Source organism: Stegodyphus dumicola, chromosome 6 (assembly GCF_044657685.1).
Source record: "Stegodyphus dumicola isolate Sdum_Otavi_A_Nest chromosome 6, ASM4465768v1".
Lineage (NCBI taxonomy): Eukaryota > Metazoa > Arthropoda > Arachnida > Araneae > Eresidae > Stegodyphus > Stegodyphus dumicola.
Genome location: NC_140773.1, coordinates 18,663,710 through 18,807,888, shown reverse-complemented (window position 1 = coordinate 18,807,888; position 144,179 = coordinate 18,663,710). Strand labels below are relative to the sequence as shown.

At 33.1% G+C, this 144,179-nt stretch overlaps 1 protein-coding gene across 1 annotated transcript; it reads right to left on the bottom strand.

Moving 5' to 3' along the window:
• Positions 1 to 54,511: 54,511 nt before the first annotated feature.
• LOC118190226 (organic cation transporter 1-like) lies at positions 54,512 to 120,362 on the bottom strand. Its single transcript, XM_035360906.2, has 11 exons — positions 120,214 to 120,362; positions 110,064 to 110,443; positions 100,650 to 100,753; positions 96,024 to 96,178; positions 90,474 to 90,642; positions 87,115 to 87,244; positions 84,691 to 84,803; positions 78,385 to 78,590; positions 69,740 to 69,921; positions 59,699 to 59,862; positions 54,512 to 55,395 (listed from the first exon to the last, which is right to left on the bottom strand). Exons 1-11 carry the CDS (start codon positions 120,218 to 120,220, stop codon positions 55,137 to 55,139), a joined length of 1,869 nt encoding a protein of 622 aa, XP_035216797.1. The 5' UTR covers positions 120,221 to 120,362; the 3' UTR covers positions 54,512 to 55,136.
• Between the last annotated feature and the right edge of the window lie 23,817 nt (positions 120,363 to 144,179).

Below are 144,179 nucleotides of genomic sequence, written 5' to 3'. Positions count from 1 at the left end.
TCTAGCGCGTTCAAGTGAAACTTCCGCAGGGCGGCCGTAACGCGCTTCAAGCGTTCTCCTACATTTTAAAACTTTTAAACGTTTAAAACGCTTTCTAAATGTTTACTTGTTTGAATTTTTAATTTTGTTCGTTTTAATACCTCCTAGAGGGCAGTACTAATCAGGCATTCTATTTCTAATTGAATTTGCCCGGGTTTATGAATATTCGCGCCATTTTACATAAGATACGAGACGGTGAACGATGGCTTCAACGTCTACTCAGCAGAAAAAGAGAAAAAATGAGGTTGTGAGTTGGAAAGGTAAGAAGGATATATCTTTGATGAGTAGGGTCCATAATAACTCGATGATTGATGTTGGAATGCGGAAAAGAACTGTAAAAAACCAATAATTGTAAAAGATTACAACAGCAAAATGGGAGGAGTGGACCGCCTGGATCAGATGTTATCAAATTATCCTGCTGTTAGAAATAAGCAGAGATACTATTATTTTTCCATTATGCTATATTTCCTTATAATTTTACCTAATATTCATTGACATTCATTCACTACGAAAGTCATGTATAGAAAGTTATGTTGTACAGAGAAAACAACATTACACGCTACGAAAAACAGACGGCCGCTGGGGGGAAATTTTCGCGGACAGGAGAGGACGGCGAAAGTTTAATAAAATATTTAAGATGAGTATGTTTTACTTTTGAAAAGTTTAAGCAAAGTTGTTAATGGAGATGTAGATGTTTAAAAAGCCTTGTTTTTATTTCGAAAAACAGTCATCAAACTAAGATTTAACAAAGTGCGGGAACTTATTTCAACACATATTACGTAATAGAGGAGGAATGTTTACTATTATCAGCCAAAGAAAAAACAGATTTCAATTTATATAAATTTCTCAATTATTCTACGCAAAGTTCTAGACTCATATTACAGCTCTAGTCACAAATTATTTCTTTCATGGAAATTTTCAAATTACTTCCTCTTTGGAGGTAAATTGATTTTTAAAACTTATTTTCCATCTGGAATTATACAGAAAATATTTTCTTAGTAAATTAATAGGTCTAAACTTTATGAGTTCCGATCAAAATGTGTATTTCTTATTTTCTGAATATCTTGATGCTATAGCGAACCATAACTATTTTGATTAGAAGTCATAGCCATCTTTTTTGCCACTTACTGCAGATTTTGATACCAGTTCAGTTTACATATCTGGTATCTAATCTCTGATCTTACATGTGTGAGTATTTTAAACTGTCACAAAAATATTTTCGCATGTCAGGTATATTCCAAAAAATTTCAACTGGTAACGTGACCTTTAGCAGGAGGGGACCTTTAATACGCTCTGATTCAAGAATCTAAAACTTTCCTTTAAATACTACCTCTTTCTGCCTCATTTGAATACGCGCGAACTAGAAATTAAATTTCTGGCGTGAAAACGGAAAGCGGAAAAGACAGTAAATGTTTTGAACATAAAATAACTGGTTAGTTAAAAATAAACAAACCCTTACACAGGTTATGGTAGTTCTGTACATTAAAACGTTTTATTGCTCTATATTAACAGCCTTGTTGTACAGACGAATATACTCAGATGAAGAAAGCGGCAGTGCCACATAACTGTTAATTGAAATCTATCACTGTTTTAAATCAAATGTGGATATAAACATTTTGTAATATAGATTAGTAAATGTAATGATATAGGTGATTTTGTTTTATGTTGGTATATGTATAACTTTAACTGACAATTGTTGTTATCGAGAGAAATCTGAAATGGCTGCTATCCACTTAGTTCTGATGAATGGAATTTTACTATATTGCTATTATTTCACCTCAAATGAGGTTACGTTTTTGGTTATCTGTAAGTTCAAGTTCTGGAAGAATGAAATCTGTGTACACAATCATGCATTGACGAACACAAACTGGACAAATCTGGAAGCAACCTTGATAAGTGTTGCTGCTACACGGAATGTGAGATCTTTAATTTATTTTCCAAACGCTTTTGGGCATAGCTGATTTTAAAAGTGCTGCTATTCGGTAAAATATCAAATATTTAATTCGCATTTCAAATTTGATTACTGTTCTATGATTTAAATATATTGTTACGTTATATTCTTCACGGGTTCGTGTGGATTTGGATTGAATGACGACGACAGCACATGATGGAATATCCAAACACACTTTATTTAGCCAATATTAATCAGAACAGCTCCAAAACACTTTTACAGTCGTCGAAGGTCTACTATACACACGCTGAAACAATCAGCGACACAGCCTTCATATTTTCAGGCAATAACGGTGGAGACAGCTTCACGGCAAAGCACCAGAGTACAGCTCCCGACTCTGCTTGGTCGTTCTAGGAACTCCCCGTACTCTCGAGACTCTCCACGCTACAACTCGCGATGCACTCGACGACACACGAGGACGGCTCCAGACTCTTCGGTTCATTCGTTCCCAGAACTCAACACGCTCTCTGGACGATGCACTAACCGCAATACACTAACAGACTCCTTTGGTGCACTCGACGACCCACTCGGCACACACTGCCCGGCTGTCAACTCGATCGACTCCGCAGGGATTGACTCGCTAGACGAGACACCAACTCGGTACTAATTACCTCGCACTCTAGACGAGGCACACAACTGACTGCGGACCAGCAGGGTTGATATAGCTTTCGGCTTGTGTTCGAAAACATTCTGGGCTAAACCGGTAAGAATTCGTTCCAGAAGGTTCTCTATCCGTCCATGGTATATCGCCAGTTTTGTCGCCAAATGTGGCAACCCTGCTTTCCCTTGCTATTTTATGGCAACCCTAAAACTGCTTTGCGAGGAAACTATCTCACCGCGCCTGTGGATTCCGTAACAATATGTAACAAAATTGAGTTGAATAACAAACTCAGAGATTTAAAGTCAAAACCTTATTTCTTAATAATATAAATCTTTATTTTGCTTATTTTGGACAATGCATTTAATTACTATAACTCAAAACGCGTTTAGATTACAGTAAAACCAATAGATAATTTTTATCAACATTTGAAATATCTCAATTACTTTTTAAATTTTTATCATGTTTTACTTTTTGGACTCTAATAATGTATTCTTAATTCGAAATTTTTATCGGTAAATTCTTCTTGGAGATGTTAGATTGCAATCTTGCAATCTAAATACTAATCTTATAATGCAAGCATTGCCTTAATATAGCTTACAAATGTTGAAACTAAATTACAATTTTAAAATGTAAACACTGTTTACTTAGTTGCAAGCTTCATTACAAAAAATATTAGCCCAAAGGTTGTTAGCCAAGAAGAGCTATTAATTTCGTTTTGATATTTTGCGTCGATTCACTTTCTGCATTGATTCACTTTTCAAACTGTTGCCACCAACGGTTACAGCCCTGTATTATATTTAAAGAAATTAAACACGGAAGAATCTACATAAATGTATTTATGTTTCTCGCACTGTGATTAAACAACGGTACCTAGAGTTATCCAATTTTGTATAAAGTTATTCCTCCACCGAATATGGGCATCTAAAAGCCTTAATTTGGAATATGGAATTTTTTTATTAACTATTTCATATTTTGTCAGACATTAAAGAATTTTTTATAAGAAACTGAACAATTTTCAAGCGAGAAATGGCAACACTGTGCGAAAAAAAACATTTTTTGTGTCCAGCGCGCGACGCAAAACATTAAATAAAACGTCCCTTTGAGTGGAATGTAAAATCTGAAAGCTTTAATATTTTTTTTTGTTAGTTATTTTAATATTTTTTCTGTTCTTTTCTTCATTTAAACTAAATGTGCTTATATTTTTTCGCACACAGTTATCATTCCTTACGCATCAAGAAATAATAACAGAAATTACGTAATTGCTTTTTGCAATCTTTTCAAATTTCGACTGCATTCTCTAGCGACTTGTCTTACTGAAATTCTTTAATGATTTCCCTGACTGATATGATTCCAGCTATCAATCAGATGAGTGATGAGGCATTCATCGAATTATTCCCAAGATTGCAAAAGTAATTAAGGAAACTGTTTAATGAATTTCAGGAAAACAACTTTCATTGATCTTATTTCTGTGTGATTTATTTATGTTGCTTAATTAGTGACTAAAAAATTCCCATGAACTTATCTCAATTTCAACAATAGCTCTCATTAACTTTAGAACGCTAAGTGATGGAATTCTTCCTCTTTTGTTCTCGTGCTTTATTATATTTTTCTTTTTAAAAAACAGATTACTTGCTTTGGTCTAGACAAATTTTCCTGCTATTCGTAATATGAAACTGAAAAAGAACTAACTTTCTGCAGTAAGAGCGCATTTTGATTTAAAGAACTGTGGAGATCTTCCTTTTGTTTAGTACTTCATGAAATAACGTAATTAGTCCAAAGAAATAATTTTCCCTGAAGGATTATTAATTTCGTTTTGGCATTTTTACGTTGAAAATTATTAAATATCGAATCACTTTTCAAACTGTTGCCATTAAATATTATCGCCCTGTATTTTATTTAAAGAAATTAAGTAATGAAGAATCTACATGAATATATATATATATATGCTTCTCGCATTGTGATAAAACAACGGCACCTACAGTCATCAAAATTCGAATAACGTAATCTTCCATAGAATTAACGATTTCATATTTTGTAACACTTCAACGAATTTTTAATTAAAAAACTAAACGATTTCAAAGCGAACAATGGAAAAACTGTACGAAAAAAAAACATTTTTATCTCGGGCGTGCGAGACTCTGTACTTATGCTCATTTTAAAATTATTTTGCGATATTGCTTTTGGACTGAATTCTTTTATGGTTTGAGTACGTAGAACATGATATTTAATAAATTAAAGCAACATACAAAACGTTAAAAAACGCCACTTTGGACGTAATTTAAAATCTGAAACTTTTCAGATTTTTTTTAACTTTATTTTTTTGTTGTTACATTATATCTTGGTGTATGTACTACGAAATACCCTTACTTGCAGCAGTTTAAATCTGTTTTTTGAAAATGAGCTTAATTTTGAAAAATGTATTAATTTTTACAATCAATTTTTAATTTTACATTTTCTCTTCTTCTTGCTTTACGATACTTCATCCAATCCAGAAATTTTATATTGTTGAGTGCGCACCGGTTCGTAGCAGACTGGATGCACATAGAACCGATGATAACTTGACAAAATTTATTTTATTAAAAAGAGCATTTTACCAGTTCTGGAACTTACCGTAAACATACTCGTATAGTTCTCAGTGTCACAGAGTACCATCAGTAGTTACACTTCAAACTACTAGAAGCGTTAAGCCCAACGCAATTCAAAAAGCATAAAGAACAAAGCTCACAGCAAGTAATCTCAGTATTCCAAACTCAACTCTGAACTAAGAAAATGAAAGTTGATTCGCTCTCCGGTTCTATGTAGTTTTTATCCGTCCGCCTTGAAATCTCTTGTATCTTCCTTTTCTCGAAATTACTGCAATGTACATTCGGTTAAAGTACATATAAAGACCGGATTGCAGTTACATTTACATACAGAGATCAATTACAGTTATTCGGTCACAGTACTAATTAGTTATACATAGCCTGACCCAAATTAGCAAAATGGCCGCCAAGTGTGGAGACTTGATTGTGGGTGATTTTTCACCAAATTTGGTCACAAAAAAGAGTCTTCAAACCATTGCCAGTTTGGATCAAAACCATCGCCAGTTTGGCGATTTGCCCATGTAATCTTATTTTTCCAGCAGAGCTTCGACTCTTCAGATTTTCTTGATACATATGTATAAAAATCTATAACAATATAATTCTTGGTACATATGTACAAAAATCTATAACAATATAATTCTTGGTACATATGTACAAAAATCTATAACAATATAATTCTTGGTACATATGTACAAAAATCTATAACAACAATTATATATAAATATAATTCTTGGTACATATGTACAAAAGTCTTTAAAAATAAATATAATATAATATATAAATATAATTCTTGGTATTATATAAATATAATTCTTGGTACTATATAAATATAATTCTTGGTACATATGTACAAAAATCTATAACAATATAATTCTTGGTACATATGTACAAAAATCTTTAAAAATAAATATAATATAATATATAAATATAATTCTTGGTACTATATAAATATAATTCTTGGTACATATGTACAAAAATTTATAACAATATAATTCTTGGTACATATGGGCAAAAAATCTATAACAATATAATTCTTGGTACATACGTAGAAAAATATATAACAATATAATTCTTGGTACATATGTACAAATATCTATAACGGTACATATGTACAAAAATCTATAACAATATAATTCTTGGTACATATGTACAAAAATCTTTAAAAATAAATATAATATAATATATAAATATAATTCTTGGTACTATATAAATATAATTCTTGGTACTATATAAATATAATTCTTGGTACATGTGTACAAAAATCTATAACAATATAATTCTTGGTACATATGGACAAAAAATCTATAACAATATAATTCTTGGTACATACGTAGAAAAATATATAACAATATAATTCTTGGTACATATGTACAAATATCTATAACAATATAAATCTTGGTACATATGTACAAAAATCTATAACAATATAATTCTTGGTAGATATGTACAAAAATCTCTAACAATATAATTCTTGGTACATATGTACAAAAATCTCTAAAAATAAATGTAATATAATATATAAATATAATTCTTGGTACATATGTACAAAAATCTATAACAATATAATTCTTGGTACATATGGACAAAAAATCTATAACAATATAATTCTTGGTACATACGTAGAAAAATATATAACAATATAATTCTTGGTACATATGTACAAATATCTATAACAATATAATTCTTGGTACATATGTACAAAAATCTATAACAATATAATTCTTGGTACATATGTACAAAAATCTCTAACAATATAATTCTTAGTTACGGAAATGTAAGTTTAAAGCATTTGATTTCTTATCTCCTTCTAGTGCTTTTGCCTTGTAAGACTGACTACGGATTCAGGGAATTCTTGCAGAATTTAAAAGTAGGTAAAAAATCAATTATAGGCTAGCGTAAATTTTAGAAAAACTCTATTTATTTTGAGGGCAATCAAACATCAAGGAGGAGCAAATTTTTGTGTCCAAAGAAACTTTAGAAGTTTCTTGCCTCCATTTGTCTGAAAGTGGCTCCTGCGTTGCTCGCTGGTAGAACAGTTTTCCTGGGTAACAAAAAACTAAAATCAGAATCTCTGCAGTGAATTCACTTTTTATACACGCTTCTCTAGTCACGTCAGACTAAAGGCTTCACTTATAAGTGTTATAAAATATTTTAAGTTGTACAGAAAGCTGAGATCAAATAAAAGCTCAGTTATTATTTGCTTAATTGTTTAGAGAACTTTCTCTATTTTTTCCATTTTATGTAGCTAACGGTAGGCTGTTAGATTAGATCCAGGTTCAACTTTTAAGACATGATACCTTCGTTGCGAAATAAAGAGTTCATCGGGGTAGGTTAACAAGTAAGCAATGAATGATGATAATGGTACTGATAATAATACCAATGGATCAATAATTTACAATGCGGCACGCGGTCATAAAAGGTAAATTCTTGATCAGAAGCATAAGATCCTCTGCAGTGACGAAGCATGATTCTCTTTGAAACCCGACAACGGAGATATCTATGTATAACGTCAGCAAAATTAAGAGATTCAAATCTCAAAGCACTGTTCAAAATCAAAAAGCATCGTACTGCAGTTTTGATCTGTAGTAGCATCTGAACTAACTCATGAATTGGGTAGATTGCATATCGTCAAAAGTAAAGCTGCTTAATATATCCGTTGAAGAGAAAGCTGCTTCCTTTAACCTTTGACATGCTCGGCAGCAGCGATTTCATCATTTACGTTGACAATGCGCTTTGCCAGAGAGCACGAGCGTAGTATTTGATTTATGTCTAAATCGGTTTGGAGATTAAAATGCTTTGTACAATTGCCGTATATTAATATGTTTGAAAAAAATTGGAGCAGTTTTAACATCAAATGGTGAGATGAAAAGCTTGTCGGGAGTACGTTAATGCTTTGAGAGGCATTATGTAAAAGTCAATATTTTTCTTGAACGATCTAGCTAAAACTGATTCATTCTCTAAGCCTACACACATATAATTTGGTTGTATAAACAAATAGGTAAAGTTGTAAGGGTCATACTGGCTAGATGTAGTATAAGGATACGTGTCGTACTGAGACTGACACAACACATCTAGGAATCATGTTTCGGTATTACCATTATTATAATTACCACTTTACAAATACTGTATCTTATATCATGAAATGTATGTAATAAACTTGTTCCTTCTGTATGTATAATAAATTTCTTCTACATTGCAGGATCCGAATTTTTTACTCCCTTGAACGAAGTGAAGGGAGCATTGCAACTGCAAAAAATTTCGGGCACCATATTTCAACGAAAATATCCTTTTTGAGCTTTCTCGAATTCATTTGTAGGATATTTTTTAGTGACAGCTATACGTACGGACAGAATAAAACACTTTTTTCCCCGAAAAAAGTAGTAAAAGGGATTCAGAAGAGATTTTTTTCCTGACGTCTCTAGGTACGTCTGTACGTATGTCTCTCGCAAAAATCAAAAGCGATTAGCCGTAGAGCGTTGAAATTTTGTATATGGCACTGTAGTTGTACACCTCTATTTTATGTTGCAATCTGCCAGACCAAACGCTTATATATATATTGGCAAATTGTGCATTTTTTTGCTTTAAAAGTAGCTGAATTATGTTGTTCTTACGTCCCGTTAAGGTTTTTATGCCATTAATTAATCTGCATGCAGTAGTTGTAGAGATATCAACAATTTAAAAGTGTCGCTAGCCTAGCAAGGTCACGATTTGTTTACATTTGAAACTCTTAGCATAATAGTGAATTCGGTCAGTTGGTGAACAAACTTTAATGTCTTTTTGACCAGTGTACCCAAAGTTAACTTTCAGTATGGTGCACCGGAAAACTTGTCTTTCTGCGCGCTGGACGAATTGTTTGTTCTTGCATAGAAATTGTAATTTTTACTGTAAAAACATTAACTGTATTTGGTTATAAAATTAATTTGTCTTGTATCAAATCTTTTCAGCTACTTTTAAAGAAAAAAAAAAAAAAAAAAAATGCACAATTTGCCAACCTGTAAGAATATAAACGTAGGAAGGTGTGTGTGTATATATATATATGCATTTGGTGTGCATATTATACTATTTTTTTGTAATAATAAATTAAATTCTTAATGTTTAAGAGTTTGCATTGTTGCCCGCGTAAGTTTTTTTTAATTCGATATATAAAGAACAAATGACAGCTTGATAAAATTTATTTCCTAAAAGAAACACTTTTCGACCGGAAATCTGTAGTATCTTCCATTACTCAAAATTACTGGAAAGCATATACAATTCAAGTTGCATCTAAGGGACGGATGCGGTTATAGTAGTTACGTATAGGGATCAATTACAGTTACTCAATTACAGTACCAATTACAGTTATACAGCAATCGGACCGTAATGTCGCCAAGTTTAAAGACTTCTGGCGATTTATTGCCAAATTTGGCGACGAAAATTAGACTCAAAATCATCGCCAGCTTTGCGATATCTAGCGACTTTAGCGGAAAAGGCATTTACCTCAATGTTAAATAGACTTGCCTCTATAATCTTACTTTTTTCACACAGCTTCGTCTCTTCAGACTTTTCGTATTACACTATACAAAAGATACTACAATTTCCTATATAATTTCACTAAAATTATTTACATCTATACAAAATTCGTAACATCATTTTTGATAGCCATTTTCTAATTTCACCCGGAAAAACAAAAGTTGTTTATCTGCTCTGGTCACAGAGTTAGAGGGATTTAGTAAAAGTTAGCCTGACACGTTTTCATTAACAAAAGCATTGGTAAGTCAAAAGTATTGGTAACTGAAAACTGTAGGAAAAGTTGACATAAGTAAAGTTTACTAAGTTCTGTCAAATAAAAAGAAGCGAATAAGGTGAAACAAATCGTTATTTTTGAATAAGAAAAATAAATTCTGGAAAAAATAATAAATATCTAATTGAAAGAGAACTTTTTTCTCTCGGGGCAGCTTGTTTTTCAGTTTTAATTTCAACATAAATAATTTATTGCTATTTCGTAACAAAGTTAAGAAACCAAATACAATAGCGTACAAAATCCAAACGTTTTTTGTTGCTGTGTTTTATGCAGACAGCTCAAAATCGCGTAGGAGCTATGCGGCGGTGTGCAAATGATTTTTCCTTTGCACGATATTTCAATAAATGTGACAGCAAATCTCCTTTATTTTCATATTGGTAAATCGTTTAATGCTAGAGGAGAAAAAAAAGTATCCGCGTTTATAATTGAAACTTTCCTTAGAGTTGTTTAACAGTATCTCGCAGCTTAAATTTTTGTTTATTGCGTGTTGGAGTTTTCCTGCTTTCCAACAGCTGTGACTGTTCACCGGACTTCCGTTGAATAACAGCTTAATTAAGCTTGGAAATTCATTTTATTTGGGGTTTTCCAGGAAGCTGATACAAACGTTTAAAAACCTATCATTTTTTCCGCCGTTCCAAATAATCAAAGCATTTATGAATTTACATCATTTCCCTGGAGGAACAAATTAAAAATCAAAAGTTCGGTAAACATGTAAATTGATTGAATGAATTCAACGAAAAATATTCTTTGTAGCCATTTTACAAAAATATTTAACAACAGTGAAGAGTCTATCTGTCGAAATTTCAAGTAAAAATCGGAGAATCTGACTGGCAACTTCTATATCCCAACATTACGTGATCTGAAGATTTGAGCTCAGATCCTGTTGAAGTTTAGGTCTTTGCAATAGAGATCAGTTATGGCGTTGATACGTCTTTAAAATCCTCCCTCCCACAAAATATATGGATAGCTCAGCCAAGTAAAACGAAATAAATTGTGAAAATTTGGCTGCCACTTTCTTTATCGTAGCGGAGATGAAAGTCTTAGTCTCGATTAAAGTCTATATGTTCAAACGTATGTAATACGTTGTTGTTGTTTCTTATGCTCACTCGTCTAACGTAGTCAGCCCAAGCCCACCAAATTCCTCGTGGCAAAGAGAAGTTCCGTCCTAATTATGCTGATGAACACCTTGGGAAAAGATCCGATTATGGACGCGGGTTCAAACAGCGGAGAAGGCGAGGATGTTTGCAAGCGTATAGTACCAGTGCGGTATGGAGCACTTAAAATACTCGAGAGTCTAAAGCAGTTGGCAGTGTAAATCACAATACAGATTACAATGGCTCCTATTAATGTAATGGAGAGACAGCTTTTTTCATTCATTTCTTAATAATGGCCATTAAAGTTGGCAGAAAAAGTGTATTTACAGATGTACGCATGCAGCAATGCACAAAAGAGAAGATGAAGCAGCCATATTGACTTTTTTTTTATGCTGAAACGTAAGTTTGCGAAATTATTTAATGTAGTCGCATTTTGTGGTTTCCATTGTTCTGGTCAGCAGAACAGAGACTTTCCATTAAGTAATACAGCTCCTGCGGTGGGAATAAATCTCTCGTGAATATGTGAAAGAACATTGTGCATAAACGCTCTTTCAAAAGCCTTTCAGGTGTCCTTGCGTTTTTCTTTTCTGCATTCCAGTTCGACTGTAATTTTTTTTTCATTCACACAAAATTCCCATACTAAAAGCAAAAAGCAAATGCGTGTATTTTGTAAAATATGCAGCTATGAATAAAAATGCAGCTATGAATAAAAATGCAGCTATTTAAATTACAAATGTCACAGCGCAGTTTAGAGAACAGTGTTCCTTTCTTTATATAGACCTTGAAATATTACCTAAATATTTATTACTAATTGATCGGCCTATATCTTATCAGTTTTATGACACGAATATATTTTTTATTTATTATGAGGTTTAACTTGACCATGTGATGTGCATGAGATTTGCTGAGCCAAGTAGATCCCAGATATGAAATATGTATGCATAAATTGCACATAAATATTACAAGTTCAAAAATGTAGGAAAACGCAAAATCAGGCACACAAAAATAAATTTACCTGCTCTAAACAAAATTCTACCAAAGAAAGAACATACCTTATCTGCTGAGCGTTACGAAACTAGAGGACCAAATATGAAAACTAAAGGTATAAGGTATTTTCTTCCTCCTTTCAGCATGCCTTCTTGGTGTAACGGTTACTCGGCGCGTATTCGAGAGGTCCAGATTTGATCCCCGGCTAGGGTATTGCAATTTTCCATCTATCCTGCTTATAAAGATCCTACTGAGATGGATCATCAAAAAAACACAAATACGAAAACTAAGCGGACGGCCGAAAACAAAATCTTCTATACATAAATATATATCACACATTAATAATAATAATATACATGCAAAATTAAAGATATAAAAGAAATTTCAAAATACTTTCAATAAATTCCGATAAATCAGTAAAACAAAGAACAAAATTAAACACATACTGGAAATTTAGATGCTGTTAGCTTACGTGAAGTAAGATTGGGAGACTCGGCAATGGAAGAGTTCTTCTCTATTTTGTAAAAATATACAGTATTTAATAGGTAGAGTAAATATATGCAAGGTATTTCAGTACAGCGTGTAGAAATTTCTAACAAAGACGGATTACTTGAAGAGGAATCGGAATTGCTGAAGGTCGAAAACTATTTCTCTATATGCAAATGAGCAGAGATATGAGAAACGAAACAACATCATAAAAGTGTATAAAATTCAGTTTATTAATAACAACGTGTATATTTTAGCAATGCACAGAGGTCTTACAAGGTGTTTTAAGTTGAACTCACTATCTGTAATACATGCCTGACATCATCGCGCATGGAACCACGAACATTCACGGAGATTTCACGGATACATCGGAGGTCATGTCAACTACGAAGATTCACACGTCAAAATCCTCAGCACTGTCTGTAGCAGGACTTTAGAAGAGAACTGCTAGTTCATAAAGCAATTCCCTCCTGAAACAGGAAGTGAGGAGTTCTGACGTAATCACGTTGACACTGACAGCAAACGCGCAGTTCGCAGCAAAGAAATAAACGTTTTAAATTTAAAAAACAGCCTTAAATAAACTGTGCGTGAAAAAATAGCTTTAATTTAGAAGAGACGATGTCATTACGGTATGCATTTGTGACGTTTAAAAAGTTATTAATACTTATTTATTAAATTTAAAATAATAGATGAAATTCGCTAGGTTTCTCAAAAGTTGCAGGATCGTTCCCCCCCTTCCCCGTTCATTTATTATTAAGTCAAGAAGAAATAAAATCATGGCATTCATTATCTTTTCTTTATCTGCATACTAAGAGAATTCTATTACTCTAAGATAACAATAACTAAATGGTTTTAAACTTAGGATTTTAAACTATGGGGGGATCCTAATAGTTTGGCGTAGTTTTGAATATATATGTCATTTTTTTGCAGCTAAAGAAGAGGAACTTATGTTTGGTTACCCTTAAAATCAATTTTTTTTTCGAAATTTCGAAATTTATTCAAAATTTAATCTAATATAAAGTTGCTTTTTTGAAGCAATTATAAATTTTAAACTGGCATGTTTTTCTTCCCATTCCATATAATAACAGATATTTTAAAACTAAATACATTTACACACATCTATTACATTTAAATAAGTACAAGATCTTTGCCTTAAGTTTGACAAAACAACTTTGTTCACATCGTAAAGAGAATTACTAAATCTTTCAAAACAGGAACAAAGGAGGAAGATTTTTTTATACGAAATTATTCTGACGTTTAATACGATTATAAATTACCTAAAATGCTAAGCTAGCTTTGGTTTTTACAAATTATCAGTGCATTCTTCATTATTTATACAGTTAGGGCATTCAGCACTTTTTACATCGTCCTTTGTGAGTTCTAATTTAAAATCGTTCATACCTCATTTATTATTCTTTATTATCATTTTCGTAATCAACCTTAAAATATATTTTCTTCAAACTTAATTCGTGCAGTCTTTCAAAAGCACTCTGCATTATTTTGTTTTTATAGGCACAGTATTGGATTTTAACAGTTTCTTTTTGTGGCAATCCAAGCAAACGATTTTCCCTGTCATCTTCCCAATCAGTTCCCTGAAAATGTTCGCTGCCAATTCTTGCGTTCTTCATATTACTAGAATCCTGTCTTCGACACATGTATCTATTTTTTGCCAAAGCATATTGTCCTTTGGAAAAATATGAAATACAATATCTCTATTTTCTCATTTTCGCAAATTTTATGGCACTTTGCTACAACGTAAGAAGATATATTATATAAACTATACAACGGTAAAACTTCCATTGCACACGAGCCAATGCACAATTTGAAAGTAGCTGACGGGCATCAATGACAAAAAAAAAAAAAAAAAAAAAAAAAAGGCAATTTTTTTTTTTTCAAAAAATAAAATTTCTTAATTAAATCAAAAACTTTTTACTAGATATTTGTAAAAACATGCGAATAAGAATAACGCAAAGAAAAATATTGCCTGAAATCTAAACGTGCAAACAATTTCTGTTCGCCACAATTTGGAATTCAAACAAACAGCTAAAACAGAGGACACACAAATCAAACAGACATCATATTAAAATTTGACAGCTAAATGTTGAAATTTTCAGATTAGGTAATTGTAATATATTAAACTAACTGTACTGTTCAACTAATTGTAATATGTTGAACTAACTGTACTGTTCAACTAATTGTAATATGTTGAACTACTAAACTAAAAAGGCATATACAAAACCTTCCAAAGAGGGCCAAAACTTGAGAATAAATAATGACAACATATTCTCCAATTTTCTTTCTTTTATTTATTAGAATTTTTTCTATGACGAAAAACAGAAAAAATAGTATTTGTATGTAAATTATTGTGAACACTTTGTCCGTAACTACACCTTTCAGCTTCAACACCTCATGGCGTTTCGATTTTCGTGATGTTTATCTTGGAGGGAAATTACTAAAATGTATCATCACAAATTGTAGATACTCATCGGCAGTCTGCTTCTTTTCGTGGAATTATTAATTTTAACCTGTGAAAGAAAACTGTTTTCATTGTAAATGTACTTAAAACAAAGTGAGTATTCTTATTGCAAAAATTTACAACTTAAGATATTTATCTTTTGGCGAGTATTAATGAAAGTTAATAAAATTTGTATTTTAAAATCTTTGAACAAGATTTATATCACAGTGTAAGTTAATTAGCTCTACTACGACATGGCTATCTGAAGAGTTACGTTCATTTTCGGTAATAAAATAACGTTAAACTGGACTCCATTAAAATCTTAAACTTTTTTACAAATTCTTGTCATAATTATGCTAATTAATTTTCGGGAAATGTATTCGCAGGCTGTCTAAAATTACTTTGAGGTCCTTCAGTTTGCCTTCGACACTGTTGTACTAGAAAACAACAGATGTGATTAAAATTAATTTGGGATGTCCACATTGCTAGAGAATATCGCTTCGCAGCAGAATAAAACTACAATTTTAAACAGGTGAAGTCAGAGCAGATGCAACATATTGACGTCAGACTACTTCCTGTTAACTCCACCTACGAGGATCTCGTTGGCGAGGAAGCACGCAAAGAAATGCCCTAACCCTTCTGTTTAACCCTCGTCCATAGGGCTGTCCCATAGCAGTAATTATAGCAGTGGCATAGAAGTGTTTTCAAGTAACCGTAGAAAACGTAATCAGTCAGGTGATAGGGCATATCAGTTAATGGGACCACTTTGTTTTTTTAGGCGTAATTCATCATTGTCCAAATGACATTTTAAGCGTTAACGAATGTCGCTGATGTCATGGGCAACAGTTCTATCGTGCTGGAACCACACTTCATAGCACAGAGACTGCTCGACCTAGTGTTCTCCCGGAAGTTATAGTAATATTTCATCCAGAATTCAGCTGGATGAACAGATATGAGGTATGCGACTGTTAAGTGTTTGCAGACAATGCAGAACCAAACATTTGGAGTAAAACGGTGCTGTGCTGTCGTGTTTGATATAGCGTAAGGTTCTCCACCATCCAGATGTGTGCATTCTATGTATTGAAGCTACTGTTTAAATATGACACTGAATTAATAATTTATGCAAAAAATAATATATAAAACTACAACAAGCATAAAACCTAAATTTCAGAAAAATCAGCCACAATTATTGTTTTCAGTACTATTCTTTATACTCTCTCCATACGTATTGCCATTGGAATACATGCATAATTAAAATTGTTTGATTGTCTCTGCAATTTAAAACTGAATATATTAACTACAGTTAAAGACTTATAAAATTATATTTTAAGCAGTATTAGGATAAAATTATCGATAAGTGCATTTACTGAATTCTGGGATAAATAGAATGTGAGCAGTACAAGGTTCTGTAAAATGACGGAAAAAGATAGCGACATGACACAGAAAATTACAATAATTTTACTTTGATTCTACTAAAATTACCTAACGAAGTACAAAATTCGTAATAGCGTGATTACATCTGAAATTTCTTAATCTGAGTCGCTTTTCTTTCTTGTTTTAGTTAATTGTTTAGCATTCTCTACAGGTGTTAGTACAGTGATCAATACAAATATTCCTTCGTATTTTGATCAATGATCCCTAAGTTAAATTCCGATTGATCTTATAATTGATGATGCTTCCATCTAATATAGCGTCTTATTGTCAATTCCCGGGGAGAGTTTATAACGCGAGCCGAGAGTGTATTAATAAATATTAGCAATGTAATTAAATTTTCTTCATACAGTGGATGGACAAAAATATGGAAACACCTTGTGAAATGCATGTTTGAAAAGAAAGATTGATTTTAATGAAATATGTAGGTGTCGCTGGCGTTTTTAACTTCTGACGCCACCTATAGAACTTCATAAATGTGCTAAACAGTTCGGTTGTTGTCGGAGTACTGTTATGTGAGGTTGTCATTGCATTATGTCAGAGTTAACAGACTTCGAACGTCGGCAAATTGTTGGAGTACGTATGGTAGGTGCTTCCGTAAGCAAGGTAGCCGAGGTGTTCAGTGTTTCAAGAGGTGCTGTATCGAAGATTTATTCCGCATATTTGAAAAGCGGAAAAACATCATATGCTAAATCACAGCGCGGACGAAAGTGTGTCCTGAGTGATCGTGACAGACGATCATTAAGGGCAATGGTGACGAAAAATAAGAAGACCACAGCTGCAAAAGTTACTGCTGAAATGAATGTTGTGTTACCGAACCCTGTGAGTACCAAAAAAATTAGAAGGGAGCTTCATAAACAGGGAATTGCTGGCCGTGCTGCAATTGAGAAGCCACTCGTCAGTGATGCTAATCCCCGTAACAGGAAAAGGTGGTGTTTAAGTCATAAAGCCTGACTATAGAGCAGTGGAAGCGAGTGATATGGTCTGACGAGTCTTCTTTCACATTGTTTCCCACTTCTGGCCGAGTTTACGTCTGGAGAACGCCATCTCAAGCCTATAATACAGACTGCTTGTTGCCAAGAGTGAAACATGGCGGGGATTCTGTTATGGTTTGGGCAGCCATATCGTGGTTCTCTGCTAGCCCATGATAAATGTTTCAGGGTACATGACTGCCAAGACTTATGTGAACATTTTGGCCGATCAAGTTCATCCCATGGTACAAACTTTGTTCCCCGATGGTGATGGTGTCTGTCAAGACGACAAAGCCCCTGTTCACACAGCTCACATTGTCCAGGACTGGTTTTCTGAGCACGAGGATGAGTTGTCCCATCTCCCCTGGCCACCACAGTCACCAGACCTGAATATTATCGAACCTTTGTGGTCTACATTGGAACGGAAAGTGCGTTCTCGTTATCCACCACCAACATCGTTATCTGAACTTGCCACCGTTTTCAGGAAGAATGGTATAATATTCCCTTGGCAAACATACAGGAACTGTATTTATCCATTCCGAGAAGACTGCAAGCTGTTTTAGGTGCCAACGGGTTTCCTACACCATATTAAGCAAAGAAACATGTTTTTTAAAGATGTTTCCATATTTTTGTCCAACCCCTGTAAATAAGGCATAAGAAACTGATATGAAATGCGTATCCGATTTTGCAACCTATTAGCATTTCAAAGAATGCAAACACCTGAAAGTAAAATTTGTGTTATTACCATTAAAATTATTTTTAAAACATATCTGTGCAGATGTCTCCCAAATTCTTTTAAACCAGCGAAATATTTTCGACGAAGAAATACGTATTGCACTTTTCGAAATATTCATATTACGTGAAAGTTATCTCATTATAATAATAATTGTCAAAGTGAGTTCAGAAGAAATTTTTAAAAAAATGTCTCTCTCTTTGCAAACGCATCAACAAATGTGGAACTTTGCAGCTTTTAATATCCTGAAATAAAACATTAAAGGATGACTTATTTATTAATCGCCTCAGGTAATTATAAATATAATTATAAATTTTTAAATTCGAAACAGAAGATTTTTTTCTGCTAAGTTTTGAAAAGTATTAATTTTATTTTCGTTCTTCATTTTACAAAATTCCTTGTTATTATTTTTGTAAACGTGCGTGCTTCCAAAAACATTTTTGAAAATAATTATGATAAATTTTTTATACTATTAAAATATGAAATTGAAGAAATTTTTATTTTTACATCGTACTTAGTTCTCTCTGCATATAATTTACTATTTACTCTCTCTTGCAAATAGCTTTCCCTTTTAATATAACACAACATTGTAATATATCTATAGAAAATAATAAATTTGTAATAAATTAAGGTAAAATTAAAGCTATAAAAGTGAGTATATAGAAGGTAAAATTTATGGTTAAAATGTACTTAAAATTAATAATTTTAAATTTAAAGAAGTTACTAAATTCGGCTAATCTTTAGAATATGGTAAAAGGTAGTTTGGCGACATTTTGGTAAGGCGATAAAGGTTACTAGCTAGGACTATAGCAATAATCTGAGAAGTACACAGTTCGAATCACAGATTATTTTGTCTCAGAGAAATGAGAGATCACGGGACATGTAATGTGACATTTTCCGGAAAATTCCGATCGTGATTTTAGCTAATAAGCACTTAGAAATATTTTCCCTGCAGAATCGTCCACTTATTTGTTTGGCGCTTTTTACAAGAGTAAGAAGAAGTGGATTTTTGTCAATTTTCTTTGACTTTTTAAGTGAAAATAGGTCGATGTGTACATAGATAAAGTCAAGAGTGTGCGCAATGCCATTTTTGTGCAATTCTGGGATGTTTTTTTAAGTGAAAATAGGTCGACGTGTACATGGATACCGTGTATGTGCAATTCTTAAAAACGCGGCAAGCAGTTTGCGATTCTGCACTTTCTCCCAATTTCGCTCCTAATCTTCGTCATGGTTAAGCATTTTTGTTCCATAAAAGTTCTAGTATAAGCGCAATTCGGCTAGCAGATTGTTGGAAAAAATGTTGAGTAGAAAAAAAAAAAAAAAAAAAAAAATCTGAAATGTTTCAGATTTTAAATTACGTCCAAAGGGGCGTTTTTTAACATTTTGTGTGTTACCTTTCTTTATTAAATATCATGTTCCTCGCACTTAAACCATAAGATCCAGTGCAACAGCAATATCGCAAAATAGTTTTAAAACGAGCCTATCTTTAGAATTTCCGATACAGAGACTCACGCGCTGGAGATAAAAATGTTTTTTCTGCGCAACGTTGCCATTGCTCGCTTTGAAATCCTTGAGTTTGTTAATCAAAAATTCGTCAAAGTTTTAAAAAATAGGAAATCGATCATAAAACAAATTTCAAATTTCAAATTGGGTCTTCCACATGCTCATATTCGTTGGAGGATTACGTTATTCAAAATTCGATGACTCTATGTACCGTTGTTTTATCACAATACGAGAAATATACATACATTTATGCAGATTTTTCATTATTTAATTTCTTCAAATATAATGCAGGACTCTAACATTTTGTGGCAACAGTTTGAAAAGTGAACCGACATTTATGAGTCCGACGCAAAATGCCAAAACGAAACTAATAGTCCTTCGAGATTTAAATCCCTTTGGACTAAAAAAAAAAAAAAAAAAACATGCCTTTACTTCATGAAATCAAAATGGCATCTAAAACAAAACTAGCAGGTTGGTGTAGCAGGGTTGGTCGCCAAATTTTCGCCAAAAAATTGCCAAGTTACCATAATGTAAAGATTAAACCTAAATTCATGTTTTCATGAATGTTAATTATAATAACTTTTAAAGCTAGAAGAATTAATGTACATTTTACTTCACTATTCGTCGACTACTTGCATTACCTGCATCTCTATTTGCTCTAATTTATTTTATTTTTTGAACGCCATTGTTCCTTCAATTGATTTTAAAATATTTTCTTCGTCTAAAGCTTTCTCACATTATCTGTGCAATCTTCTTCCGATGTTTGATACGGACACAAAGTGCAACAAAATGACTCTCACAATAAAATATGTCATGCGTCATTGTTCAGAAGTTGATGGATTCATGAGAAAACGATCCTGTGATACATTTCCATTGAACTAAATCGGCCAATCAAAATCTTTTATCTTTCTGCACTTATTTAAAAAGCCTGGAATCGGTAAGAGAACAAAAAAGGTGCAAAGTTTAAGATCTTTTATTGCCGCTTCCGTATCAAAGGATAAAACCTTTGTGTTGTTAATGAACAAAATTTAATCTTCTTCTATTTCAATCAAACGAGATTCTTCTTTAAAAATATGTCGTCATTGAATGGAAATGCGATACTGGTACCCGCCATCTCATAAATCTGGTACCAGAAGTCGATAAGTGTAAAACAGAATGATATTACATTCAGACCTGTAATGCTGACCCTTACTTTATTAACGCACAGCCATTCATTCACCTTTGGGCAATGGCATGTAGTTCAGATTACCAAAGCGTTACTTCAAAGTCTAAAAAAGTAGGTAAGAACACGTAATAGTATTTGAACGACTTTAGATCGATATTTAAAAATCACTTCCAAACACCTTTTTTTTTCTGCAAGTATATTTAAGGATACCTAAGTATTACTTTTTATATCAACATTAACATCCATTAAATATCATTACATTTATCTTAATACAGTTATTTTAACTGAGCCATTATCAGGCTCTTCGTTCCTACTTCTGTGCCTAGGAATTTTGATATCAAAGAAAATTCTAAACCAATTGTATTCTATTGCACAGTATTCCGACTTAAATTCTGTTCTAAATACCTCTGAAAATTTATGGTGCAATATTCAAAAGAAGATTGAACTTAGGTCCATCAGTGGAACAGTCTTCCGGTTGAATAGAATACTGGAAATGACGAAACCAGAATAATTTTCAATGTTTATTATATTTTCATTTCAAATTTCTTTTCATTGATACTTAGGAATAATAAATAGGAAATTCTTAGCGCTGCTGTAAATTATTTATTAATATAAAGTTAAATGTATGCTAAAGGATTCAGTGCGTCAATTTTTCAAGATTTAAGTTGAATGAAGGTATGCGAACAGTCTACTTTAATAATTTTTAAGATATAAAATGCCGTAGGAATCATTAATGTGAACTGGAAATTAAGATTTCATATAAAAGGAAAAACATATATGCACATACATTTGCTTTTGTTTCCCATTCCCTGCAGATACACATGCCACCACAATGTGTATGTGTTACGGTGAAACACCGAAATCTGGAGAATGTCGACTTTCACCGGTGAATGTCAACATTCACATAGTCTATTGGTGTATGTCCGAAATATTTCCCAAATGCTCTTATTTCTGACTTACACCGGTCAATGTCGACATTCACCATGTACTAATGGTGAATGTTGAACATATAACAATATTATATTTTCTTCTCCGTAATTCGGGCCCACCAGCGGCCGAGCGGTAAAGTCGCTGAACACTGGTAGTTCGGTCCGAGGTTCGAATCTCGCGAACGGGCTGGCTGCATGGGCGTTTTCGTGGTTTTCCCCATGTGTAACGTGTATACGAGCCAGTTTCCCTTAGAAAGTCCTCCACGAAAGGCATCCCTCGCCTTAGGCAGATAGCCCTCGTGTGCTTTGCCATAATTAAATACACCAACACCAACTTCTCCGTAATTCAGTCGGGAATAAACGCACTTGAGACTTGAAATAAGAACATGAGAACCTAAAACACACAATACATTCAAAATGAGAAAGGAAAATAATAGAAGTTGAAAACTTACTTAATTATACAGTACGTTCTAAATGAGAAAATAAAATAACAGTCATAAAAAACTTACTAAATTATGTAATTCAAATCTTATTTATTGCAACAACTTAAACTATATGGCACTTTATGACCTCTCTTTTCGACTTTCACCAGAGCATATCTGGGATTGTCGACATACACCGGTGAGGGTCCGAATATACAAGAATGTAGTGAAATATTCGGTCTATTCGTATTTGGTGAATGTTGATATTCTCCTATGAAAGTAGACATTCTGCAATTTCGGTCTTTCACGGTAACATATGCACATCCGCATAACACTATTCAAAATATTCTGTGAAATTGGAAAAATGTACCCAATCATTTTGAAATTTGATATCGTTATTCGAATATCACAAAGCCACGAGGACTATTTACGAAAAAAAAAAAAAAAAAAAAAAAAGGATGGCTTCGAGGAGGACTTTCTAACATAAACTGGCTCGTATTCACTTTACACACGGGGGAGACCACGAAAACCAACTATGAAGCCAGCCCGTTCGGATGGGATCGTATCCAAACCAAGTCGAACTACCAGTATTTAGCGGTGTTTAACCACTTGGTCACTGGTGGGGGGTGAAATTTGATATGAATAATGAATGAACAGATGAAGAAGTGATTAAAATTGGATAGTGATCAATTGATTTATTGAACGAATTTAGGTTCAGAATCGTGACCGGCATATAGGCATACCACTTTGGTGCTTCATTTTAAAGGCTGCTGATTGCATCACAGCTGATGGCTGTGTATTCTTCGTTCTTGTCTTGTTGTAAATCTATTTCCATTTTTAATTTGAGCAAGATGCATTATCAGTTCCGATTTATCAAAATCATCTCTCTCGCCAGAAAGGAAAAGATGTCGCTGTCGTAGTGAATGAGGAAACAATTTCGCACTACCATTCTTATCCAAATAAAAGAGTGGGAAACTATCGCCTCCTATGAAGGGATGGAAAGTTACAACCATGCCTTCTCCGGGATGCGAACTCAGTGCCTTCGGTATCGCAGTCAGGCTTCCCTAACCACTATACAGTCTGTGCGGCTTATTAAACTTATTTGATTCTTCGTTTCACATTTCGAAATTTAGGTCCATTCAACATAAAATTCGTCTATTTTTTATGATTTATTTTTACAATTTGTATTTTGAATTAATTTTTACGAATTTTTCGAAAATTTTTTTAAATTATAACCTATAAAATTTTTACCATCATCTTAAAGTAGATCTATTTCTGAGCATACCTGCAAAGAATTAGGGTTTTTTATTCAAAATTTCCTAAGTTATACGTGAAATCATATATGGTTCACGCACTTTGTTAAAATTATTTGAAAGTATGAAGGATGACCTTTTTTCCGATCATGCACAATGAAAAAAAAGGAAAGAAAAATAGGTTGCTATAAATTGAGAAGTTTGCCAAGTAAATTATGCTTGGCACAAACTGAAAGAAATTGCACCAAGATAAATTTAAAAATCTCTCCACAAATTTTTAAACCATTAAATTACAAAATTTAATATATAGGTATAATTTGAGTTGTAGAATTGAAATATGAAAAAAAAATGTCTCATATTATTTCAGAAAAAGGCTAATTTTGCGTCCAAATACCTATGTTAGAATAATACTATATGTAAGTTTAACATACATCCTAAGTCGCGCTTTCGAGATATGGGAAATGCAAGTTAAATTTCGACGGGTGATAAGTGACGGAGGACGGGGACGCCTGTTGTATAACATAAGTAAACAGGCATATGTCCCACGTCCTCCACTATCTCGAAGCAACAACTCCATGGAGCCCCATGAGGCTGCACCGGGAGTTTACATGGCCATACAGGGCTAGATGTCAAGTAGATGCTACATAGGACGTTGTTTATAAGAAAGTAACTTAAAAAAGAATAGAAAAAAATAGCATTAAAACACTAAAACACACATATAAGCTGAAACACATCGATACACAAAAATAAACATAAAAACACACTCATAATTACTTAACATAAAGACATAAAAACACACACGAGAATACATAACATGACACATAGAATACATACGGAAACACATAGAGCACATAAATGCAAATATTGCACACATGAGACATGGTAAGGTGTGCGTAAAACAGAAGCGCTATGCGGAAATATGTTCAATACCCATAATATATAATGTACATACTTTCATTAAAGGCGTGTGTTGCATGATTTACATGATTTACATTACACCAATGTAGTGTACACTACATTGGTGCATTGCACGGAAATTATGCATTTTGAGCTGGGATAATTACAGTTATACAATTCTGGAAGGATTCATGGTTACATTAGAGACATACATTGGATAAATACACTACATTAGGAACATACATTACTTCATTAGAGACTTGCATTACATTATTTACATATGTTACGGTGGTTAAATTTCGACAATTGGTCGGGGAGATATAAAAGGTCAATTTTTTGGGGGGGGTGCTATTTGAAAAGACATTTACAGATGCTGCCATGTTAGAGGGCATTTTTTAAAGACTACTTGAACATAAAATAAAGTGTCCACATTCTTTGCTTTATGTTGAAGTAACTAATTATTTTAGTAAAATGACCCGTAGCATTTAACAAAACTTTTTAGAGTGCTTATCTTATTAAGCTCTTAATAAATTATATTTTACAACTTTAAAAATTTTTCATAAAATCCTTACGTCAAAGAAAATATATTTAACAGGTGATTCAATATAATTGAAATAATTATCTCAAAGAAATGTTTCTGAAGAAACGTAGAAGCATATATTTCTACAGTATCGTATGTCAACAGTAAAGTAGGTACTTCCATTTTTATCTGACAATTTTAGTCTTTTTCTGATGCTACGGTATAAACGTTTCTCCAACACCAGTAAATATATTTCTTTAGCAGCATGGAAAATGTCTAGTCCCTCGTCTGTTCTTTTCGTCATGAGTTTAACTTTGTAAGGTATGTTTTAATTTTTTTAACAGTTATTTTAATTTCAGAGCCTTTCCTATTAGTTATTGTTTCCACTTACAACTCCTTACCAGAATGAGATTTTAGAATCGCGTTGACTGCAAATGAGTTAGAAGAAGTATTTAAGGAAGGTTTAACTTACTTCGATAGGGAGTGCTAGGAATCCTTAGTAGCGCATGGTTGTCTTCGGGCTAAGTTACTCATGAAGCTGTTATGTTGGGCCATATTATTGCGTGCCTTTTTATATTCGTCGGCTAGTTTAATTTAAGGGCCAACTTCGTTAGATAATTGTGTTTAGCTTCGGCTAAGTCTCATTTAGGTAGTTATAGTTTAGTTTTTCTTATTTCTTATTCTGAGTTAAAGCCCGAGTAGAGTCTTTTTGTGAGCCCGAGAAGGGGACGCCTGTTATTCTTATTTGAGTAGAATAAAGGGTATTTTAACCCTTCTCGAGTCTACGTTTTAGTTGTTTGAACTCAGCGAGAAGTCGCTATATAGTTCACTAGGTTCCTCGACATTATCTTATACAAAAAGAGTGACTAACATTACAACTTCTCTGTGGACATTTCTTGGATATTTCCTGACCTCAATAACCTACTGTATCCACAACGCACTAAAAGACTGAAAAGATGAACAAGCAAATTTAATGCTCTAATGAAAGTAACAGAAAAATATTCTTGATACGACGCGAGTATCGTAAATATAATACAAATGCTCCTCCGTCGCACTCTCAGTCTGTTCAAATAAAGCAATTTTAAGCGTATAGTACGCATGAATTTCATTTGCCCTTACCACCATTATCGCAGCGCTTGGATTTCGTTGCTGGATGTTCTGTAAATAACTTCAGTGCAGGTATTGGTCAGAAAAATTAATTTTTAATATGTTCCATATATCAAGTTTGCCTATTTTTCGTATAAAGTTCAGATCCGTTTTATTAATAATGAATGAAATAAAAAAAATATTCTAGGTATTTGTTTATTTATAAGTAAATTTACTTTTACGTAAAAAATTTTCTAGTTATTATTATCCCCAAAGAACGTCAATCCCGATTGGAATATTAGTTTCGAAACGGCATTTTGCGTCGAAACACTTAAATGCGTTGTGCAACTTTTCAGATTGTTGCCACCAAATATTATCGCCCTATATTATGTTTAAAGAAACTAAATAATGAAGAAAATTAAATTAAATAGAGAAGAAAAATTAAATTATATAATGAAGCTACATGAATGTATATATGTTTCTCGCATTGTGAAAAAACAACGACACCTAGAGCCATCAAAGTTTGAATAACATAGACCTCCACCCCAAACATATGGGCACCTGAAAGCCCGAATTTTGAATTTCGAATTTGATTTATTATATATTTCATATTTTGGAAAACTTTAACGAATTTTTTATCAGCAAACTCAACTATTTCAAGGCGAGCAGTGGCAACACTGTATGGAATAAAAACATTTTTGTCTCCAGGACGGAAATTTTAAAGATATGCTGCTTTTAAATATTTTAAGATTTTGCTGTTGAATGGAATTTTATGTAGGTAAATGTCAAGAACGTGATATTTAATGAATGAAATAAATAACACACAAAATATTAATAATAAAAAGACAAAAAGTTTTGTAAAGCTATCTTAGTGGGAAAACTGAACATTGGTATAATGAACTGAGAAAAGATTGAAAAAAAAGTGTTATTCTAGCACTTAACTCTGCATCGGCAATTCTAAACGTATGCTGTTATGCTGCTTTTAAAGTTTTTGTAATTTTGCTGTTGAACTGCATATGGCACAAGCGCAAAGAAAATGATGCTTAATAATAAAGCTAAAAAGACCAAAAAAAAAAAAAATGATTAATAGGAATATGTGTAACAGCAGACTGGTAGACTACGAGCTGAGCGAGAGCGTATTATCAAATCCTTTTGGACGCCCATTAAAATCTGAAAGTGTTTAGATTTATTATTGTTATTACTATTATTATCATTACTACTAGTACTTTACCAAATAGAAATCATGTTTGCTGTGTGTTTAAAGACGAATAAAGAGATGTAAAATATGTGTATTTACTATCACATTTTAACATTGATTTCATTTGATGAATGGAATAATATAAAATATTTTTCTCAAAGTTGTAAAAATATATTAGAAGAAAAATACACTTTTGGATTGCACTGAACATACAGTGGTACTTTCGACACCTCTTTCTGTGACTGTAACCGTAGCATCATGCACCAACTGTATGCTTAAATATTAGCATTTTATTCTTCATTTCTGGAATTCCCAAGTTTCAGCAAATTTCGATCCACTCTTCCGTATGGCTTGTGGTTTGTTTCCTGATAAATGTTGCTGTGTATACCTTGACAAAAACAGTATCCGAAAATACGTATAATAAATATTTAGTATTTCATTCGTTATTACTTAATGTTCAAAGGAGGTACAGATATTTCAAATTGCTATTAATTTTCTAAGGCATTAATAGCATACGCTGAGCACACAAAATTAATTAGCGAAAGAATCCTTACTGACTATAATTAAGTCTCTATTGTAATCAATTATGCCGTTCTCGTTATCTACTTGAACATTACTTTTAGTATTTATAATCTTGACGAGGATTTCCTTATTTATGAGCCAATCGCAGAATTTTTCAAGAACAAAGCTATCATTAAAATTTATTGATTGGATTTTTATTCATAAACAATGAATCTAAGCGTGCTCTTAGAATGCTTCTACGAGTTCAATAAAGGTCAAAGACTTAGTAAAGAAGCAAAATGTTAAAATGCTTTTCCTGCAAAATTCTAAATAATTATATTGCACTACATTCATGACTACATGTTATTGAAAGTAACAATGATTAGTGCAGAAAAAAAAATGAAAGATGAAAAAAAGAAAATTTTCCTGAAAATGAGAAATTTCAGTTTTGCTTTTGAACAAGAAGGATAATGCGTAAGATTTTACTTAATAACAATTAGCGCCTGTAAATAATGAAGAAAATGATGGTATGAAGAATTTACAGATGGCGCGTAGTCATTCCATTGTGAGTATGTACAAAAGAGAGGTCTAAGTTTTCAATTTTCAGTGTTTATGATATATAAATATTAAATATCCAACGATAATTTAAGAGTTTTTGAAACACGAAGCTTGATAACATATCTTTTCAAAATTTCCTCTTAGCGTCTATAAAATATTAAAATACAATACGCACTTTCAAAAAGCAAATTTATTTCCAGCATAAGAAAAAGAACAATAGAACATTCTCACCCAAACTTGAGAAACATCGTATCTCAAATGACCAACATCCGTTTAAAAACTCATTCAATAAAATTATTTAGTGTAAGAGGAAACCATCTATCTATTTTCTTTCGTTTACGAGAAGAAAAGTGAAATTTTATGTCAATAACCTCCATCCGTTTTACAATAGTTCTATGTATTCTTCAAAGAGCTTTCTTCAACAGGTCTATGAATTCTTAGCAGGTTTTTTGACTCTTATTTGCAATAAGCAGCTAAAAATTTTCTACTGCTAGAAATGAGCTGCAACCATGAATTATACAACGGTTGAGCTCGAAACCAAAGCTGATAATGATTTCTTAATAAGATAAAGTATTATGCGAGTAGTTTTTGATTTGAGAGAAAATATATGCTGCATGGTTTCTTTGGTCTCAGTTGTTTTTGGATTTACTCTTTGAGCTCCCAGTTTAGTAAACATGCGCTTGTGAAAATGACTCTGATTTCCATTTAACATGCTTAAGTGCTGGAAATATCATAAGCTATTTCTTTGATTACATTTTCATTGTTTCTAACTAATTTCCGAATAACTCTACAAAGGAAACCAAAAGAACACTATAAAATATCTGCTTTGTACTCTTAAAGAAAAGTAATTTCCTCTAATTCAAGTAAATACGTACTTTAATAAAGAAACACGTCAAATTTTATAAGCTAACATTTTGCAAAATTATGGTATGAAGTTTGAAAGAATTTTAAATGGCAGTTATTTTCTCCCTCATTTCTGCATACTTTTCGTGGTGTAACGATAGCACACTTGGCGTGTGTTCGTGAGTTCCAGGTTCGTGTTCCGGGGAGTGCATTGCTCATTTTTCACGTCTTCCTGCTTCAAAAATCCTAGCGACTCTACAGTAGGTCCGCTACTATGGTATTATGGTAAAATGTAGTGTATGGTAAAACGCACATTGTAATATAGTGAAATGTACAAAAGTAAGGTATCATATATAATGTGTGACGTAATATAAGATACAGTATAGTGCAAGTATAGTATAATGTACAATATACAATTGTATATATTGTAATGTTTACATCTATACATGTTTATTTAGGTAATAACCAAGAATGCGTAGGAGGTCATCCTCATGTAGCAATAACAACAATCTGTCATACCATGTTGACAAAGCCCTTGTATGGCCATATATTGATTGATATTGTTTCAATAAATGCTGGGCCCGGGCAATTGGATCAGGGGGAATTCCCGGGGGCATATTGGTCTGTTCGACTACCCACCGGATGCTGTAGGCGCTGGATCTCGGAGTCTTGTGCGAGGCTCTCGTGTGGCCACACCAACTGGCCAATTCTAGATAAGGTGCTGTACTGATTAACCGAATGGCAAAAGAACAGTGCCCATGTCCTCCGTCGCTTATCGCTTATATATATCCATGCAATTACAATCGCGAGATGTCTAATTAGAATTATTCAAGATTTTTATGATATTAAAGCAGCTGCCCTGATTAAAATCATAATATAATTTTTCTTTTTTATGGTAAATAATTTAGGTAGCTGGTTGGTGCGAACCTTGCGTTTCAGACCCGAACGGCTAGTTATTAAGAAATAATTTATCAAATATTAAAATTTGAACGGCAACTTCTAATACTCAATCGGGAATTCTTAACATTTTATCTTTTAAAACATTTTGTGGTTTTGCTTTGGCTGATGATTCTTCACCACCAGGATTTGGCGATTGGATCCCCTAATCCCCAGTCGTCCTTTAAAAGGGGAAGTATATAAGGTATTTTCTCCCTCCTTTCTGCTTGTATTCGTGATGTAACGGTAGCACACTCGGCGCATATTCGAGAGGTCCGGGTTCGAGTCCCGGCGAGTGCATTGCTCATTTCTCATGTCTTCCTGCTTCAAAAATCAAAATGTTAAATGTAAATCCTAATGTTACACAGCTAATTGAATATAGATTAGCAAATCGAGTAATTAGCGACTTTGTACGTCCTTAATCAATATGATTACAAGGCTTCTTTGGTATAAGCTACTGATTGATAATTTGAGGTTAACAACACGTTTTCTCAGAGCATCCCGTCATGTTCAATTATGTTAAAGGATAGAAATGTGTACCATTCCATTACGCTAATGTAACCAATTATGATTTAGATCTTTACTGTTACTTCTTTCCGTTTCTCTACCTGAATGCAAATCAGGTTCAGAGTATTTAAGGTGACGTTTCGGATTGTAAGCCAGAGAGTGATTCTGCTTCTCGTTTACGTTACTAGATGCTAGGTTTAGGTTTAAGCTAGCTCAGATAAGATTGTATTCTTTGCTTTTGTATTATAGTTGCCGACATTTAGATGTTACTCCGTGGAGAATTTGAGCCAACTTCGCATTAAATAATTTATGTAATCCTTGACTACTAAACTTAGTTTTAAATTTGAATTGATTGAACTGAAGTTACATAGCCACAAGTGGTCGGCTGATTTGTCAAGTACAAGACGTACATTTATGTTGCAGTTCTGATTTAATAAAAGGTTCGTTAAACCATTAATTCTTTTCAGACACAACCGATAATTCGATATATGTCTGCACCGAGATTGGACTTAGTTACTGTTAAAAAAGAACGCTAAACTCTGTATTTCCCAAAACATCAGCTTAAATCCTCTTAAACCAATTTGCATTCCGGTTGGGAATTGAAAAGTGACAGTAAAGATTTAAATCTCTGTCTGTAAATTATCATCTCTGTCTATCAAGCATTGAGATCCATCTACCGATATACAGAATCCATCCACAAGAACGCTATCTCCAACATACATAAAAGTTCATTCTTACAAATCTCTTTAGAATGACATGAATCTCTGTCTATCAAGCATTGAGATCCATCTACCAATATACAGAATCCATCTACAAGAACGCTATCTCCAGCACACATAAAAGGTCTGTCTTACGAATCTCCTTAGAATGACATGAATCTCTGTCTATCAAGCATTGAGATCCATCTACCAATATACAGAATCCATCCACAAGAATGCTATCTCCAGCACACATAAAAGTTCTGTCTTACAAATCTCTTTAGAATGACATGAAGACAGTGGTTGCCTACTCTGAAGCTAACATCTTTCTTTTTTTTTTTTTTTTCTCCAAAATGTGGAGAAACGAAACATCCATTGGTCTTTAGTCCATGTTGTATAATTGCGAGCTCATGTCAACTGCTTTCTCCATTGACATAAAAGCAAATACCTCGCATGCTTTGGCGTAACCAAGTAAACCAAACGAAACCTGTGGCATAAACTAAAAGGCTGATAAATTCTTGGCCTGGAGGTCAGATACCAAGGAATTATTGTCGAATACCAGTAGGACCCATTATTTCTGCTTAGTGTTAGAGTTAATCACAATGTAATATTCTTCCACATTGGCTTACAGTAAACCATTATTATTAGCTAAAACACTAGGGAGAGAAATCTATACTTGAAAACACATTGGAATTCTAGGAATAATAAAAAAGTTCATATTCCGTCATCATGCCACATCTGAAAGACTTTTCTTTTTGAAGACACATCGTTTTCAAGACACGTTATCTAAAGACACGCCTTTTTGAAGGCAGATGGCAGTACAACAGTTAATATGCCGAATGATGTGTCAATTTTTTGTTTACAGAATGGGCCTTTCAATTTTTTATTTATATTTAGATAGAGTATGGAATAATGGTACATGCAAAATAAGGCTTGCTTTTACACCAGTTTAAATATTGTTGTTTAAATTTTGTTGTTTGACTTCTGAATTATGCATAAACTGATACAGCTTAGAATAATCTTCCTGCAAAATAGTGATGCAATATAAGAACAACATAATTTAATCACTTTTAAAGCAAAAATTGCGCAATTTACCAACATATAAGAATAAAAATTGAGTTCACTGAACCAGGTAACAGAGTGAATATATATATATGCATAATTTTGGTGCAATCGATTGCAACCCAAAAGGGAGGTGAATAACTATATATTCAATGCTTTGAGGCTACTCGTTTTTGAGTTATGCGAGATATATTCATACGTACGTACAGACGTCAACGAAAAATTACCTATTGAATTACTTTAAATCCATTTTACATTTCGTTTTGGGAAAAAGAATCCTTTATTATGTGCAGATGTAATGCAAAAACATGGCTGTCTACCCGAAATTTTTCGCGATTACAATACTTCCTTCACTTCGCACAAGGAAATAAAAATGTTGCGCGACGTAATTAATATTTAACCAGGTTTTTATGAGAAATTAACTATTGTTTTATAATTTATCATTATGATAAGTTACGCAGACATGCGCATATATTACATACGTATATTATTCGTACAATTTTTAGCCACTTATTAAATAGAACCATTACCAATTCTTAACAGAAAAGAGACTGCATTCTTGTATATTTAAATAGAAAGTTTGTAATTAATATGTTACGGTGAAAGACCGAAATCTGGAGAATGTCGACTTTCAGCGGTGAATGTCAACATTCACATAGTCTCTTGGTGTATGTCCGAAATATTTTCCAAATACTCTTATTTCTGACTTACACCGGTCAATGTCGACATTCACCATGTACTAATGGTGAATGTTGAACATATAACAATATTATATTTTCTTCTCCGTTATTCAGTCGCGAATAAACGCACTTGAAACTTGAAATAAGAACTTAAGAACATGAGAACCTAAAACACACAATACATTCAAAATGAGAAAGAAAAATAATAGAAGTTAAAAACTTACTTAATTATACAGTACGTTCTAAATGAGAAAATAAAATAACAGTAATAAAAAACTAACTATATTATGCGATTCAAATCTTATTTATTGCAACAACTTAAACTATTATGGCACTTTACGACCTCTCTTTTCGACTTACACCAGAGCATATCTGTGATTGTCGACATACACCGGTGAGGGTCCGAATATACAAGAATGTAGTGAAATATTCGGTCTTTCATCGACGTATTTGGTGAATGTTGATATTCTCCGGTGAAAGTCGACATTCTCCAATTTCGGTCTTTCACGGTGCATCAACAGTTTTAATATTATCTGCAATTGGAAACATACTTTTAAACTTAAAAGCCTTCAACAAAATCAAATATACTTCAAGAAAGAATTAAAATTATCTTTAAAAGGTTAAATTATCTTTAAAAGGTTTAATGAAGAAATCGAATGTGTTATGTATGTGTTACGGTGAAACACCGAAATCTGGAGAGTGTCGACTTTCACCAGTGATTGTCAACATTCTCTTGGTGTATGTCCGAAATATTTTCCAAATACTCTTATTTCTGACTTAACCGGTCAATGTCGACATTCACCATGTACTAATGGTGAATGTTGAACATATAACAATATTATATTTTCTTCTCCGTCATTCAGTCTCGAATAAACGCACTTGAAACTTGAAATAAGAACTTAAGAACATGAGAACCTAAAACACACAATACATTCAAAATGAGAAAGGACAATAATAGAAGTTAAAACCTTACTTAATTATACAGTACGTTCTAAATGAGAAAATAAAATAACAGTAATAAAAAACAAACTATATTATGCGATTCAAATCTTATTTATTGCAACAACTTAAACTATTATGGCACTTTATGACCTCTCTTTTCGACTTACACCAGAGCATATCTGTGATTGTCGACATACACCGGTGAGGGTCCGAATATACAAGAATGTAGTGCAATATTCGATCTTTCACCAACGTATTTGTGAATGTTAACATTCTCCGGTGAAAGTCGACATTCTCCAGTTTCGGTCTTTCACGGTAACAAATATAACTTGAATAGTTTTTGTTAGAAATTCTTTTTCGAAGGATTTATCTTAGTCAGCTATAACTCATATGCTTTGTCCTAATTTATTAAACAAACTACTCATAGAAAGAAAAATTATTTTTCATCGCCTTCTGGAGCAAAAACATTGAATTCATGACAATATGACAATTAAGGACGCACTTCATATTCTTTGCTGTAAGAGTTCGGAAACGAATGCTATTCACTTCCTTGAGTAAACTGTTTAACAATTAAATCTACATTGTTTATTAAATCTTTCATCGCAAGAACTGTGACGAAAATAATCTGGAATTCTTTGATTCATTTCTTACTTTCTCTTTATAAAATTGGACAAGAGTAAGCTTATACTTGTGAATCTGTTATGGGGAAAAGTCAGTTGACAATAAAAAGGAACAAGAGAATTAGTTTGTGCAAACATCATTTTGCTATTCGAAGGAGTTAATGCTCATTCGTTTGGTAAACTTCTGTCTTTCTAAACAGACGATAACTGTACTGGTCTAAATAGATTGAGAGTTTTAGACATACTTTCACCCTATTTTATTGGAGCTGCTTAGGCGTGTCAAAACGAAGCCAAGGAAATTAGTCTCTTCTGAAAGATGTATTCATCTTCGCAAATGCGACATATTTTGGTAAACTGTTTAATCTGTGGTTGAAACAAAAGTGTTTATATTTTTATGAAGCTATCAAATTTTGCGATGTTATTATAAATGACACTTACAAACGGTGACAGAAATATACGGTACTGATACAGACCGCATTTTCTCGTGTATTCCTTTTTAACCTTTTTTTTTTTGAGCCCAAAGGGGCAATTTCTTTAGAAGGGCTATTCATTTCGTTTTGGCATTGTACGTTGGTTCACTATAAACGGCGAACCTCTTTTTAAATTGTTGCCACAAAAAATTAAAGCCCTGTATTATATTTAAAGAAATTAAATAACGAAGAATCTGCATAATTCTATGCATGTGTCTCGCATTGTTATAAATCTACTGCATTTAGTGCCATTAGATTTTGAATAATGTACATCTCCACCCGAATATGGGCATCTAGAAGTCCAAATTTGGAATTTGTTTTATTATCTGTTTCATATTTTGTAAAGCATTTATGAGCTTTTGATTAAGAAACTCAACGATTTCAAAGCGAGCAATGGCAATACTGTACAACAAATAAAATTGATTAAAAAATAAAAATAAAAACATTTTTATCTCCAGTGGGCGAGTTTGCGTATCGAAAATTCTAAAGATATGCTCTTTTAATTATTTTGTGATATTGCTGTGGAACCGAAGTATGCAGGCTTTCATTTCTTTAAACAGCAATTCTAGACTATAAGCATTTAAGATTCAAAGTTTCGCAGTGAAATGCAATAATTTTTTTAATAAATTCAAAAGAACGAATGAAATGAAAATCTGCATGCTTCTTTTGACAAATATTTTGTGTATGCATGCTAATAGTTGCAGAAATATTCAGCATTTAACCACATGAAAGTCGTTAATAGCTGAATACTATTTAAGAGGGCAAAATCTTCAGAGCAGAAATTTTATCGTGGTCCGAATTCCAGCAGTTACTTTATTTTTTTAATGAGCTAAAACTAAAGTGGAGAATTGAGACCAATTTCAGCAGTAGGAATGTGGCGATTTTTAGCTATAAATTACAGCCGAACCTTCGTTAATTGACACATATTATTAATGGAGAGTTCTTATATACCACGAACCTGGGAATAGGAGACACTCCTGTTTAATATATTGATTTTCTGAGCGGATTTTGGAAATTTACAAATCAAAAGCTCTTGTGTTACCAATCAGGGGCAGTATTACCCAAATCAGCACATTAGTACTACTACATAAAGCTGGTCTCGTGAAATTATTGTTAATCTTTATATATATATAATCGGCTAAAGTGTGTGTAGCCGATAGTTTATTGTTGCCACTCGAAAAAATCAGTGCGAAAATTAACATTTCCCCAGTTTTTAATTAATACCTCGGCCGATTAAAGTCGTACGAAGATGAAAACGGTATGGATGGATTCGGAGAATTTTTTGGAATCCGAGGATACGCGTCTCGAATTTCAACTCAGCGCCGTTCCGTAGATATTAGAGAAAAAAGAATTTGGCACGTAGTTAAATCCCTCTAATAGGGAAAACCCAAGAAAGAAAGTGGAAATGTAGGGAAAACGTAGGGTAAAATTAGTTTTTAATTAACATCTCGGCTAATTAAAGTCCTAAGAAGACGCGAATGGTCAAAAGAGCGTGACACGGACCTGCGGAATCCAACGGTGTGCTTCGCTAAGCCCGGGAGCCAGCCGCTTCGGAGGAGATGATGTTACTCCACCTCAAATATATATGCGGCTTAAGAGTCTGTTTGTCGCCAATAGTTTATTGGTTGCTTGCGTAACTGTACTAGCCAATGGGGTGAAGTTGCCACGGCACAGGGTTGCCGTTTCATTTGAGACTTAGACAATTTCCTGTAAAACTTGCCTTTACTATGACCATCCATAAGTCAGGGCGAAACGCTTAAGCGTGTTGGCATTTTTTTACCTGAGCCTGCATTTGGACACGGTCAACTTTATGTTGCCTGTTCAAGTGTTCGTGAAAGAACGGACGTAAAATTAAAAATATTGGATGGTCCTATGCAAGGCGAGCTTAAAATTGATGGAAAGATCTACACAAGAAATGTTGTATACAAAGAGATCTTTGACATGTGAATTAACATTTCATTATTTAAGTCACCTTTATTGATTGAGCTAGCGGTGGGCTCTTAAAAAATGTACCTCCAGTGGTTTCCTTTTTTGTACTCTACTTTAAGCAACTAAGCAAGCAGAAGGGCGAAACCACGTGGAGCAGTAAGCAAAGGGATGTCCTCGCCGCCTGCTCTGGCTAATTCAGTTTAAATTAGCAGACACTTTTGTACAAACCATTTTAATTACAATTTATAATATCTAGAACAGTGGTCATTTCGTATGACAGCCAGGCTTTCTAGTAACTATATATCTGCACGAACTGTGTGTGCAAATATATAAAGTTTTCCAGTTTTTATCAATGCCAGTGGCGTAAATAGGTGTATAAGACATATAAAATGCATGCGTGTTTTATGCTTGTATTATATTTGTATCTTTAAGCTTTGAATTCATACATGTACTACCTCTTATAAAATTAATTCTAATAAAATGCTTTTCAACTGTAAATCAGATTTACTATTTTAGTATTTTATTAGTACTGTAGAGACATTAGGTATTTTTTTAAAGCAGGCAAAATGAAAAAGGCCTTCCCCGGGAATCGAACCACGGACCTTTGGAATACTGGCCCAGTGTGCAGAGCACCACACCCCGGAGGCACGATAGGAAGACGGAAGAAATACCGTACATACTCCCCCTTTTAAAGGGCGACTGTGGTTTTTAGGGCACCCATTCGCCAAATCCTGGGTGAGGAGAATCATCATCCAACACTCTTTTAGTTCGTGCGCCACTGTAGATACATTAGGTATATTTTTGGAAGCAGGAAAGATGAAAAATAGCAAACGCCTTCCCCGGGAATCGAACCACGAACCTCTGGAATACCGGCCCAGTGTGCAGAACCACTACACCACGAAGCCACGATAGAAAGGCGGAAGAAATACCTTATAGTACAATGTTCATGTTTTTTAAATTGAATTCATGTTCATGTCAAGCACTTTAAGACTTAAAAAATAAAAGCAAAATTTGAAAAAAAAAAATGCTAATTTATTCAGTAATTTTAATAAAAACTTTAAACGTGTATCTTTGCAGGAAAGATTTTACTTTTGCATTCCAACTTGCTGGAAACATGAATTGGAACAGAAGAGATTTTGAGACATATTGGAAGATCCATTGAAATGCCTGGAATATGTAATAACAATAAGAAAGCACATTTTCTTTTACCACAGTTTCAAGCACTATTATTTGTTCTTTCTAGAACAATAACATATCAGAAGGAAGGTGTAGTTATTGTGTCCAGACTCTGGAATATGATTGTAGAAGAGTTTTCTAGCATATCAAGCAAAAAATAAAAGAAAAATAGTGCTGCTTGAAAAATCGAATTACCTCACTCTGTCACTTTTTCCTTCTCTAGAACGACAATGTGGCATATATCGGTCAAAAATATCTGTGTCAATCTATTTCAGATTTAACTGTTAGAGAAATAACGGGAGACAATTTGTTTTCCGCTTGATTTTTCACGGGCCATCTTTTACTGCATATGATGTCCTTCAAAATGCCCCGGGTAAATTACACCTCATAAGAATTCCGGGAAGATAGGAATTTACTGTCATCGAAATATGTATAAAAGATTGAAGAATGATCCAATCCGGTTTCGGATCGATGACCCCGGTAGCCGATCCGATGGGTGTGATAGCGATCGAGCGACAATGGCCTCAGATCGAATTCTTGCACTTTCACTGACCACCTGCCTGCCATTAATGGAATGTGATTAACATTTTGCTAATATTCAGTTTGAAGAAACAGAAGCTTGTTCTTAGTTCTAAGTTTGCAACTGTTTATTGCCTCAACATGGAAGTCTCGAGCTGTCTCGAATATCAGATGGCTTAAAAAAAGAAAATTACAAAAATATTTGCTTTAAATATTTTTAATTTAGTAAACCAACAAAAATAAATAAAATTGTTTATTTAGACATTAACAATTATCAACAATATTTCAAAATAAATTAGGTAATATATTAAAATTAAATAAATTAGATTAATTAGTCCAAAGGGCAGTTTGGCCCTGAAGAACTAATTAATTATAAATTAATTAACTTCGTTTTGCCATTTTGAGTTAAAAACTTTAAAAGGCTGAATCACTTTTGAAATCATTGCCGCTATATATTATCTTCCTATCTTATATTTAAGAAAATTATCTAATGTAGAATCTGCATAAATGTATGCATGTTTCTCGCATTGTGATAAAACAACAGTAGACAGAGCCATCGAATTTTGAATGATGTAATTCTACTGCGAATATGGGCATGTGGAAGCCCAAATTTGAAATTTGTAATTTATTTTGTTACCGATTTCATATTTTGTAAATCTTTAACGAATTTTTGATTAACAAGCTCAAAGATTTCAAAACGGGCAATGGCAACGTCGTACAGGGAAAAAAAAATAATTATCTCCAACGCCTGAGACTGTGTATCGGAAATCCTAAAGATATGCTCATTTTAAAATTAATTTGCTATATTACTGTTGAACTGAATTTTATAGTTAGAGTACGTAGAATATGATATTTAATAAATAAAGGTAACACACAAAACGTTAAATAAACGCCCCTTTGGACGTAATTTAAAATCTGATACCATTCAGATTTTTTGTCTTTTTTAGATATAAACAATATTTCTAAATAAGTTAGATAATATATTAAAATTAAATAAATTAGATTAATTAGATATCAACAACATGTCAAAGTAAATACGTTAGAAAAGCAGTTCCTAAAGAATATGATAAACATATGCAATAATATCGTTGACGTTAATTTCACATAGTTATTATAAATTAAAGATAACATAAAACAGAAGATTCTCCTCATACAGGTTGTAGACTTTTTAGAATTTTTTGATGTCAGAAAAATGAGGAAATTTGCAATGACCTCGCCGAGGTCCGAATTCCAGACCACCTGCTTTCAGTTACATCACGAAACATGCAGAAAGAAGGGAGAAAACACATTTATGCGCGCCACCCCTTAGATACCTAAGTTTCTTTTCCGATGCTTCTTTCTTTGCAGCAGGACTTTTATTTATTGCTGTTCATGAAATTTTTGCTGTTCTATTCATTGATGTTCATAAGATTCACATTTATTGATTTTCACAAAAATTATTCGGTTGCCATGAGAATCAATAAACGGACAAAATGATCACTGTTGTCAAAGCCAGGAACTTTATTTATTTTCTGTTGTCTCTTAATCATATTTCTCCACTAAATTTGCCTATTCTAGCTTCTAGTATTTCTCCTGTTCTTATTAGTGCCATATTAACCCTATTTTTTCGAAGTCCTTTTTGGGAAAAAATAGGTTTTACAGTTTAAAAGAAAGTATACTATATCTTACAAAATACATATTACATTTCTTTATTTAGAGGGCCCACCAGCGGCCGAGCGGTAAAGACGCTGAACACTGGGAGTTCGGTCCGAGGTTCGAATCCCGTGAACGGGCTGGCTGCATGGGCGTTTTCGTGGTTTTCCCCATGTGTAACGTGTATACGAGCCAGTTTCCCTTTAAAAGTCCTCCACGAAGGCATCCCTCCTCTTAGGCAGATAGCCCTCGAGGCTTTGCCATAATCACACATACACACACTCTTTATTTAGAGATGCAATATACGAGTATAATATGTACAGTGCCTAGTGCACATTTGATTCACTTTAATGCAGTAAACCCACTGCACTGTATATTAAACATGTAGAGTCATTAGGCTAATTGGAAGCAGAAAAGATGAAAAATATGGAACCGCCTTCGCCGGGAATCGAACCACGGACCTCTGGAATACCAGCCCAGTGTGCAGAACCACTACACCACGAAGGCTTGCTAGGGAAGTGGATGAAATACCTTATATACTCCCCTTTTAAAGGGCGACTAGAGTTTTAGGGGACCTAGTCGCCAAATCCTGGGTGTGGAGAATCATCATCCACAACCCTTTTAGTTCTGGCGCCACTGTAGAGTCATTAGGTTAATTGGAAGCAGAAAAGATAAAAAATATGCAACCGCCTTCGCCGGGAATCGAACCACGGACCTCTGGAATACCGGCCCAGCGTGCTACCGTTACCCCACGAAGGCACGCTAGGGAAGTGGGAGAAATACATTATATACTTTCCTTTTTAAAGGGCGACTAAGGTTTTAGGGGACCTAGTCGCCAAATCCTGGGTGTGGAGAATCATCATCCACAACCCTTTTAATTCGGACGCCACTGTAGAGTCATTAGGTTAATTGGAAGCAGAAAAGATCAAAAATATGCGACTGCCTTCGCCGGGAATCGAACCGCAGACCTCTGGAATACCGTCCCAGCGTGCTACCGTTACACCACGAAGGCACGCTAGGGAAGTGGGAGAAATACCTTATAATTGAACTTACGGTTTCTGAATGATTAATGAATTCATTTCTGACACTGGCATGAAATTTGGACTCTAAATTCCCGCAATTAGTTTTATTGTAAAATCTTAGATTTGTTTCAGTTCTTAAATAAAATGTCTACCTGGAAATTTATAAAACAGTTACATCTACAAAGGAGACAAACTACGTTTACAGAAGAGTTGACATTGTCGTTTAAGAAAACAAGAAAAGACAGGTTAAAGTACGTAAGATCAACAGGTTATGTACACACACTTAGCGTTATAACTATTTCTTGGTAAAAACAGGCAACGGGCACAAAAGTAAAACGAAAGCACAGCTGAGCAAATAACGAGTTGATGCCGACAGAGAACCGTTGTCTCGGTCACGACGCAGATCTTGTTCGTGAAACAGTTTAATGTATAAAAATAATATGATTTTCACATAACATATTCATCTGATGTCTACTGCTTTAACGGATTTTTATAATCTAAATAGAAAATGTGTTACTGTCAAACTTATTACGTCTTTGTACGAAATAAAGGAAGTATTGTAATCGAGAAAATTTTCTGGTATCGTATTTCGATGAAACTAGCCATTTTCACAGCTGTCTAACTCAATTTAACAATGTTTTTGCTTTACGCTTGTACTTAAGAACAAAGCAAAGTACTCTTTTTCCCTAAACCGTTTATAAAAAGGATTCAAAATGGATTCAGAAGATATTTTATCCGTGACGTCTGTATGTATGTGTATACGTATGTGTATAGGTATGTATGAGCGTATCTCGGATAACTCAAAAACGAGTAGCCTCAGAAAGTTGCAATTTTGCATGTACGACTGCTATAACATATAGTTGTAGACCTCCCTTTTTGGTTGCAATCGGCAGCACCAAAAGTATACGAGTTTATGTATATATATATCCACTCTGTTACTGGGCTTAGTGAGCTGAGTTTCTTTATTTTTATATATTTGTAAATTGTGCTTTTTAAAAATGATTGAACTCTGTTGCTCTTATCATCCGGTTAAGGCTTTTATGCCTTAGTTACAGTTGTAGAATTATCAAAAATTTAAAAGTTGTTCAAGTGCGGCTAAGCCTAATTTTTTTTTGTCATAAGAGCTACATTTGTTTACATTTGAAATTTATCAGAATAGTGGATTTTTTGGCAACCTAGAGAAAGTAAGCTTCGCAACAGCAAAATAACGTCTTTTTTTTATTATTATTACGAATTAAATTATGCTTAATTCATTCTAAAGTTATCATTTAAATTTTACCACATATTGACTCAGTATAGCGTCCACAACAAATTAAGGCATTTTTATACGCCTTCAGTGTCCTTTTGCGAGAGAGACAAAAAGTAAACTTTTAGTTTTGTGCATCGAAAAATCTGCCTTCCTGCCCGCTATCGGAATTGCTTGTTTTTGCGTAGAAACTCTAATACTTAATTGTAAAACGTTTTTTTAATAGTTTTAACTGTACTTTTGTTTTATGTCTTTCTATATCTTTCAATTTTAAATGAAAATATTTTGAATTTTTATGTACGCCTTGCCACTAAGTGAGAACTGAATTCATAAGTAGCGCATGCGCATTAGGTAAGCAGCGCTGAATCATCTGGGAAAACTGTTTCTTTTTTATTTGTTTAATTTCTTTTATACATCGTTTTAGATTTATTACAGTATTTGAATAGAATATGTGGTAATCCATTAGATGATATAATTTTGTGCAGTCTGAGTTATAAAATGAATGAAATGTAACGCTGTTAAGTGAAACCTAACGCCATGGTTAATAAATATAGTGAACTTTAAGGAGTGCGTTTACTCTATCGTGGTTTATGCCCTATCGATGAAGTAGATTTAAATATAAATTCGTTAACTTTTAATTTAATATGTTTAAATGAAATACAATAAAATTGCATATAATTTGATGTTCCGTACAAGGAAGTCACGTGGTGTACACATTAGATTTTTTAATGGATTTATTTCAAATCAAGAGGTGCCTTGTTGAACCATCAGCTTAATTTATGAAACGCTATTTATTTTTCTAAATCAAATTATTAGTTTAGCTTAGTTAATCGATGAAAACGCTTTAAAATTAAGGGGACTCGTACACCTTAAAACCCGTAAGATCTTCGAATGTGTGACTGTTGCAAGAATTCGGATAACTTATTTATTTTAAAAGCAGTTACTTCCAACTTTTTACAGATGACTACATAACATAGCTACATTCTGAAATAGTAATGAGAAAGTTTGTGTCGCCACATATATTTTTATAATTTAATCCGCTTTGTGGCAAAATCTTTCGTCATGTTTCTACCTTGCGCGTGCAGTTTAAAACATTCTGTTGTATAATTTAATTCCATATTTAATATATAGCTTTTGGAAACTACTGTGAACCAAAAATTCTAAGAATTTCATGTTAAATTTTTATTTTATTTGGAGTTGAGTTTATAAAATGTATTTTATTAAAAAAAATCTGTAATGTTTTCGTCCATAAAAGTTTTTAATATTAAAATATTCATCAGATTTTGAGTTCAGTTAGAAAATAGTGCCCATATAAAGAATTCCATCTAATTTCAAGTATGTACCTTTAGCCATTTTTAAAATATCATGCGCGCAAGGTGGAAACATGCCGAAAAATGTTGTCACAAAGCGGATTAAGTTACAAAAATATTTGTGGCAGCACAAGCTTTCTGGTTACTAGTTTCCAAAGCAGCTATATTATGTAGTCGGCTGTAAAAAGTTGGAAGTAATTGCTTTTAAAATAGCCCACTTTTTGCAACAGTCACATATTCGAAGATCTTAAGGGGTTTAAGGTGTATGAGGTCCCTTAACACAGAAAAAAAATCAAGATTTTAGAAAACGCAACTCATTATTATACTGTCAAATGCGATTACTACTAGACATTACTAGACGATTTTTATTACACTTACAGAAATATTTTACCTGAAATGTTTGTGTTTTAAATGTTCTGTTTGATAAACCTAACTCGTCGCTATTTTTCTACACCGTAATTTTCGAAGACAATAAAAGCTTTTTGTAGTATCGGAAGAGATATTTTATCCCATTCCTCTTGAAGAGCTTTCCGAAGTCCAAGGATGGTTGTAGGTCAACGTTTGAACAATTCGCTTTTTAAATGTCCTAAAGCTCAAAAATCCATGAGTGCTACAACAGGAGATTTAGTAAGTAGTATATAAGTGAAGGGAACGGTTTTGATATCCGTGTCTTGTTCAGCTTTCCAGGAAATTAATTGTGGATTTTGACGTGTGGCGGCTTTCTTTGTCTTGATGCAATTTTATAGATTGATGGCGCTGTGGATAAAGGGAAGCATAATTTCATACTTGAACATTAGATATAAAATATGTTCCTGATAATATGTGGAGTTAATCTCAATATTTTTCTTCACTCTCTTTATTTTTAATTTCCCGTTATATGAAAAACAGCAACAGTCAGAAATCTCTTCGAAAAACTTTCTTTAGATTATTTGAACAATGTTTTAAGATTAGTTTCTCATCTTTGGTGATAATAAATGGATCTCATTTTATTGCAGTTATTTAAATGCACCCGAGATTCGTTTATTGTGACAACACGATTCCATGTCTGAATAAATGTTTCTCATAAAGAATTCTGCAGCACGTTTTGCGTTCGGCGATATGTCGCGGAGAAAGACATTGCGCATTACGTTTTTTCGTCTTTTTAAAATTCAAATAAGCATCAATCACTTTGTTTTGCGGTTGGCACTGGGCATTTTAACGCTTTTGCAACTGTCCTTTTACTTCGGGTATTTCATTTTAACATTAACCTTTAACTGCTGTGAGCGGTCTCTCAGACCGCGAGACACTTTCCATTCAATGCTCCCACCCCTTAGAATAAATAATTAATGGGTATTGCCATTCCTGGTACCTTCCTAAATCAGTTGTCCAAGGTCACATACCAAGTTGCATTTGGGTAGCTATATTTCTTCTTTCACTTTTTTAAATTTTTCCCCCTCAGCGGTCTGTGGGACTGATCACAGTAGATAGGATTCAAATTTCGGCCGATAAAGTTCACTTTTCGTTGTTGTTACATATTTCGCTTTTTTATAAATATTCTTGAAATGGCTTCAAATGCGTGCAGAAAACGTTCTAAATATCTTACCTAAGACCAAATTGAATCCATAGTTCGAAATTGGTCTAATTTAGAGTTCTCTGATGAAAGTTCACCATGATGAAATTATTGAGAACCACGACACAACTTCAGAAATATCTGCCGATGAAAATGAAAATCCATGTTCTCCTTCTACAAGAGATGTTTTTATTGAAAAAAAAATGAATTCAAATGGTCTATTCAAGAGCCCAACAAGGGTGTTCGAACTCGTAGTCACAATATTGTTCTTTGTTCAATCTATTCAACTGCTAGTCGAACCCGACGTTAACCTATGGCAATATTCTTCAGAAACTTGGATATCTGTGCAACAAATGCATTTGTATTATTTCAATCTTATCCCACTGGCTCCGAAAATGAAACGAAAAGATTTCATTAGCAATTCAATTGGCGCAGTCTCATGTAAAACGGAGGATAACTTCATAATTTTCACCTAAAGAGCTCAAACTTACAATAAGAAAAGTTTTCGGAATAAAAGATGATGAAGGAAACATTGCGATTGAAGACGATAAATTAGATAAAAAAAAGAATGTGCTATATTTGTCCACCGAGCAAAAAAAGGAAAACAGCTTACAAATATACAGCATGCAAAGAATCAGTGTGTCTACAAAGCAGTAGAAAATTATGTATAAAATGCAGCTCGAATTATAATTTATAAAATAAAAATTAATTTTCTATATTCTTATTAAAGCATTCTTATCGCAAATTTTAATGCAAAATAAAAAAAGATGAATTTTAAAATTTACTTCTTCCGTCCAGATACGTAAGCGAAGGAATTATTATCATAGTACATATTTTATTTTAATGATGTGGTGTGGTGTATTAATTACGGCAAAGCACACTAGAGCTATCTGCCTAAGGGGAGGGATGCCTTCGTGGAGGACATTCTAAGGGAAACTGGTTCGTATACACGTTACACACGGGGAAAACCACGAAAACACCCATGCAGCCAGCCCGTTCGCGGGATTCGAACCTCAGACCGAACTACCAGTGTTCAGCGACTTTACCGCTCGGCCGCTGGTGGGCTTTATTTTAATGAACTGATTTAAATATAAAAACTGCTTTATATCTTCATGAAGAAGTTAAATATATGAAATTAAATAATATTTATTCAAATAAGGGAAAAAAAAAACAATATCTTATTTTGTTTTTAGCAGAAGAGGTCTGGGAGACCGCTCACATAGTTATGCGACAATTTAAGTCACAGTAGTTAAAGGTACCTTACCTTTGCAACATTCAAAACATTCCATTTTTCCTTGGATGTATATTCTATCATTTGAAGCCAATCTTTGGCTATCTTGTTCCTTTCTTATTAACAATATTAACTGTCGCAATTTTAGATATCGTAAAACCATGGCTTTCGTTGCGTTTTTAATAACTGGATACGAATAATTTTCTTCGAAAAGAACACAAACATAGCCTTACACCCAATGCTTCTTTGCTAGAGTCATTTTGCATGAAAACAAAACAGTCAATTAGCAGACGAAACATTTCGAAGCATACAATTTTTTGTAGCAAAGCTAAAGCGATTGAAAACAAGCCTCTGTATACTCTCAGTTGTTTCAGTGATAATCTATAGATATTGTTACGGTTTTTGTATTTCGTTTGCTATTGTTAGTAGATAAAATGGTTTCATTTCCCCATGGAATGCAGCGCGGGACGAGTTTTAAGAGAAAGCTACGCCGAAAAAGTAAAAATACAGGAGCACTCGCATTTAACATTTAATAAATAGATTTTTCGTAACTGTATTTTTACTACTCTTTCGCTTTCCAGAAACCTCAAGAAAATACCAGAATATTCTCCTGCATGATTAAAAAGCTTATAAAAGCCGAAGCGAAACATCTCAGTTCAGTTGTTTACTTAGTTGTTGGTCGATTGTAGCGAATTCGCGATGAGATCGAATTAGCTTTCTCTGTGTTTTGAATTGTATTCTATTTAACGTTTTAGTAGTTCAAAATATAAGTATGGTGCGATATTGTGATATTGCACGAATATCAGTGTGGATGAATTTCAGCATTTTTTTTTATTTATTTCTTGTGATAAGAATAAATTTTATTGACTTTTTATCGGACTTGAGCAAACACGATAGGCATCTTGCATCTGCGTTAAATTTAGTTACATGTTTGGAAATTTTTAGAATTAGTGAAGAGGGTTGGATGTGCGTAATTCTGTTCAAGCCAAACTGTATCAATATGACGACAAAATAATCGTACACGTAATCGTAAAGTAGAAAAATGATGATGAGGAGGGGACGATGAAGATGAAGACCAAACGTTAGAGCAAAAAAGTTGGCTGATAGGAAGCTGGCGAAGGTCTGCCGACTTTAATTATGTTTACGGAGAGAGGCTCATCTATGTCAGTTTATGATGTTGTAAAACTTTGCTGTATACACTACACATTTTTAAAACTGCGGTGATAATCTTGTAAGCAGGCATATACTCGAAATTCTATACCATCACATTAAGAAATTCACGAATTTCATATTGTTATATACATACACTCTTTTGCAAAAAATAAATAAAAAATAAAAAAAGGACCAAGAAGGACTTTTGCGATCGTGACGAAATTTAGTATGCAAAAAAATCTTGATCGAACATGCAAATGATCAAAGTGTCAAGGCAAATGAACAGGAATTACGATCATTGCGAGCATTTCTAGTGCGCAATTGGCAAAGTATAAAACCAGTAACAGAGGCGGAAAATTGATCTTTTTTGCTGCAACCATTGTAATTCTGTAAAGATGCAACTAAAGATGCCGTTACGACGATATCGAAGACCTCACAGACAGCTAAACGACTTGGAACGTGGTCGCCCTGTAGGGTCGTATGAAGCTGGGTGGTTATAACGATCAATAGGCCGCCACCTGCACCCTACAGACACTGCTGTACAAAGATATTGACAGCAATGGTTGCTACAAGGAAATTGCCGACGAAATGAAAGCTCTGGAAGGCCAAGGAGCGCAAATGCGAGGCAAGATGGGATGATTGTTCGCCAGATCCGAACAGCCTCAGGCGGTATCATTGTTGACGATTCAACGCACTCCAGCTACTTCTATACCTCCCTTGGTCCCGTCCATCATCTCACGTCGCTTGTCCTGAGCTGGGGTTACGCTCGCAGAGGCCCGTTCTCATTGCGGCCGTTCCTTTGAAGGCCCGTTCCCACTGGGGTTTATCTGAGCTAACGAACACAACGAACGTAGTCGACCCATCGCCAAAACCAGTTTTTTCCATAGGGTAGCAAGCTGAAAAATCTGAACTGCAGCCACAGCGGAGCTAGTAGACACATGGAGCCAACTTCGTTAGCACACATAAACCCCAATGGAAACGGCGCTTAAGACGTTTGCTTTTGACTCTATAACATCGGCGGAGTCGTCTGGAGTGGTGTCGCAGCCGATCATCATGGCTGCCATCAGAATGGCATCGTATAATGTTCAGCGATGAATCCCGCATCACTCTTGAAGCAGATGATCACTTTGTTCGTGTCTGGAGAGGACGAAGCCAGCGGTCCCAATCAGCCTTTGTTTTAGAAAGGCATACAGCCATAACCCCTGGTGTGATGGCTATTTCTTATGACAGCAGGTCATCTTTAGTCATCCTCCGTACATCTTTACAGCTCAACGATATGTTGATACCATCCTGCGGCCGGTTGCATTACTCTTCATGGCACGTCCACCTGGGGCCATTTCTCAAAAAAGATAATGCCAGGCCACATACAGCTCGCTTATCTCTGGGCTGTCTCCGTGCGATTGATACGCTTCCTTGGCCAGCAAGTTTACCAGACCTTTCACCAATCGAGCATGTCTGGGGCACGGTAGGCCGCCAGATTTTAGCACCACAAAATATCGCAGATCTGGAGCGACAACTGATGAATGCCTGGCAGAATGTGTCGCAAGATGACATTAGGAACCTCTACCACTCTTTGCCTCTACGAATTCAAGCATGCATTCACGCCAGGGACGTTTCGACCAACTACTAATTTTAACACTCAATGGGTGATTGTGAGCCGTGAACAGGTACCATGACTTTGATTTTTTAATCATTTTATTATCTGTGTATGAGCTATACACATATTCAGTTTCATCCAAAACAACGTCTTTTTCTTCATGGTGCTTCGATTTTTTTTTTTTTTTTGCAAAAGTGTGTTTATGACAATTTTAAAATGTTGCATAATTTTATTTTTCGAAATTATATTACGATATTCATGTTATTTATTTTAAATAATCTCTCTGTTCAGTATTATTGATGAAATTGCGGCTGATAGATAAGAAAACATGGCCAACGGATTCCGCATGCTGCTATTTCTCCACATGGCGTGACAAAAAATTTGCAGTTTATTCTAGAAATATATGTTCAGTTATTCGAAAAAATATCGTAATTGTAATATTATTAATTATCAATAAGGTTCCGTTTCTTCTTTATCAACTAAAAGAGTTTACTTTATTACTATCGCTCTGAAATGTGTCTGCTGTTTACTAGGCCACTGGTGATGCTGCCATCTATGGGACAAAATGAGTATTATACATAGACGTTCAAATAGTGGCTTTGTCCATAAATTTACAATTTTATATTTTCGCACAGAAAGTGACGTTCTTGTTATTATAGATGAACTTTAAGTAGAATATTTTCAATGAGGCAGGTAGCTGAACATACGTTCAAGAGAAGATGATGCAATCAGTTCTGAAGATAGAGTTATTGCTTTGAGTTTGTATTTCGAGATTCTTGGTCCTAACATCTTCAGATTACTTTCTTTTTAATTCTTTAACTAAATATATGGGGCTCTATTTATTACAGTGATGCTTTTAGATGTATGGCTAAAATAGTTTTGGCATCCTTTTGTATTTAAACTGTGATTCTCTGGCACATTGTTATATAAAGCTAATTTCAAAACTGTCATTTAAAGGACACTCTGAATAAGGTTATAAAAGTTTTGAGGCATATTACAAGACATACAAACTAAGGCTCTTACATTTGATCAAAAATTGCACCGCATTCAAAATATGGGTCACTAAAATATTAATAATCAAATTAATTAAAATCGACTAAAGACTCTAATTAAATGGCTAGTGCCGCCCTCTACTACTCAAATTTGGAACAAGAAAGATGTAAATAAGGAAATTATGATATGAAAGGAGAAAGAAATAAAACATAGCTGTATAATTTTCAGAAAAGATAAGATTTTAAATTATTTATGTACTTAAAATTGTTTTAAAACTTTTTCGTTCATTTGAGAGAACTAAAAGATAAATATAAATAAATTCATGTAACCGTGGTGGAGTTCTGGATGTTTAGTGCTGCCATCTATTGACAGTCATTTCAACTAAATGTAATCTTTTAAGATTATGCATATATTAACGTTATGAGAAATGGTGTTAGAAACACGTTATAAGCTGAAATGAAGTTATAAATATTCAGAAAAATTATAAGTCGGATATATTCTAAATTGAATGTCCTTTATACGTACTATTAAAAATAAAATAAAAATTTACCGTATTTATTCGAAAAAAAAGCGTTCTTTTTTTGGTATACTTTTATTTGGTAAGTCTTATAATATGGTATTTAAAAAATTTAAACGATACAATGAGAAAAAGGAGTTCAATTATCTTACCAAATAAAGAAATTATACTGTTTTAAACTTCCTCTCTTAAAACTGTATTTATTTTTTTGCGACATATTTTTATTGAGAATTAGTAGGTTAGATTTTAAATGATACAATGTTACCCGCTGTGCTTCTCAAGTATGTGATATTAATAAAATACACCCTGTAGAGAGTAGATCTATTATGTATAATGGAAATCCTTCCCGGTAGGTGAATAGGATGGATCCCATATTGATGGGTCCGGTGTGGGGAGATAACGTTGTCTTTACGATACCGGTTTTTTATTATGGAACTGAGATAGACGATGAGAAATGTATGTTAAATGAATCCAATTCTTGCTTTGAGTATTGCAATACAGAATTTGATAAAATTTTCTCTTTCTGAAATGAAACCTTTTAGAAGGTGCAAAAATGCTTATATTAATTTTTGTTAAGTAAGTGATACTTAAATATGCAACCATTATCTTCTATCACAGTGAACAAGAATCTTAAATTTCTTTCAAGAAACTTTATCAGATCTCTGCAACTTCTTAATCCTCAGACATATAATAAAGACATTTTTATTTTATCACTAAAACGTTTTTGCAGTATATTAAAAGAATTATCTACCTTGCTCAATCTGCTTTGATCAGCATTTATTAATTAATTAAATGAATTATTTATTTAATCAGTTAATAACGAAAATAATTAATTAATAGTCCAATTTGAAAAAAGAAGCAGTATTTTAGAAAACACATATATTATACATATATTGTTTTTCCAAAAGAAAAGTTAAATAAAATTTAAATAATTCTCTTGCGCCATTACTGCAAGGAATTAAATTTGAATTTAACAAACATTCTCTTTTCGTAAAAAGCAAATTAAAGTTAATTAAATTTTTAATGAAATTGAATTAGAAATAAATGATTAATTATTGCTGTGAATTAATCTACAATATCATTTAAATTCTGAGAGCATATGTAAATCAAGTGCAAGTATCAAAAATCTATTAATAAATATATAATTCCAATATATATTTATTCGTAGATTTTAATTTATTTTGATAGATTTTGTTTTTCTATTCATAGATTTTGATTTTTGATTTATTTGCATAATTCGTGTCGGGGAAGTTATTTGTAGGCAAGAGTTTCTAAATTACTTCGGTTTTCTAAAATATTTGGTTTTCTACTCTTAATTGTCTTTAATTTTAATTCTGTTCTTTACTTGCTAATTTCTCTAAATTCCACTTTTTTAAATTTCTTTTTAGTAATTCACAACATTTGGTTTTACTTTTGTTTTTGAATTTTCCTTTTACCTTTGCCTACATGGATGACGAAACACGAATTGAATGATTGAAGAGTTAGTTTTGGAGGCAACTTCCCCTTGATAAGTCTATCTCCTGGCATTTTTATAAATTTTTAGGATTAAAAATTTTTAAAAATGTATTGGAATTATATATTTATTCATAGATTTTGATACTTGCACTTGATTTATATATGCTCTCAGAACTTAAATGATATTATAGATTAGTTCGCAGCAATAATTAATCATTTATTAGTAATTCAATTTCATTTAAAATTTAATTAAATTTGCTTTTTACGAATAGAGAATGTTTGTTAAATTCAAATTTATACATATATTATACATACGCTAGATTACTACATAATCTTTTTGGAAGGCATACATTTTGAGTTCAGAATCAAATTCGAATATAGTTTCATTTTATTAATTTCTTAAAAATTTCGTAAAACATCAATCGATAAGGATTATATAGTAGGCCAGTGGTCTCAAACAGGCAGCCTCCGAAGAAATTTCATGCGGCCCGCAAGTACATTTTATTTATGTATTTTTTGCAAACTCCGTTCTACAAAAATTTTAGCATTTTAATTATTAGAAGTCCGAGGTTTTATTTCGTCCATTTTCCTTAAAATAAACAGTAATATCGCACCAGAATCTCTGTAAATGGAGCTAATTAATTCACAATGGGCTATAAATCTTACTCAAAGATTTGAAGATACAGGTTTGAGTAATTTGTTTTCGTATTTGTCCAAAAAAAAAGTTACGAATTTTGCACTAAGGGTAATTGCTTTGTTTGGGAAAAATTTATATGTAAATAGCTTTTTTTCACTGTCTAAAATTAATATGAAAAGAATCAGATTGATAGATGAGAATCTACAATCCGTGATGAAGGTAATTTTTAGTAATTTCTCTCCAAGGCTAGAAACTTTATCAGAATCGAAATGCCAAAACACAAAGAAGTTTATAACTTTTTACATACAAACATATACATTTTTATTGACGCATTGAAGAAACATCTAATAAATACAAGAAAGAGGTAGACTTCTGTTCTTTATTCTCAAGTTTCGTCCCACTAGGTAAATTTTCTCTGAAAACTTAGGAATTTCTCTTAATTTGCTTATTTTCATTTATTTTAAAAATTTATTTTTAAAATAAATGAAATTGCAGATATTAAAATTTCATTTATTTTTTTTTCTTATTTTAAAGTGAGTTGTTTAAGGATTAATTAAACATGATAGAATTATTCTAATATGTTTAATTTATCAGTGTAAGATTCTAATCTTTAGCTGTCAACATATTTAATTTACAAGGTGTTGCCAACAAAAATATCTTATAATTAGCACATTTTAAATTCCAGATAGAAAATAAATATATATCTGTTTTTTTTTTTTTTTTTTTTTTTTCTAAATTCCTACTATTAGCTCACACTCTTCCTATATCTTGTTCAAATTTACATTCGTTAATAAAATATTTTATATTCATCCCCTCAAGCTCAAATACATTTTTTTAAACTTGTAGTGGATGACACTTGATGCTAATACAGTTTTTTCACATATTATGTTTACATATTTTTCACATATTTTACACATGTTTTTCACAATATGAATGTGAAATCGAAGTTCATCAACGAAACAATGTTTATATGTACATCAATGATGTGTCAAGAATTATACGAGCACCATGCCATCAAGATGAGACAATTTTCCCATCAGGCAGCGCAGAAGTTCAGTGTTTAGGAATGGTGTTGGTAAACATTGTGAGAGCTTCGATTCTTCAACCGAATAGATGGACACCAACTACTCTCAGAGAAAATACGATTGAAGGCGATGATATATATCAGCAAATCGTAATAGAAAATGAGCGTAAAGGTGGTCTTGCTGTAGAAGACATTAGATGGAATATTAATGGAAGAACTGGACTGCTCGAAACTCACTGGAAAGGTTCCTTGCAATAATGAAGCATTACAAAAGATGGATAGAATGAGGAATTGTAGACCACCATCAGCTTCATAAATTAGAAACGAAAAAATTTTAATAATGTTAATAAAAAGTAACTAAAATAAAATTTTAATAATGTTAATAAAAGTAACTAAAATAAAAAGTAACTAAAATAAAATTTTAATAATGTTAATAAAAGTAACTAAAATAAAAAGTAACTAAAATAAAATTTTAATAATGTTAATAAAAGTAACTAAAATAAAAAGTAACTAAAATAAAATCTTAATAATGTTAATAAAAGTAACTAAAATAGTAGTAGGAATTGACTTAAAAAATTTTTTTTATATTACTTGTTTTCATTTATGATATCGTTGTTTTTTGTTTACGTTTTGATAGATATTTAGAAAGCAAAATTTAAAATTTATTTAAATGTTTTTCATTTTGTTAACAAAAAAAATTTTCATTTTGTCAAAATAAATAAATAAATAAATAATTTTGGCACGCCAGCTGTTTTTAGATCATGTTTTCAGTCAGCATGAAGTCTTAGTTTGAGACCCCAGTCCTAAATGATATTTATACCTTCGGTTATACTAAGTAAATGATAGTTATACCAGTAAATGATAGTTATACCTTCGGTTATACTAAGTGAAGAGTACAATTTTGGATCCCGTCATATCGAGAACTTATATAAAAGTCTACAAAGAAAATATAAAAGTCTTCTATGAAATTTTCGAGACTAGTTATTTTTTATTTGCACTCCTGGTTCTGTTATGATTCAATCCGACATAAATTGAACCATCAGTCTAGGTGTAGGATCAAAATTAATAAAATTCAGTCACTTCTTAGAAACATTGGATGGAGTGAGAAATGATGCAAAATACCATACCTATCTCACAGGAAATCATGTTTTTACTTAAATTAAAATATTTTTTATTTCAAATACTAAATTACCACTCATACATTTTTTTTTTTTTTTTTTTTTAAGGTTCTCTTCCAAAAGTAAATTTCATGGTAAACCATTCGCTAATGATTCATTTATTGCATTATTTGCTTCTTCTAAGCTTTTTGTATTCCGAAATAACAATTTATTGTTCTTTTCTTTGTCCTCGTTTTCATGTTCTACATTCCTTGGCAATATCATAATCTTTCCTTTCTGTAGTGAACATTCCAATAATGAATTTTCTTCATCGCTCATGCAGTTGGCAGTTTTTCTTTCTGAAAGTAAGATAGGGATCTGTCTGTCTGTCCTGTCTTGTGGTTTTTTCCTAAAAATGATAAATAAGAATTATAAAAAGGACTTTTAATAGGATAAATAAGATAAAGGGTAGGTTTAATAAGATAAATAATAAAGGATAAATAAGAATTATAAAAAGGAAAAGATACTTTATGAGAGGTAGAGAAAAACTTTGCAATCATTACTGCAAAACAACAAGTAATTTATTGCTTCACATATTTTCAAGTATCATTCATCAATTAAAATTTTCAAACAATTTGTAAAAGAAAATAATCATTATTGGTATTTAGAAGTTAATTTTAAAGGTTTGATTAAAAAATGAACATTCATAAGAGTGACAACTAATACCCAATTAGCATAGTCATCTATCTAGTTTTCCTTTATTAAATTAAAAATTAATTAAATGTTTAAAAAAAGAATGTTCTGCATCAGCTACGATATATTTTGAAAGCATGAATCATTTTTCTTCATAGTTGTAATACGTGGAACATTAGAATGATTGGATAACTATTTAGGAAACACTTGCAGAACGTGGACTTGTGAAAAGCTATTTTGCGTGAACGCGTTTTCACTTCCTTGTACGAAGTAAAAAGGAAGTATTGTAATCGCGAAAAGTTTCAGGCAGCATATTTCAACGAAAATATCCATTTTGACCGCTTTCGAAGGCAATTTAACGATGTTTTTGCGTGATATCTCTACGTAAAGACAGAATAAAAGACTCTTTTTTTCCAAAAAAAAATTATAAAACTGCTTTAAAATGAATTCTGAAGAGAATTTTTCGTGGAGTCTGTATGTTCGTACGTATATACGTACGTATCTCGCATAACTCAAAAACAAGTAGCCCCAGAACGTTGAAATTTTGTATATAGGATATATGCTATAATATGTAGATGTGCACCTCGTATTTTGGTTGTGATCGGCCGCACCAAACGTATATGAATATATTTATATATTTATCCACTCTGTTACCCGGCTCAGTGATCTCAGTTTCTTTACTCTTGTATGTTTGTAAATTGTACATTTTTTGCTTTAAAAATGATTGAATTATGATGTTCTTATCTTTCGGTTGAGGTTTTTATGCCTTTAGGAAATCTGTAGGCAATATTTTTAGAATTATCAACAATTTTAACGTTGTTTAAGTGCCGCTAAGCCTAATAAATTTTTCGATGGTGGCCATTGCTTGTTTTTATTTGAAACAGCAGGATAGTGGATTTGTTGCCAATATAGAGAAACTTAGCTTCGCAACAACAAAGATAACGCCTTCATTTATTATTGCGAATTAAATCATGCTTAATCCTTTCTGGAATGTTTTCGAGGGAATAAGTGTTTAAGATTTACTTCGTAATTTTTAATGTAGATATTTTGAGTTTTTATGTATTTTTGCCTTGTCGCAAAGTGAGAACTGAATTAATTGAATGAGAAATACTCAATCGTCTGTGAAAAACTGTTTCTTTTTTGTTTTGTTTGCTTAATTTCTTTTATACATCGTTGTAGCTTTATTATAGTATTTGAATACAACATGTGGCAACGATTAGATAATTCTTTAAATTAGATAATTTTGTGCATTTTAAGTTATAATATGAACTAAATATAATACTGTTAAGTGAACCTAGCACCAGAGTGTCGCTATGGTAAACAAATAGAGTGAATTTTAAAGAATGCATTTATTCTATAGTGGTTTATGCGCTGTCGGCGAAGTAGATTTAATTTAATCCAATAAGTTTAAATGAAATGTAAGAAAAAATACGTATAATTTAATATTCCGTACAAGGAAGTCATGTGGTGTACACATCAGATTTTTTTAATTGTCTCAGTTTAATTTATCCAGCGGGAGAATTTCAGTTATACGCGGTCAGCTGCAAAGCGTCGGCCTCGTTGGTATTGACCTCTTTGCTGACTGGTTTAAGAATTCATTCACTTATTAAAGAAGTCAAATGTTACTTAAAAAAGCAAAACCCGAGGTTTAAAACTCTCCCAATTTTTGATGATCTTCCAGGGCACGGTACTGAAGCCCTCACAATTTTACATCCAAATGTAGACGTTTTATTTCTCCCATCGGACACCACTTCCTTAATCCAACCAATGGAGCAAGGAATCATAAAAGCACTCAAAGTCTATTATATCTCGATGTTTACATCCTTACAAATATAATACTAGACGAAGATAAGCAGGACACATATATGGCATTTTGGAAGCAATTCAACATAATGCACTGCACAGAAATGATTAAAATCGGATGGGAACAAGGGAATTCATCAGCAATGAATAGTACTTGCTGACTTCAGCGCTGGACAGAAGTTGTCAATAATTGTATAGGATTTCCATCGACTGAAAACGAAGCTAAGGAAATAGTGCAGATTACTGAAGCAATAAGCAGTGAAGGATTTTCAGATACGGAAGTAGGAGAAATTAGAGAATTAATCGAGAATGACGATGAATGAAATGAAGAACTGGAGGATATTAAAACGCCAGTCGATGATAAAACAACGATAGTGAAGAAGTTGAAGAGCCTTTAATAGGTGAGAAATTAAATTAATTTTGTAGAGTCATTAGGTCATTTCGATGCTCGAGACTTGAAAAATGACCCTCGCCGGGATTCGAACCTAGACTTCTCCAATACGCGGCGAGTGTGCTAGCGGTACACACCGAAGACATTTTTCAAGGAGAGAGAAAATATCTTATAAAATCCGCCTTTTAGAGGGCGATTGAGGATTAGGGGACCCAATCATCAAATCCTGGAGGTGAAGAATCATGATCCACCACATTTTATTTCGGACGCCGCTGTACAGTCATTAGGTCTTTTTTGATGTGAAAGATGTGAAAAATGAGCACTGTACTCGCCGGTATTCGAACCTGGGTCTCTCTATAAGGCGCCGAGTATGCTAACCGTTGCGCATGCAGAAAGGAGAGAGAAATTACCTTATAATTGTTAAAAAGTATAGTTTTTATAGTGGAAATTAATCGAAATGATGAAAGGAAAAGATACTTTATGAGAGGTATAGAAAAACTTTGCAATCATTACTGCTAAACGTTTTATGAGTTGCATCAGACATTTTTCCAAGCACATATCACCAGCTATTTAAAAAAATAATTGTATCTTGTACCTACTTTTTAAGCAGTAATAGAAGATTTTTAAATTAACGTTTGTTTCATTTTCCCCCTTTAATTATACTATTATTTAAGTTTTCAAAAATTACACTTACTTTCTTAAGCGGAAATTTACCTAACCAGTTTATCCCACAGAACGTTAACTTCGAGGAACGCGATTTTGCCGTATACGCCATGTGCTAATGATGTAACCTCCGTATTCGGCAAGGCTTTACTTTATATATTTTACAGTAACGGGTGGTCGAAGATCCATGCGTTTAATAAACGAACTAATAAGCGAACTCACTTCCCGAATGTATTTTTTTGAGAAAAAGCAGTACTATTGCTGTTAATTTAATTATTGGTAAACTTAAATAAACCTTGGATAGAAGTCAGTTTGAAAGAGAAATTATGTGTATTTCAAGAGAAAATTTTGTAGGACGCAGAACTTGCTTTCGGCGAAGGTAAATGGGACACTTGCGTCATTCCTTCACTTTCTGGGGGCCTTCTGATCCACATTTAGTATTTCAAATATGTGAATCCTTAAGGTTATTTTCTTTAATTCCACAAATAAATAAGTAAACATAATTGTTATTTCTCCCGCCTTTTTAGCATGCCTTCGTGGTGTAATGATCAGCACGCTCGACGCGTATTCGAGAGGTTCGTGGTTAGAATCCGGAAGAGGGCATTGCACATTTCACATCTCTTGCTTTCAAAAAAATACCTAATGTTTCTACAGTGGCGCCCTAATTAAAAATAGGTGGCGGATCACGATTATCCACCACCAAGATTTGGCGATTGTTTACCATAATCCCCAGTCGCCCTTTAAAAGGGGAGTATATAAGGTATTTTTCCCGCCTTCTCAGCCTGCCTTCGTGGCGTAATGGCCAGCACACTTGGCGTGTATTCGAGAGGTCCATGGTTCGAGTTCCGGCGAGAGCTTTGCTCAGTTTTCATCTCTCCTGCTTTAAAAAATACATAATGTCTCTACAAGCAGATAAATAAAAATAAAAGGCGAATAGTCCTTTTGCGCTTGTCATTAACCAATAACGTAATCTAAGTTTTCCTGAAAGAACAAAGATTCCGGTTTAAAGGGTATAAGAGTAGATTTTATAAAACATATAATAATGAATAAGAAGGAGTAAATGGGTTATAAATAATTAACTTAAATTAAATTTATTTAAAACAATAGTTTTTTTATGAAAGGTATGTAATCTTTATCAAGCAGTTCAAGTTCATCGTATTACCTGTTAAATGAAAAGAACTTCTGATCCTTTCCAAATTCTTTGGCATCATTTATCGTCTGAGGCAAATTTTTATTCAGAGTCTCTGGGAGAAAAGCAGATAAAACCCCTGCCAATAAACAGCAGATTCCGATCGTCAAGAATGGAATGGATTTCCCGTAGACACCCTAAAAAGCAAATTTGATTTATATTTTCAAAATTATGCATAGAATAAATGAAAGAATTCATAGAAGGAAAATCAAATTTTTAGACAATAAATTTTAGTTCTAAATTTAATTTTTCCAAAAAAGGCTTTAAAATTTTTTTTTGAATTTTCTCCAACGTATTTCATGGATAGTTTAAAAATTCAATCAAAATTCAATCTGATTTTAGAGTGCAGATTAAAAAAAACTAAAGAAATTTTAACGTAAGCAGCTAAGTTAAGTTTACGAGTTTAACAGGCCCACCAGCGGCCGAGCGGTAAAGTCGCTGAACACTGGTAGTTCGGTCCGAGGTTCGAATCCCGCGGACGGGCTGGCTGCATGGGCATTTTCGTGGTTTTTCCCATGATTAACGTGTGTACGAGCTAGTTTAACTTAGAAAGTCCTCCACGAAGGCATCCCTACCCTTAGGCGAGATAGCCCTCGAAGCTTTGCCATAATCACACACACACGCATAAGAGTTTAACAATTAAACCTCCAGAATGAAAGCTATAAATTATATTTAAAACGAGTTTTTCCAAATTACAAAGGGAAAGAGAAGGGAAAAATTTCTACACTGTTGCTTCACTGTAAATAAACTCAGCTTGGAGATTGTGCGTTTATTTAAAGACTTAATTGTTCAAGATTCAACTGTGCAATTTATTTCACTGAATAGCTTCGGCACAAGGTCCTCAATGGCAAACTTAAGGCAATTAATCGTAGCTTGCAAACATAATGTTCACTAAAGTAGCAAACTTTTTATTTTTCTATGAAACAAATTCCTGGAACTGAAAACAGTGAATACCTTGAAAAGGTTTTCTTCAAGGTGTCTAGAAAGTTCATGAAATTATTTTGTATAGCAGTTCCTTGAACATGAATGTAATTTCAAATGCCCCGCAAAGACGGAAAGTTTAAGAAAGCTGTTATAAACAATTTGGAATTCATTACCTTCTTCTTCTTAGTAGGCATCTATGAATCAGCAGCGGAATCAATAAATAAATAAACACTTAATTCTACTGCGATAATCCTTGAGACGAAAAAACAAAGCATAAATGTTTCCGTTTTTCTTACAACCGATAATTAATTGAGATTACTAAGCGTCCTGATTAATCAAACCAGTTCAGCTTCCATTTTCTTATCACTTTGTAAGAAATCGTTTGCTGTCGGACATACGATGTTTATCTATTTTCAATTAAAAAAAAAACTAAGACACTGATTAATATGGAAGTTGAATTCATTCTAATATTAAAAGTTTAATATATAATAATTATAAAATAATTATAAAATAATTATTAATTAATCAATCAATTAATTATCAACTAATTTTTGTTCAGGAAATATATTTATTAAAACGTTATGACTGGTGTTATGGGAAAAGGCTATAGTGTACATGAAACATGAATTAGAATAGATAGGTTATTTTTTATAATTACGTTCGACAGAACAAAAGAGAAAGCTGTTATTTGATATAATAACAGAAGCAACTGAAAACTCTTAGAATTTTAAATGAAAGATAAAAAATAAGAGCATCACGTTTGGTGTTTCACTCGTCGCTAGTGCTACGTCCGCCAAACCAGGATAGTGTGAAGTGATTCTGATTACCATATCGAAGAGCCCGCATTCGAATACCGAAGATGACATAGATATTTGTAAATGTGTAGTGTCGGGGCGGTATAGGGCACTCAAAACCTGCGGCGAGCCGTAAGTCGTTTGGAGAGGTTGGTGGTAGGGAAAGAGGGATGGGACTGTCATCTCAATGGTGACAGGGTCAATCTTGACTCCTTGTCACGACGAATTTCGTGGTATTGCTCTGATTTAAGACAAGCGGGAGTAGTCATAATAACGGAAACAACATTAGTGTAGATATATGATTTATTATCCCTTAGATCAGTATTTCATATAAGCTGGAAATTACTTCATAAACGTAAAACATAGGAAAATCATTTGCCATTAAACAGTAACTAAAAACATTCTTCAATACTTATTATTGTCATTTTTCTTATAGTAATTTAATTAAATGCTTGGCCAGAAACTGTTATTTTCTTGTCTTATTCGTATTTCGTATTTAAATATATAATTTATTCTTTATTGCAGATATAACTGATAATTTATAATACGGCATCGATAATCGGAATTGAGCGGGACTAAGATAGAGCCGGATAATCAATTTTCATGATTAAAAAAAAAATAACAACTTTAAGTAAAATGCCGAATTTAAATGAGCAGAAATTTGTTTTCACCATCAAATTTTTATGTTGGTAATCAACATTGTTTTCCTCTATTGTTTCCAACAACAGCAAGAAAAACAGTACCATGTAAAAAATGCATACAGTTATTGAATACCCACAATAATAATCAGTGAGCAAGCCACAATAATAACAGCAATCCACAATAATAATCAGTGATACAATTATAATAATCAGTGAGCACATTGACTTTTGAATTATTTTGAAGTAATGAGTAACTGCTTCTTTAATAATTTACTTTATGCAATGATAGTTCGTTTACATGTAGATACCATAATCAGAAAAGAATGCTCACCAAATAGGACGTGACTTTGCAACATAAAACCTTTAAAATATGATTGAGCTTAAATTTATTCAAGCTGAAAATCTCTTCGAGAGGAAAGGAAACTCTTTTTATCAGGGATACATGGTTTCCCTTCTTCATGGTTATGCTTGATAAAAATGAGAAGGGTGCTGGCCAAAGCTGTACTGTCACATGTAAGGTGCCAAAGGTGACTTTTCAAAGGCAGACCTTCCCTTCCCCTATAACAGTGATCAGGAGAGGTGTTACAAAAGATTTAAAAGCTAACTTAACGTTATAAACGATAGGATCATTTCAAATTTATTAGGGGGACTGGAAAGTAATGTCGCTTTCTTACATTAAATTCAAACGAATAAATTTGTGACAAATTCTTTTTTTAATCAATAATATAATCACCCTCGTCATCAGCAACCTTTTGCCATCTAGTATACCGATTTCAATCCCAGACCTATAAAAATCAATTGGTTTTTGAGTAAAATATCTCGAGATGGCATTTTGGACATCATCCAAATTTTCAAATTTTTTGTCACTAAGAAAATGTTGTAGGAATCGGAATAAATGGAAATCCGAGGGTGCGATATCGGTCGAATATGGTGGGTGAGGCAGTACCTTCCACCCCAATTCATTATAGTTTTCCAGTGTTCGTCTTGCACAGTGCGGTTTTGCATTGTCGTGTTGCAGAATGACGCCTTTTCCGTTGACAATCGAAAGATATTTTTCGATTAAAGATTGGTTCACTCGATCCAATTGTTCACAATAAAGGTCTACATTAACAGTTTTTCCAGGTTCAAAATGAACAATTCCGCAAATACTCTATCAAACACCCAGAAGCGCCTTTTCGGGATGTAAACCCTTTGTAACCCCTATTAAAACTGCCTTTTGAGGTTTGGATTATCATATAGGACTTTTTTTTTTTTTTTTTTTGTCTCCATGAATCAAACGATCAAAAAACGGTTCTGTTTGGTGCCGTTGAAGCAATACGTTGCATGTGATGGATAGATTGGCTTTGTTCTTTTCGGACAGATTATGGGGGACTTAAAAACTTGCTTTGCTTATTTTTCCATTCTGTTTTAAATGTTCTTGGATGGTCGACCAAGGTTGGTTAAGAGTGTTTGACATGGATTTGCTTCCACTTCTGCCCTTAGCATGTTGTTGTCGACATGCGCAGAAACGACATTACTTTCTGGTTTCCCTATACATCTGGTGTATATGTATATCATCCCCTATACATACTTCCCTTTCCCAATACATCTGGTGCCCACCAGCGGCCGAGCGGTAAAGTCGCTGAACACTGGTAGTTCGGTCCGAGGTTCGAATCCCACGAACGGGCTGGCTGCATGAGTGTTTTCGTGGTTTTCCCCATGTGTAACGTGTATACGAGCCAGTTTCCCTTAGAAAGTCCTCCACGAAGGCATCCCTCCCCTTAGGCAGATAGCCCTAGTGTGCTTTGCCATAATTAAATACACCAACACCCAATACATCTGTATTTTATTTCCAGGTCCTCTTGGAGTACTGGTTGGCATTTGCCAAGGAAAATCTTAGCCAGGTCTCGTAGTCTGAAGGAAATTAATTTCAATTAATTAAATTAATTTAAATGAAAATTAAGAATTGTTAGGGAAACAAAAAATAAGACCCTATCAGTAAAGACAAATTAATAAATTAAAGCAATTATCTACTATCTTAAGAATGAATCGAAGTACGTAGGTATTCATTCTTATCGTAGTATATTTAACATGAAGCAAATTTAGAAAAAAAAAAAATGTTTGAAAATAACACCAACCTCCTATAAATTTTTAAACAGTTTTGAGACACTTATCATAAATTTGAGACCCATATTTTAAGAAAGTTCACGTAGTTACTATTAGGAAAATCGTTTCATTTAAAAAAATATATATTCGTTAATAAAGCACAATCGCAGTTAAAATGATAAAAAATTCATTCTGTATTTTAAAATAAATCGTTGAGTCTGTTGCTCAAAATTTCGTTAAAGTTTTACAAAATGTGAAATCGATAACAAAACAAATTCCAAATTTCAAATTTCAAATTTGGCCTTCCATATGCCCATATTCTCAGTAGGATTATGTTATTCAAAATTCGATGGCTCTATGTACCGTTGTTTTATCACAATCCGAGAAATATTAAGACATTTATGCAGATTTTTCATTATTTAATTTCTTCAAATATAGTTCAGGACTCTAAGATTTGGTGGCAACAGTTTGAAAAGCGAAACGGACATTTATAGTGATTCAACGCAAAATCGCAAAACGAAAACAATAGTTCTTCAGGGACAAAACCCTTTTTGACTAATAACAGATTATTGAATATATAATTTATTATATTGTTTCATAAGAATAAATTGAGTTTAATTAAAAAAATTAAATTTAAATACATATTTAATTAAATATTCTTTGCGCCATTGCTGCAAGGAATGAAATTTAAATTTAAACAAATTTAAATTCTTAACAAATACGTATAAAAGTAAAAAAGTAAAAAAGCAAATTTAAATTCTAAAAAAAGCCAAAATAATTTAAAATAATTTAAAAATATGCAAACATGTAAAAGATTTAATTCTCGAACTAATCTACAATATCATTTAAATTCAGAAGCATAAGCAAATCAAGTGCAAAATCCATCCATGAAAACAATTCTACCAATTTAATAAATTAAAATTAAATGAAAATTAAATTAAACAATTTTTTAAAAAAATGCATATGTTAATGACCGTAGAGTAGGCAGGAGACAGACTTATCAAGGGGAAGTTGCCTCCAAACCTAACTCTCCAATCATTCAATTCGTGTTTCGTCACTCATGCAGGCAAGGGTAAAAGTCAAAACCAAAAGTAATTCCAATAAAGTGGTACCCTTAGAATTTAACATTTAAGTATTAACATTTAAGAATTAAAGTTCAAAAAGGAAAATACTAATTAAGTCTTTTGAGAAACAAGCAAGTAAAGTCAAGAATTAAACTTTTTCTTAAAAAATTAAATTTTTAAAAATTAATTTTTTATAAAATAATAAAAAAATCTAGAAACCAATGTATTTTAGAAATCCTTGTCTACAGAAACTTCCCCTACACGAATATGCATATCAATAAAAAGAAACTATAAAAGAACTTTACATAATTCATATAAACCAATAAGAAATAAAAAACAAAATGAAACAAAGAACTAATTCACAATTTTTAAAATAAATATATATTTAAAAATATAATTTCATATTTAAAAAATACTTAGATACTACATAAAAAAATTTTAAAAAGAATACTTAAAGCAAGTAAATAGTAAGTTTTAATTCTAACTTACCTACTATATCAGTGTTGGGGTCTGCAAAAGTGTTGTGAAAGAGAAGTAAGTATGTTCTTCAAATTATATAGATGGCGCTTATGTAGGTAAAGTTGAGTGTCAAGCTGCTATCTTTGTTATAGTAATTTTTTTTTTTGTAAATATTAATATTAATTAAATTAAATTAAATTAAAAATCCTAAAGGTAGTAATATCAATTATTTAGGGAGTTAAGTAACTGAGCCAATCAAGAGATGTATGTTTGCTTGAAGGAAATTAAAGTGAAGTGGTATGTGAAAAAAATGTAAACTGTTTGTAATTGAAATGTGTGTTCTGTTGAAAAATTGTGAAAATTGTTAAAAAATTAAGTGAAAAATATTTTGTGTGAAAATTGCAAAAAATTAAAGTAATTAAGAAAAACTGAAATGTTTTAATATTAAAGTTTTAAAGTAAAATTTCCCAAAATTTTTTTGAAATGAAGTCCTTAAAAAACCTCTAAAAATTCCTTTAGGAAGTTAAATAAAACTTAAATTTGATGAAAGAAAATATTAAAAGTTTAATGAACTTGATTTAATTGGTATATCAAAACTTAACTAAATACTGGCTAAAGTATGGAAAATTAGAAGAAGAAGATTAAAATCTTCACTCAATTCGGGCTATAACTGAGACTTTTGAAAAGAGTTGTCCCTTTATTAGTAAAAGGAAACAATCCAGTATTGATTAAATTGATTAAATATACATATTTACAAAATATTTACAATAAAAATTTACAATAATTTCTCTACTCTTTTATATCCTTCATTACCCTCCAGTTAAGGTTTAAGGTAACGTTATCATATCCAAAAGAGCCAAAAAATTATAAAGTAAAGTCAAGGCCTGCCTTTTTAATATATAAATTAATAAATTTTGGTGGTACTTGGTTATCAACTTGTACATTAATTAGTTTTATGATTTCTTCCTTTAAATCGTCATTTTCAGTACATATATTTTTTATTCTGATAATTTGGCTATGAAACGTGTTTTCTATTACTTTTCTAGAGATATTAGAGTTCCAATTAATTAGTTTAATAGTAGGAAAATGGAAATTCCTTCTTTTATCAAATAATTTAATTTTGTTGTGTTTAATAATTTGCAGGTCTAGGAATTCAATAGTATCTTCATTCGTATTCGTTTTATTAAGTGTTAAACTATTTGGGTAAATTTTGAATTTCTCAAAAGTAGAATTATTATTGAAAGTTATAATATCATCTATGTATCTAAAAGTATGAGCAAATAGCTTTAATTCATTTTTATTTAAACTGAGTTGGAATTTATATTCAAATGTAAAAAGAAATAGGTTACAAATTTGTGTAGAACTGTTTGCTCCCATAGGAATTCCTCTAACTAGCTGAAAGATCTTATTATTGTATTTAATGTAGTTATTAAATAATGCACAATTCAGATAAATATTCCATCTTTCAATACAAAGGATGTCAAGTATGTCAGGAAAATGTTGTGGGTTGTTAAACTTTTAAAACTGCTGAGAACTGGAGCATTATTATAAATAATCCAACTATAATTGTATTGTTTGTTAACGAGATGTTGGATTAAATTACAGATTTTTTTAAGTATAATTGCAAATATGTAATCTATATTCTTTTTATAATTATTTGTACCATTAGCAATAAATCTAAATTTGAGTGGTGATTTATGAAATTTTGGGAGAGCATATAGATTTGCTAATCTATTGTAGTTAGATGGTTGTGAAATTTGCAGTTTCTTATGAAATGCTTTTAGCTTGTTTGTAATAACATTTTCTTGTAGATTGGTGAGTTTGTAAGTAATGGCATTATTGAGTTCAGTATTAATTAATGAGACATAAAAAAATTTTCATATTATGCTAAAGTTATTATTGGCTTTGTCAATTTTGGTAATTATGAAATTTTGTTTTAAATCCTGTAAAAGAGGTATGAGAATATTCCACTGTAAATGGCTATTAAATTCAATTCTTCGAATTTTTTGCTTGAATTCTTCTAATACTGCATGTTTCCATGCCATAAAGGTAGAATTTGGAATATTTAATTTGAAACTAGTTTTAACTATAAATTTGTCTATATTTTTTACGAAACTTTTAAAACTGTGATGTTTGTTAATTTTTAGTACTGGTCTAAATTTGGTACCTTTTTCCATTAAAATTCTTAAATGTTGGTTTTGAACTATTGCTAAATTGCCTGTTATAATATGTTGATGAAATTTATCTATGAAATCTTTGTATTGAAGCTCTTTACAGTATCAATGGGCTGTAGTAGCTAATTCATGGTGGTTAATTAGCAATTTACTAAGAGGTTTTTGATACTTGAAAGCTGGTGAGATCTGTACTTTGGTAGCTGGAAAAAGTTGTTGACTTTTTCTGAAAATTTTGCTAAACTGAATATGATCATAGTTAGGATGAAGGAAATTGATTTTGCAGTAATATTTATTGTATTTGTTATTTGTAGAGAACTTATAATTGCAAAAGTCAATAACAAGGTCTTTGATAATATTGTGCCCTGTAAAATGCTGTTTTATAAATTTTATTAGTAATTTTAAGAAATTGTGCTTACAAGTATGCAACCAAGTAATTATATTTTTTGGTTAACTGTTCCTTGTTGTACAGGATACCAGCTTGGTGATGCTTCATTACTATTATGATTTGAATTCTAAATTGTTCCAAAATGTTAATTCCCAACCAGAATGGCAGTTAAAAAAGAGATGAATGCCAGATGAGCAAACGTAAGGACCGTTGATAAATTTTGGTCGAAACTAAGTAATTTTAAGGACCAAAATTTATTTCAAGGACGTTTAAGGACCGCACGAATTTTGTTACAAAGCTCGTGTAAACGATCATAAATGTAATCAATATTCGAATAATCGAGAAGTTGTACTGTGTAGCCTTGTTACTTATTTAGACAATTAGTTTGAAGCCACATTTGCCATTCGCCAGAAGCTCCACTGTATCATATAAAAGTCTTTAAATTTGCTTTTGCTATTGTTGCTAATTTTCCTGATCTTAAGCGGATCATGTCCACGAAATTCATTGTAGCCTACAGAAAGAAAATGGCGCATGTCTTTAAGCAAGGACTTAGGCAGCATATGGGTAAATGTATGACTTTTGTTCACCTCCATGGCAATTTTGATCGAAAACACTCCAAGAGATAAAAGCCAAGCGTTCTGCAACCCTCTTTCGCGACCACCAGCCTCTTGAGGAAATTTTCAGTTTGACAGCGGTCGTGACGACTTTCAGGACTTTTAGTTTCCCTAGTCAGTAAATTAGTATACATTTAAAAATATACAGGGTTAGAATCTGAGTTCAAAGATGCGGCAGCTAACTCCGTTAACCAGCAAATTGAACAGGACGGCATTCTTTAAATGTTACCAACAGCATATTTGAGATGTAAAATTAGCAGATAAACGCTTCTCAGTCCACTAACAAGAGTTTGGGAGAGACAGAACTTGGTTGGTTATCAGATACTGTTGTTAATATTATAATAGTGAGTTACTTTCTCTCAATCCGCTTTCGTAAATCCATTTGTATACCAAAATTGTAACAAGGACTTAAATTAAATTTTACATTAAAACTAAATACACGAGAGCTGCTTCTATGCTTTGTCCTATTCTGTAACTGACTACACGCAAAAAACAGAATTTTACAGTATTTTACATTTTTCTCCTAGCAACAGCTTTTCGGAAAAAGGCAAATGATTTTAAGTCCCTTATCTTTATACTGTAGTCACAAACATCGATGAACCGAATGTTTGAACCTAATCCCACCGAAACATTGGTGATTCTGTGTACCTCCATTTTAACCGAGGCAACCAAAGAATTAATAAAATGAAAATAAAATGAAATTTTTATGTACAATTACTTAATATTATCATCCATATTTGAAACAAATTATGCATTTCTAAGAATCTAAAAGGAATTTAAGTTACAATCTAATCTACGGACAATTTAAATTTTTATTATATTTCAAACAAAAGAGCTTTCTATTGAAAGTAAATTCTTTTTAGCAAATACTTACAAGATATACAATGTAGGGTATACAAAGCGTGATTATGGTTGCCACCATGCTGCACATACTCAATCCTAAGCATCTGACTACCGTTGGGAAAAGCTCTGAACTTCTTTGGTAGGTCGCCATGGAGGTAATGGCTGATAGGAATTTGCCTATTATGGAAATTGCCACATCACTGTAAGGATATTCTAGAAAGATATTGAACTTTCATGAAACATCATAGATTTCAAATATATTAAAAGTATCAAATGGAAAATGGATTTCAAAATTCATTAAAGTTAATGGATGATCAAAAGAATTCTACACAATCTGAAACACAAACCAAGTCAATTAAATATGCTATGTTTCTGAATAATCCATAGAAAGAGGAAAGAATAATATCACAAACCTATCATTTGTATAAATTACCCCAAAATGCAACAAATTCTACTTGAGGTTCTAGTCAAAAATTGTACCTACTTTTCTTCTTATTCTACTAAGATGAAATGCGTGTACAATTTTTTACTTCTTTGTACGAAGTAAAAATGAAGTATTGTAATCGCGAAAAGTTTCAGGCAGCATATTTCAACGAAAATATCCATTTTGACCGCTATCGAATGAAATTTAACGATGTTTTTGCGTCATGTCTGTACGTAAGGACACAATAAAATACTCTTTTCCTTGAAAAAAATTATAAAACTGCTTTAAAATTAATTCTGAAGAGAATTTTTCGTGGCGTCTGTACGAACGTATGTACGTACGTGCGTATGTACGTATCTCGCATAACTCGAAAACGAGTAGCCTCAGAACGTTGAAATTTTGTATATAGGACTGCTATAACATGTAGATGTGCACCTCGTATTTTGGTTGCACTCGGCCGCACCAAACGTATATAAATATATTTATATATATATCCACTCTGTTACCCGGCTCAGTGATCTCAGTTTTTTTACTCTTATATGTTTGTAAATTGTAAATTTTTGCTTTAAAAATGATTGAATTATGTTGTTTTTAACTTCTGGTTAAGGATTTTATGCCTTTAGTAAATCTGTGTGCAATATTTTTAGAATTATCAGCAATTTTAAAGTTGTTTAATTGCCGATAAGCCTGTTTTTAATGGCGGCCATTGATGTTTACATTTGAAACAGGAGAGTAGTGGATTTGTTCCCAATCTAGAGAAACTTAGCTTCGCAACAACAAAGATAACGCATTCATTTTTTATTGCCATAGATATTTTGAGCTTTTATGTATTTTTGCCTTCTCGCGAAGTGAGAACTGAATTAATTGAATGAGAAACACTCAATCGTCTGTGAAAAACTGTTTCTTTTTTGTTTTATTTGCTTAATTTCTTTCATGCATCGTTCTAGCTTTATTATAGTATTTGAACAGAACATGTGGCAACGATTAGATAATTCTATTCTTTAAATGATATAAATTTTGTGCATTATGACTTATAATACGAACGAAATATATACGTTAACTGTTCTATAATTATTGGATTATAGAACAGTTAACTTAGTTTCCGTTGTATAATTATTATATAAGTTAACTGTTATATAATTATTAATACTGTTAAGTGAATCTAGCGCCAGAGTGTCGCTATGGTAAACAAATACTAGAGTGAATTTTAAAGAATGCATTTATTCTATTGTGGTTTATGCGCTGTCGGCGAAGTAGATTCAATTCAATCCAATAAGTTTAAATAAAATGCTGGAAAAATGCGTATAATTTAATATTCCAATACAAGGAAGTCATGTGGTGTACACATCAGATTTTTTTATTTTGAATGCAAGAGAACTTAATACGCTAACTGGACAGTCAAAGCCATTCCTTTCTTCAGAGCTTTTGGATGCTTTTATCCTAATCACAAAGTTGGATGAAAAGGAATGGCAGACAATGCGTAGAAAAATCTGAAAAGATTTCATCATCATAAGCGCAGGTTCTTCAGTATGGAATGTTTGCTATATCTACTACCTTCTATCAAATCACTGAAAGGCGTCGTACATCATCAGTCCCTCCTTTTCTGTTGAAGTCCATAAGACTCTGCCCCATAGAGAAAAACCTTCTCTCTTAAGTTACAATAGCTCCTTCGTAATGCCTGTTTCATTTCGAAGATTAAACGATTAAAATCATTTTGTGCCAAAGATGTCATTGTCATAAGGACTTCTGTTAAGAAAATATGGCATGTGATCCTATACCTCATACCACCATAAGACAATGGCCGACTTTTGGTCAATTTCAGGTAAATTATGAGGGATACCAGGGATGTGTTATGGGCTCACTCGAAATGCCTTCTCATACTAACTAATCCTAAAAAAAGTGCAAGCTTTAAAAGTTTACACAGAAAGGTTGAGGTGATGAGCAACTGAAGATTTCGAAAGAAGTGGTCTAGTCAGGAGGATGGGCTGCTGACCACAAACAAACAAACCATAATATATTAATAATTAATACGTTTTCATGACAGTATTCGATTATGATACTGCATGCTGTCATGCAGGATTATGCTATGAGTCATCAACAAGTATCGTCACTTTCTCCTTCATACTGGATATAGAAGCTGTCGTAGCTGAAGAATCCCATCATCCTCTATAATTATGTGCGGAGTCATAATGTTAGCTCTCCTCGTATATCTCCTTCGACTGTGGAAATTGGAGTTATTGAAACATATGTTATACTAACCTGATGTGACTTTAAGTGACTGTGATCGTTTTGTCGAAATGAAAGAATCTCCGTGAGAGATTTATGATAAAATTAGAGAAGATGTCATTCATGTAGTCAATTAAAACTAAGGAATGTAGTACCATGTAGTCAGTCCGAGCTGTCGCTATGAGACATCAGTAGAAATGGGCATACTGATGATGTATGATCCCTTCCAGTAATTTGAAACAAGTGGTAGATATAGGGGTATTTTAAGTGGTTGTAATATTTTCAGACAACCAATATGTTATCGCTACTTTTCACCTAAAAAGACTGAAAAATCGACAGGGCTCTTACTGACTTATAATCACTTCACTACGACAGCTGTCAAATTTATCTTTCGAGAAATTATTGAAATTTTAGGGGAAAGCATAACATATTAACGTGAAAATACTTTGCTTCCGGTTATAGTTTTAATGCATTGACATCTGCTGCCAGAGTTCTGGAATTCACACAATTAAGTCTGTCACTGATTAATCTCTTTTTGCACTATCTGAAATTGTCTGAAACAAACTGGATGATTAATTCAGGTGAAGCATTTGATGGATAAGGGCGCATTTAGAGATCAAAGAGGCTGAAATTTATTCGCTATTATGCCCTTTTCCTCATTACATAGTTTCATTCAAATGCAGTTCTTCATGAGTTTATAACATTATTACACTGTGATACTTCTACACTGACGGAAAAACTCCCAACGCGAAGAACATGTTGTGCTAGAAAAATGGAGTTTGATAGGCATATTTATACATCTGAAAGATGACGTCTATTCAAATATCGCACTAGGTACATAAGTGTGACGCTTATAGCGCCACTATGAATTTGCAAATCAGTTTTGTTTTAAATATGTGCCCTCTAAATGCTTTAAATATGTGCCCTGTAAACTTCTTGAGCTTTATTTATTGTTGAGATTTCACATAATGAGTTGATGTTAGGCAAGAATACCTTTAAGAAGCCAAAGAAGTCGCTATCAATATCTCAGTGAATTTGAACGATGTCTTCTATAATAGGGCTACGAGAAGGTAGATTTTCTTTTCGCGATATTGCAGAATGACTTAGCAGTAATGTATTCACTGTGCATGATTGTTGACAGCAGTAATCAAGAGAAGATACTGGCTCAAGAAGACCAGGCTCCGAGCCGCCACGTGGCACTACCGAGAACAAAGACCTCCGTTTTCGCGTATGGCTGTAGCGCATCGTTCTGCATCTGCAGCAGAAATTTGAGCTGCAGTTGGCACCACAGTAACATAGCGAACTATTAGAAATCTGTTACTTGGAGGACAACTCTGAGCCCGACTCCTTGTATCAAGCATTTTACTGACTCCAAAGAGGTCATCGAAGGACAGAATGGAGATCTGTTGCGTTTTGTGATGAAAACCGGTTCTGGCTTGGTGTCAGTGATGGCCGTTTTCTGTTCAAAAAGGAGACCAAACGAGGGCCTGTAACCAATCGGGTTTTGCGCCTAGACATACTAGACCTACACTAGAAGTTATGATCTGGGGAGCAATTTCGTATGACTGCAAGAGCACTCTCAAGGTTATCTTGCGCTCCCTGATTGCAATTTGTACGTCACTCTGGTGGTTCAACCTGTTCTGCTACCATTCATGAACAGCATTCAAGTGGGTGTTTTCCAACAGGATAAAATTCGCAAGCTGTTGTAACCCAACATGCTTTACAGAGTATGGGACATCACTGGACGTAAAGGACACACATGGGACGTATGGGTCACTTATGGGACATCATTTGGACGACAACTCCAGTTTCATTCACAACCACCATTAAACGCACCTGTATTGACCGACGAAGTGCAACAGTTATGAGACTCCATCCCACAAACTGGCATCCGGCACCTGTACGACACAATGCATGCATGTTTGCATGCTTATAATCAAAATTCTGGCAGTTACACTAATTATTAATACACTAGCTTTCAAATTTTAAATGTATCTTCTCTTGAATTAATCTGCAAACGTGAAAATTTAATCATTTAAATATGTTACTTATACAAATGTATTGCCGAAATTTCATTACTCTGCAATATTTTTTTTCTTTCTCTTCAGTGTACTTCATCTACAAGGTTCTGAATTACCGTCTAAGTTTCAAATTGGAATATTTAAGTCAGCTGGGCTGTAGATTGTTACTTTACTTCCTATTCTTACTTATTCATTTGACATACGTACATGAAAATGTAGGGGCATTCGAATCCTCGAATGCCATGAAATTTAAGGAACATTTGTTTCGTGAAACGAGCATTTGAATTCTTCGAATCCTAATCTTTAAAAAGTCTATTGATTTAATTTAAAGCTTTTAAAGATTAGTTTTATGAAGGTCGAAAAAAATTGTTCATTAAAAAAGTGTTAACCCTTTTTCCTCTTCGCTTGATTTGCTTGACAAGAAAAAAAAAGGCTGGGGGGGGTATATATAAAAATTTAACTCGAAAAACTGAAGCTTAACATTCGAGGGTTACTAAAGTTCTAATACATTTTTACTAACTTACATTCTTATCGTCTTAATATTATTGCACTTTCTTTTTAAATAGTGTTTTAAAACGGGTTTATATTACAAGCAGCATTGAAACATTGTTTTAACTAAAAACGTTTATGATTACTTCCTCCTTTTTAAGATTATGTATGTGAATGATTCGAGAAGCTCGTGGTGCAAACGACCAGAGCATTTTGAGAATTTTTTATGGTTCGAATTCAAGAAAATATCGATACGTTTAAAGAAAATTCATCACAATTTCTATTCAGAATAAACATACGCACTCCCCCCCCAAAAAAAAAATCAAGAAAACAGAAAACCAGAAGGGCAATTTCATATTGGAAGAAAAGGAGGAAAACATGTCAAATCAAGCCATGAAGTAAAAAAAAATTACATTTTCCGCTGAATCGAAAGAAGTGCAGGCGATGCAGCGAAAGATGCAAATTTCATATTCCATTCTTAACATTGATTTGTTTCCAATCTTTTTCTTGCGGTTTGCCGATGTACACATCTGCTTTTGCTTTTTGCTTTTTGCATATATTTATTCCGAATTAAAACGTGGGATGAATTTTATACGTATTATTTGTTTTAATTTATTTTGTATTACTACCACTACCACTTCCTAACTTGGTGTAGGTTTTGAACGACTTTTTACTTTGTACTTATTCCTTTTACATACAGATACAGATATATTCATATACTAAATTACGCTTATATCTTAATGAATCTAACTACGTTTATTTTGTTATTAGCCTTTGTACCATAATAAATATGACTGCATTACTAAAAAATCTGATGTGCAGAGCACAAGACACATTTTGCTGCAAATTCTGGACACTTTTTGCTGCACTTCATTTCAATTTATTTCCTCGAATTCCGTTAAATATATGCTTCTCATTCAATCAATTCAGTTCTCACTTCACAGCAAGGCAAATATCCATAAAAACAAAAAAACACGAAAAAAAGTTAAAAACAGTTAAAAAAAACAGTTTTTACAGTTAAAATTATAGTTTATATGCGAAGAACAAGCAATTCAGCCTACGGGCAGAAAGACAAAATTTATCTGCAACAAAGTGAGTTAACGTTTGGTCCCACTGGGCAAAAAAGACATGGAATTTTGATGTATCAACTTGACTTAATTCCCTATACTACTAAGAAATTCGCGCCACGTTAGGCTAAGCTGTACTTACACTTTTAAATTGTTGATGGTTCTACAACTATTGCATGCAGCTTAACTAAAGGGATAAAAACCTTACCCGCAACATAACAACATGATTCAATCACGTTGTGAAGTTTACTTAATTTACATAGCAGTTATTTCATGTCTAGAATCTTACTGTTACTTCTGTCTTTTCGTTTATGAAAATTAGCTCTCGTATACTTAAGTGAGGTTTTGAGATTGTTAAGTCAGAGTGTGTTCGGAAGTCTGAAAACCACGTTATTAGTTTTACTATTCTAGATAAGAGTTTCTAGAAAAGTTTCTATAATAGAGTTTCTAGGGTTATGGAGCAATAACCAGAGACTCAAACGTGGTAGTCCCTTTGGACAGGTTATTTCTGACCGGCTTATCGCCATTTCTAAAGAACATCACAGCTTATCTCAGATTATTCACCCCTCTGAAGGTCTCGATGGGGTTTACTTTCATGTTAACCTTTCTATCTAGGTTAGCAAACAGGTGGAATAGCCGCGCTACTTGAAACAGTTAGCACTTGAAATAATTAATAATGTATGCCCCTATGGAAGCTGTTCACATGTATACGGACGGCAGTAAACTTGTTAATAAGAGTTCTGGCAGTGGCATTTACATTAGATTTAGGGATCAAGAAATAAAAATTCAAAGAAGAAATCCAGACTTCTGCTCGGTATTTCAAAGCCAGTTTATTGCAATTCTGGCGGGTCTGGACTCCATCATGAGGCTTCCTCAGTCAAAAGATATCTGGATATTTTCAGATAGTAAACGTGCCATCCAGCACTTGGCTGATTGGCATAAAAGGAGGGATATTACAAGTGCAGACATCCTCAGGAAACTAAAACAACTTTCCCTTTCTCATCGGAATCACTTTCAGTGGATTCCGTCCCATGTAAACGTCGCTGCAAATGAAATTGCGGACCGCTTGGCTAGAGCTGGTGCTAGCGTGACTGCAACACCTGCCGCGCCTCTTACTTATATGGAGCTATTTTCTAAATGTAAGGCAAAGAATAAGGCCGTTTGGATGGTCCCAGCAGTGCATCCATGGTACCAGTGTAAGTGCCCTGGCGGCTCCTTGGTTCAGAGCAGCAATAGACAAGATCAAATTGCACTTACTAGATTCCTTAGTGGCCATGTGTTATCAATGACTTTTGTCGGTGGTAATAAACTCTTCGAAATATGCACTAAGTGTTCCTCCGCACAGGCCTCTCCTGACCACATCATATCTTGTCTGAGGCTTACCAAGCAGGATGTGGTTCAAGATCTCCTTTTTGTACTGGACTCTTTCAGGGCGAATGAGCTCATGGACCTGATCTAGCTCTGCTGGTCACGGGGATGAGAAACAGCACAGCAAACAACAGAGTTTCTATGTTCTGCGTTGCTGCTTGGCGATAGTTAAATTCACACCGATGAATTCCGAGCCAAACTCGTTATTAAAATGCTGTATGTAGCCTTTGGCTGTTAGCTATTTTAATTTAGTTCTATATTTTAGTTTCTACCTTGAGTTCTCTCCATAAAGGCTGGCGGATTTGTAAGCACTAGGTGTGCCTTTTGTTCATCTATTTTTAGTTTAAAATAAAGGTGTCTTTTACAGCCTTCTTAACTTTTTGTACTTTAGACATAGCTTATAACTTTCCAAGTATTTTTCTCAAATGGCGGGCATTAGCCATTATAGGCGTTGCCCACTTCTAAGGCTAAAAGTGGTAGTAATTTTATTATTTAGGTGACTAATAGGTGGGCCATCGTTGCCTCCTATGAAGGGACAGATAATTTACGTCCATGCCTTGTCGGGTGTTCGAACTTGGGCTCTTTGGTAAGGTAGTCAGAGCCTCTACCCACTTCCCCCTCTGGGTGGCCATCATTTAAAGGACGAAATGCACAAATTACCAACAAGCAAGAAGGAAAAACAAAACTCACCGAGCCGGGTAGCTGTGTGTGTGGTATAACAATTCCCTATACAAAATAGCAAGGTTCTACGACTAATCGTTTTTGACGTATGCGAGATACATACATACGTACGTGCTTATGTACAGATGTCACGAAGAAATCCCTTTTGAATCCATTTTACGATCCGGTTTAGGAAAAAAGTCCTTTATTGCGTCCATACGTAAAGATGTCACGAAAAAAAAATGGAAGTATGAATCATTGAAGTATGATGTCGAAATTTTTCGACATAACGATACTTCCTTTACTTCGTAGAAAGAAGTAAAAAAAATATAATTGCTAAGAGAATTTTCAACTGTTAAAAATCATAATAAAAATTAGAAAGAACCTAAGATTGTTTCTATTATTTCGAAAGATCTTTTACCTATCACAGACAAGACGCATACAAGGCCTGTAAGAATGAAGCTAATAATAAGTGTAAATCTCCTTCCAAACCGTTCCATCAGTAACCAACTTGCTAAGTTGCCTGGCACTTCCATCACCGCCAGAAGAAAGAAGTTTAGGAATTCATTTCCAGTTAAGTTGTAAACATTTAACTGCAGACCTTCATATGCCAAGAAACTTGCAGTCCTGAAAGGAAATCAGCAAGAATAAGTTGTTGTTTAGAAATTCATTGCATTATTCTGAACGAGTTTTGGTACAGAACAACAAAAATAAAACAGTAACAAACCCGATCTAAGGCGGAATATTGGTAATTCACCCATAAAAATTATACATTCATGCAATAATAGTTTCACTGCTGTTGTTACTTCCGTCTGTCTGACTCATTAAATAACTGGTTTCAGACCAACATAAAACTGTCTACATATCGCTCTCCGCTTGCGCTATAGAAGAAATTGCTTTTATTTATTCGTCAAACTATATCAAACATCAGAACAAAATGCAACACAGTAATAACTTAGGTACCTTCATATGTTTTTATTTTATTGCTTTAATTATAATGTTAATAAATTATAATTAAATCAATAAAATAAAATTATAATGTTAATAAATTAAAAGACATTTTATATTATTAAAGTTAAACCGAAAATTCAATATTTTTATGAACCGAAAGGAAAATAAAGGACCGAAAACCGAAAGGAAAATTTTAAACCGAAAGGAAAATTAAATAAATAAATATATAAACTATTGAAATTTAATAAATGAATAAACTATAAAAAAGAAAGAAAGTTTCTTTCTGAAAAGTCTGAAAGGTTTCAGATTTTAACGGTCACTCAAAAGGGTTTGTTAAGGTATTTTGCGTTCTCGGCGAGCTCATAGTCTACCAGTCTGCTAGTCTGCTTGGTCTACCAGTTTGCTAGTTTGCTCTCGCTTAGCTTTATCATTAATCATCGTTTTCTTCCACTTACTAGGTATACTGTTAAACAAAAAAATTTCAAAATTTTTAAACGTTGTTGCATTGAAGCACATGCATAGTATTCCACATGCATTGTTAAGTGAATATATATTTATATTTTTTCAATCTTTTTTTCGGGTCTCCATAACAGTATCAAGTTAGTTCTTAGTAATACGAGTAATCAAAAATATTTTGTCTTTTTATGGTCAGCGCATTAGATTAACACATTATATTTATGTGTTAATTAATAAAATTGAATTCAAAGCAAAATCACAAAATATTTAGAATGAGCATAGTTCACGCGGCCAGACATCTAGAAAAGTTATAATAAAAAAAGAAAAAAATATGTAATGACTTTAATGAGTTCATTTAGTGAAATTTTATAAAAATATTGAACACTGCTAATTAGACATCTCATAAGTTTAATGCATGCTAATTTAAATTCATTACATTAAAAAGTAGACAAATATATTCTTAAGAGCTATGTTTATTGCTTTTAAACCACTTAGTTTATTACTCAGTAACTTACAGATTAAGGCTTTGCTGACACACTGGCGAGTGGATGATAAAAGCATTTTATTTCCGGCTGCTTAGCGCATTACTTTCATGCAGCTGAGTTGATTAATTAAAACTGAAAGCTGTTGAATCTTACATTTTTCCGTATGGCAACAGTCCCGCGCCCTGGAGATAAAAAGGTTTCATTTCGAACTGTGTTCCCGCCGCTCCCTTTTAAATAGTTGAGTTTTTAATCAAAAAATCATTAAAGTTTTACAAATTATGAAATAAATGTAATAAAACAAACTCAAAATTTGGGCTCCCATGTGCACATGTTCGAGTGGGGGGACTACCTAATTCAAAATTTTTTGGCTCTAGGTATCGTCATTGTTTCATAATGCAAGGATGCATTAAGATTCTTCATTAATTAATTTCTTTAAAAATAAGACAGGGTGACAATATTTGGTGACAAGAATTTTAAAGCGATGTATCTATCGTATAGAATAAAAGAACACAAAATACCATTCGAGACTAGTATCCCGTTTTGTGCTAAAATTTTTATACTGCAGAAACTTCTTCGTTAGTAGGCTACAATTTTCAGAAATGGAACTTAGTTCGATAAGAAAAATAATATGATGAATTGTTTTTATCACTTTTTATTCCATTAAATGGACTGATGAAGCACAATCTACTTACTTAATTTATAATGGAACGTTAATTAGAGCATGGCATCATATAAAGTCTAAACTATTACGATACCTTAATACAGTGCGTGCAATGTACGGCAATAAACCGAAGGATTAACATTTAACATATGCACAATTTATAAAAACTTAAAATAAAGAAAAAAAACCCTTTTTAACTGCAGAAAAATAACAGGCCTTACATGAAAGAGAAGACTGTTGCCAGCTGCAATTAAATGTTGGAAATATTCAAGGAAAAATATAGAAAGAATATTCATAAATTTCTTTCATCGAATGATAATGTTAGGGTGTTTCTCCCACCTTCTTAGCATGCCTTCGTAGTGTAGTGGTCTGCACGCTGGGCGAGTATTCCAGAGATCCATGGTTCGATTCTCTGCGAGGGCGTTGCTCATCTACTTCCAAAACATTCCTAATGTTTCTAAACGCATTTAAGAAAATTTTAATCTCTAATTGCAGAAACGTGTAACCAGAGTTAAGAATAAGTCAAAATTTGCAGTTTAATTAGATTAAAAATGTTTCATTTCTTCCTTAGGAAAATTAATAGTATATGTAAACTATGCATTCATAAGAAGTATACATTAAAGATGATGAGTTTTCCCAAATGAGGATTCTTACGTAAAAGTACAAAACAACAAAAAAAAAAAAAAAATGTAGGCAGACATAGCTAACCGTTACATCTTTATTTTTCATAGTAAAGTTAACCGTTACATCTTTATTTTCCATAGTAAAGCTCCCTTCCGTTCTAAAAACCTAAAACATCTACACGGCTAGGGCCGCTGTTACTCAGCGTTCTGGAATATTTTCCAGAACGCTCAGTTCGTGATTTTATAACAATCTCCCCAGCTTAAGTACGATGGAATGGTATTCAAAATCAAGGAATACGTCTCTTCGAGTTTTCGTATTATTCATACACTTTTGGAAATGACTCATTGTCTCAACGAGATTTAAGGTCTGCTTCGTATTGCGCAAATTCTCTTTTGTTGGGAACAGCCTGCAAGACTGTTTTTTCATTTGATTGATTACCTTCCACTTCTTACTGGTCTTATTATGTCATCGGTTCATATTTTTACTTAAACAATACGAACATACCCATCCTTCCCTGGATACAGCTACATTCTTTATAGCTGCCAAACAACCCATCTGTTGTTTGCATTCCCAACTAAAATTATTTCTCCTAATTTCACCTGTTCTTTGATTTTGCGGCATTTTTGGAATTTTAAGCAGATTTAAGTATTCAACTCTGAAACCTTTTCTTAAATCGTTTCTCAGTTTTTGACGGCACTGCCAACGTTTTTACAACTTTGTTCCATTTATGTCATCAAATTCAATTGTATAATCTTCTGTATATATTGTGCCTTAAAAACATGTTTGGAGATAAAGGAATTAAATTTTGAATGTCCGGATATGGTCAGAGGACGGGAGTTGATGACATTTTCAAATTCTTTTAAAACAGAGTATCTCTTCATACTCTAGACTTGCCCTGCCTCTTACTCTTCAACATATCCTTTATAATTCTAATCATTCTTTTCCACCACCCTCTCCACCGTACCGATGTAAAAGGGTTGAATATCCATTTAATTTTCTTAATAGTCGCCTTTTACTCCATTTCTTTTCAATTTATTATCTGGAAAATTTTATTAGTTCAATAAAGTTAGTACCCATTAACTGAATATATGGTCTTCCTTTCCGAGTTATGAATTTCCTCAGGCTTCGCATAAATGCTTTTATGGTAGAGCAGTAACAACCTCAAATGTATATTGCCCGATAGACAGCGCATGTAAAAATCATTATCCATACCTTCTTTTGACCAGAAGTATAAAGGTCCGGTTAAATCTATATCCGTAATGTGAAAAAGTGCCGTTACTCTTTCTTTCGGTAAGGGTATGGGGTTTACGTCAAAACTGGGTATCTTAAAACTTCGACATCGACCGAAATTTTTTTAATTACATGACGAACGGTCCTTCTACATTAAATAACCCACAATTGTTCTCTCAGAATTGCCATTAAAGGGAGTCATCACTTTTGAGCAACACAAGAAGTGAGAATTTTAGCTGATTTTCGAGTTTTAATAAGTCAAATTGTTTTGGTCATACATATATGAAATTTTCAGTGTGTCATCTCTATACATAGATGATTATCTTCCTTGATTTATTTTACTTAATAGTGTATAAGACTTTGTTTTATAAAGAAAAACCTAACTGTATTTTCCAAAAATTTAAAATTTGTACTGAAGCGCTACGCGCAAACTGACAGTAATACAAATGTAGTTACAGTAATAAATTTTATAATTTTGTAATCAAATATCATTAGGTATGATTCTTCACCTATTTAAGTTTTAAAATATCAAAGAATATTAATACCATTACAATAAGATGTTAGAAAACAGAAAAAGCATTAAAAATGTTTTAAGTGAAATTATATAACTACTTAAAAAATAATTTTTCAAAGAAAATGTTAGGTGCATTTTTTGAGCAATATCATCATGTATTTACTCTGAAAATTTTAAATCAATAGCTATGATAGATTGTTTTAAAGAGTGCGCGCAAGTATGAAAATCACCATTTTGAGAAAAATGGTTTTAAAGTTTAAAGTTTCAAATTTTTTAATATATGTTCTCTCAAATAATACTAAAACAGTTTAAAACTGCCCAGCTGCAAACAATATACCCTCCTGTTCTTCAATTAGCTGTTACTGCAACAAGTTTGGCTCTTTTTCTTGCTCTGCGAACATGTATTGTAGACGTCTCTGCCTTTATTTCGGCTGACTGAATACGACAGTGATCAATGTCTGCTGCAAACTTTACTGCATTATCAGCAATTCGGTATCCAAGTTCATTCATAGTATGTAATCGCCCAGGTTGACCGTCGCTATATATAATAACTGCCTCATTCACTGCTGTCTTAGCAATATTATAACCACACCCGGAGTTTTTAGGACACAATTTCCAAATCAAAGCATTCAATGATTCATTTGGATTCTGTGTATGTCCTCCTAAACACTTTTTAGTAATAATCACACGATAAGATCTTTAAATATATCTTTGGTAGCATCCATTACAGGTGGTGGAATTGAATTTTTATGTTTGTACGATTTCAGATTTTCACTCGCACTCACTCTTTGATACGTGCACCACGAAGTGATTAGGTTCCACGTCGGTTGAACGTTTGTGGTAAATTATTGCCCAGACTGCCTTTTGCATATATTTTACAGAATTGCAAAGTTTTTTAATAGCATTTCCATAATAAATTGCCAATTCGGTTATATTATCATCCGTAAGGCGACCTTTTCCACTGAGAGTTTTATTATCACTAAGTTTCTTACCCTTCATTTCTTGTTTTCGCTTTCGTTATCTAGTGCCTATTATTTTCTGAATTCGTCCGACACATTCGGTTTTAACAATATACATGATTTTAACAGTAAAAATTAATGCAATCGACAAGTGAACATTCGTAAGCAGCTACGTGTACAAATGTAAACAAACGTCAGGTGATGATTTAAATGCCCGATCTGGCAATATTTACCTAAGAATCGTTTTCTTTATTTCATAATTTTTAAGGTTCTAATTCGAATATCTTAACATTTCTGAGTCTGTTTGTTTTAACAGACTCAGAAATGTCTACAGCTTCTGAAAATGCAAAAAAATAAAATTCGATTTTTTGAATATGTAAAGGTGATGACTCTTCCACTAATCTCTCAGAATTGCCATTAAGGACTGAATATCTGCATGAGAATTTTCTTCGTGTTTTTCCTTAATTATTAGATTAGTGATGGTATGGTTAAAGAAACGACAGTGACCTTACGACAGTCGTGAGTTTCTAAGGTCGTGAGTACAGTATTAGTGACAGTATGGTTATATTTGTCTTGCTGATACAAAGTAATTCAGCATAAATTTACATATTTTCTTGATTTTATTATTTCAGTTTTTAATTTTGAATACTCTTAAATATGCTACTTATTGTCTCTTTGTACATATTTAGAAATATTTAAAAACCTTTCTGTTTATTCTGTAAACGAAATGCTAATTTTATTTTAAAATATGATCTGAAATTTCAAATAATCATTGGGAAAGAACTTGTGCAAAAAATATTAAATGGTAGGAAATAAACAACTTTAAAAGCTTCAGTCATTCTCTTACCAACAGATACTGATAAATGCGAAGAGTTTTCTCATGTGTGGTACCCTCAGAATATCCGTTGCTGAATGCTTCAGACCCTTCAGCTTTTCGTCTTTACACTTTTCGTCTAAAGCCTATTCAATATTAAACAAGTTAACAGTTATCAGATAACAAAGATGAACAAAATATTAAGCATTTTACTGATATGTGTCTAAAGCCTGTATGCAAGAATTACAAATTTTCTTTAATAAATTATGTTAGAAGTATTGCATTATTCCTTACACGAACATCGTTAGCAACTAATGCATTGTATCCAGTGCGAAAGTCTGCATAAAGTAGTTCATTAAAATTTTCAAGTACGTTTTAAAGTAAACGAGCAATGAATAATTTATTGGAGTTTTCTTTAAATAATGAAACCACTTGGATAAATGTAAAGTTACTTTTAACATAACACTACTTTCGAATATTACTTATATGCTCTTGTACTTATATTCAAATACAAAAGATCTCTTACAATCTGCGATTGATTAGTTTGCTAATGTCTGTAATCTGAACTCAGCTTTTTAATGTAGACAAACAAAATTTCGATTTTTAGAAGGTTCCGTTTGGCGATTTCAGCTGAAATGTTTTTCTTTTGTGTACATAAAAATAAACCTTAAAAATAAAAATACACTGTATTTAACACACATGTTGATTGAAGAAGGGAATTTACATTGTTCTCAAAATTATTTAGAATTTTCTGTACTCGTTTCAACGTCAGTTTGAGCGGGGGGGGCAGTGTCCGAAAAGTTTTCATTCTGTATTCAAACTTCCCAGGTGGATTGTTAACATTTGGCGTAACTAGTAAACGTATTTGATCAATGGCGAATAGGGATACACTCTTGAAACTAGCACTTGCAAAGATTTTCTAGCTCAAAAGTTCAAAAAATGTTAACAACAATTTTCTTACGTTCCTCGCCGCGGCTCTAGGCCATTTTCGGCATTACACGGCCTAACCCCCTCATTGGTTCCGAAGGTTCAACCCATGGAGGTAGGAAGCTAGACCTCCATGGTTTCTTACCTCCATGGTTCACCCTCCTTCCCCGCACGTCGGAAAGAAGGACATTATCGCCTTACGGCGACGCTGTCACTCGGGCTGCAAGTAGCAGAGGGACATTACCCAGCGAACATGGGACACTGCCCCCGAACTATAGAGCCATTCTGCTCTAGGACACGCCAGACCACTGGGCTGGCCAATAAGTGACCTTACCGGGGCATCCAGAACCACTAGGTTCATAATGTTTTTACCCTCGTGGCATATACTGCCTAGGTACAGATCCTAGCCAGTAGCTTTGCAGAATTCTCTATGTCGACCCCCCGAGGGGGGACAAAACGTGGTAAAAAGGACTAATGAACAAAAACATTTTCAATTTTAGCATTTTAATAGCAGTTCAAATATGCATGCACAAAATGTAATGGGAGAATTAGTACAGGATTTTGAATTGGGGAAATCCTTACGAATAGGGCTTCTGTAAACTGTGTTTTTATTCATTTCTCTTTCATTTAGGAGCGCCAAAATTACCTTAAAAGTAATTTCTTTGGCGGATATACATTGTTTTAGACTAAACCATCCATAGCGCGTTTACCAAAAGGGTTCTAATTTTCTTGAAAAAAAATTTATTTCTACATTACATTTTCCCTTTGAGCTAACAATATTTTCTTTGCATGTAATTGTCTTAAAATATACAAATCTTGATTAACTAATTCTTATGGCTTGGGCGCATTTTAATTAATTATTTGTGTCCAAACAAACCAGGTTTGAAATAAAATCCAGAAAGGAAAAGATGTAAACAAAACCCAGAAAGACATCATCTATGATCCGCAAAATTCATTAATCCATAGAACCTTTATCTCAAGGTAAGCATATTCTCAGAATTCTATTGTGTTATTGTCGAGTTTAAATAAAAAGCTCACTTTAAATTCATTAATAAGAAACCTTGAATAATGCTTTTAGTACATAATTACATTAAAAGTATTAGAGTGGGAATCTGCTATGTGAATTATTTTATTTATCTAAAATGCATTTCATTTGCAGTGAACATATTATTTAAATAATTGTAATAACAATGATAAAAATAATATTTTAAATTATTATTAAATAATAAGAATATTTTAAATAATTTTATCTATATTTTTAAAATATTTAAATTTTAGATATTCATGAAAATGCTAATAAATCGAAAGCTAATGATTATACCTAATGCTTAAAATACTTTTTTTTTTTTTTTTTTTTTTTGTTTCATACTTGAAGATCCTTCATGTCAAATCGTTCCTTCAAAAGTAAATGTTCAGTATTAATCAGTAAAAAATGTACATTCAATTTTCATTATTATTAATGTTTATAATTTTATTATCCAATGCAATGCATTTTTAACGTAAAGATGTCACTTATTTTCAAATGAGTACCTGTAGTTTTGTCAGCAGAATACAAGGATTGAGAGTTTTTCCATTCTTCTTTGCAATTTTTTTCATAATTCCAAATGCTTCTTCACATCTTCCCCGAGAGACCAACCAACGTGGGGATTCGGGAATAAAACTAAAAATGAAAAAGAATATTTTTCAGTCGTTATGTATCATATTAACTAACTTCATTCCTTTGATTCTCCGTAATTCTTCTATAAATCACTACTTTCGAATCCAGAATCGTCAGAAAGAATCTTAAAGAAGCTTACTGACATATCACTATGAATCATTATATTCTGAACTGATATCTCCAATGAATCTATTGATATTTCGATGAGTAGTTATATGGGTACAGAACAAAAAATTCATGTTTACTCCGCATTATTAAATACTTGTACCGAAACTTACATTTTAAACTGCATTTTATCATGTTGCAAGCTATGTAATACGTTTTTGAGCTTAACCCAAAGATTTATTGCATTACTATTCTTCAATGAAGTGCTCCGTATATATCTCTCATTTAGATGTCTTTTATACATAAGTATCATTTATATGTCTATAGGTATAAATTTATATGTTTTAAACGTGTAAATGTCATTTCGTCATTGTCGCGATTATTCCTATAGCAAAGTATTTCATTTATACGATGCATAACTTCACTTATATGTCGTTTATCATTTCCTGCTTCTTTTCGAAACTCAAATAGATTCACCCAAAATCATTTCTTTCTTTCGGTTGCATTTAAAAGCTGCACCTTGAGATGTGTGAGAAGGAAATTAAAACGATGGGTATCTCAGACTGGTACAGAGGCTAAAAACCGGCTTTTGGATTGTAGGGTTTATATTTATTTTAACTAACATTTATTTTAAGCTTAAACTACCTTTCCTGTCAAGCCTTACTTTCCCCTGGAACTGCCAATGCCAGAGTATGTAAATTTTAGTAGAACGCGCAAGGATTCAAATTATCAGCGGAAGTATTCTGAGTTAAATAGAAAGGAAACGAGTTCGGGATGTGCTGTTCTTACTTCACGAGCGCGGAGGTAGTTAGCCAGAAATTGAAGAACCCCGCGTTTCGGCTTGTGTGCTTGCCTGGAAGTATTGTTAATCGTTCAACGTGATCTTCAAGTTTGCTGAATTAGCAGCGGTATTGTAAAACGCGGTGAGGTTAGTTACTTTTAGAGAGCCTTGTAGTTAGAGTCTTGTCTTTAGTTTCTTTTCAGGTTATTATTTTTATTTTACCGCCAAGTTGGCGTAGTTTGTGAGCGTCAAGAGCACGCACTTGTAATTTATTACGTTGAATAAAAAGGGACTTAAACCCTTAACAAGACTCTGTCTTTTATCCAGTTTCAACAGTCACCTCTTGGTTGCGTGCAAGTTGGAGGCGCGCAACGCTACAGGATGAACGTTTGAAGTTATGGGCGGAATAGAAATGTTGGTCCAAGTGGGGACCATTTTTATGAATTAGAGTATTCTACCTAAGAACGTACTCTTTTCCCTTTCGAAAGTAATTTTCAGCACGTGCTACTACCACACATATATTTAAAAAATTAATTAATTGTAATTATTTAAATTTTAAATTGACATTAATTAATGCTAATAATTCAAGGCAGTTAGAAATTGAATAATTTTTACATTATTAATTAAAAGTTAAATCTATTGTGGCACTCACAGTAATGAGAGGGATGGACCGGCCGATTCTCGCCCAGCTGTTCTACGTCTGCGTGTGTCTGCTTAAGTCTGAGATTAGCTTCTACCTCAAGCAGATATCAGTACTTTGTATTAATTTATGTCAGTGATGGAAATGGTTTTCCACAAGATAATTCATCACAACCAAGATTTGGCTACTGCGCCCTTGAAAAGAGAGAAAATATAAATTATTTTCTGCTGTATGCCCCCGCGGTGTAAAGTAGTCGGGAGGTTTCGGTTTTGAATCCCGGCGAGGACATTGCACATTTTTCACATCTTCTGCATCGATAAACTTAATGACTCTACACGTTCTTAAATGTTTATTTGGAATAGTTAATTGCGCTTAACATTGATGAGTTTCTTAAAGAAATTAATAAAAATGTGTGCTTTCTGGGAATTAGAATTTTTTTAAAAATGATATGATTACAAGATCAAAACCAAGCAATTATTTGATATATTTGACTGTGAACATTGAATAGCAGTTTTAAATTACTTACAGAATGGTACAACATTGAAATTGTGATACATCGTATTCCATATTCTCTCAGGTTTTCGAGAAATATTTATTAACATTTTTAGATGAATTTTTAATACGGGACATATTTAACTTAACGACATATCGACAACATACTCCTAATTTAACGACGGGAAAATGGGAATAAAGAGAAATATTCGAACAGATATAAATAAATAAAATAATTTTTGAAGAAAATCATATGAGCCACGCATTAAAAGTAAACAAAAATTGCTTAATTTGTTTTTATGTTTTACGAAATTTAATAATGAATACTATAATGTAATGTTTATTAACATGTTCTAATTTTATAAATTCTTAACTAATTTTTAAATTGGATATATAACATTTTTTATTTTATATTGTTATAATTTAGTTCGAATAAAATTAGAATATTGTAAAAAATTCTGATTCATAATCATTAGTTTTTCTTTACATTGCTTTCAAGTTGAGAATTATTTATCCATAACTATTTAATTAAAAGTTTTAATATTTTTATGTCATATTCAATTCTTATATCTTTTACACAGGTTTAAACATATACGCAATGAGTCTATAAAACACCAGGACTTCATTCACAAAAAATAGAATATCTAGAAATATAAACTTTATTACTTTTAGCGTCCTATGTGCAGTATTTCTAGAACAATACGTTGCTTGACCAGGCACTCACTCTCATATAGCTTCTAGATTGCTTTGTAGAACACTATTCTCGAAATAGACTTGCATAACATTGCTCCGTTTAGTTTTACGAATTTCTAAAATGCTATCAAAATGTTCCTCTTTAACTTGAAATTGTATCTTAATGGACCTGAAAGCAGAACTAACATGTGTGAAATCTGACGTGTAAAAATATGCTACACTTTTGTTTGCAACTCAGCAGCTTCATGACAATTGCTGTGTATGAAGAAGCCTCAATGTGCTTATCATTTAATTAATCACTGAATTCGTATCGGCTTGCAGTGACTGCACGGAGTCGACAAAAGAATTAACTTTAGAATTCTATCCTTAAGATATTTTAATGCAAAAAGCTTAAGATACGTTAGTATCTTGTGCTGCTGACTATTACTTGAATGCTTGACTAAGATTGGTTGAAAAACTTGAAGACATAAAATTTTGGAAATGAACTATGTATGTACGTTCCATATGATAAGTAGACTTACCTCCAACAAAATAAAAGGAAAACCGTCATTGAAGCCGTAATTAGGCTCAAGGTAACCCAGCTTCTTGATAAATAAGCAACTGCAGGTAAAAGACATAGTCCAAATGTCCAACAACAGCTCTGGACTCCATTTATAAAGGCGCGTTTTTCTGGAGAGACGATCTCTAAAACTAAATTAGAGCAAATAAATAAGTTTGCAAAAATCATACAGTAGTGCGCAAATTAATGTTGTAAGGATTATATTAATTTATCTAACAGTTAAATTTTAAGAGGTATAAGCAACCCGTATACCGACAATGTTAAATTGGCCATTTTCAATGTACCTTTTCTCAAAGTCTGCTGTAGATACACGCTTGAAATATTTTTGTGTAATTAAAGTATACCTATCTGATTATACTGAAATGAGCTTTTGAAACATTTTTAATTTTAGAGTAATTTACATAATGTTTTGTTAGGCATAGTAAAATTTAGCACCTCACACAAAAATTTTTCAAATTTTTTTTTTCCTAAGTTTATCACAAAAATCTCATTTCAGTAAATATTAGGAAACTAATAAATAAGCCATAAACATGTTAGATGCCTGAGAGCAGTAGTTCCTCAGAAAAGGTACATCGAGTGTAAAAAAATCAGGTTTGGAGTAAAACGCATTTTTATGTAAAAATCCTCATTGATCAAAGCAGTCGATGACAAATTAAAACTGGATTTTTTTTACAGTTCTTATTTTCATACAGATTAAAGAATGGTATTTTTAGAAAGATAAAAGTATATAGAGAATTTGAAAATGCAAAAATCCGAAATCATAATTTTTTGAAAGATTTTGGGGTTCCAACACCCCTTAAACTTCCTTTCCTATTATTTCTGAATTTCAACTTAAAACTTAAGGCCAGAATGTATTTTTAGAATCACGTTTTAATGCGAATTGAGGAAGAGAGGTATTTAACCCCGAAGTTCTACTGTCTTAATTAGAGAGAACCAAAGATTTTTGCTAGCACGCGTCCGCCATTTTAGGCTACGCTGCCTTAAGCTATTATTACGCTCGGCCATACGTTAGGCCCTTGATACTTTTGAGGTCAATCAGTGTTAAGTGGCCAACTCCGTTAGAAGTTTGATAGCTTCGGCTACAACTTTTTAGTTAAGATTAGTTTAGTTTAGGTTTTAGTCTCTTACGTTCAAGCTCGAATGTCGGCTTTTATTGTACACTCCAAGACGGAGTTCTGTTGTACCTTATTGGAATAATAAAGGGTTGTGCCTGCATCCACTGGTACTATGCCATTGTGTCACTGGTGTTCACATACTCCACAAGAGAAGAAGTCTATCTTCACAGGGGTGCCTACAACTCGTCAAACACCACCTTAAACAGGTAACAGAATCTACACCAGGTAGAACGTACCAATTTCACATGTGTATTGAACAGCTGACCAGTGCATCAAATGCAATAATTCATCAAAGTACATGTTAAAGTAGCACACCCATGGACCGCTAAAATCTGAACATTGAACTTGGACCAAATGGAACACTACCTATCTAATTACCGCAGTACAACATTCAATACATAACTCAAATGTAACACCCTAGGTATCATACAGCATATGCTATGCCAAAACCAACAAGCTCTATAATGAACATAACCTCTTGCATTGTAAATAATCTGTAATAGTATGATAATGCTATGTCGTATGAACATAACATTTTGCATTGTAAATAATCAGTAATAGTATGATAATGCTATGTCCTATGAACATAACTTCTTGCATTGTAAATAATCTGTAATAGTATGATAATGCTATGTCCTGTGTGTTGAAGTATGTTGTAACAGTATGTTGTAACAGTATGTTGCGCTATGTCCTATATGTTTTTAGTGCTATGTCCTATGTTTACTGTAATCAGGTCCCCTGTGGAAATGGACGGTGCCAAAACCAGCAAGCTCTATAATGAACATAACTTCTTGTACTGTAAATAATCTGTAACCATACGTTAATGCTATGTCCTATGTGTCGAAGTATGTTGTAACAGTATGATGTTCTATGTCTTATTTGTTGTTAGTACTATGTCCTATGTATACCGTAATCAGGTCCCCTGTGCAAGGGGTGGTAGGCTAGAGAGGTAGTGCATGGGGACTATACCATTTTTGTCAATGGCGATGGCGTGGTGCCCCCTGTACTTGTTCCTGTCCTGTCCTGTACTAGGAACTCAAGCGATTATTCGCTTATCAGTTCTTCAAAATCAACTGTGGCTTTAAAGTACACAGTGCAGAATCTGATAATGTGAACAAGAGGGAGTTTTCGTTTAATTGTACTTCTTGAGTTTGGCAGGCTTAATTTACAGCTGATATTTAACTGAGGTTAGGCTCATCTGTTTACTATTTCGTACTGTATTACGTTTAGGAGATTCAGTGCAATTGTCTCTCTATGGCGGTATTACATCTGTATTACATAGCGAAAAAGCTGTGTTACAAGTTTTAAACGATGGACCTTACTCCAAAGAAAAGAAGTAAGATAGTGACATTAACTGAACACTCTGCTATGGCTCAGATGGACATTGCTAAAGTGTGTAATGTGAGTCTGGATGCTGTTAATACAATTATTAGACGGTTAAATGAGATTATCACACCAGAGGAAAAGAAAGTGTGGGAGAAAGCGAGAAACTATGTCAGGGATGACTCTGTTTAACTAAGGAAATCCAAACAAAATCCTAGCTTCAGAAGTTTTGACCTTCAAATAGATTTAGCAAAGTCAGGCATTCATGTTCTTGACTCGGCTGTTAGTCGTAAGCTACTAAAAACTAGACGTAAGGTTGTCCATCCTTATCAAAAAACAACCTTTAACTAAGCTATTAATAAAAAAAGGGACTATCCTAGGAAATAAGATATAAAACAAATGGAGGGGAAGGCATTGCGAAAACCTTTTATATTCAGATGAAACCCATTTAGTTGTGCAAGGACAAAGGTCTGGCTAGTTACCTCAGGAAATCACACAGCCAGAAACTGTCTCATAAACATATCGAACAGTCTGTAAAATACCCCGATAAGAAAATATATTGGGGGTACTTTCCTATTCATGGGCCAGGATGACAATTGGCAGCTGATAGAATGATAAATTCCAACAAATATATTGAAGTATTTAAAAGAAAATTAATTCCTAAGTTGAAGGTACTGTGACCAACAGGACACGGCATTTTTCAACAAGATATTGCTCCGTGTCACATGACGAGAAAAGGGAAAGAAATTATTAAAGAAGCTGATTTTAGATTGATCAGTTAAGTCGCTCGACCTCAATCCAATCGGAAACCTCGTGGACTGTTCTTAAGGAAAGAAAAATAATTGTAAACAAAAAAAAAAAAAAAAAAAAAAAAAAAAAAAAGATGATTTCTTCTTTAATCTAAAGTATGTTTTCACGACGATGAAGCAAAGATAACGTGCCATAAGCTGATAACCTCTTTGCCAAAACGGGCGAAACAAGTCACACAAGCTAGAAGTGATCATGAAATTTTGCAAAATGTATAAGGTATTTCTCCTGCCTTCTTTACTGTGCCTTCGTGGTGTAGTGGTCTGCCCGCTGGGCGCCTATTCCATAAGCAGTTCGATTCCCGACGATGGCGTTGCAAATTTTTCATCTCTCCCGCTTTAATGTTCCTAATTTCTCTATAAATGTAAACAACTAAAATAATTTTTAATGTTTCAAGGAAACTACCTAATAATCAATTGCAGTCAGGTTAAACTGAACACTGCTTTATGTTCTTATCCGATTTCTTTCTGATTACTTTCGTATTACTGACTGTATTATTTGAGAGGAATATCTATTCATACTAAAATATGGTATTTCAAAGAATTTTAAATTATTTATTTGAAGCAATTTATTGCAAATGCAAAATAATGAGATTTTTTCATGTATTCATGAGTTTCTTCAAATACAATATGTATTAAATTAACTTACATGTTATTAATATGAATTTACTAAATTCAAAATAATAAATGACTCGTAGTAAGCTGAGTAAATCTATGACGATAACGAACATTAAAAACTACTCTTTCATAGATAAAAGTAAGGTAACTATCAGAACCTGATTGCAAGTTAAGGTAACTATCAGGGAAAAAAAAATGTTTACGAAGAATTTTATAAATGGCACTTTTTTATGTATATTTTTGCATGTAAATACAAGCATTTACTAATTGCATACGAGCAAAATTTACCATCAGCTGAAAAATGTCAATCACAGAAGCCACTAATAATTAAGCAGTTTAGAGAAAAAAATACCCTTCTTAATATATGGCCAACTAAGTCAAGTTCTTCTGAACAAATTTCTTTTCTACGAATTACAAACTATGATAATGTGTATTGATTATGTTAAATTAAATAATGATCATGAACGATTGAAAAAAAACTATTTGAAATTCTCTTCTGGTTTCTTTCCTCCACGCAACTGCATTATTTTTTACACCTTCTCCAACTTTTTAGTCAGTTGTCAGTTTTCCTTTACATTATAGATTTTAGTATGTCTAATAGTATTTACCATAGATACTGAAATTATAGTAAGGAAAATAACACCTGGGAATTGATTTAGTATTTATTTTTATTTTGTCACGTTTCACTACTGGATTTTATTTTAAAAATTTAATATCGTTAATACTGCTTCTTTTTGTTTTAAGATTTAAAAGAAATTATGCAAAGATAAACAGAAAAAGAAAAAGGTTTAAAACTCAGTTTTATATTAAACATCATTCCATCAAAAATATATTTTCAATTTTCACAAAATATGCATGTCAAACATATTCGAACTGGGTAAAGTTTTCTATATCAGAAATGAAGAGAAAGGGGAAAAAAACAAGATCTGGCTTAATTATTAAGAATCAAAATTTTAGATACATAGAAATTAACAGTAAACAGCTTATTGCCTTTGTGTTTCCAAGAAAAGTAAAGTTTTATTTGAAATGAAAAAAAAAAAAAAATTCTGGAATTTATTAAATTTGAAACAACTTTTATTCATATTACAATTAAATGATCATAATATTTTATATAGCATGAAAAAATATATATTAATTATTAACTCTTTGAAGACCACAACGCCCCAGACGGCCTCTCATTCAAATGACCACAACCGCCCGAAACGGCCGAAATTCCGATATTGTTTTCTTCCGATATTGTTCCCCTAAGGCATATAGCAGAAGGTGCAGTTTCCCCGAATGCATTGTATCAATTTTTTGCAGACAGCTTGTCCTAAAAGGATTTCTTTGTGATTCCTTATCTTTATTTCTTAGAAATAGAAAGGATGTCATTTGAAATCATTACCCTTATTTGTGCTTTAATGGATGAGGAGGGGATGAATTTGCTGTGACTCTGGAAGACCATTTCGGGCGAGTCGGTATTTTAATATGCAGGTTAGGGAAAGATTCGGTTTTCAAAGAGTTAAACGCGTTGCGTTACATGCATTTTAAAGTAATTTAAGAACACTTTAAAGCCTATTATTAATACTGTCTGGTTATACCAAAAAAGGGGACTAAATATACCATCGAAAGTTAATAAGTAATTTAATAAATAAATAATATTTTACTCACGCGTAACAAAAGGCAGTTGATAGATGGCAGGAAATACAACTCCATTAATCCCTCTAATTACTGTAAAAACCATAAAATCTTTCACAAGCACAGATGCAACTTCTGTCGCAGCAGCTAAAAGAAGAATACACACGAAAACAACTTTCCTGCCAAATCTAAAATTCAAAAAATAATGTTAGACAATGGCTCATCTTCTATTACAAGTACATATATTTCATAATAATAAGTTACGTAGGAAAATTTGTAACTTTTACTTTGTTAAGGGGGCTCATACTCCTTAAACCCCTTACGATCTTCGAATATGGGACTGTTGCAAGTATTGGGATATTTTATTTATTTTAAAAGCAATTACTTCCAACTTTTTACAGCTGACTACATAATATAGCTGCTTCGGGAACTAGTAACCAGAAAGTTTGTGTTGCCATAAATATTTTTGTAGTTTAATCCACTTTGTTTCAAAATATTTCGTCATATTTCCACCTTGCCCGCATGATACTTTAAAAATAGCTAATGGTACATACTTGAAAGTTGATGGAATTCTTTATATGGGCCCTATCTTCTACCTGAACCAAAAATTTGATGAATATTTTAATATTAAAAAATTTTATGTACAAAAACATTACAGATTTTTTTAATAAAATACATTTTATAAACTCAACTTTAAATAAAATAAAAATTTAACATGGCATTCTTAGAAATTTTGGTTCACAATATTTTACAAATGTTATGAAAGCTACATATTAAATATCGAATCAAATTATGCAACAGAATGTTTTAAACTGTGCGCGCAAGGTGGAAAATTGGCGAAAACGTTTGTCACAAAGCGGATTAAATTATAAAAATATTTGTGGCAACACAAACTTTCTGATTACTATTTCAGAAAGCAGCTATATTATGTAGTCAGCTGTAAAAAGTTGGAAGTAATCGCTAGTAAAATAAATAAGTTATCCCAATTCTTGCAACAGTTACACATTCGAAGATCTTATGGGTTTTAAGGTGTATAAGTCCCCTTAACAACACACGTTTCCCATACTCTTTTGATTTGAATTAATAAAAACATCACGCAAGAGTCGTATAAAATGTGTGCATGAAAACTCTTAAAATAATATACTAAATGTAAGTTAAAATATTTTTAAATGTCGCTGTTAAGGTTTAGGTAGATGGTTTAGTATTGGCATGAATTAACCTTGAAAATCCTAATCTTCTAATGCTCAAACATCTTGACAAAAATATTCATAAGAATTGGAGAAATTAATACTACATGAGATTTTAGTGCTTCTGATAAAAGCATACAAATGCAGGTCGACAGTACAGTCAGACGATCTACACTGAAACTGATTCCAATAACCGATTAACTTTACTGAGAGAATTTACTACTATTCCAAAAATCAGAGTTGTAGATCCTTTAGAATTAAACGGCAGTTCATGTTAGAAATGTGCCAGAAATAGAAATCTGCTGTTCGTTTATAAATTTAATAATTTTACCGAATGGGCGAACGCATAGTTCGTGAAAAAAGAGTGAAGCTGTTGCTGAAAGTGTGCAAGAAAGTTCGATTCCTCTTTTAATATTCGAATAATTATTCTACTAATTAATAATTAATTATCCATGCTAAACGTGCTGTTTTTTTAATCACTTTCCAATTTTTTGAAAGATTTTTATTCTAAAATTTTTTTGTTAGTTCTGCGTCGAAATGAGTTTTCGGAGAACCTTAAAACTACAAAAATCAATTCAAGGAACTAAAGGGTTGAGTCGATGTGATCCAACAGCTCGTTAGATTGTTTTAGTTCTTTGCTCCATCCTCGCTAACCGCTCCCGATCCAATTCCTCTTTCGATTCTTTCCGTTCTTCGTTCCATCATGACTAATCGCTACTGATTCACCTCTCGTTCAGAATCTTTTCCCTCAGCGTTATTTTTAGTGTGTGGCGAGTCAAAAAGAACCGATTAATTTCAGAGAGCGAACATTTCGGACCTGATCTCACGAAAAAGCGGTTTTCTAGTCGGTACTGTAACAACCTTCCGAATACGAAGCAAATGAATAAAAATGAAAAATCATAAAATGGAAATTGGAGCAGTAAATACGAGACGTAGTAAATTGAGTAACAAGACTCAATAGAAATTGAGTAACAGGATAATAGAAATTGTCTATTATGCACTGTCTCACCAGGAAGGGTCAGCGCACCTCATGCATCCATTCATCACCAATCACATTTCTGACTGCATAGCTTGAATCTTATAAAAATTTTAATGAAAGTTTAAATAGTACGAGGGCTATCCAGAAAGTAGATTACGTTTTGGAATAAAAAAATAAACAAAGTATAGGAAACAAATTTTATTATATACAGATGAAAGCCACACTCAAATACTACTTTTCTACATAGTCACCATACAAATTAAGGCATTTATCGTAGCGATGTACGAGCTTGGAAATTCCTTCGTCGAAAAATTCGGCCGCCTGCGCCTTCAACCACTTCGTTATCTCTTCTTGCAGCTGTGCGTCGTCATCAAAACGCTGCATAGCCAGCCACTTCTTCATTGCTGGGAATAGGTGGAAGTCGCTCGGTGCCAGGTCGGGACTGTACGGCGGATGAGGAAACAACTCCCACTTAAAAGATTCAAGAACTTTACGAGTGACATTTGCCGTGTGGGGCCGGGCGTTGTCGTGAATCAACAAGATCTTAGAGCTCAACATTCCTCTGCGCTTGTTTTGAATTGCTCTTCTGAGTTTTTGGAGAGTTTGGCAATACCTTTGAGAGTTTATTGTAGTGCCTCTTTCCAGGAAGTCCACCAAAATTACACCTTTTCTGTCCCAAAAAACAGTCGCCATCATCTTCCTTGCCGACATTGTTTGCATGCATATCTTGGGTTTTTGGGGAGAACTTGTGTGCCCCCACTGCATTGATTGCAATTTCGTTTCACAGTTCACATGTTTCACCCATGTTTCGTCACCAGTAACGATGCGATCGAGTAAAGAGTCACCATCCTTATGGTAAGCGTCCAAAAAGTTCAACGCTGCAGCCATTCGCTGATTTTTGTGGTCCTCTGTCAAGATTTTTGGAATCCATCTTGCACAAAACTTGTGGTAACCAAGCTTTTCGCTGATGATTTCGTGCAACAAACTTCGCGAAATTTGTGGAAAACTCAAAGAAAGTTCCGTTATTGTGAAATTTCGATTTTCACGGACTTTAGCATCGACTTTTTCGAGAAGTTCGGCGGTCACTATGCTGGGTCTCCCACTTCGATCTTCGTCGTGAACATAGGTTCGGCCATTTTGAAATCTTATGACCCACTGACGCACTCCACCTTCAGTGATAATGTTGTCCCCATACACTTCACGAAGCTGCCGATAGATTTCTATCGGTTTACAGTTTTTTGCAGTCAGAAACCTTATTACTGAGCGCACCTCGCAGCTCGCGGGATTTTCAATTAACGCAGACATTTCAAACCGTCACAGTATCTGAACGGAGCACAGCACGAACCTCTCACTAGCACGGCTAGATGCAGACTGAGCTGCGCAACGCTCTGACCCCAAGATGGCCGCGCTAGCCCCGCTCCTAGCGGACACAGACGGAAACGTAATCTACTTCCTGGATGGCCCTCGTATATGACCCTCCTCCTAATTGAGAGTGAAAAACGATGCATGAAACTCATTTTTTTAAAAATTTAATTTCAAATATCAATTTATGATAATGAACGGATATAAATGACTATTTGACAGGAAAGGTAGTTTAAACTTAAAATAAATGTTAGTTAAAATAAATATAAACCCTACAAACTAACAGCGTTTATTACTATGGTAACTGAGTTTGTTTTCGGAAAACAGTGTATGCTTGCACAGAGATGTTTTTAGGTAGTTAATCGTTTGCTTTGATCGAGTAAGTATCTGCTGGCATGGGATTGAAAGTTAAACCAAGAATAATAATAAAGGTTTGCTGTAAAGCAAGAAAAGCGACGAATGTTGTCAAACAAATCGGAACTGAAGGATGAAACCTAATGCTTTTCTGAAGATACAGTGGAAAAAGACCAATCATCTGCTTACATCAAAGAAAATTCACCACTGCAACAGAAATTTTAGTTTTCAAGATCATGCTGGAGACCATTTTTAATTGGAAAGCGATAATTTGCAAGAAATTCTTTACTGAGAAACAAATGGTGAATTCAAATTTTATAAAGATGTATAATTCTAAAGAGAATTCAGCTCAAAATGGCCGAAAAACCTCAATCGAATGAGTGATTTTTGCTGTAAGACAAAGAGTAGCCATATTACTCCATTGTCATCAAGCAGCTTCTAACACAGGGAAAAGTATTAGGATTCTTACCCACTCCCTTACTCACTAGATTAAGCAATTTCAAACAACTTTCCCTTCCCTACAGTTACATTTCGACCCAGAGGCAATTATTTTAATATGAGAGATAAGAGATTCCAAAAGATGACTTCCATGAAGGAACCAAGACGGCGGTCTGAAGATGCCAAGGATTATATGCTTACACAAAGATTGTATATTGAAGGCTATGAAGGAAAAAAGTTTTCTTCTTTAAATTTCCATTTTTTGCGAGCTTAAGCATAAAACGTTGTTGAGACACTGTGTAATGTTTGATCAATAGATAAAACTGAATACATACTCACCTGTCCGATAGAAATCCGTTGAAAGGGTTTCCAATAATGCTACCAATGTACTGTATCATAATAACGAAGCTAACATAATGACCATCACTGCAAACCAGGTTCCACTAAATAAAAAAAAAAAAAAAAAATGTACGTACTATCAGTACAAAAGATTTACGTAATATGTTCAGTTAAATTGTTGAAGCAGCATTCAAGTTTCTAACCCGTTACTGTATGTTAGATTGCCATTCTATTAGACTTTTCCATTTGTTTGCCAGAATGCAAATTTCTAGCTCGAGCGATAGCGACATTCAAATTAGGTAGGAAGACGAAAGTATTTAAAGGAAGTTTTTGGAGGGTGAGCGTGTTCTGCCTGTTTGAAGGCCACGTTGCTAACATTAATTTCCTAGCGATCAATATTCTGCGGCGATGAGTTATTCTCGCGATTAGTCTTGTTTACGCCAGCTTCAGTCAGAACCAGCTTCTGCGCTAGCTATACTGTGAAGTCGTTAGTTTTTCGTTAGTTTTAGTTCATGCATTCTCCTTGATTTAAACCAAAGCTTTTCTGTAAGCGTGAATTGGTGCCGTCTGATAAAGTTTATCGGAATTTTTTAGGGTCCTTTACACACTTTCCTTGTCTCTGTGGTACTTACAAAACATAGTCAAAATTCACCAGTGCTCTTTTATTGTTCCCTAAAATATTCAGTCGCCCTTTAAAAAGGATGTGTATAAGGTATTTCTACCGCCTTCTTAGCGTGCTTTCGTGGTGTAGTGGTCCGCACGCTGGGCGCGTATTCCAGAGATCCGCGGTTGGATTCCCGACGAAGGCGTTGTTCACTTTTCATCTTGCCTGCTTCCAAAAAAATCCTAATGTCTCTACAGTGGCGCTCGAACTAAAAAGGTGCCGGATGATGATTCTCCACACCCAGGATTTGGTGATTTGGTCTCCTAAAAAATCCCAGTCGCCCCTTTAAAGGGGGAGTATATTAGTTATTTCTCCCGCCTTCGTGGTGTGGTGGTCTGCAAGCTGGGCGCGCATTCCAGAGGTCAGTGGTTCGATTGCCGGCGAAGGCGTTCCTCATTTTTCATCTTTCCTGCTGTCAAAAAATCCTAATGTCTCTACAATATTACTGCATTTTTTGTAGAATAACTAATTTAGGTTTACGTAATAAACAGTACAAATCTAAATATAGAAAAACAGTACATTGTATCACGCATTTTGGAATAAAAGTGGTCTGAGAAATAATTTGTTTTCTACCAGTTTTGAAAAATAACAGTTACAAAAATGTGACAGTCAAAAGTCTGTGAAATTCACACATAGTGGTTAAATAAATAAATAATGAAATATATATACTATGAAGATCATGACTTGCTCAACATAATACCTACCAACCATAATACTTCACCATAATACTTCATCTATGTAATCAACCCGTCTCATATAGATACACAATAACAGGCTGTTAATGTATTTCAAAGGAACATTAAAAAAGAGTATAAGATATCAAATCACAGTATCAGTTTGAGAATTTTATACGTTTATTGTGCTGCGGAATTTTCAATGCTAATTCTTTACTATTCATGATATACAAATTTATTTTTATCATCATGCTTTTATTTTAGTTAAAATACTATGTATACTAAAAATAATGACGTTAGGCTGCCCGTTACATTAGTTCCTGAGATTTTTAAATATTCTGTACACTACTGATCAATTTTTTAGTTGGCAAACACTGTTTAAGAATCTCTCCACTTTGATCTGGTAAAGGTGCACCCAAATTTGGCAGTTTATAATTGGCAACACTAGAAGAAATAGAATCGCTTTGATTTGTGAGAAATCTAAATATTTCATTCGGTTTTATTTCCTCTTTATAATTTTCAGAATATCGCTTGTTGCGTTCTTTCCATTTTACAGGTAAAAGCTTTTCATTATCTTCTGTCATTAAATTTTTATTTGATTTTTCTGTTTTTCTCTTGCGCTGTATTCTTAATGCATCTTTATCTTTCGGCTACTTTTCGGCATTTTACACTTATTTTTGTAAAACAAAATCAGTACGTCGCTCTCACAACCGCTCGCCATCGACTTCCAGTATACGAGTGAGACACAAAAAAAGGTGGAGACTAAGTGCGTAGTTTGAAAAAAAGAGTGGAGTTGGTAACAACTGTTTTGGTGACGTCATTCCACACATCTCCTCTATCGAAGCGGCCAGTTTTGACTTAACCGACCGCGCCATTTGGGATTACTGTGTCATTGAGTGAACACGTGTCTGCCAGAAAAAATGTCTAATATAAAACCCGAACAGCGAATCAACATCAAGTTTCTTGTAAGATTTAAGAAATCAGCCACGGAAACATTTCGTGGTTGAAAGAACGGACGCTTATGCCGATGAAACGTTGTCTCCTGCACGTGTGTTTGAATGGCATAAGCGGTTTTCAAGGGTAAGGGACGATGTACGAATGTCAAAATCAAAATTGAAGGCAATGTTAACTGTCTTCTTCGACATTAATGGAATTGTAATGATTGAGGGGGTTCCCAGTGGTCAGACTGTTAATCAACACTACTACACATAAGTATTTACAAAGACTACGTGAAAAAATTAGTTAAAATAGGCCACAGTTGTGGAGTGATGGATGACTGTTGCACCAGGACAATGCGCCCGCTCACACGGCTCTATATGTCAAGCATCTTCTCACCAGCAAAAACATGGCACCTTCTTATGGGCATCCTCCTTATTCACCTGATTTAGCTCCAAAGGAGTTTTTTTATTTCCTAAAGTTTAATCTTTCTGGAAGAGAAGTCATTTTACCTCAGTTGAAAAGGTTCAGGGAAAAACGAAAAATCTCCCGAGGGACTTTCCAAAAACCTCTTTCCAGAACTATTACCAACAATGGCAGTACCGAATGAAGAAGTGTGTGGATGCTGAAGGGGACTGCTTTGAAGGTGATAATGTCATGGAAAACTGATTATGTAGGTATAAGATTTATTGGACCAGTCTCTTTTGTGTGTGTGTGTCACACCTTGTAAAACCGAACGGTGTTATAAACTTACTCGTGTGTGCCCACTTTAACGTCATCAAAGCATTGAGTAATTTTTCCAAACTTTGAGACCGTACTGTTGCTAAACTACAGTTCAATCTTTCAAAGTTTTCTATGTTTTGTAATGGTCTCATTTAGCAATTAAATAAGCCATACACAAAATCGAGCTTTTGTGAAGCTTTTTGATTATCGAGATGCAAGCGTTGTACTGAAACATGTTTTATGACCTATTTTTTTCCCTGAAACCGTCAATGAGGAACGTAGTCCCATGTTAAAAGTTAAAATACTTCCTTTCTAAAATAAAATGACTTCAAACTGTGTAATGTTTAATATATAATTGAGCGTGATCATATCATTACTTTTCTTTAACTTGAATATATAATTTTTTACAGATATAATTTAATACACCATATTAGATATATTTAATATAGAATATGAGCTATATTTAATATAGATATATTTTAATACAAATATACTTTAAACGAGGTGCCAACAGCCATAAAAGGGCAAATAGGAATACAGAGGAATTACGCTGACTAAATGATTAACAATGAAGTGTCCCTCATCGCCAAATTTGTCCGGACAGTAGACTTCTCTTTATATTGTGTCTCTCCGAGCAGTTTCTTCTTGCGTCATGCCTTATTTGAATCTCTTTCCTCGTCGCAATCTAAATTACTACGCCCAAAATACGAAGTGAACTTCGGAGAAAATATTTGAGTTCTAGAAATACAAGTAACTATAATAATACGTCACTGTAAAAAATTCAGGAATAAATTGGGATAGAGGTTATAAGGTATTTCTCCCGCCTTTTTATCATGCCTTCGTGGTGTAGTGGTCAGCACGCTCGACGCGTATTCGAGAGGCCCGTGGTTCGAGTCCTGGCGAAGGCGTTGCTCATTTTAAATCTCTTCTGCTTCGAAATAACCTAATGCCTCTAGAAGATAAAAAGACTTATAGATATAAAATGGGTAGAAATGTGAAACATGTGAAATATGCTTCATGGTGTTTAAAAGGGTAGCTATTAAAGGAAAGTAGTTAGTGATACTCATTGCCGTACTGAAGGACTCGGGTTCAAATTCCGGAGAAGTCATAGTTGTCAGTTGTCTGTTCCTTCATAAGAGACAATGGTGGCTTACCTAATAGGTGTCTCCATAATAAAGTGCCCATCCTCCATAATAATAACCTACATAATAAAATGACCTACCTTAGGACTGGCTAAAGCCTTTAATGGCTAGTGCCCGTCATTGGAAACAAAATCAAAAGGACGAAATATAATCCTGCAGATCAGTATGGCTCTAATTTCACGGCATTAAATGAGACGTGCACGAACTAGACGTATAAATGTAAAATGGGTAGAAAGGAAATACGTGTGGAATATTATTCTAGGGATAGGAACAAATCCCTTCTTGAAAACAAGAAAAGGAAATTTAGAGAAAGTGTAAACATCAACAGTGAGCCGTAGCTGACTTCATTAACATTCAGTACTCGTATGAACATATATAACACAGAATAATAATTAGTTTTAGTGACTGCGGTTTCACTAAAGCATTTCGGAAATCATTCGCTCACTTCGTGAAAGCTTATTACCGGTCAGAACAGGTTTTAACCACAAACGCAGCCAATCTTTTTGGAAAGAAGTTGCTACAAAAGATGAAATCTTCAAAAGGTCAAAAAGGAAAACCTGATTGTAAAACCTTCAAAGATAAGCTTCATGGCTTTTTGAAAGACAATGCAAATTTTGATAGGAAATCAAAACCAATTTAAAAAAAATGCAAAAATCTCATACCAATAATGAAAAATATCCACTTTTATTTACCTATTATTTATTTACTCATTGGTTGTTTGGTTTTTATAGTCAGGGGATTGCTAAGAGAAATTCTTCAGCAAATATGCCGAGATTATTAATTAGTACATGCTTATCACGTACAGTATCTAAAATATATGACGTTCACATTACCAGCAGTAAGATAACTAAATTATTATCGCTTATCTATATAGTGAATCGCTCTCCAAGATTTTTTATATATAATGCGATTTTCATTATTATCCGAGCATATCGTATATTTGTTGTGCAGTGCATATGCGTAAAATGATGATATTTTACTAGAAAATAGAAAATCTGATACATGTAATTATTTAGTTAAGATAACGTATCGAAATCAGCCATTCACCGAAACAAAGGATATTACTTTGGTTTCAATTATTTAGGTTCCGCTAAAGCGAGTGGAGGCTACCCGGTTAAGGAAAGAGGTGCTTTCTTAGAGGATTTTTCAAGGGAAATCGGCTTATAAGTTTCGTTTACACAATAGTTTCCAAAATTACAAATGTTCTAGTCCCGAGCTTCGTTGCTAGGCAACCAGACCTTGCTACATCATAAAAACTGGCCTAAGTGTTTCTAACAACCCCAATCCTCTAAGTTCATAAAACGCAACAATAAGAATATACACTCTCACCCTCATACTATACAGGAGTGCCTTTAGAAAATACACTTAAATATATCCATTCATTGAGACAAGCGTAACTTTTCTCATACCACGAACTATGAACTACTTCATACTGTGCAATGTGTGACAGATGCACCAGTACTACGTACTCAACACTATGTACCATGAAATGAATTCATAAACTGTATGCTGTATTATGAACTGCACTATGAATGATAACTTATAAACTGTGAATAGTGTAACAAAAACCAAACAAACAACGAACCTCATACCATAAACACCCCCCCCCCCCCACCAACAAAGCTCCAAACCGAAACACAAAAGAAATATGTATATACATCTGTAAATAACTTATTGTAATTATCCATTGTAATTATTGTATCTATCCATTCAACTGCAAAGTACCCGTGTAAAGTATATCTGAGACAATATTGACTGCAATGCAAATTATGCACCATTAATATATGACAGTGTATTATGAATGCTGCTTGCTGCAATGTAAACTAATTCCCGAACATGGTGTTAGCGTGCCCGGTCAGGGTACACTTCTATAGATGGTTAGTGCAGTGGGGCGATACCAGTGTTGCCCATGGCGATGTTTTGGTGCCTCCTGTACTTCTTTCTGTCTGTCTGTCTGCTACTTGATATAAGACCCGACTGATCACAGAGAAGAAAACATCGATCCTGTTTTCTGATTGTCTATAACTTAAATTCTGCTAAACAGGTATGAATGGACCTAATGATGTTTGCGCCTTAATCCTCAAAGCTTTTTGATGACAAAACCATCGTCTTCTCGAAGTTATATTCACCTTATTGTGGAATTAACCACGAAAACTCCCATACAGCCATTCCATTTGCCCGGATTTGACCCCAGGTCGAATTGCCAGTTTTCCACAATTTACCACTTGGCTGTTGCTGGGGGCTCTGAGGACATTAAAAGAATCTAAAGATCTTTTATTATTCTGCATTTGTAGAGGTTGAAAAGAGTAAGTGGGGTATACTCGAGAGCAATTCTTCAAAATTTAAATGGATAATTAACTAGGAAAAGTCTTGAGTTCTGGGAGAAAAGATTCCTGCTGTTGAAAAAAATCGTTACTTCGAAAAGAACATAGCTTATACTCCCAGTTTCACAGACAGTGGAAGGCTGACCAAGAGGCCAAGTGAATGAGGCATCTGAAAGCTCGCAGTTAAGTTGATATTAGAGCCCGACGAAAAAGCCGCCCGCATAAAAGTATTACGGTTTTTTCTTACCTGCAATGTGAATACAAATCATTTCCCGCAGAACGTTCTTCATGAAGGCGTCTCTCCCTTTAGACAGATGACCGTTGCCATTTGTTTCATGATTGATTAAAACAAAGCGAACAAAAAATTACACTGGAAAAATGGAAACATGTCCGAAAAATTTCCAAGCATAAGATATTAGCTATAAAGTTGATATCTAAGTCGAAAGTATATTTTGTTCAAAACTGACACATCTGAATTTCGTATCAACAAGGTGAAAGGAAAAAAATGTGTTGAAAGTTGCTTAAATTTTCTAATAACAAGTGTATCGAAACGATGTAATTTTCTGCCTCAGACTAGGTTCGAGTTAACAAAAAGAAAGTGAAGTCCATTGTTTGGAGGACTTATTTCATCAGTAACGAGCGTGCAGACCACCACACCACGAAGGCATGCCAAGAAGACAGGAGAAATACCTTATACATTGAAGTATGTAATCTGAAGAAGTAAGAACTTTACACCATTAAAAATTTTAAAGATTTAGAACATCATAAAACTGAATAAAATATATTATTCAGCAACAATTACGTAACAGCTGTAAGTAAACGTGGTGTTGCAATCACTATTTAGCAGTTACGATAAGCTACAATGTTCCTAAAAACTGTTATGAGTGGGTAATATTTTAATATATACCAATTAGATTAATTACTAAGAAAGTAAAATAATGAATTAAACTGTTAAGAAGTGTACTTATTGATATAAATTGCTCAGTTTCTTAATAAATGACAATTTGAAAGGTAAATAAAAATTCTTATAGTTGCAAAATAGGAATATTCTGAGAATCCATCAGGAACAAAAGCACATAAAATATACTATTAAGTATTTTACGGTTCTGTTAGAGGCAATGTTTGCCAAGTGTTGCTTCCAGATACTTTCTCTGCTTTTCATCCGTCAGTTTTGCAAGTATAGCATAACATATGCAAACTGAAAAGAATACACATTCTGCAGCGATAAAAAAAAATTAAAAGGAGGCCTATTGTGTGTGTATCTGCAATACCCCTTGTTTATACACTAGCATTTAAAACTCAAGCAACATTTTTGATTTTGATCCTAATTTCGGGAAAAATCAACTAGGAAACATGACATTCATACTACAGACGCTCAATATAGTACTTAAAAGGTGAAGAAAGTATAGTAGAAAAAAAAAGAATAGGGTGCATACAGGTATGGATCGAGAAAAGAAAAAGGCTTCATTGACATATAATGGCTTGGTACAAAAACTGTCTGGCCAAGAGAGAAAACAACAAAACAAAAAGCTTTAGTAAAGGATATGAACTCTCCTAACAACAATAGTTGCGTTGCGCCATCTATCTATGCTCAGCATCGGATAATCTAACAGTTCTTGAGCAAAGAAATACCATTCTTCAAGGAACATCTGTTTCAACTGTCTGGTGTTTTCCAGAGGGTACGACTGTGCCACCTGGCGTCTTCTTAAAATATGCCAATCTGTTCAATGGGATATTAATTAGGAGAGCACACTAGCCAATCCATTCCGTGGATATCTTCACTTTTTTGATCCTGCAAGAATACGTGCCCTATGTGGCCGTGCATTGTTAATCATACAAAAAATGTCGGGACCAGTAGTACCACGGAAAAGACGCATGTCTGAAAGGATGTGTTCATCACAGTAACGATCTTAGGGAAAAGAATTTATGTCGAAAATATGAAGTTCGGTCCGTCCTTTCATTATGTCCATTCATTATGTCATTATATCCGATATATATTATCTCATCAACAACTGTTATATTCATTATGTTCATTGTTTTATTATGTCCATAATGTCTCCCCACGCAAGGATCTCAGGACCCCCGGTGTCTTTCTTTGATTTTAAGGGGATGAAAACGTGTCCCCACCTCTATCCATATCAATTGGAAGCGCGAATTGTTTGTCAGACTGGAAACGACTCGGTACAGACGGCGTGATTCCATTCATGAGGTATCCAGTCTTTGCGTTCTCTACATCACTGTAAACTTTGCTGCCGATAGGCTACTTTCAATGATATGCAAGTTGAAGATGGCCGGCGAATAGACCACGTTTATGAAGTCGTCTGACCACAGCAAGCCGGGGCATCTGTTATCCGGTTGCCGTGCGCAACTACTGAAGAACGTTATCCCCTGTTTGATATCGATCTTTTTTCGCCTGCAGGGCGATATCTGGACCATCGTCATCAGTCAACGTTCTTTTCCTTTATCGAACACTGCCAACCTTTCTCGCTTATTGTTAGGATCTGTACTTATCATTTAGAAGGCTTTGGAGGCTCGCGAAATTACACTTTTATCAGTTCCAAACTCTTGAGTGACAGACGTTAAACTACGCCCCTGTTTAAGTTTGCCAATCATTCTAAGAATGTGTATAAACGTCCTTATGTTTCTTTGTAGCCATATTGCACTTACAATCTAACTTTCACTTGCAGAAGAATGCTTGGGAAATGCGTCTTCCTTTCTTCCTTTTAAGTTACCTAGCACTGCGCGCACTGACTCCTCGCGTTGTGTCAGTGTTTGCATCACTTCTTATTTCGACAAGATATAGTGAATGTAATATCTAATAACATTATTTTAATATAATTTAATGCACATCTTAGATGTTAAATCTTACTATCAACATCTATTATCTCTAGAATTCTAATAATTATCTGTAAGAAAACACAAAATGTCTTTGGAAAAGTGTTGCAACTTACCTGACTAGCTGCTGTGTATTCATATTGCGACTTGTCATATTGCCAACCGTGTACACAAGGAAGTGTTTGGGAATTGTTGAAGATCGAGAAAGAAGAACTAGAATTCAGATATTCTGTATAATTTACGTCGTGCATCAAACAAGATGGATCCGTTTGCGGACTAAAAAGTTTCTGTTGTTGTAGACTTAAATTAGATGATGCTATTTCAGGTATAAAACACCAGTGATCAGGAACAGAAAGCATGAAAAATATATTCATCGAAAAGAAAGGAGTTAGGCACAGAGATGGCACGAGCAACAAAAATACTAGGCGTTTCTGATATGGTCCATAACCTCCAACTTCTTTTAGGATGTCTTCAAACTCCATTAGATCTGCATCATCTGGAAGAAATTATAAAAATAAACGATACTTTATGCAGAATTTCTCGTTTCCAAATGCAAATTTGACAAGTAGGTATAAAATTTAATATATTCATTAAATTCCATTTTCGAGATATATTTACATTTAAGTTTTTAATTTTATGCTTATGTCGAAATAACTGAATGTTTGTAGTTTTGTATGCTATAAAATTGCTTTTTAGCTCGTTTATAGCTTTCGAAAACATCAGCAAGCTCGATTCAATCTATTAATAGCAATTACAAGCAAGAACGTTTCAGGTTTAGTCTTTGTATTTATTTTCTCCAGGAATATTTGCTACAGCCAGGGAAGAAAAAATTTTCGGTTAAATTGCATCTAAGCAATTTCCTCATTCCCAAAGCTTGTTTCCTGAAATTCCAGAGGTATTGTATTTCTGAATATACCTAAATCAGCCCGATTTTGAAACAATGTTATTTGTAGCAACATCATAATTCTAGACTTTGTAAAATATGAATTTTTAATAATAGTTTAATAAATCCTTTTTAGGATTACATTATGAAAATGATTTTGAATAAAGTTTAATATTCTGAATATAGTTTGTATATAGTTTAATAAATCGATTTTAGAATTATGTTATGAAAATGATTTTTAGTGACAATAATCTCGTTTTCATTCAGAAAATCTGTATTTAAGAAACGTAAAGCAGATATCTAATTTAAGCGAATTGTTTCAAACATAGCATTCAAAACTGTCAGTTTTAAAGAGGGTAGTAAGTAAATAAAATTAATGAAGTTTTATAAAAATTCTAACTAACTGTAGAAGCAACGAAACCCAAATTCGAATGATTTTACTTGAGACAGGACTGATTCCAAATTTTCTTCCATTCGAATACTAAAAAGTTGTCGAATAGTTCGTAAGAATAAAATGAAGCAAAATAGTTTTTTCATTATATAATAACTATAAAGTTATAGTCATTAGGTTTATTTAGCAGAAGAAAACATGAAAAAATAGCGATGCTGTTAACGAGATTCGGGCTACTCGAACGGGAAAGCGGAGACCTAGTCGTTAAATCCTGGTAGTGACGAATTATCGTCCACAACACTTTATTCGCACGCCACTTTAGAGATATAAGATTATTTTGAAGCCAGGAAACTGAAATGATTATGGTCAAAATGCGGTTACTCTAAAGTGTTATCCGAACTAAAAAAAATGTGGTGATGAAATATCGTCTACCACATTTTAGTTTGGATACCACTTAAGAGATCTCTTATTTTGATGCCATCAAATCTGCGATGCTTTAGCAGGGATTCGAATTCTGATATTCCAGACCGGAGACGTGGGGATCAAGTCACTAAGTCCAGATAGTGACGGGTTATTGTGCCCCATATTTTAGTTCGAAAGCCGCTTTAGAGATATACGATCTGCAATGCCTTGGCGTGGATTCGAATTCCGGACCTCCAGAATCGCTCCCGAATTTATTTTTAATTAAAAACAAATTCAAAAAGACTGTTTAAAAATATTACGGTATTTTCTATGACAATGTCTTTGGAATTTAGTAAATGAAGTGTGCAATTAAAAATTTTGAATTTGATTTATTTTATCTATGTAATTTGACAAAAAAAATATTTGTACATTATCAACTCCCTTACAGTTTCAGGGAACTTTTTGAAAATTAATGCAAGTGTATATAGGAGTATGAGCAGACTTTACATTTCAAGGGTTAAATCAGATAAAGATTGAAAATGAATGCTGAATTCTTTTCAAAAATCCAAAACGGACTGGTATGGAACGAGGTGATATTGGTGACCTAGGCCAAGTAAAACTAAAGTAATCTTTTATTTTTTCAACTCCCGCCAACCTGTATACATAGTAAACAAAGCAATATTTACCGTTCAGAATTAGATAGTGATTTTTGAGTGAATAAGCACGAATTAGAGTCCCCCACAACACGTTTTTTCTATTTTTACAATGATGTTTATCTGTGTGTCTGTATGTGAGTGTGACGATTGTTTCCTTCACGAAAGTTGTTAGACTGAAACATCAAAAATCTTCCTTTTTAATCTTAAGCTTTCTGCATTCATGTAAAGAGTTGATTATATTTTGTGTAACACTGGACAAGCCGGAAGTGGTACATTATTCGAAGTCTATAACAGCTTTTAATAAAACACTATACTAAAATATAACCCCAAATTTTTCCAAAATAACACAAAAGTTTAGTATTTAAGACTTTTTTATTAGCAATGTATTCGATTTTGATTCATATTGATAAATCGGAAGAGATACTTTAACGTTTTGAACAGATTTTCATGGAAAAATGTATTACGGGATAATCCGAAAGTTCTCAAATTTGGCATTTAAAACACAGATTCTGATTGAGAACAACGTATTACATTTACAGATATTAGACATGTAGAGACGTTAGGTATTTTTTGGAAGCAGGAAAGATTAAAAATGAAGAACGCCTTCGCCGGGAATCGAACCACTGACCTCTGGAATAGGCGCCCAGCCAGAAGACCAACACACCACGAAGGCATGCCAAGAAGGCGGGAGAAACAACTTATAACATTACAACATATTATTTATTTATTTTAAATGCATTCTTAGAATTATGCCAAATGTAGTGAGAAAAACTCATTATGAAGATGAACTCTAGTTATGAAGCAATGAAATGTATTAGTTCCATTTCTCAATTTTTGTGTGCATTTGACACTTGTGTCGAATCACTTTGCAAATAAAAGGATGCTGTCACCAAATATTATCAGTATGTATTATTTTGAAAGAAATAATATAGCAAATATAAATGGTAATTTCTGCTTTTAAAAGTTTTGTGACTGTTAAGTTATTGATTCGTGAGTCAGAAATAATAAGTAACCAGACGATATACTACGATCTAAGAATGAGAGGGAGGAGACTAATTTCAGTTTCCAGACGTACAAAACTAGACATTAAGAGATACAACTTAAATACAATTAATGGCTTTCGCAACGTTTCATTCTAGTTGAGAATAGAATAATAAAAAAACGATGTGGCCCCCCCCACATGATTTCCTTCTACGGCCTATTAAATTATATGCATTTTTGCTGAACTTCATTTAAACTGGATTTCCTTGAATTTCACTAGAAATATACTTCTCATTTAACCAATTCATTTCTCATTTCTCACTTTGCGGCAAGGTAAAATCATGTAAAATTTCAGAACATCTCCATTAAAAATTGTAAAATACAGAAGAAAAACGTTGATGTTGATGCACAAACTGACATTTCACTAGACTATTAAGTGCTTCAAATGTAAGCAAATAGTTGCCCCGTTTGGCGACTTGCATTTCAAATTGATGATAATTCTACAACTATTGCATGATGACTAATTATAGGAATAAAATCCTTAACCGAAACATAAGAATAAATTAGTTCAATCAATTTTAAAGGAAAACATCCCCAATTTACTAAAATATAAGAATAAAAGTACTCAGCTCACCGAGCTGGGTATGTATCTATCTATCTCTATATGTATGTAGAGTGAGTATAAGTAGAGTGAGTGTGTTTTGATGTCGTAGAATGCTGAAACGCTGATTCAATAGGAGTAAGAAATTTGGCAGTCAAGGTATATTTAATTTAACTTTTATTTCAGCAAACATGTTGTGGCCACAATCAAGTTGGCCCATTAATTGTGCCTATTCCAAAAAGCTTACATTTTTGATAAAATTATAAATTATAAATTAATTATTTACAGTAAGATAGCAGGAGCAGACAGATATTAGTCCAGCTATGCCAAAGCGTAGAAAGCAAGTGAATTATGTTCAGGGTGAAATCTTAATTCAGATTGAGTTAGTTTTGGGTCTCAATGCATTTTGATTGGATAGTTAATATTGCATTAAAATTACTATTGGCTTTTCGAGATTTCGTTTCATTTACATCATCAGAATTATGTAAGAGTTATATGACACAGATTAATCTCCAAATGAAGCAGGGCAGCGAGATTACTATTTTTAGAACAGAGAAGGAAAACTAATTTTTACGCTGCTCATTTAATCTTTTATATATTCTTTATTTTTCTTAGATATTCCCCCCTTTCAAGGTGAAAAAGGCAATAGCGACAGAGAAGACGTTTTAAATAAAAACGGTTAAAGCACTAGAAAATGTAGGAAAACGTAAAGCATAAGATTTTGATCAGTAATAATTAAATAAATAACTGTAAAGTATAATTTATAAATATCAATTTTTAAAAATTAATTTTTTAGAGTCTCTTTAATTTTTTTCAGAATTTTCGTCCCAAAGCCGTTTTGTTTGAGAGTTCGCATAATCATAGTTTCTTCAGGGAAGTTTCGTGTTATCACTAAATATCACAAATAAAAGTGTTTACATAATCTTTACTTATAATTAAATGTAAGACACAAATATTTATGATACTAATTTCCATATTGATAAATTATATTTTAACACCATAAATAATTTGAATAATATTTTCAGAAATTATGGTTTCAACGTTATTATCTTTCATTTATAATTTCTAATTTTAGCAAACAGAAAGGCCTGGCATTACTTCTAAAGAAAAATATCCATCATTAGGGCTGTCCTCTTGAGCTAACCAATGTGCTCTCTGCACTGGTGGCTCAGATTGCCTAGGCATTTACTTGAAAAAACCTCCGTTTTTTACATAAGGTAACTGGCCTTTGAGAATTGCACTAATACATTCCATAATAAAACACGTATAATAATATAAAAAAATTACATTGAATCATACCCTCGCCGGGACTCAAACCTCGGACCTCTCGAAATACGCCCCGAGCGTGCTGACAATAACACCACGAATGCATGCTAAGAAGACGGGAGAAATACCTTATAACTTCGCACAAGAAAGTTAAAACCGAATAGCTTTTGTAATAAAATTAGAGCTATAGACTTTGTAAACATATTATATTTTATTTAAAAACGATCAACAAATTCCATGTTTTATATAGCAAAGAGTTCTAAGTCAAGAATCACTTGATACTTTATTTAAAATCCGTTACTATTTACAACGTAAAATTGGCAGGAAGTCATGTGCTGGCCATTTCTTTTCTTCTTCGTTCTCTTTTTGATTTTTCACTTTGATTTTCTTTTCTGATTCTCTCTGCTTTAAAATAATGAATGTTTCTATTGGCTTTCACTAAACTTATCTTCACAATGGCTAAATTACAACAATGAGAAGTTTTTTATTTAGGATTCGAGAAATTTAAAAGACGGAAACTTCGAGAAGAGTTGAATTTTATATCTCCATTCTTTTTCAAGATGCATGGGATTCGAGTCTCAGACATCCAGTTTTTAATTCTAATTTTCACTCCTAAATCTAGAACATAGAAAAGATTTAGAGTAGCGATTCTCAACCGGTGGTATGCAAGAGAAAACTAGGTGGTACACAAAAGAAACAAAATATACTTAACGTATATTGGACCGCTCTAAACCATTTCTACCATTTTTATTTAATTAGCCGTCCTATATTTAGGACAGTGGTCCAATATGGGTTAATTATTAAATTCAAAAATCTCATAAAGAAAAAGAACAATTGATAGAAATTTCCTGTGATGGAATAACTGAAGATTTCAAAAATAATACACTGGTTAACTTTTTGCTGAATCGAAAAAAAGAGTTTAAACGCATTTCAAATAAAGCTATTACATTTTTATTTACTTTTTGCACAACCTATTTGTGTGAACAAGGATTTTCTTAGGTGATATATTTGAAAAATAATCTCAGAACAAAATTGAATGTGGATCCTAATTTACGGTTAAAACCCAAGTGAAATAAGACCAGACATGAAAAACTGATCTCTCTTAAACAGGCCTAAATTTCAAACTAATGTTTAGAATATATAAGCTTGGTTATTAAAAATGGTAATAACCATTTTTAATAACCAAGCTTATATATTCTATAAGAAATTATAAGCTTGGTAAATAAAAATGGTAATCAATTTTTATTCTAATGCTTTTATGTGTGCATATTTAATACAAATTACCAATAGATTGTGCAAATGGCAAAACATATTTTTTGTAATATTTCTATTGAGAAAGTGACAAATAATCATTGTAAAATGTAGTGGTGTTACTAAGTTTTTCGATTTTTGTTTAGATGATACTTATTAGTCAAAAGGTTGAGAACTGTTGATTTATAGCATTAAATAACTTTGTGACCCAGGAAAAATAAAAGAAATGCGATTCAAATTCTTCAAACTTTTCCATTTAAGTAAAAGTTCTGTTCTTTTTGTTGAGATAATGATTAAGAATCCTTTATTGAAAAATTATATTATATGATCTAATTTCCAGATATCCATCTATTTAGAAAAAAATTTGAAATTTATTTAACATGTAAATCTAATGCGTTTACATATTTTTATAACTAGTTTTTGTTTGTGTAAGAGCTCTTAAGTCCAAGAAGAACAGATACAGATATTTAGCATTATTGCGAAAAATTCACTCCATGGTTTATTAAGACGAATTTAGCTTTTATGAATGGGAAATAAAAGAAACAGGAAAAGGAAAGGACAAATTGTTGATTTTCATGAATGAACTAACCTTGTGATAAGAAGCACATTTGAAACAAACTCGTATGTTTACCAAAAGCAAAAAAGAGAAGGAAGTGGAAAACCTTCAACCTAGAAAATAGTTGCTTTATGGGTTACTCCTTTGTTTATTAATGAACGAAATGATTCGTTCAATCTATCAAATTCGTGATCCATTTGAAATTCATTGTAATTGCATTAATAATAACTTTCATGTATGCATATTGCAGACAGTGTTGTTGAAGATGCAAAGAAAATGTTAAGAAAAACTATCTAAATATTTTATGAAATATTATTAACTGAGCTAAAAACTTTTTAAAATTTGTTTTTACTTGCTTTACAAGAAAGGTATCTGTAACATTAGATTACAGAAAAAGGAACTAGCACGGAGAAATCGTAACATCAAGAGTGGTATATACTAAAAAATTTTACCCTTTAAAAGATTTGATTTCTTTTATGAATCCAGATGGGAAGAATCAATAACTTTATTCTTGGTTATGAATCCATTTGTGAATAATCAATAACTTTATGCATGGTTATGAATCCAGTTGTGGAGAATCAATAACTTTATGCATAAGAAAGCTATGCTTGAAGTTATGTTTTGTTTCAGTTTCATGTGTTCTGGAATTGATGCACCGGAATCAAAATAAAATTATTACAAAATATTATTATGTTTAGAAAATACGATAATTAACCAACTAACTATATTTCTAACCAACGTATCCTGCAGAAATAACTTGGACATTACATAAATTGACTGCAATTCTAACTATTTCTTCTAAACAGGAACACATCTGGAGAAATGTTTAAGAGCATCATATATTTTTATGATTTCACTTAAGAAAAATTGTAAATAGGTGCCTAATTTTAATTGTTTTTGGTCAAGATTTTATATAAAAATCATTAAAAATGTGCTTAATGCCTTTTTGTTGGATGCAAGCAATTACGAAAAAGTAAGTATAACTGCGACATTTAAAATTATTAGAAATTAGCTGAAATTAAATCATTTACATAATCTGAGTTTATTTTACCAATAGAAATTGATATTTTAATTTTATTATTATTTATTCCTGATATTTATGCACACTAATTTCAGGCAAATTACTCTTTAATGGAAGTATAAATTATATCTTCTCACTATTTTTAAAGCCGAATAGGAAAGTAGCTCGACAGAGTTAATTTTAAAAAACCACTTTCCTTTTTTTAGTAGAATAGAACTTTCTAGTAGAATAAAGAAAGTGTGCGTTAGATCAGTTTTGCACTTATTTAGTTGGCAACTGATAATATGGACAATGAAAGTTAGAAAAATAGCTAATATGGGGGGGATTTCGCACAGATGTTTAAATTTCCGTTAAGCTTATTTATTAGATATTAAAAATATAAGAAAGATTTTTACATCTTAATTAGATGATGCTTTTTACAATTTTGATACCATCATTAACTAGGATCTGTTGGAAATAGTTTTAATCAAAAAATATCTTCATCAGTAAAATCGCTTACTACTGTTTAAGTTTACAGAATGCAACCATAAAAGATCTTAATGAACGAAGAACATTTGAAACTAAGAGTGTTCCCAAATCTATGAAGAGATGAACCGATTCAGTTGAACGTAATGTGACTATAATATGATGCATAAACTGAAGAATATCCTCATTAATAAAACTTCTGTAGCTACTTAAAGTATAATTATTAAATGGCTTTTAAGGATTTTTGTCATCAAAGACTATATGCAAATTCTTAAATCAAATCCGAAATCAAAAGACTAATGTGTCATCGATGCGACGCAATCTTCATAAGCATTCGCGAAGAAGTATCAGACTTTAGATTTGTATGTAACACACATTTTACTGCATTATATTTGAATAAATACACGAAATCAAGTACGAAATATCAAGCACGAAATAAATACATCAAAATTTTAAAAAATATTTTAATAAAATATTTCTGTAATATTAATTTATCAGAAGTTCCTGAAAATCGTTCTACATTTGAATTTACCTGGCGGAGTGGAGGGGGATGACCGGCCACGAAAGGTACTTGTTCTGATTATGCCTATAGAAATGATGCTTATATGTTGCTGACTGATTAGTGTTGTGCACTATGCATACAATTTTTCCTATATCAATATATGTCGAAGAAGTAATTAGTGATATGTTTCTGTATAGGTATTTACTGGAGTAAAGAGACCATTACTGATTTAAAATCGTATTCTTTTGCAATTATTTTGTAAGAAAAGTAAACATTTTTTACAGAAAAAAGATCGGTAAGTAAGTATGTATTTAAAACTTAGCAGGCGTTCCTTTATTTTGTTTTTGTAAAATACGAATAAAACATAAATAATTAAATTTAAAAAAATCTGAAAGGTTTCAGATTTTAAATTATGTCCAAAGGGCGTTTTTTTAACGTTTTGTGTGTTACCTATATTTATTAAATACCATGTTCTATGTACTCAAACCATACAATTCAGTTCAACAGCAATATCCCAAAATAATTTTAAAATGAGCATATCTTTAGAATTTCCGATACAGAGTCTATCACGCTGGAGATAAGAATGTTTTTCTTTTGTTGCTATTGCTGGCTTTAAATCGTTTAGATTTTTAATCAAAAATTCGTTGAAGTGTTACAAAATATGAAATCAATAATAAAACAAATTTCAAATACAAATGCCCATACTCCACATGCCCATATTTTATAGAAGATTACTTCAAATTTCGATGGCTCTAGATACCATTGTTTTATCACAATGCGAGAAACATACATACACTCATGCAGATTCTTCATTATTTAATTTCTTGAAATATAATACAGGGCGATAATATCGGGTGGCAACAATTTGAAACGTGATTCGCCGTTTATAGTTTTCAACGCAAAATACCAAAACGAAATTAATAGTCCTTCGGGGCATATTGTCCCTTTGGACTAAAAGAACGTGTCATATTGTAAATTTTATAGTTTTGGAAAAGTTACCGAAACAACGCAATAGCAGTTGTGCATATATGATTTATTTCAGATTCTAATAGAACTAATAACTTTGAAAAAAAAAGATTACTTCGAAGAATTTTCTTTTTTAATGCCTTTAAAATACTTTACGAAATTATACTATAATTTTTCTAAATATTGTTATAAATAACACGCAAGCGAAATGAATAATTAATACAGCTCATAAAGCATAATAATGTTAAACACTGATTTAATATATTCTAAATTTTAAATTAACGTTTTATGAAATACGAAGAGTGAAAACAAAATTAATACTGACCTGCCATTATGAGGAATATATGTAACAACAATTATACGGGCAATTTTACGAATGAGAAACTTCATTCAGAAAACACACATGGCACTTCACAATAACCTGTTGATCGAACTCTCTCTAGCTGCTAACTCTTTACATTCAGTTACCAGCAAGTTAATAAATATTAAAGGAATAAATTGCCCTTGAAAGTCTGATTTCTTAATGGAGTAAAGAAACTCCTCCTTTTAGCTGAGCAATTATTAACGTAAAAGCGATATATGTCAAGGACTACACAAGAAGTTATTGATAAATAACGTCATGATTCCTATTTAAGAAACGCTACACCTTAAAAATAATAGTCTCCCCTGTAAGAAAATTCAAAACGAGAAACCTGATTTTTCTCGTTTTACTCGTATAGGGTATTACATAATACGTTTACAAAGAAATTTAGCTTAGAGACATTTCCTAATCGTACGAGCTCAAAAAGTGTTTTCACGTCCGTTTTTTCATTAATATAGGTAAAAAATATTTTTGCACTATAGACATACAGTCCTACATTGCTTTATCTTTTTAGAACTATAGACCGATTTATTTATTAATTTTAATATAGTGCATTCTTTTGAAGATTTCTAATAATGTTAATTCTATGAAGAAACTGAAATGAAAATTGTTCATCTGAAATTTAAATGTTCCTAAAAATAAAACTCACGATAAAATGAGTGATGTTATCATCTCAGTGATTTAATGATGATTAGGGTTTCAGAAGACGTGGTGACAAAGGATATAGAGGTATGTCGAAATACACTAAACACACAACTATTTTCTTTTGTACGTCATTTGAAAACGATTTTTTTTTTAAAGATGATAAGACAAAAATTTTAATATTAGTAAATATTTACTTACCCATATTAAGAATGACAACATTCTTGTGTTAATATAATGGTAAAAAGGAATATATTCCAATTTCGTAACATTATGACAAGCAAGGTGGTGTTGGTGTATTTAATTATGGCAAAGCATACGAGGGCTATCTGCCTAAGGGGAGAGATGCCTTCGTGGAGAACTTTCTAAGGGGAACTGTCTCGTATACACGTTACACATGGGGAAAACCACGAAAACACATGCAGCCAGCCCGTTCGCGGGATTCGAACCTCAGACCGAACTACCAGTGTTCAGCGACTTTACCGCTCGGCAGCTATACGACAAGCTAGAATTAACATTACTTGTTCCAGAATCTTCTGGTGTAACTACAGAAAGGTTTGCGGTGATGTTCCTCCAGGTGATTAATTGAGGAATTTCGAATAAAATTTTCATTAGCTAGAAAGACTATAGGGAAACAAAGAGGCTTCTCCTCAAAAGCCTGCCAATTGTCTATGTAAGTTATTAGAGATTCTGTAGATGGAACGAGCACAACTAAGAGATGCTTCGTTTAAAGCCAAAAAACATGAACTTATATTCACGAGTTATTGTGAAAGAGAATGGCGTCGAATATTTTACAAAATATTATAATGTTAGCAAATATTTGTTACTATGAACTGACGTATTCTTCTTAGGATCATTCAATTTTTTATAATTCGTTATCAATAATTATTCGACGAATCATTAGAAGTGTCAATTGAAATTCAACGATCCAAGGAAAAATGTGTGGATTCATTACAAAAAATTATCATTAACAATATTTGCAGAAATCAGTACTACAGCATTTATTCATGAAAACAGAATGTGTTGCATGTAAAGGAGGACAATACCTAACGTTGTGTAAAGGAGTGAAATACCCAATGGACAATACCAAAGTATTAACTAAAAAAAATGTTCAAAAAGATTGGTAATATGGGGGGTGAACAGAGTTCCAGTTATTGATGTGTTAAGGAACAGATTTTAATGACATTATCTTTTTTATTTAGTTGTTTTCCCATAATTTGATTATGTTTGTTTGATTGCTGAAAGGAGCAAGAACGAGTAAAATTCAGAGAATGACAGGAATGTATTTGCTGATAAATGTCATACCACACAACAGCTTCCTGCTGCTTCTTTGATGAGACTGTATTTTTATGCTCATCCATTAATGGGGCTTGAATGGTGCAAATTCTTTGTTAATTTCCTCTTTGATCATGTAATGTGACACCTTCTCTCCCTAGCACACCAATTACTTATTTAATATTTGTTGCATGCTCGCAACAGCTTCTTTAGCAAACGGTGTTATTGACTGCCTTATATATTTCTTGGTAATTTTTTACTCATTTCGTCTTATAATTCTTCTGGCAATTTAAATCTGCCCTATTAAAACGAAAATCTTCAAGCGCAAGAAATATGTCAAGTAATATTCGAAGAAAATACGTGATGCAAAATGTGCAAGAAATAGTAACGCATAGACATCCTGAAATATGTGCATCAGTTTCATGCACCTTAATGACATTTGAATAGTTATAAAATCATATTAATCCAGAATTCATGAAGAAAGAGAACTTATAATAAATCCAAATCAGATCCTTTAGGATTTGTGTTAACATATCCTTAAGGAATATTTTATGCTTTCTGCTTGCGTATACGATATCTGTTACGTAGAACCAGGAAATAAGTAGTCGACAGGCACAAGATTACAAATAACCACATTTATTTGACGGCACAATACACAGAATACTGGAAAAAACTGACAGAACATTGAACAGAATAAACAGCTAGTACGTATAGACTAACCCAAACAGGTTTTCTCCCTCGTTGATGCGTTGCCGGCTGTCACCTTGATCACATACGGAGGAGTAGGGACGACTTGCAGAAATTTAACATTGGTTGTCTATTGCAGCGTATATAATTGTCAAGAAAAAGCTGGTTGTAGCGCCTCATTTCACAAATTAGAATTTCTACATATTTTTATTTTTGAAATCGAGATTGATTTTTAAAAATCTAGCATATTTATCAACCATAATTAACGTTCCAAATAATTATAAGGCTATTGCATGCTTTCAGGGCTGGATATTTTTTTAGCTTTTCCTATGCTGTAAAGAAATTTGTAACTGCTTCTTTTAGAAAGTAATATTTTAAATCTGAACTAATAGAAAATTTCAAACAAGCAATTTTCTCTTGCAATTTTTATGCTTTTTATTGATGTAAATAAGTAAAAAATACTAAAATATTTAAAAACGAATTTTTGAAAGTTTTGTTTAAAATTCTAAATTGTGCTGCTTTTTTAAAATTATAGATGAGTATTATAGCACAATTTCTGTAAAGGAAATTTATTTCAATTATATTTCATAATACATCATAGTGATAAACACTTTTGACTCCTTAAAAATTTGTATACATTTGATTCTAATATTAAAATTGTATTTAACCGTAATAATTAATTTTGCTTGTATCTTATAGTGTTTATTTTTTAAATTTATTTTTAGTTGTGCATAAGATTTTTTTATTTACTGTTACTTTAATTTATTAGCCCAAAGGGGCGATAGCCTAGAAAGGCTGTTAGCTTCGAAACGGCATTTTGCGCTGTTTTACTATAAATGTCAGTGTCTCATTACAAATTGTTGTTACCAAATATTATCGCCCTATATTATATGTAAAGAAATTAAATAATGAATAATCTGTATGAATACATGTATGTTTCTTGCACTGTGACAAAAACGACAGTATCTAGAGTCATCAAATTTTGATTAATGTAATCCTGCACCCGAACATGGGCATCTGGACGGCCGAATTTCGAATTTGTTTTTATCTATTTCATATTTTGTAAAACTTTAACGAATTTTTGATTAACAAACTCAACGAGTTCAGCGCGAGCACTGTACGGAAAATAACAGTTTTATCTCCAGTGAAGGAATTCTAAAGATATGCTGTTTTCAAATGTATGTGGTTTACGGGCGAAGAACATGATATTCAATAAATATAGGTAATACACAAAACTTTAAAAAAAGATTCCTTTTGGGCGTAATATAAAATCTGAGTGCTTCTAGATTTTATTTTATCTTCTCCCCCCCCTTCATTACGCTCAGAAAATTTTATGCTCCGAATTTTATGAATTATTAAAATAACTAATCCACTTTAATGTTAATAATTTAATGATCATATAATCAAATAAACAGTATCGTTTTGTTATGTTATTATAGTTTTGAAAATCATTGCCTGAAAATGGTCATTAAATTTAAAAAAATCATCAGATCTTGTTTAATTTTACCTTATTTATTTCAAAGCATCACATACTATCAATCTTTTTTAATTTTACTTTATTTTTACGCAAAATTAAGTTCATAAATTTTGTGTTTACCGTTTTACCAAAGTAAAGATGTTTGTACAAGAAATTACGCGTGAAACAAATGCGCGAAACGCAGTAAAAAGTGCTTTAATGAGATATATTAAATCCTATTTGGAAAAAACTGTGGCTTTCATAATCTTATCACTATACAGCGTATCACATTTAATAATTAAAAGAGTTATGTGATACAAACGCCATGGGTTTCAGTGTTAAAGTAAACCAGATCGTCCCTACTCTTTCTTGCCGACATGTCGGTGACGCGCGCCCCGCCCACTGGATTAGTCTATCTCTTATAAGGTCCATGCACAAGCTTGGCTCAACTTGACATCTTAAGGACGCCAACTAGCGATTATATTTTAGATTTATATAATGATAATTCCTCATTTTTTCAAAGCAGATTTTAATTTACTAACCTGTCCATTACATAATATCTATTCTTTTTTAATTTTCGAAATACCACTCTCTTTTTTTAACTATTTGAAGCTTTTTATAACAACATTCAGCATCAAATTCCGAAAATGCTCGAATATGTTACAAAAGCATGTATAGAAAATGCCTAATTTAATTGATATTAATATAGAAAATGCCTAATTTAATAGATTGATATTTCCGTTTCGACATTATGCAAAGTGTGGTAGAAAGATACTATTCAAGCTGGTGTCTGAGTTACTCCAGACAAAGCGTATTCTACCTTTCGATTACGTTGGTTTTATAAGTATTTAAACCTTTTTTTGTCCTTTTTAACCTTTTATTTCATATTAAAATAAACTGCAATTTAGTATCAAATTTTACTTCTATCTTAATTATGAGCGAAATCTTTATAATGAGTAGGACATGCTCCATATTATAGCAAACACGACAAGTATTTAAATGGACATTATGAAGGATTTGTCATATATTCCATAATATGGGACATGCACTACTTTATATAATGGTACTTAAAATAATCTTAAGTATATAATAATAATTTAATATAATCGTATAACGTGATACACGTTTCAAAACCTTTCCTTTGTATGGCTTTAAAATGTTGTGGGAATTTATTTAATTTACTTCAAAGTTAATTTTATTTTGAAGCAACCTTTCCTATCGCTCTTGCTTTCAACCCAAACGTTCTTGCCAGATTGATATTTCCGTTTCGACATTATGCAAAGTGTGGTAGAAAGATACTATTCAAGCTGGTGTCTGAGTTACTCCAGACAAAGCGTATTCTACCTTTCGATTACGTTGTTTCGCTGATATTTAAAAATTGTTATTTTTCAGCCGTAGATATTAACTCCCGATTTGTCTACGTTGGTGGTAGCGCTAAGAGCTATAGCTAGTGTTAATATTCTCTGTGCAGCTTCGGTTGATTGTTTAGCTTAATAATCAGCTTAAATAATGGGCTGCTTATTTAGCTTATTCTCAGTCTTTATTTTATATTTCTATTTTGAGTTACAGCCAAAAGTGTCGGTTTAGTTTTGTAAGCACCAAAAGTGCCGAAGGTAAATATTTTCTTGAGTTGAATAAAATGCTATTTTAATCATCCGCATGCTTGGTTATTGATACAGCTGAAATAGTCCCTTAGTAATCGTACAAGCAAAAGTATAGCCAGCAAAATTAAAGTTAATTTAGTTAGGATCTTACAATGTAATCGAAGGATTTGTTAGCAAAATTTTCAAAGTTGTTTTCTTAATATTTTCGTCGTCGTTAAATCTTGCACCATGAAGGGGAGATTTGAGTTTCGGCGAAGTAGATTTAATTCAATCCAATAAGTTTCAATGAAATGCAAGAAAAAATGCATATAATTTAATATTCCGTACAAGCAAGTCATGTGGTGTACACATCAGATATTTTTGTTGTTGTAGTGTTGTCCATGAACTTTATTTAAGAATGTTTGCCAAAGCCTCACGTAGGTTAGACTTCTATTTCTACTCTAGTTTTGAGGAACAGCACCCCAGGGGATGATCTGAGGGTCTCCCTTCTTCCCTAACACTAATCCAGACAAGAGAACATTCGGTTTGCCATATATTTAGAGTGCACCCAAACCGCAAAGACTCGATACATTTATAAACATCCATGCCTTCTCCGGGATACGAATTCGGGCCCATCGGTACCGTAGTTAAATTCTATTAAAAATAGCAAACTGAATACAAAATACGTAACAATGTTTATAGGTCAAGTTGTACCTTTATTTGAAATCATTTCTTCAGAATTAGAGATCTCTTTTCCAAATTCGATGATATATTTTCATATAATAAATCAAAGATGTATGAGGAAAATTTAGATTGAATTTGCGCATTACACTTTATTAAGGATTTACTTCTTTCTAAAACTGAATCATCAAAATAGAAGCATGAAAAATATTTCACAAATTTGAAATCACAGTGTGTTCATTAACTATATGGAGTGTATTAAGTGTAAACTTTTGCATACTTCTTTTAATAATAACGATACTTTTAACGCAAATACAGTTGGCAATTGCAAAGAAATTTGGGAAAATTACTGTATATCTTTTTAAAACTTTGTAGAGACATTGGAATTTTTTTGGAAGCGGGCAAGATGAAAAATTAGCAACCGCCTTCGCCGGAAATCGAACCACGGACCTCTGGATACCGGCCAGGGTGCCGACCCACTACAGCACGAAGGCACGCTAGGAAGGCGGGAGAAATACTTTATATACTCCCCCCCCTCTTAAAGGGCGACTGGTGCTTTTAGAGGATCCAATTGCCAAATTCTGGATGTGGACAGTCATCATTCACAACTTTTTTAGTTCGGGCGCCATTGTAGAGACATTAGGATTTTAGGAAGCAGGAGAATTGAAAAATTAGCAACCGCCTTCGCCGGGAATCGAACCACGGACCTCTGGATACCGGCCAGGGTGCAGAACCACTACACCACGATGAAAAGCTAGGAAGGCAGGAAAAATAACTTATAAGCTAATTACACTATATTACATTGCTTCATTTTTTGTTCTTTGAATATAATTAATTACATTTACCTTTTCAATTAATTTTTAGATAAAAAATTTTATAAGTACTGTGGGGAAAATTATTGGTACTTTTCCATTTTACCGACGCAGGTGATAAAGTCGCCAAAAATGGTACAACCGATGCCAAACGGAATATCCTCGCTGATAAGCTTTTACGCTTGATTTTCAAAACAAGTAGCAGCAGTTTCTTATCGGATTGATTGTTTCTTTCAATACCGGCATAAATGTACATAGAATTTTTACCAGATAGTTCAATTTTATGCCCTAAGTGATAGAAATTACTTTCAACGTGTTAGGTTTAGCTTCGCCGGCGCTGAGAATGTTGATTCTTTTTTTTCGGAAAAATCAAAATTTCTTCTTCGTTTCTGCTAAATAAACTTCTTTAGAGCATATCGTGCTGATAACGCGATAGAAATTACTTAAATAGCAGATATATTTTGAAAATACAGTAGAAAGAAATAAGCAACCCACAAATGCATGTTACATGTTTAGTTAACCAAGTAAATAAACATATAACGTGCATTTGTGGTTTGCTTATTTCTTTCTATTATATTTTCAAAATATATCTGCCATTTAAGTAATTTGTATCACTAAGGGCTTTCGCGGTAATTAAGTCAATTAGGATGCAGTCACATCGTTAACCCGAAGGCGAAAATATAGAAAAAGAGAAGTCAAAGGTTAAATTCATCAATTCTAATGAGAATGCTCTAGTGAAGTAAAGCACTGCGATTTTACATAATTTCTGAGTAAGCTATTCTTACGAACTGAAATAATTCTTGCATTTAAATTTGTATTCCATAATATTTAATTTGAAATTAATGTAGATAATTACTGACAGAATTAGGCTTTTGTAGCGTAGTTTACGTGAGATGAGATCACTTGGGTCATGTGATATGAACCAGTGAATCAGGATGTTGAACCAAAGAATGTATAAGGATAGATTCTCCCTATAGATTCTTTGGTTGAATCATAAGATCATAGTAAATTTTTAATGTCTTTTTACAAATTTATTGCCTTTATTTATTGTCTTTTTACAAAATTTTAAATGATATTAAAATGCTTACGCTTTCAAAATAAAAAATTTTTATAACTAATATTTGTTATTTATGTGTATACTGTGTGTTGTCGGCACTAAGTCTGCTTGGCGAGATTTGCGCCGGCCAAACGGAAAAGTACCAAATTATTTTACAGGTATCTGAAAGCAATCTTTTTACCAAAAAATTAGTGTGAGTTGATAGTTAAGAAACCAAAAATTTGAAGATGCAGCTGTGTTTAACAAATTCACGTTAAAAAAAGAAATGCTGTCTCGCTAGTATTTTTTTAACTTCATAGAAGCTGTATTGTTTGCTGTAGACATGTATAAACATATTCCCCCCCCAATAAAAACTTAAACACAGTGGGAAAAAAAAATGCAAAAAACAATCTAGATGCAACACTTCGCATATTTTACCATTTGGTAAAAAAATGTAGCAGTCCTTTTTTTGTCTTCCCCACACAGTCATATATGTCAGATTCCCAAATGCTGCCATTGTGAAAGGTTCTTTCTTTATAATTCTAACTAAGAAATAAAATATTGATTATTAACAAACTTAGCGATCTAAAAAGTGTGCTGCTACTCTAAGACATAAAAGAAGTAATTTACCTTTCGTGCTCAATCGCAAGTACACAATTCGTTCTGTGTTGCAAAGCGTATGATCTTTAATTTATGTTTAAAATTTAATTAGAGTATTAATTATTATCTAACAAACAATAAATCCAATTCTTCAACCAATAAATCCAATTCTTCAATACTTTAAATATTTCTTTTATTATTTTTTAAATTAGGATATATTTCGTTCATAACATATCCAACAAATAATTAATTTTAACGAATATTGCCACTTTCATTTCAATTAATAAAGATATTTCTAACGTTATATTCTATGTAACTAGTGCAGAATTTTTAACTAAATTTGTATGATAGTTTTACCGTTTTTAATTATTATTACAGTGATTTTTTATTTAAAAATATTACGCTACATGTTTTTGAGGATGTTGAACTGTTTCGATTTTTCGCGAATTCTAACTCCCCGCCTTTGTTTTCCTGGAATAAAAATTAAAAGAGGACAGCTTTTAAATCTTATTTAAAAAAAAAAAAAATAAAGACTTTTTATTACATTCGTTCCAATAGATGGCAGCACTAGAACATTCCATTTGAAATTGTAGGCTTAGAAACTGTTTTTAAAACTTACAAATTATAAATTAAAGTATTTTTCTACAGAAATGATGGAAAATGCTTTTTACATCAATCATTAAATTATTGCTATTGCAGAAAATACACTTTCATATCTATTGAGAAGTAAAATTACGGCCTTTTTCATGCAATAGTACAACCAAATGACTGCGAATAAGTGCCTTCAGATCTCAAAGGTTATGTCAAGTACCAAGTTCAATGAAATCAAATGGAAGGTTTCGTCCTTAACATTCGTCTTCATGCTGAGAATCAATAAAATTCTGAATGTCTCATCAAGTCATCATTTGTCAGTTTTATGTCTGTCAAAATATAGAACATTAATGAAGAATGGTATTCTCTAGTTTGCAGGTTAATTCATATTTTCGTAATTTAAATAAATGTTTCAGAGGAATTTGGAAACAATATTATATCTGAAGCATATTTTAGTGATAGGCGAGTGGATGAGGAAATAGTTTTAACATAGCTTCTCCTGAGAAACGTTGAACACACAGAGCAGAATGTATTCTCCAAAGAGTAACCAGATACCTTCAACAGAAAAGGTTTCGTGATGTCCTCCCAGGAGCAGTTGGAACTACATACATTAGAAAAGCAAAAACATATTGACTCTAACAGTGGCGCCCGAACTAAAATGCTGTGGATAACAATTAGGCTACTACCTTCGACGGAAAAAGGTTTGTGATGTCCTCCCTGGAGCAGTTGGAACTACATTTAAGACCAGCAAATAAACCTATTAATTCTCACAGTGGCGCCCGAACTAAAAGGGGACGGATAATAACTGGACTACTACCTTCAACACAAAAGGTTCCGTGATGTCCTTCCTGGAGCAGTTGGAACTACATTTTATATATCAGAAGAGCAAAATCTTATTGACTCTAACAGTGGCACCCGAACTAAAATTTTGTTGATAACAATTAGGCTACTACCTTCTTAGGAAAAGGGTCTGTGATGTCCTCCTGGTGCAGTTGGAACAACATTTCAGACCAGCAAACAAACCTATTGAATCTCATAGTGGCGGCCGAACTACATTCATGTCCATAAATTAAGGATAATACAAAATCAGGCAAAGGAAGAGTTAGAAGCAAAACAAATTCGGCTTATTTGTAAAGCTTATTTATTAAACAAAAGGTAAAGAGCAAGAAAAGATGCTATGTGTTTGATATTATTAAAAAAATAGCGTTTTTTTCTTCCTGCAGCAAATTACAAAAAACCAATATTACATGGTTGGTATGATTGTTAATACATTGTATGTCTCCCAGACGACGCAATACAGTCCGTACAACGTCTAGGCATGCTGGGTATCAAATTATCTATCTGATCTTGGGGGATATTACACCACTCAAAAAGCAATGGTCTCCGAAGTTCCGGTAGACATGTAGGAGGAGGTTGACGGGCTGCAACTCGTCGGCCAAGCATGTCCCACACGTGCCCTACTGGATTCAAGTCCGGTGATAATGCTGGCCAGTCCATACGGGTGATATCCTCTGATTGAAAGCATTGGCTTACGATGTTTGCACGGTGAGGACGGGCGTTGTCATCCATAAACACAAATTGTGTGCCCATGGCGCCCCGAAACAAACGTACATGTTGTTCCAGAATGACGTCCCGATAGATTTGGCTTGTCATGGTTCCAATTTGAACATGCAGGTCAGTTCTGGAACCCAGAATAATTCCACCCCAAACGAGCACTCCTGCACCACCGTAACGGTGTCGTTCAATGATGTTTTCTTGGTGGTAACGGGTACCTAGAGCTCTCCATATGAAAGTCCGGCGAGAATCAGACTGCAAGCTGAACCTGGATTCGTCGAAAGCCCACTTTTGCGGTGTCCACAATCCATGCTCTCTTCTTCAGGCTAACCGCAGGCGACAGTGAGTTGCAGTCAGTGGAACGCATCTGACAGGTCTACGAGCATATAGACCAATCTGCCCTAAGCGTCTGTACACGGTCTGCCATGAAATTGTCGTACCAGTGGCTGAAGAGAGCTGGCGAGACAGGTCTGAGCCTGTGCTCCGCCTGTTTCTTTTGGCAGTAACTGCCAAATACAGGTCCTCATTCGGCGTTGTAACTCTGAGGCGACCTGTGCTGTAACGTCTACTCACATTACCATCATCTTGGAATCGTTGCAAAGCCTAGAGATGACACTCTGGGCAATTCCAAGTTCGTCTGATACTTCCAGTTGGGTACGCTCACATTCCAGACGGCCGATAATTCTACCACGTAAAAAATCATCCAAATGCGTCCTTTGTGTCATAACTATTCGGTTATTGCACTGAAATTGTTATAAAGAGCCTGCGAACAATTTTACTTCTTTGCCTGTATTCCTTATATATCCCTCTCTTACACTCTCGTCATTGTGACGTACTATCGGTGTCATCTGGTTACTTCCTGAAATTTGCATATGATTCTTGATAATGTGTGTAGTGATTTTACAGGTGATATATTTATTTTAGAGTTCGATTTCCGCGTGACTCAATTATCTTTAATTTATGGACATGAGTGTAAAAGGAGACGACAGATAATAATTGGACTACTACCTTCGACGGAAAAGGTTCGTGATGTCCTCCTTGGGGCAGTTTGAACTACATTTTACATTTCAAAACAGAAAAAAGAATTATTGATTCTAACAGTGGCGATCGAACTAAAACAGGGTGGATAATAATTGGGCTACTACCTTCGACGGAGAACGTTCCGTGATACCCTCCCTGGAGTAGTTGGGACTACATTATACCTTTCAGAACAGGAAAAAAAAAAAAAAAAAAAAAAACTATTGATTCTAACAGTGGCGCCCGAACTAAAACCTGGTGGATAATGTTTGGGCTACTACCTTACACCGAAAAGGTTCCGTGATTTCCTCCCTGGAGCAGTTGAAACTACATTATTTCAGGCTAGCAAAAAAAACCTATTCACTTTAACAGTGGCCCCCGAACTAAAAGCTGGTGATAGTAATTGGGCCACTAACATAGACGGAAAAGGTTCCGTAATGATCTTCCTGGAGGAGTTGGAACTACATTTTACATTTGCGAACAGCGAAAAAAAAAGCAATTGATTGTAACAGTGGCGCCCGAACTAAGAGGTGGTGTATAATAATTAGGCTGCTAGCTTAGACGGAAAATGTTCCGTGATGTCCTCCCTGGTGCAGTTAGATCTACATTTTATATTTCAGAACAGAAAAAAAAAATAAATAATAAAAAAAAAAAAAAAAATTGCTGAATTTTTCACGCGCAGTTTCAAATGAATGCAGAGCCCCATAGCATCAGATAGGGTCGAATTTTTAGAATCCTTCTTTTTTTAATAAAAGGCGCTTCGAGATCAGATTTTTTAACTACATGGGAAATATTTCCATAGTGCATTACTACTTTTACTGTAATATATTATTATATACTGTTACTTATATAATATACAGCTGCGCAAGTCCGGAAGCCAGGAAGAACCTGTCGGTAATTTAATAAAACCTCTCAATCAATAGTACACACCTGCAAACAACCCGGAAGCCTGGAATGTACTAATATTTCAAGCAAACTTAGCAAACGATAACACATACCTTCAAACAGTTCGGAAGAAGAGAAGAGTCCATTAATTACTCAATAAATCCAGATAAACGATAACACGCATTTGCGAACGAAAACAAAATTTACAACTGTGATGTTATTTAACGGTAAAAGACCTGATTATATTTTAAGTGCCACTTTCTCCATCAATTACTATAACTATTATCTGAAAAATGCATATATATATATGTATATAAAATATAAAATATCTACCATTTTAATAACAAATTACAAATAACCTTTTAACTCCTTATTTACATTTCAACTTTTCTTTCCCAAAATAGCAAAGCAATAACTCTTCTGATGTAATCTTTACTTCCTGTTATTCTGAAAAAAGATCCGTCATCTGATCTCAGTCACTAAATGACTCCTGGAATGCCATGAAATCTTAACCCAGCATGTTACGTATCTGAACTTTAATTCGCTTAATGTAAACATTCTTGCAATAGGATCCCGAACTATCATCTGTTTAATGTATTCGCACCTTGGCTCGCTTGTCATTCGTCTTTTCTTTTCTTCCACTAAAATAATTTACTCGCTTAGAAAACTAACATCCTCTGTCCTTGTTTTTTTGTATTCTTTCAGAAATGTATTACGTCGTAGAAAAATTCCGGTTTGCTTATTCGAGTCCGTAATGTAGTGATGTGGAAAATCTTTGAAGAATATTTAAAAATAAATTATATGTTTTTCTTTTAAAATAATATAGAGCGATAACACGTGGTGGCAACAATTTCAAAAGTGATTCAGTCTTTTACAGTGATTCAACGCAAAATCCAGTTCCGAGACTAATAACACTTCTGAGCAAACTCTCCTGTGGTCTAATAAAGTAAATAAGGTACCAAAAAAAAAAAAAAAAAAAAAAAAAAAATCAGAAAGCTTTCAGATTTTATATTACGCCCAAAGAGGCGTTTTCTTAACGTTTTGTGAGTTACCTTATTTATTTCACGTTCTTCGCTCTTTAACCATAAAATTTAATTTAACAGCAATATCACAAAATAATTTAATAAAAAGAGCACATCTTTAGACTTTCTGATACACAGTCTCGAGCGCTAAAGATTACTCAACGATTTCAAAGCGAGTCGTAGATTGGATTGGATTATTTAATTATGGCAAAGCACACGAGGGCTGTCTGCCTAAAGGGAGGGATGCCTTCGTGAAGGACTATCTATGGGAAACTGGCTCGTTTACACGTTACACATTGGGTAAAACCAAGAAAACGCCCATGCAGCCAGCCCTTTCTCGGGATTTGATCCTCGGACCGAACTACCAGTGTTCAGCGTCTTTACCGCTGGTGGGCCCTCAAAGCGAGTCGAGGCAACATTGTACGGAATAAAATATTTCAATCTCCACCTCGTAGGGTAGTCGATCGGTAATTTCAAAACTATGCTGTTTTTAAATATTTTAGCCCAAACGGCGTTAGCCAGAAATTACTGTCATATAAATTTCAAAAGCACCTTACTTTAGTTGTGCATGTTTGAATTCTCGATGCTCCGTAAGTATTGGCATACATTTTTCTGTTCTTTTTAGTCTTTTTTCAGTTAATCATATGAATTCGGCTTCACGAAACACTTTTTTGTCTTTTAATTATTAACGTTCTGTGTATTCACTTTATTTATTAAATATCACGCTCCTAGCGGTCACGCCACATAAAATTCCATTCAACACTAAAATCACAAAATATCTAAAAGCAGCACATCTTTAGTATTTTCGATAGACAGACTAGTGAGTTGCAGATAAAAATGCTGTACTCCATACAGTGTTGCCACACCTCTCTTTGAAATCGTTGAGTTTGTAAATGAAAAATTCATTATTAAAGTTTTACACAATATGAAATAGATAATAAAACAAATTGGACATTCGAAGTTTGGGCTTCCAGGTGTCCATGTTCGGATGGAGGCCTACGTTACTCAGAATTGGATGGCTCTAGGTACCGTTGTTTTTTCACATTGCGAGAAACATGCAGATTGTTCGTTAATTAATTTCTTTAAATGTAATACTTTAAATAGTATCGGGTGACAACAGCTCAGATGAATGCTGAAAATATTGGCACTGTCAGTTATGTGTTAATTAAGTGTAACGTAAAGAATTGAATGCATAACGTAATTGAAATTAATGATATGGCGTCTTTTATGGCACTATTTACTATTTAAAGCTATGATTATTAAAATTCACATTCATTAAGTGTATTTTATTAAGTAATTCGACTGGTTTAGATAATGAGAAATTAAGGCCAATAGCCTGTTTTACAATTTGAAAAGTGAGCCGACATTTATAGTTAATCGGCGCAAAATGCTGAAACGAAATTATTAGTTCTCCTGGGTAAATTGTCCCTTTGGACTAAAAATAAAATGTCGTCTGCGATTTCCATGGCAACTCAAATCTTTTTCGTTTTCTCGGTAGCGCTGCCACAACAGAAAAGTACAATTAAAATTTGCCACAAAATGGCATATTTTTGCGAAAATGTGTTTGTTTGTTTTCATATTTATATACGATTTTCGTAAATATCACGCAGGGACAGTTTTAAATATTTATGCAAATTTTTTATCAAATCATGAAATAAATACGTAGCCTGTACATTTATAAATCATCCGAAATACTCCATCTTGATTTAAATAGCATTTTCATGTAACAAGTAAAACTGTTCGTTTTTAGCATTCGTATTGTAGTTGGAAGCACGACCGGTTACAAATCGGAATCAGAAAATCTCGCTTTCAAATTCCGTCCAAAAGTGTCCTATTTGCTTCACTGAAACAACTTAATGACTAAAAAAAATATAATTGTTATTTCCGTTGTTATGATTTTTATGTCTGCAATGTCTATAATTCAGATTTTCCTTTTTTACGAATCTCTGAGTGTTAAAGACGCCTGAATACTTGTAGTTCGACCTAGAGTGAATTATATTTTTAAACAACGTGAAAATAAATTTTTAAACCCCTGCAACAACGTGCTGTCATTAAGCAAAACAAAATTTTTCAAAAGAATTACACAACGTTTTCTTATTTTTTATTATCCTCCTCATTTTCAATATGGAATTTAAAAAATGATTTCTGTTTCTTTCATAACTTTGCGCCCATCAGTGGCCGAGTGATAAAGTTGAACACTGATAGTTCGGTACGGGATTCGAATCTCCGGAAACGGCTTGGATGCATGGGCGTTTCCGTGTTTTTTCCCATGTGTAACGATATACAGGCCAGTTTACCTGAGAAAGTTCTCCACGAAGGCATCTCTCTCCTTAGGACAGTCCTCGAGTGCTTTGCAATAATTAATAAACCAACCTTTCACAGATAAAAAGGAGTCCTTTATTCTGTCCATACGTACAGACGTCACACAAAGACATCGTTTAAAATAGATTCGAAAACTGTCAAACTGGGCATTTGCTTTAAAACATGAGACCTGAAATTTTTCGCTATTACAATACATCCTTTACGATAAGGAAGTTAAAAAAAGTAGTTATGTAATAATCTAAAGATAACACAAATGTTTTCCACATTTGTGTTGTTTATCTGTGATCTGACATTACAAGCCTTATCCAACCAATGAATTATACAGAATAAAATGATCTATCCACATCTTAAATGACGAATTGAAAAATGATAAAGAAATTTCAAGGCACTGGTTTAACAACAGACATCCAATCACCCCTCTCTCGGTCTAGCCAACAGTTTTACTATTATCAGGTTAGAAATAACACAATTATATGTTTTCATTTCTTATAAGCTAATTAAGGTTTTAGTTCGAAGAGTTTCATATCATTGTCTGAAAGTTATTTCGCGTTTCATCATTTTTCTACGATAAAAAGAACGCCTCTATAAATGTTTGTTGACCTTGAACCTCATACGATCACATGCAGATTCTTGATTATTTAATTTCGTTAAATATAATGCAGGACTCTAATATTGGGTGGCAACAATTTGAAAAGTGAAACGACATTTATAGTGAATCAAAGAAAAATTCCAAAACAAAATTAATATTCCTTCTTTTGGAATAATAGAACATTTTGTTAGCGATTATAGACGCTTTTTACAAGAAATTTAGTGGAAATTTAGTGTAGTATTTTAAAAAGGATTTATTTTATTTACTTTCACTTAGAAAACACTGCACTGCACTTTTTTAACTCTATTCTCTTAAAGCATTCGATTGCAAAATCTAAAAATAAAAAGTCAATTGCGATTTCCATGGCAACTTAAATCGTTTTTATTTTATTTTATTTTATTTATTTATTTATTTATTTATTTGATGGCGCTGCCAAAATAGAAAGGTACAACTAAAACATGTCATAAAAGGGTATATTTTCCCGAAAATGTGCTTGTCTTGTTTTTATATTTATATAGGATTTTCTTATAAATCGCTAAGGAACAGTTTTAAATATTAATGCAAATTTTGTATCAAATCATAAAATAAATACGTACCCGGTATATTTATATATCATCTGAAATGTTCGATCTTGTTTTAAATAGCATTTTCATATAACAAATAAAATTGCTCCATTTTAACCTTGGACTTAGAATCACGTCCGGCTACAAACAGGATAGCAGCATAATTCTTAATTACAGATACTTTTCATGTACACTGCTTGATGAAATTTTTCCAGTTATCAACAAATAATTAATTTTATATTTAAAGATTAAATCTGATAGTATCTTAAGATGGTTTTGCATTCGGAAAAACGAAAATATAACATATTTTGATTCACCTTTATTTTCTTTACAAGTGCCGAATATCTGTTTGTCGTACACTTGATTCAATAAGTGAATAAGTGTTTTTTTTTAGGCCACGATACGAGCATAATTTTAATATACCTCTGAACAATGGTATTATTGGAAGCACTGTGGCATAGCAATGCATAGTAATAATAATCTTAACACCACTAAGAATCATTTTCTGGATTTATAGTGAATCAACGCAAAATACCAGAACGAAAATTAAGAGACCTCCTGGCCAAATTGTGCCTTTGGGCTAAAAAAGATTTTTCGATTTTAGTTTTTAAAGTCTGAAATATAAGTAACACTGATTGCAGATGTTTACCACATTTCGTTCCTTATTTCTCCTCGCCTAGACGTTCTACAATTGTCTACAGAATATTTGGCAGGATAGGAACTGTGCGAAATTTAATTGACGACCCCTTTCCTTATCTAACCAGAAGAGCGCTTTCTTAATGCCAACTGCCCCATAACGAACAATAGCTAGCTTTTACATCAACCTCTTTGTATATGATGGGTGAACAGAACAAAACTAACTCACGAAGTGGGCGAATTCTTCCTGTCCCCCTGAATTCCCAAGATGACAGCCACAACAAGTCATTTATCCCTCTTAAGTACGACATTCTATTGAAGCTAGAAGCCTCTATTTTCTTTAGCATACAAACAAATATTAAATTAAAGCTGGTATGTGCTAAAGTAAAAACGTATTTCTTTTACACTCATTTTATAGTCTTAAGGAATTTTTTAAAAATCATACCAATATTATTTTAATATATCTCTTATTAAGCTTTCCATGTTTAGTCATTGAAGTTATTTTAAAGTCATTTAACGTTCTTACAAATTCCGTATTTTAATATTAGAAACGTTTAAATATTTATTCTGTTTTCCAGTTACTCTAACTGTACCTTATTCTTTGTTTACTTTGACATGCATTTGATAAACTGTTCTTGCCGAAGATAGCTCCAACTTATTTAATGAAACTTTACTTCAGTAAGTGGACTGTAATATTAACAATAACAAATTTATTTTAACAAAAACAACATTATTGAATACTAGCACACGCTTGTGCCTATGTAACTTAGCTAAAACCCGAGCAATCATATGCTCTTACATCAAGTCAAAAATCATACATACTAATAAGGCAAAAACGAAATAACTTTAGGGTTACACTAAAGCAAAACTTTGCTTGGCGTAAAACAATGCTGCCAATCAATACTCAAAAAAAAAAAAAAAAAAAAAAAAAAAACTGAAACAAAGCAACAAAACATGGAAGAAATGACATGCGCAGAAAAACTAGAAACCGCTGATTCGCTAACGACGACCATGACGTCGAAGAGGAGGGGCGAAATCTCGGAAGTAGAATTAAAAAATGAAAAAAATAAAAGAGCAAGGCTTATATTTACCTAATATGTATCCGTTAGATTCGAAGAGAAACTGCATACTTATCCTATTTCTATAAATCTATCCTTTATTACCTAAAATCTTTTAAAAGAGAGGGTCACATCTTACGAAAGTTACATGTTACCTTATTATAGAGAGAATATAGGATAGTAACATATATGCTTTTTTTTTTTTTTGTTTGTTTCTTGCATTGGCGAGTTGGCGAGCTTGCTTTTGGCGTTTATTTTAGCGAGCTTTTGGAAGAGCGCCGAGAAACATCGGGCTTTCTTTTCGAGGGATACAGCCATAGAAGCAGGATCGGATGCGCGGATACTGCTCTCGCATTTTACCGGAAAGCTTGAAGGTGTTCCGGACCCTTCCGCGACCCATGAAATATTTTCGCGTGCTTCCATAACTTTCTCCCGTCGTCGCATCGAAACGTGGATGCAGTGGATTTACCGGAAAGCTGAGATGCGTCCCGGAACCTTCCGCCACTGATGAAATATTTTCGCGTGCTCTAATCCTTTCTCCGGTCGTCGCATGTAAACGTGGACCCATTGGAATTACCGAAAAGCTTAGAGGTGTCCCGGAACCTTCCGGCAGAGCGGCAAGGGATGCGCGTATAAACAGCGACTTGCCAAGAAAATGATAAAGTACATACGAGTCGTTAAAAGAATGTTGTGGATGGTGCTGTTTCAACGGTTCGTGACCGCATTTATATTCATGTGATATTTTATATCAAAGTAAAATAATATCCAGATTACGAGTCAAAATGTTGGTGTGGATTAAGGAATACTGTTACGAGCAAAATCTTAAGATGGTCAAACCCGTTTCGAGTACCAGACTGAGCGCGTCTTGAGGTAAGAGATTATACTTATTTTTTTTTTATTGTGCCTACCTGTCGTAACTATTATTCTATTTATTATATTTTGCATTTGTTAAATTTTCCGCGCGGTAAATCGAAGAAACAGGAAAGCTCTTCAGTGTGTTATAATAAAGGCAATCCGAAAAAAATGGAAAATAAAATATGTTTTATAATTGTTTAAGCAGAAAAAAAGTGTCAAAAGCCCGGAGAAATTTGACAGTAGACTGACCTTATAATCGACGGCATTTTACTGTCTTACTGCTCCAGGTGTTGATTTCTGTACTTTCGATATTATAAAAGTGAATTACTCATCAGCGTAAAAAAGGTCTATTATGTAAATATTCCACCAAGAACATTTCTGAAGAAAAGTGTTATTTTATTAAATGTGTATTAATACAGTACATGGTCTGCAATATTTGTAAGTTTCGCGTTATAATAATATTTGCCGTTATTGTACTTCAAATAGAATTCCGGCCGAACGGGCTGGGCTGGCAGAATCCGCGTTTCCTTAATATTAATTGGAATAATTTAAGAATAAATCCGATGGTTTTGCGGTAGGAAAAACGAAAATATATTTTGATTCACCCTTTCTTTCCTCTACAAATGCCGAATATCTGTTTGCCGTACGCTTGATCCGATAAGTGAGAAAGTATTTAGTCCAGATGATAATACTAAGCACTGATTAATATTTACTATAACTACCATTTAATTGACGATTCCTATGAGCACCCGCATTAGACGAAACACCTTCGTATTTATTAATTATTGTTAATGGTTCGGGGGTTGGTTTTTTTACCCCTTCAAAATCAACGAAATTCCGATGAACGACGATAATTACTTGGTTTATTAATTACCTTTTCATTTTTAAATGATTCCATTTTCAAATTTTTTCGTGATTAATATTTGATGTTTCTTTTTTTAAAAAAATTCAAGGTTCATTTTTTAAATGCTTATAAGTTACTTCATTCAACTAAAATTTTACTAACTTTCTCAAAGGAGATAATATACCCCATAATCCATTAGTAAATTAATTATTATTTTATTACTTTGCAGCTTTTGCGCAAATATTTGGCAATTTTTTACGCTTTATTAATATATTTACTTTAATTTAATCTTTGGTATAGATATATATAACGTAAGACGTAATATAAAGGGAAATGAAGCCAGAAAACTGCTAATCGACTTTAACAATTTAGTGTATATGCATATACTACATATAAACATAAATACACATTATTTTATTATAAATATATAATATGCGTATGCGTGTGTATATAACTTCTAATTGCCACCAAACCTAACTAAGAATTTGTAATGCTCTTACATATATTTACGTAAATAAATACAGTACATTTAAGAATTTTTCTTTGATATTTTATACCTTGTTTAGTATTTTGTTCCATTTATATTTACTTACATTGTACACTGGTGGATAGATACAGCAATTTGCCATAATTAAGTAAACGAAACCAAATCTTAAAATTGCGACTTCTAGGCGTTTAGCGATTTCGAACGGCTCTGGTGGCGATTAATTTGTGTTACGGTGCTAAAGTTGGCAACTCGTCGCTCGGTTTTGTCTTTTTGTCCGTTAACACCTAAGTACCTTAAAGATTGCCAATGTAGCAAAAATTGCAGAACGCCTAAAAGAGAAGAGACAAATTAATGTAGAACCTGCAGAAATATCTCACGCCCGTTGCCTGAAATTTCCATATTTCGTAGCATAATTTTCCTCCCATTTTATTAATTTTATAAATCCGAAAGTCGAGGCGTGAAAATCATGCGAGCAATATAATTTCGGAAAGTTGCGGTTAGAACACGGCAATGTTCTGTTTTTCCTCATCTCTTTCATCTCGTTTTTACATCTTACAAAAAGCAGCATAGCAGTACATGTTTGATTTCACGATGCAGCGTAAATATCGGCATACATTTTTTTCTGTTCTTTTCAATCTTTTCTCATTTAATCATATGAATTCGGCTTCACAAAACTCTTCTTCGTCATTTAATTATTAACATTCTGTGTATTAACTTTATTTATTAAATATCACGTTCCTAGCACTTACATCGCATAGAATTCCATTTCATCTAGAAATAAAATTCCGTCTGGAATTTCCATGGCAACTTAAACCGTTTCCGTTTTCCTGATCGCGCTGCCACAATAGAGCTTATAAATTAGGTACGGAACAATTGCATTGCATTAAAGTTATCCAAAAATTATGAAACTAATGTAAACACAGCGGTCAAATTCGTTTTATTGCCTATTGTTATATTTTGTAAGGCTTTAATGATTTTTTTAATGACCAAACTCAACGATTCCAAAGCGAACTCTGCGAACACTGTACGAAAAAAAAAATACCTCTATCATGAGTGGCAGTCTAACGAAAATTCTAAATATGTGCTGCTTTTAAATTTTTAAACACAAATGGACATTTGCCAAAGTACTATGTGTTTTCGTTATGTGTGTGTGAATGAAAAAAAAAAAAGGCCTAAAAATTTCGAAAATCAGCATGTAAATCTAGAAAAAACACTTAAAGCGTTTTACACTTTTTAAATTGCTCTCACGGTATGTTTCTCGCATTCAGAAATAACAAATATCGAAGCCATCAACTTCTGAATAACGTAGTACTCCAGCCGAATATGAACACCTGATATCCAGAATATGAAATTTGGTTTATTGTCTATTTGATATTTTGTAAAGATTTAACGAATTGTTGAATTTAACAAATTTAACGATTCCAAAGCGAGTAGTGGTAACATTCTATGTTACCAGGTCCCGATCCATAAATGTATGTATGGATGGATACATGTGTTCATGTATGCATTATATGTGTAACAACGATTGGGTCCCCTAATTCCCAGTCGCCCTTTAAAATGAAGAGTATATGAAGTATGTCTCCCGCCTTCTTAGCATGCCTTCAAAGTGTAGTGGTCAGCACACTCGACGCGTTTTCGAGAGGTCCTGGTGAGGGCACTGCTCATTTTTCACTTCTGCTGCTTTCCAAAAATTCCTAATGTCTTCTCTACAAAGTAATATATTTTATTTAGATTACCTTACTCAGGAAGCAAGACTGAAAATTAAAATAAGAATATATTTGACATAAATTTCAACTTTTTTTCTTTATCGATCATACATAAGACAAATAAAGATTAGTTCTCTCATACAGATATTGTATATTTTTGAAGCAACAGTACATGAAAAATGAGCAATGCTCTCCCCGGACTCGAACCTGGACCTCTCGAATACGCGCCCAGTGTGCTAACCTGTACTACAATTGTCCGTAAGCAGTCTTAAAACTCAACTCTTTCATAATACAGTTTGGTTATCCTTTTTTAAAATACAATTTTGCGCATTAAAATTAGGAGTTTGAAAACGAAAATTCCGTATTAATGATAGACACATTTAAGATTCATTAATGGAGTACTTTAAAAACTGCTGTGATAAATACTGATAATATTTACACCGATTTTTAAATCTTTCATAGCTCATTCGCCAGAAAATAATGCGAAAATTTATAAAAAGTGTGGATTTTTTTTTATTTGAACTTTCCCTTGATTAAGGAGATCACACCATTAATTGTCAATCATCTCTTTTTATAACATGAATGTTAGTAGTAAAATATTCAGTATGAATTAAGACTATCGGTTGTAAAACATGCTATTGACCTTAATTTCTCACTATCTAAACCAGTCGAAATACTTCGAAATACACTTAATGTATGAGAATTTTTGGATAAGTAATTTAATTATAATCATAGCTTTAAATAGTAAACAGTGCCATAAAAGACGCCATTGAGCTGAAATTACCCAATATTATCGCCCTGTATTATATTTAAAGAAATTAACTAATGAAGAATCTGCATGTTTTTGTAAAAACACAAAGGTACCTAGAGCCATCCAATTTTGAGTAACGTAAACCTCCATCCGATCATGGACACCGGGAAGCCCAAACTTCGAATATCCAATTTGTTTTATTATCTATTTCATATTTTTTCATTAACAAACTCAACGGTTTTAAAGCGAGCTGTGGCAACACTATACGGATTAAAACA

Excerpts from the sequence above, each read along its gene's own strand:
- LOC118190226 (XM_035360906.2), bottom strand. Across the intron at positions 90,643-96,023 it reads TCAACTGCCTTTTGTTACGC|TTTTAGAGATCGTCTCTCCA; the intron begins GTGAGTAAAATA and ends GCTCTAATTTAG. Across the intron at positions 78,591-84,690 it reads GCATTTATCAGTATCTGTTG|GACTGCAAGTTTCTTGGCAT; the intron begins GTAAGAGAATGA and ends ATTTCCTTTCAG.